The following is a 144,179-nucleotide window of genomic DNA, read 5'->3' on the forward strand; positions in this document are numbered from 1 at the left end:
GTGGCCCCTGAGGAAATCTCATTGCACTTGTTAGGTTTAAAATTTTCAAAGAAGCTTATTTAGCTTTAAGGTCATTTGTTTTAAAATGTCATGGCATCTTTTTTATTTTTTTGTAAAAAAAAAGAAGTATTTATTGCTTCTTTCTATTTGCTTGACGGCCCCTTAATGTGGACCCTGAGGAAATATCATTGTCCGTTTTAGTTATAACATTTTCAAAGTATCTTATTTATATATTTCAGCTTTTAGTTCATTTGTTTTAAAATGTCCTAGCATCTTTTTTTTTCTTCTTCTAAGGGTTTATTCTTCTTTGTGCTTGGCTAGACGGCCCCTTACAACAGTCGCACTATACTAATTTTCACTTTATAATCCGGCCTTCGAGACTATTTAATTAAATATAATTATCATCAGTTTTCACACACATCTGCATATATGGGTTTATAGTACGACTATGACTAAACCGTCAAAGACTAAATAATATTTATCAGTATAATAAAAATAATCTCGTAAAATATCATTAAATAAATCAACATATATGACACTGGAAGGAACTCACTTCAACTTTTGCTCCATCGATCGGCATAAATGATGTTTTCAAGGGCGTAGGAATTTTAAAACACAATGAGAAAACACATTGTAACTTTTAAACCTTTAGGACTTTTTTACAGCAAATATTATTCTTTCAAACAACATCTGTCAGAACTTAAGAGCCTTCTAACATTCTTAACCCCTGTGTTGTCTCAGGTTAAAGGTGACCCAAAGACCCTGAAACAAATGTGTTTGTGGTATCCCTTGTGTTTTCTCTGGGTCAAGGTGAACGACCTCCATCACTGCATATGTGATTTCTTTCACTTTAACCCAGAGACAAACACATTTGTTTTCAAGCTCTCGGGTCACCTTGACCCTGAGATAACAATGAGCCATTGTTGGTTACATAGACTTTTTCACTGATGTAATTGTTACTGTTTATATTGTCATTATATTTAATGTATGTCTTCAATGTAGATGTTGTTGGTTCAATTTGTGTGTGATTGTTGTGTCATGTTGATCTCAACGTTTTATGATGTTCCTTTTACTGTGGTTTGGCAAAAAACAAAGTACATTTCTGGACATGAAAATTAACATAGTTGTGCTTTGACTTTCTATTTTGATAATCAGTGTTACAATGAAAATAATAATTACTGCTGGCAATACACACATGATGTTAAAAAAAAAAAAAACTATCCTCGGCTGTCACAGAGACTTGGACATGTTGTTGACAATAACTTACTGGGAATAACATCACAGTGGAATTCAGTGCATTCCACTGACCAAATGGGGATTCACAAGACAATATGTTGATGACAACAACAAGAAAAAAAATAAACTTGTACTTGCTTTGATCCAAAACTAAACACCACCGCCATCAGAATGATGAAGACGAAGAAGAAGAAAGGTGTTTGTTGAGTGACATGAGGCCTTGTTTTCGGACCCTGGTCTGGAAAAGCGCTATATAAATAAATATTACTTACTTACTTACTTACAATGAAACTGTATTGACGCTATGCTGGTACAATCACTGTTGCTAAATACCGACACCTGCTGGATTACTGGCGTTATTGCAGGAAATGATTACAGGTCAAAAGATGAATACTTTAATTCAACATGTTTTCTTTATTTTCATGACTATTTCGATTGTATATTATGACTCAAAGCATCAAAACTATGAATGAACACATGTGGAATTATGTACTAAACACACACATTTCAAATGACTGAAATTGCCTCTAGTTGCTTTTTCTGATTTTATACAAATGTAAAAAAAAAACGTATAGATACAATTCAAATATAAATGAAAGTGTTTTTGTCGGCTTTTTCTCCACAGAGTTTGGAGTATTATTAAGACAACAAAATGATTCTTCTCTACCACACAAATAATAGTTTCTTTGGCTAGTTTCGTAACACAACAAATCTTTGAAATGGATCTGTTCAAGAATGGGATGATTTTATAACAGAGATTAAGGGATTGTTTTCCCTGTTCCTCTCAGTTTCTGCTTGACCTGTACATGTCAAGTGACAGAAAATTCAAATATCATACTCTACAGGTTAAAAAAACATCAAACTTTTACCCTTTTTTTCTGAGACTCCTGTGTTTGTCTCAAGGGTGTCTTGACCTTTAAAGCAAATATTTTATCGAATGTTGTTTTAATTGTTTATGTGCTTTGTGACCCTGGTCTAGAAAAGCACTCTACAAATATATCTGACTTACTTACTTACTTACTTTTGTAATTGTATCAAATATGTTTTGCATTTTTATTTAAAAAAATGTTTTTATTTCCTGCAATAATGTTAGTATCCCAGCAGGTGTCGGTATTTAGCAAGAGTATCAATAAGTGATCAGACGAACAACATAAACATTGATTGTTTAAATTTTGATTTTCACAAAATTTAAGAGTCAGACCAATGTTTAAATAAAAACATCAGGTCAATTTAGCGATTTAACTCTTACCGGATAAATCATTAGTAAGTGTTTTTAATCGCGTCTACCTCACTTTTGGGCACATGTGTCCTGGTTCTCAGACGACACTAGATGGCGCTCTCCGCTGTTTAATCAGCAACATCAACGTATAATAACCTAACGTTCCTTTTTAAACGGTGATGAGTGACCTATAACGATGGTTGGAGTAGATGAATTGAATTGGGATTTGATTCTTTATAGTTTTTTTCAATTTAAATATGTTAATATATATATATATTAAAAAACGAGGTTTAAACACGTCTACATCACTTTTGGGGGACATGCTTGTGAGACAATTTTAGAGTCAAATTGTTTTTATATCACAATAGATTGTTTGTCAGGCAGGTACTTAGAAAGCAGCTAAAAAAAATAAACTGAAAAAAAAGCATAAAAAGATTAACATTCCCTTAACAATTGTATCTAGATGTTTAAATGAATCTTAAATGACTGAATAGAATAAATGTCTCTACTGCTATGTTAAAGTTAATTTACTTAAAGATTATATTATATTAAAGATTATATTTCTATTCTATTCTATTTAGATTTTTTTTTTCATTTTATTATTTTATTTCTGGGTGTTTTATTTGTGGTATATTGCTCTTACTGTTGTTTAAACCGAATTTCCCCTCGTGGGTCAAATAAAGGATTTCTGATTCTGATTGTCACACGACCAGCAGTAGTGAGAAGCGATTATCAAGTACTTTTTCAATCCAGATGGGAACTGCAGAACACAACACGAAAAAAGATGACCCAACATCCTATTTAAATGATATAGTAAAATGTATTTAGTTTAATGATTTTTGACAGATTACATCTTTATTACTTTTTATTTAGAGGAGAATCAAATACTGCAGTAAGAGTCAGAATATTTATAAGCAAATGCATGTTTCAAAATGATTATACAATTCAAATTAAAAGCAATGATCCAATCAAGATCCTCTAGACTGAGGAGTGGAATACAAAATACAAAGTTAAAATACAAAGTTAAATAGTGAAAGAGGAAATCCTCAATAATCATCGTAGGGTTGTTGCACTATAGTAAAATCTAAAACTCAACACTGCCCCCCTGCGGCCTTAAACAAGAGAGAACGGTTTAATTGAGGCGAAGAACAATCCTTTCAGTCAGATAAGACAAACATTATTTTTAACTTCCTAGAATCCAACTTTTGAAAGTAGTGATCATCTTACACTACAGTGGTATGAAAAAGTTTGAGCACCCCTGTACATTTTCATGATTTTCCTTTATAAATCATTGGTTGTTTGGATAAAAAAAATCCAGTTAAAATAGATCTTATAGGAGACAAACACAGTGATATTTGAGAAGTGAAATAAAGTTTATATGATTTACAGAAAGTGTGCAAAAATTATTTAAACAAAATTAGGCATGTTGCATAAATTTAGGCATCACAAAAGAAAAACTCAATATTTTGTGCATCCTCCTTCTTCAGAAATAACAGCCTCTAAACGCTTACTATAGCTTCCAATTAGGGTCTGGATTCTGGTGGAAGGTATTTTGGACCATTCTTCTTTACAGATCCTCTCCAGTTCCGTCAGGTTTGATGGTTTCCGAGAATGGACCGCCCGCTTTAAATCACATGGTAAATTTTCGATAATATTTAGGTCTGGGGAGTGAGATTTTCAACGTAATACTTGTTCCTCACGCCTTAGTCGATTTTGAGCAGTGTTTAGGATCACTGTCTTGTTGAAAGATCCAGCCCTGGCGCAACTTCAACTTTGTTACTGATTCCTGGACATTGTTCTCCAGAAACTGCTGATATTGAGAGGAATCCATGCGCCCCTCAACTTTAACAAGATTCCCCGTCCCTGCACTGGCCCCACAGCCCCACAGCCCCACAGCATGATGGAACCACCACCAAATTTTACTGTAGGCAGCAAGTTCTTTTCTTGGAATGCTGTGTTCTTTTTCCGCCATGCATAACGCCCCTGGTTATACCCAAATAACTCTATTTTAGTTTCATCAGTCCACAGCACCTTATTCCAAAATGAAGCTGGCTTTTCCAAATGTGCTTTGGCATACCTCAAGCGACCCCGTTTGTGGTGTGTGCAGAGAAAAGGCTTTTTTCCGCATTAATCCTCCATAAAGCATCTCCTTGTGTAAAGTGCGCTGAATAGTTGAACGATGCACATTGACACCATCTGCAGCAAGTTGATGTTGCAGGTCTTTGGAGCTGGTCTGTGGGTTGACTGTGACTGTTCTCACCATCTTGTGCCTCTGTTTATCGGAAATTTTCCTTGGTCTGCCACTCCGGGCCTTAACTAGAACTGTGCCTGTGGTCTTCCATTTCCTCACAATGTTCCTCACAGTTGAAACTGAGAGCTTAAATCTCTGAGATAGCTTTCTATATCCGTTCCCTATACCATAATGTTGAACAATCATTGTTTTCAGGTGATTTGAGAGTTGTTTTGAGGCTCCCATGTTGCTATTCTTCAGAGAAGATGCAAAGAGGAGAAACACTTACAATCGCCCTCCTTAAATACCCTTTCTCTTGATTGAACTCACCTGTGTATGGAGGTCAAGGGTCACTGAGGTTACCAAACCAATTTTGAGTTCCAATAATTAGTGCTAAAGGTATTAAAATCAATAAGATATAAGGTTGCCTAAATTTATGCACATGCCTAATTGAGTTTAAATAATTCTTGCACACTTTCTGTAAATCATATAAACTTTATTTCACTTCTCAAATATTACTGTGTTTTTCTCCTATAAGATATATTTAACTGGATTTTTTTATCCAAACCAATGATTTATAAAGGAAAATCATGAAAATATACAGGGGTGTAAAACTTTGTCATACCACTGTAGTTAGTGTTAATCTGTCCTCATTAAGTTATTGCAGTTGCAGCAGAGAACCACATGATGATGAGAAAATGAAAACACCATTTACTTCCTGATAGATGCTGTGAAGCAGTTTAGGTTTGCAAGACATGAAGAAAAAACTAAACTGTATTTTAAGGGGACTTTGTTTGTGGCCCTGGTTAAATCTCTCCTAATGGACAGTGCAGGGTAATCCCCACAACTAGTGATGTGTTGATGAAGCTTCATGAAACAGTGTCATTATTTCCCGAGTCCACTAGATGTCACTCTTTGCTCTATAATCTATTACTTTGAAAAGTTATTCTATTGAAATCTCACATCATTTTTAAGATGAGGGCGCCCCCTACTGTCCTCTGACAAATATGACACTGTTTCATGAAGCTTCATCGACACATCACTACCCATAACTATAACCTATATTCCTCCCCACGGTTGACACTTAAGCCAAAAGTTAAATAAATGTACTGTCTATTTACTGTTTAAATAGACAATCTAATCAATGTTTGGCCTGTGACTTCAATCTCTATGATTGAGTTTGTCATTGTATCTGATGAATTTGCTGACATTCCTGTCCCCCAAGGACTTGGTGTCAAAAGTTGAAACCTGTCTTTTTAGTAGTTTGCTCAGATAACAGTAGATATAATATGTGTGATTTTAATGTCAAACATGTTTTCAGATGACACTAGATGGCGCTTTCTAATATTGTTAATCCTCAATCTATCAATACAACCTTACATTATTTTTAAACTGGGGCTAAACCTGTCATTTAATCAAATTTTATGTGGCACGCAGGATGGTTTCACTCAAAATCAAAGATGTTTCATGTTAATGTTGATACAGGGACCCATTAATATGAAAGTGTCTAATATAATACAATTGAAAACCTTTTCAAAATGTTACATTTAAAAAATGTAATTTTTGAATTTAAAAAAATGGTTACACCTATATTATAAAATAAGTATAGAGAATATTCTAAAGGTTGGCCCTTTCCAATTTTAGCACATAACTTATGTTATATTTAACTAACTACTCATTTGGGTCAATGAGAAAATATGTGACCTCATTATAAAAGAGCAACATAATTTTAAAAAAAGAAAAACAAGACTTGAAAATGTACTTTACATAAAAGGAAAAAAAAAACACTGACATTTAATTTGATCCATAGCTTTAGATAAACTTTAAATAGTAAGAAAGTAAGCTGTTTCTAAACCAGGGTCACAAAGCGCTTGAACAATCAAAACCAATACACATTTAAAAACAACTAAATGACCGACAATAACACATTTCATCGCTGAAGCTACTTTAAAGTTAATTTATTTAAAGATACTATTGTTGACCACTCCGATCCTTAAAACTCTTCACTGGCTTCCAGTTTCATTCAGGATCAACTTTAAAATTCTGGCTCTTACTTTCAGATCTATTCATGGTCAGGCTCCTCCTTACATCACTGATCTGATCCAGACTTACACCCCAGCTCGGGCTCTGAGGTCTGTGGATCAGAATCTACTTATGGTTCCACGCACACGGCTCAGGGCCAGAGGAGAGAAATCTTTTCAGGCTGTTGCTCCTAAGCTATGGAACGATCTTCCTCTGTGTTTGATGATCTACTGACTCCTTTAAGAAACATCTTAAGATGTTCTTATTTGTTCAGGCTTTTCCTTGATTTTCTGGAACTCCTGTGTTGTTCTCAGTTTTATCTTGATCTTTAAAGTATGTACTTTTTTGAGTATTGTTTTGATTGTTTAAGCGCTTTGTGACCCTGGTCTGGAAAAGCGCTATATAAATAAAAATTACTTACTTACTTACTTACTAAACTGAGTACTAAATACTCATTGGGGTCAATGAGAAAATATATGTGACCTCATTATAAAAGAGCAACACGACTTGAAAATGTACAAAAAAAGGGAAGAAAAAAACGTTCACATTTAATTTAATGTAGAGCTTTAAATAAACGTTAAATAGTAAGTAAGTAGTTCCTAGACCAGGGTCACAAAGCGCTTGAACAATCAAAACCAATACACAAAATAACTAAATGATTGACAACAACGCATTTCATCGCTGAAGCTACCTTAAAGTTAATTTATTTAAAGATACTATTGCTGACCACATAAGCGGTGGTGGTGAGAAGACATTAAATTGAGGTTAATCTAATAATATAATATAATAATTCCTCAGAAAATAACCAACTTTTATCTTTGAACGAACCATCTTTCCTAAAAATTCATTAACTTTTTGAGTTATACGTGTTAAAAAAAACCTTACTCAACAATCTGTTTCGGTTATCTTATACAGTATATCGTATCAAAACCAATACTCAAAAACAGGAAATAAACTTAAAGAAAAAAAAGTTCTTATACAATATGGGATATTTTTATTTGCTCATGTTAAACTTTCAACATGTGTTTTTGTTTATATATAACTACACTTAATACTCTATTAAATAATTGTGTTGTTTATCTACAAACACCTTCATACGTATACCTAATAACATTATCCTCAGAATTAGGAGTGCGGATCCTCATCCACGACAGTTATTAACGTCTTTACAGAGCATGTCATTTACCGACACCACGTGGATTTTTTTTTTTTTCAAACAGCCGCATGTTAGAGGAGGAGGACCCCTTGAGTTGCCCCACGTGTGGCCTGTTTCAAGTCATACTTGTTTCGTGTCTTGTTTTTAAAGCGTGACAACACAGGTCAAAAAATCCACGTATATTTAAGCAACTCCGTTGATTTATTGAACGATTTTTTTTTGGAGGGAAATAGATTAAAATGAATATTTTTTTTAATAGGGTAGGATCCGTGAAGGAGTCGAGCGCGGCCCCGCTGCGCCTCATCTCCGCTTGCGATTGGACGAACGCGGGTCATGTGGGAGGGGCGGCGTGCGCGCGCCTGCCTAAAGAGTAGCGAGCGCGTCTTGGTCGTCTGTCTTTCCTCTTCACTTCCCCACGCAGGCGGTTCGAACACGTGCATCCGCTGACGAGCTCCCATTTTTTCACAAGTTTTCTCCGATTTCTTTGTGTTCAACCTAAACACACAGCATCACCATGGTCAAGTTAGCGAAGGTAAGATTGTATTTTCCTATTTATATTTATTATTTATTTTTTTATACGCCATGTTTTTTTTTTTCTACGCATGCGGCCTTTCTGCTCAAGTTACTGCGTTTTTCAATGAAAACACGCTATTGTTTGTCACCATTCGACTAATTTGTGTTTAATGCATACAATTTTATAATAATAAACCCGTTTAAAGGGGGAATTGAAGTGTATTATTGAAAGAGAAAGTCGCGGTTGAATTTGTAATGCGCCGAGGATCAGCCATGTTTGTTCTTCTTCTCCTTGTGCGGGTTCTGGCCTACTGATGTTAAATCCCTTCACAAAATGGCATTCGTGCGCGTTCTCGCCTGCGTGCGCTCCGATGGTGGATATTTAAGAATTTAAAAAAAAAAGAAACTTCATGACTACACGTGTTTGAAACCCCCATAAAAATGGAATGTATATCCCACATGCGCAAACATTAGCGTTAGCATGCGCATGTTCGTGACGCTTCACATACGTCGGGTTATAACGTGAACCACGTTCTTCTAATCCAGCGACTAAACTACATGTTTACCTACCATGTGCTTAACACGTTTTATTTTAAATTGTAAATCCTGGTAGCATGAATGGAACGGATGCTAACCCCGTGTGTTCCACGTGGGGGCGACTCCGCCCCACGTGGACGGGGCCAAGTTAAAAAATGGCGGCGCATGGTTTTAAAACCAGGATGGTTGGGTTGAATTGAACCGGATCTGTGTTTTCTTTTGAACTTAAATTATTATTGACATGATCATTAACGGAACTGTCTTTGTCACACTTTGCAGGCAAATAATAAAGCAGCCACACAGAAGAAAAAGGCTCCCCCGCCCCCCAAAGATGTGGAGGAGTCCGAAGAAGAAGAGAGTGAGGAGGACGAAGAAGAGGTACATTATATATTCATTTATAAAAAATGAATTATTTTTGTTTTTCCTCTTTTTTTGTTGACATTCTGTTTGTTTATTCGCAGGTGCCCCCTCCCAAATCAGCAAAAAAGGCAACCCCGGCTAAACCTGCCGCAAAGAATGGCAAGAAAGCTGAAAGTGAAGAGGACGACGATGATGACGAAGACGACGATGATGGTAATTTTGATGTCTTTTAATGCTGCAAAATAAGTTTTGCAAGTTTACTTGTGGACACCCTCCATTTCTTGACTCACATGTGGTCGTTCAGTACTCATGTGAGTAATGTACGGAGGAATAACATCTGCAGTGCTATGTCTTCGGTGCTGGTACGTTTTGACGTCTGCCAGTTCTATCCTCAATCGCTGTTACAACTGATTACAACACATTTTTTTGTCCAGTGCATCGTTTCTTAATTATACTAATTTAGGTACATGTATATACTAAACTACCTTAATTTTTAAATGATTTACAATAAATAAGATGATTTTTGCAAACATCCTGTAACATCCAGTCAAAAGGGAATATTTTGTTAAACTGAAACAAGGGTTTAGTTTTTGCCTGATGCACATAGATGTGATTTACATGACTGAATATACTGTAACGCTATGTCTTGGTAAGAGGTCAGGTGGGTTGAACTTAATTATCCTGAGTTTAGTAAAAAGTGACTAGTTTGTCATCCTGATCATGTTATGGCAATCTTCATCCAAGTTACTTGGTAACTAAATTGGATGTCCATGATGTGAAGCAACTCAAACCTTTTCATTTAAAATGTTGTAGTAAATCGGACTCAATCGTAGCTTCCAAGTTAATTCTGCCGTGGAAAAAAAAGCTTAAAATAAACAAATGCACAATTTTTTTTATAGTTTTGTTGTTAATTTGAAGCAATATAATTAATGTCTCGTTGCTTTACACTATGATGCAAGTTTTTTTTTTTACTAATGGTTTCTAATTCTTGCAGAGGAGTCTGAAGAAGAGGCACCCCCTCCAAAAAAGACACCTGTGAAAGCAACACCCGCCAAAAAAACACCCAAAAAAGCTGCAAAGGCTGACGATGGTATGTCTTTTAATGCCACAAAATAAGATTCTCAAGTTTACTTGTGGGCACAACCCTCCATTTCTTGACTTGCATGTGGTCGTTCAGTACTCATGTGAGTAATGTACGGAGGAATAACATCTGCAGTGCTATGTCTTCGGTGCTGGTACGTTTTGATGTCTGCCAGTTCTATCCTCAATTGCTGTTACAAGTGACATTTTTTTGTCCAGTGCATCATTGCTTAATTGTACTAATATAGGTACATGTGTATATACTAATCTACCTTAATTTTAAAGATGAGGAAGAAGCCCCAACCCCAAAGAAGGCAGCCAAGTCCACACCCAAGCCTGCAGCAAAGAAAGTGGAATCTGAAGAGGAGGACGATGATGAGGAAGACGATGACGAAGATGATGATGGTACGACATTGTCGTTTCTTAATGATATACCTGGGTCAGGACACTTGCTCGGCCTGTTTGCCATTAAAAACCTCATATGGTTGGAGCCCCGTATGGCACAAGAAAACAACTTCTCTTTTTTTCTTCATGCAGTTGAGTGACGGATTAAAAAGAAAAATTGGTTAAAATAATTTTAATTGGCTTCCCTGCATGACATTTTCCACTAGACTTGGCAAAAGATAAAGAGCGAGTGCCCTGCAAGTCTGCATGATGAACAACAAGGGACTTAATACTGATGTGTGATGTCACCTTTTAAATATTCTGACGCTGTTCATATTGTTACCTGCCCTTTAGACTTAAGTGCACATGCTAATCATTTGTTTATGTTCAGAAGAGGAAATGGACACAGCTCCAGCTCCTGCCAAGGCCAAGAAGGCTGGCATGGTGAAAGCTAAGGAAGAGTCGGAGGAGGAGGATGATGATGACGAAGATGATGATGATGACGACGATGATGAGGAAGATGATGACGATGAATGTAAGGTTTTCCAAAATTACTTGTACCAGTCTCTTGGAGCATTTAAAGTGCTTTTCTAAAAGATGTCTTATCCATGTGTTGTAGTTAAACAATCCAAGATAACTTATTATAACTTAGCTATTTTTATGTAAACGCAGCAACACTTTACCTTAAAAACCTCCATTTCTTGACTCGCATGTGGTCGATCAGTACTCATGTGAGTAATGTGCGGAGGGAGAGAAGCTTCAGTGCTATGTCTTCGGTGCTGGTATGTTTGTCGTCTGCCAGTTCTATCCTCAATCGCTGTAACATTTGATTATATATACATTTAACTACTGTGCTTTTGTGTGAGGAAAAGGAGGATTATTGATCCATTTTGTTTGTCAACAGCACCCACTCCTGCAAAGAGGAAGGCAGAGAAGCAGAAGGACACACCGCCTTCCAAGAAGTCAAAGGGTGAATTTGGAGGTGGGTTTTGGTTGCAAGTCTTTGTTCTTTGATGCAGGTTAATGATGGTACAAAATTAAGGGATTTAATACTGATGTGTGATGTCACAACTTGTCTGAAACCTTTGAAAAAGGGATTGCCTAGACATAACATTGAGAAACTAGCTTCTGAAGTTGCTTTTTCCGTTTTCAGAGTATTGCTTGTTTGCCGGAAACCTCAACTTCAACAAGGACTTTGACGAACTCAAAGCCGGCATGAAGAATTTCTTCTCAAAGAACGAGCTGGAGGTCGCCGACATCAGACTGGGCGGATCCAAGTAAGAAGTCTTGCATTTGAACATTTGCGTGTAATTTAACAGTTCAATTGCTAATGTACAATCTTAATTTCCCCTATAGGCGTTTTGGTTACGTGGAGTTTTCCACTGAGGAGGAAATGCTGAAGGCAGTTGAGCTCAGTGGCAAGAAGATCCTTGGAATGGAAGTGAAGTTGGAGAGGGCCAAGAGCAAGGACAACACAGACACTGACAAGAAAGGTATGTTTTTGGTAAACCGTCGGTAATCCGAGACCTCCCTGCTAAACATTTTTAACATCTGTCACAGAGAGGGACGCAAGGACACTTTTTGTCAAGAACCTCCCCTTTTCTGTTACCGCCGAAGACCTGAAGGAGCTGTTTGAAAATGCCATTGATGTGCGTCTCCCACAAGGACAAAATGGATCCCGAGGGTACGCACTTTTACATTTTTGTCTCTTTTAAGGGGAAATTTTGATTTTGACGCTTTCATTCTTCATCAGAATTGCCTACATTGAGTTCAAAAGTGAGGCTGAAGCTGAGAAGATGATGGAGGAGGCACAGGGAACTGACGTACAGGGCAGGTGCATCATTGTGGACTACATTGGTGAAAAGAGCCAGAAGGCACAAAGGCCACAAGGAGGTAAATAAACTTTTTGTTTAAACGTTTGGTCAGTTATATCTTTTAAATCTAATGACATTTCACTTTTTCTCTTAGGAAATGCAAGTGCTGGAGCTCCAAGCAAAACATTGGTGGTGAATAATCTTTCTTTCACTGCAACGGAGGAAGGTCTTCAGGCTGCGTTTGAGAAGGCAGTCACTGTAAGGATTCCACAGAGAGAAGGCAGACCTAAAGGGTAAGTCTTTGTTTTTTGGAATCCTAGCATCTACCTTCTCATGAGCTCCTCAGTACTCGAGTGATTCTGTAAGAGTTTTCATGAGAAACAGAGTCATCCACTGCTTGTGGGTGTTCAAGTCTTCAGCACAACTGCTCGATTTTTATGACTCAAACCTTTTCTTCCCCCTCTTTCTGCAGTTTCGCATTTGTAGAATTTGAGAATCTAGAGGATGCCAAGGAAGCGATGGAAAACCTGCACAACACTGAAGTCGAGGGCCGGACTATCCGTCTCGAGTTCAGTACTGGCAGAGCAGATGCGGGCCGAGGTAACACAGGTGGGTTTGACTTTTGTTTAAAGACGCCTTGATCGTCATATTCTGTGACGATTCAAAGATGGTCAAGTCCTGATCCGGTCTTTCTCAGTACGTTTTAAACGTTGTTTGTGTCCTAAAACCCCTTATTTGTCTTCAGGTCCAACAAAGACTCTCTTCATCAAGGGTCTGTCAGAGGACACGACAGATCAGACTCTCAGGGAAACCTTTGACAGTGCGGTCGGAGCCAGGATCGTCATGGACAGAGACACCGGATCATCTAAAGGGTGAGTTTTGAGCCTTTATAGACGTTTCTGGCCCGCGTTCTTCTCGTGAACACTGGCCTGTCTCGGTGACAGTCGGTGGCTTCACATGAGAAGTAGAGCGACATCACAGTTAAACAGGCAGCTGACTGTGTGTGAGCTGCCCATGTCTGATGTGATACAAAGACACGTTTGTCTGCGTCGAGTTTCCACGTCTCTGCGCTGGATCGTGACGGTTGTTTTTCTCTCAGGTTCGGCTTTGTCGACTTTGACAACGAGGATGACTGCAAGGCCGCCAAGGAGGCCATGGAGAACGGAGAGATCGACGGCAACACGGTGACCCTCGACTATGCCAGGCCCAAGGGCGAAGGCGGTTTCGGAGGACGAGGCGGCGGACGTGGTGGCGGCCGCGGGTTCGGCGGAGGCTTCGGTGGCCGAGGAGGCGGCGGACGAGGTGGCGGCCGCGGATTCGGCGGAGGCTTCGGTGGCCGAGGAGGCGGCGGCAGAGGTAGAGGAGGACCTCGTGGAGGCGGCGGCCGAGGAGGTGGCTTCAGAGGTGAATGTAGTTTTGGTGTTGAAGAAAAGCTATGACTTCAATTAAAATTGACTAAATCATCTTTGTTGAAGGTGGACGAGGAGGCGGAGGTGGCGGTGGCTTCGGAGGCAAACCCCAGAACAAAAAGATCACGTTTGACTAAAAAATTGTTTTTTGTGTTCGTTTTTTTCCTTGAAAGGACTCTGGTTTCATCAATATTCAGAGCTTTTGGACATTCCAGAAAGCATTGTTGATGTATTTAACTGTTAAAGGGTATTTTAGCCCTTTATTAGACCCTAGAATCCTCCCTCACCTTTCTGTGCCAGACCGGGCACCCTTGACCTTTTCAGCTGATGTGCTATGTGAGTACCGAATGTCCCGAACGCAAGCCTCTTCAACCCTCCGTTAGCTTCCCCGCTTCTCTGAAGGAGTCAAATGGAATGGTCCGGCTAAACTTGTTTTCATTTACTTTTACCTTTTGTAAAAAAAATATACTTGTATCCATGTGTTTATTTTAATTTCATTTTTGACGTTTAGTTTAATTTAGGTGTCATGTTTTACTGTAAAGTGCAAACATTTTTTGATAAAAGTGTTCTCAACAAAAAGGAATGTTTGGATGACAAATTATTTGATTTGTCATGTTTGTACAGTGAACGGTCACTGAGTCGGATGGCAGACCTTATCTATGAAACATGTTTGTAGTGATTGATCAAAGTTGTTCTTAAAGTATGACTTTCACTCGGTTGAATAAACCATATAGGTGGTGATTTTTACACTTGTGCTTTGTTTTCTTTGCTATGTTATTGTTTTGAGTACATATCTCCACGGAAGTTCCTATTTTGTTAATGTGATAATTCATAGATGGCAGTCCAATGCCATGTTTAAATTCTATCCAATTCCAGATGTTTATCAACTGGAATAATCTTGGAATGCCTCAAACTGCCATCATTGGTTACTTATGATGCATTAACTTGTGTCAAAAGGAGCTAGTGTTACTTCAGTCTGAAGTAGAAAAGATTAAACATTAGGCACATTTGAAATTAACAGTAAAACTTGAATATACTAATGCATTTACTTAAACTTGTTGTCCTGGTTAAAGATTAAACGTGCAGTACACGTGGTCAACGATAAAGTATAACCAAAGCTATTTTACTTTTATTTTGTACTTCCCAGCCACCGTACTTGATCACAATACGTTAAAATGCTACTGTTAGCACTGTCGAGCTAACGTTCACGTTTTCCTCGAAGCGAACTTTCCAATAATGATTTGACAAACGGAAGAAAATGGGTAAATATTGTTGCTACGATTTGCTTTTATGTTAATGGGTTCGTTTGTGAGGGAAAATGTTTGAACATAAATCGGTATTTAATTTTTATTTAATCTCGCCACAAACCTTTGTCAGGTAAAATTCTAGTTTTAATTGTATATTTTTATAGAGGTTTACCTGTCGAAAGTTTTGGTCAAGATAAATAATTGTTTTACATTACACATAGCTCTGTATCTCGTATCCACTAGAGGGCGATGTTCGTTTAATACTTCAAGCCTTAGTTTGACGCTTAACGGAGACTGAAGAAGAAAATGAAACGTCTTTCATTTATAGTTGAGCTAACGTTCAACTATAAACATACAGATATAGTATATTGGAAAGCCGAAAATACCCACTATAAATACTCTCACTGCCACCTTACAATGTATAATTTTCTTTTAATTTCTTATAAGAATAATTTTCTTTCAACACAATACCATTTCTGTTGACACATCCATCTTGACTCTTGAACAATCATCAGACTTGAGACTGAAACTTGTTTTTATCAAACCTGGGCTCGGATATTGTATCGGCTTTATAAGAGAGAAGTTGTCCGTGTGTTCTATAAAACAGTCACAATGGATCTTTGTCAGATTGACGGTGTCCTATAGCGCATATGTGAGAGGAATGTTTGTCCTTCTATCGTCTCTGATTTCACCTGATAAAGATTCCGTTCATAAAACATTACACCTGTGAGTGTGAGTATTATCACACAGTATATCACTTTTGAATGTAGCCATGAACGCTCTTGTAGTATTGGTTGTTTCTTTAAATGTGTACTGCCAAAGTGTTGGTGGTGCAACTAACATTAGGAGTATATAGTAGTGATAGTAAGTATAAAATAATCAAAAATCGTATTTATTAAAGCGGTGAAAGTAATCTTGGTATTAAAGTAGTTGTAGTTTGAATTAGTTGTAGTAGTAGTTTGAAGTAGTTAAAATCAACAGCTAAATTATGGCATCAAGGATTTTTATCCTCATTCATTTTAATAAGCAGTGAAATAAGTACTATTTAAGCACCAATAGAATCATCAATAGACATAGTAGTAGTTGCAATAGTCATGGAGGACGTAGAAGTTATGGAAGTACCCATTATATTCAATGGTGGATGAAGTGGAAGCAGTAGTGTGAGATGCAAAAGTGGGAATAGCACTCAACTTGGTAGAACTGTATACAAATGTATATGTCAAAGTACAAATTGGAATCCTACTAGTACAGATTGGAATTCACAATACCATACTAGTACAGATTGGAATTCACCATACCGTGATAGTAAAGATTAGAATTCCCCATACCATACTAGTACAGATTGGAATTCACAATACCATGCTAGTACAGATTGGAATTCACCTTACCATGATAGTACGGATTGGAATTCACCATACCATACTGGTACAGATTGGAATTCACCATACCATGATAGTACAGATTGGAATTCACCATACCATACTGGTACGGATTGGAATTCACCTTACCATGATAGTACGGATTGGAATTCACCATACCATACTGGTACGGATTGGAATTCACCATACCATACTAATACAGATTGGAATTCGACTACTGAACTGGGATCTGAATATTGGAATTCCAATCTGTACTAGTAGGATTCCAGATTCTACTGGATTCTGATCTGTACTGTGACATATACAAAGTTGAGTAGTATGTTGGACATTATTTAAGTAGTGGTGGTTTTAGTATTTTTACTGGATGCACTAGTACTCATTACACTGATAGTACCATAAATAATAGGAGATAGGAAACTAGAAAACATAGTAATCTGCGGTAGATGCAGTACTTTTGCTAGTGGTCACAGTAGCTGTTATTACAATGTCCTGGCCACGTGATTTGCAAAGTATTTGGTAGAGCAGTATTCACTACTGTACGACCAGTAGTGGAAGTCATCTGTGTAGTAAAGACCCTTTGTCATGATAAAGTACCTTCTTATTTTGAAAGACCACTAGATGTCACTCTCTGCTCTACAATCTTTGGCTCTAGTCTACCAATTCAATGAACCCTGCCACTATTTTCTAACTCAAGAGTGCCATCTAGTGGTCTTTCAAAATGACTGTATCATGATACAGTAGTTACATGAGGCCTCATCAATCCATCACTTAGTAAAAGTAAAAGCAGGAAAAGTACTTCTTGTTATACTAGAGAGCTCTCTGAAGGTAGTCGTAGTAATAACGTAGTTTATGAGCTGTCACTGTTATATTGACAGTAACAGACAGTCCTCCTAGTAATAGTAATACTGGTGATCAGACCCACTGTAGTTTTATAAATGTCTTTAAAGTTTAATTTTTAGTAGTTTTAGAAGATTTAAATGGTATAGTTAAGAACTGATGTCGTAGCTTTAGAAGTATATGGAAAAGTATAATTTGTGAATATTGTATTGTGGGTATCTATGGGTAGAAGTAGTGTTCGTACTAGAATTACTATTAGCATCTGTTGAAGTTATTCTAGCAGTAAATAGTAATAGTGAGAACAACTTGGTACAATATAATACGTATAATAATATCGGTATTATCTAACATATAACGTTTATTTCAAGTATTTAGTGATGGTCTGATGAAGCTTCATGAAACAGTGTCATTATTTTCAGAGTCCACTAGATGGCGGTCTCTGCAATATTTTCCTTTGTTTTAATAAAACCTCATTTTTAAACTGATGGCGCCACCTACTGACCTCTGAACATGTCACTGTTTCATGAAGCTTCGTCACTACCAGTAACGTAAAATCAACACAAGGATTTCTTGTTTTGTTTAAGATACAATATAAAATAGATAGAAAGATAGAATCTATTGATTGAATTAAATAAACAATGTACAATAAATAAATAATTTAAAAATTGTTAATAGTTAAATTAAATAAAAATAAATCATTATTGAGAATTAAGCAATTAAATAACTGAAGAGAGCTGACATGTAGAAATAGTTATTGAAACAGGATGTACTGGTCCTTGATTATATATTTCACATTAGTGTGCGGTACTACTAGTAGTAAGTAAGTAAGTAAGTAATTTGTATATGGCGCTTTTCCAGACCAGGGTCACAAAGCGCTTAAACAATCAAAACAATACTCAATAAAATATATACTAGTAGTCGTAGTAGTAATTGGGAGACATATCTTGACAGAGGTGGATTTAGGGGTAGTATTCTGTTGTAGTTGTTACAGCAGAAGTGAATCTTGTAAAAGTAGAAGTACTTGTTCCCGTGGCAGAAGTATTACGTTGGGAAAAGTCAAGTGGGAGGTCAGCGTCGAGGAATGCTGTTGTTAATTTCAGTCGGCGCAGCAACATTCCCAGCTCCGGCGGGAACGATGATGGTGTTTCTGGAGCCTTTGAAAGAAAGTAGAGGGCGGCCGTGAAAAGTGGCTTCTACCTTCAGGACAAACTGTCGCCCGCTGACATCAAACGCTTCCTCCAATTAGGCACAACAAATATGCCGCGGCGTTTCTCGGCTCTGACTCCGAGGCGCATATCGGCACTGGAGCGGGAAAATGATCGTGCCCTTTGACCCCGGGCGAGAAATCTCCCCCACGACAGAGGGGGAAACTGGCAGCCGCTCGGGAAACTTCCTGAAAAAAGTGTCGTAAACAGGAATCATCCTGCGGGTTTGATGGTTTCGACTTGTAAGCAAGTTTGTCTTCAACATGAACTGACCTGAAATGATGTTTGAAATGATTTAAAAAAGATAAATAACAATTTATTTAATACAATTTTAGCTAAAACGGACATTTCCTTTTAATTAAAATAAAGTTATTGTATTCAAACAGTGATTTTAGTTTTTTTCCATCATACTGTTATGCGTTTTTTATATATATATATATTTATTTTCGTCCCTAAATATGTTTTTCTTAATCTACATGCGTGTTTACAGTTTTTATATATTACCTTTTACTTAAAATAAATTAAATAACTGAATATTAATATTAAATATATAATTATTCATCAGACATTAATATTATTTAATGGTAATACCTATTTTTTTGTGCAGGTTTTTTCTTAATTATATTGTTGGTCCCTGTGCTGTCTTGACCTTTTAAAGTTATAAAATTTGTGTGTTTTTAACCTTGTATTGTTTTGTTGTTTAAGCGCTTTGTGACCCTTTAGCAGTGATGTGTTGATGAAGCTTCATGAAACAGTATCATGTTGTTCAGAGGTCAGTTTAAAAATGATGTTTCATTAGAACACTTGTTCAAATCAAAGGAAAATGGAGCAGAGTCCGCCATCTAGTGGACTCTGAAAACAATGAAAGTTTCATGAAGCTTCATAAATCCATCACTACCCTTTACTTACTCTTATATAGCATTTACACGTAATTGTTACTTTGTTATTAAGTTTTATATCATATATTGTGAATATATTTTTTATTTTCAACCTGTGGTGGAATCTATAGAGAAGTTATTAAACGTTATAAATGTAAAAATACATGGATGGTTTGATGAAGCTTCATGAAACAGTGTCATTATTTTCAGAGTCCACTAGATGGCGTCTCTGCACTACTTTCCTTTATTTTAAACAACTGTTCTAATGAAACATCACATCATTTTTAAACTGATGGCGCCACCTGCTGACCTCTGAACAACATGACACAGTTTCACGAAGCTTCATCGACACATCACCATCAACCATCCAGGCTGTTTTGTCAACTTTATTGGATCCCCTTCCTGATTCTTTTCTCTCCGGATGAACACAAAGGAAGATAAGATTGTCGGTGTTGCGGCTTCTTCTTCTTGACAGCTGGGATTGTGTAGCGGTTGTGTGGGACAAAGATGCCGGTGGAAAGTGAGAAACCTCTTCAAGCTTTTTCTTCTGTGCTGGCAAGTGCATCTCGTATGAAACCTGATCGCCTCCGTTGTCTTGACTCCATTGTTCCGGACGAGGAACAACAGGTTGATTTTTCTTTTGTCGTCTTGATGCCTCCTTTGTTTTTGGGGCTCGGCTTTTACTAGCACCGTCTCACTTCTGTGTCCACCTTTTCTTGAGGAAGCGACATGAACAGAAATGTCATGTTCTGACGGACGCTTTATGTTCTGACGGACGCTTTATTCTCCTTTCGTGGCCCATACTTCACACGTTTTAAACTCATGGCCTCGGGGCCCAAATGCAGCCCTGCAAGCGGCCCATGAAGAGCTTAACATGGGTATGTTTTATTGAATTATATTTTAGAGTGTATCTATCCATTACATTTTTTCATCCATCCATCCATCCATCCATCCATCCATCCATCCATCCATCCATCCATCCATCCATCCATCCATCCATCCATCCATCCATCCATCCATCCATCCATCCATCCATCCATCCATCCATCCATCCATCCATCCATCCATCCATCCATCCATCCATCCATCCATCCAACCACCCATCTATCCATTACATTTTTTCATCCATCCATCCATCCATCCATCCATCCATCCATCCATCCATCCATCCATCCATCCATCCATCCATCCATCCATCCATCCATCCATCCATCCATCCATCCATCCATCCATCCATCCATCCATCCATCCATCCAACCACCCATCTATCCATTACATTTTTCATCCACTAATTCATCCATCCATCCATCTGTCCATCCATCCATCCAGCCATCCATCCATCCATATAACCTGAAATTGAAGAAAATACAATCATTTGACCCAAAAACAGTACTAGTACTAAGTCATTTACTGATACTTTTTGTAATGCATTTGTTTCAGATCCAGAGTACTTCAAGCATATTGTAATTACTTTAACACAAAAGTATCAACAATATATATTTTATGGTACTATTCGACATGTGAATACAGTACTTTAGGCTCATTAACACAATCTTTTGAATACATTTACTTGACCAGGGAAGGTCTCACAGGTGAGTTGTACGACTAATCTAGCAGTAAATCACATGAATATTAACTAACCCCTTATGGGACGTGTTATTTCCTAACTTGGTGGTGTCACCGATACTCACATGTCACCCTGGGACACTATTGTTGGCTGACCTCTTAGAGATTTTCACACTGATAACGTGGCCTCGCGCCGCAATCTAGGACACAATCTTCACAAACACGCAGCCAATTTATTTCCCGTCGTTTATTTACAAATACCACTCTATGTACATTTCTGTTCAGATATACAGCATATACATCACCTAATTACAACCCACACCTCGATAATCTCTGATCATGCTTTCGGATAATAAATAAAAACCTTCCTCTTCCTCCCCCGTGACTTTTTTTAAATAACCATTAATGACTCGTACCAGAAACTTTCTTTTTTCTATGCGTGTAAACGATCCGTCAGTTTCTTGTCAAGTATTTCAGCACATTCACATACAGAGTGGACCTTACGTGAACTTGACGGTTCACGGCGGAGCAGCAGTAGTACTGCGTCGTGTCAATCACAGATGGAGTGCAAGGATTTCTATGATATCAAAAAGTACTACCATGCTGGAAGAAATAGAAGAGAGAATAAATGAGGTAGTAAAAGAGAAGGAAAACTGGGACCTATGTGATGGTAACATTACTAGACTGTTACAGTAGCAGTACTACAGACCATGTGGTTGGTACAACTTATTACTTACTGCTCTTTCAAATTACTTCAACGGAAAAAAAAAACTAGAACAATCGTGGTTTCATGTACCACTCGTCAGTGTTTTCAATTCACATTCGTGGATCTTTTAAATGAGTTGTAGCAGGTCCAGGTGCGTACTACTGCACTTGAACCTCGGTGTCGCTCACCAGCGTGTGATGGTACGTCCACATGTACACAGGAACTCGTGAAAACTTGTTACGTATTGAGGTGGAAGCATTTCTTTATTTGCTTTAGAGAGATTTCTGGGCTTAAGTTTCTTGATTTTCCTAAATAATATGAAGTAATATTTGGTTTGTTTTCATAAAACATAGTTTTTTTTAATTCAATAAGCTCTTTAAATTGTAAACAACTTGTGTTTAAAGGGACAAAAACAATTGTAAATGTGAATAAAAGTCCTTCACTTTTTCGTCATTTTTGAAGATGTAGCTAGTTTACCCCTGATCCTCAAATACTACATGAAAATACCAGATGAAATAGTTGGAAAAAATGTATTTTCTAATTGAAATCATATTTTCGATGATACGCTTTGTGTTTAAAACAAGTGTTTTAAGTAGTGATTGTCCGATGAAGCTTCATGAAGTGTCATTATTTTCAGAGTCCACTATTTTCCTTCGTTTTGAACATCTAATGAAACATCACATAATTGTTAAACTGATGACGCCACCTAATGACCTCTAAACAACATGACACTGTTTCATGAAGCTTCATCAGCCCATCAGTAGTTTTAATTTGTTTATATAATGCTTGCTATTCAAAATGACTCAATCAAATGCGGCAAAGATCTCAAGCAGGCCAGTTCCAATCATTTTTAACTATTTATTTGCTGTTTTTATATTTATTAAAGGATGTATTTGAATGATATACTTGTTTGCCAATTTGGTAAAAGGAACAACGGTTTTAGGGGAAATTTGCATTGAATTAGAACACCTATTTCACCATAAAAATGAAAGTACTTGGAGGGATAAATGTCCTTGTTTGGTTCATATTTTGAATGGTCGGACAGGTTTTTATTCTAGTGATGGTCTGATAAGGCTTCATGAAGCAGTGTCATTATGTTCAGAGTCCACTAGATGGCGGTCTCTGTACTATTTTCCTTTGTTGTGAAAAACTGTTCTAATGAAACATCACTTTTAAACTGATGGCGCCACCTACTGACCTCTAAACAACATGGCACTGCTTCATGAAGTTTCATCAACACATCATTTATTTTTTCTAATATTATTTCTTTCTAAATAGCTTCTTTATAATTGTGAAAGTGGAAAAATTGCACCAGAAGTCAATCGCCCACCAACCATTTGAACCAGACAGCACGAGCGAAATGAGTCATACGTGTCTCTATTAATAACATCCCGACACGCCAAGATGAAAACGAGTCACCTGTTCCCGCGTACATGCGAACCTTGGATGTCTTCTGAGACCGATGAGGAACAAGAGTTAACACTGTATCCACTGACATGCTTTGAAAATTGTAAAAAAAAACAAAAAAAAAACAGGCTTACAAGACCGAACATGCAGGCGCTAGTTTGTCATGTTTTGGCACAGAAGACAGATTGTTCTCCAGTTGTCAGGCCTGCTATCAGCAAACAGACCAGCAGCTGGCTCCAGTTTTGACAAGCGACTTGACCAACGTTCTCCAAGGGGGTACTATGGAGTTGGAATTTTCCATGGTTTTACGCTGTGGAACGCCCGGCTTTGAGATTCAATCCATGAATGAAGCATCTGCATATTTACCTTCAGGGACTTGTCACGTGTAGTTAAAATCCGTACGGATTAATTGTTGTTTTTTTTGGTTTGAGTCCTCGAAATACAACTGGAAATATAGAAGACGTAGTGTTTTTGGGTTGTGTTTTTTGTCGATATGTCCTTCAAAATTCCAAATAAATACAACAATTTTATAATTTAAAGACTTGAGGAGCTTCCTCCAAAAATATTGCACCACTGCACAGACTCAGTAAATGCAAATACTGGCCTGATCCCTCTCTTCAGAAAGGAGAGTAAACAGGTTTTTTTTGTTGTTTTTTTGGTGTCTTTATCAAGTGTTCCTGTCGGAGCTATAGGATCTCAACCTTCTGCGAGCAGACCAGGTCGCTGTTGACTAGATTCCACATGCGCATGAGGTCCGGCGGGAGCAGTTTGTGCACGACGATCATGCTCTTGAAAAAACAGGGTTCTCGGTTGAGTCTGCTGGTTTTGTTCTTCACCAGGCCGAACGTCTTGAAGGCGTTGTGCTTCACGGGCTTCACCTCCAGCACCTCCAGACACATGCCCAGGAACACGTCGTCGATGGGGTACAGCTCCAGGGAGTCGGCCACGGCGTGGAGCCTCCTGGCCAGGCCGCCGTCCATCAGGAACCCGCCTCCGCCGGCGTACGGCGGGTAGTGAGTCTTGTTGTACATCGCCAGCGGGATGTAGTACTTGTTCTCCTTCTTGCGGATGGGCTTGGCCCTGAAGATCACGTCGCCGACGAACAGGTCGCTCCCCTGGTCGCCGTTCAGGTCCAGGTACTCGAAGAGGTTCTCCATGCTGACGAACACGTCGTCGTCCCCCTTGAAGACGTAGCGCACGTTGGGGCAGTACTGGTGGAACCACTTGAGGAAGTGGGTCTCCTTCAGGGTGAGGTTGAAGAAACTATCCAGGAAGTCCCACTGGAGGATGTCCCCGTATATGTAGTCCTCGAGCTCCACGAGTTTCTGGTGGTTGGCTCGCTCAAACTCGTTGGGGGGTTTGCCGAGGAGGAAGACGGTTTTGATCCTCCTCCCGTTCACCACCCGCTCCTTACCCCACGTCTTCCGGATGACGTCCCTGCGGTCGTGTTGGGTCGCCACAGATTTGATGACCATCAGCAGGTCAAGGTCACCCGAGCACTTCTCGCCGTGGTTGAGAATCATGGGGAAGTACCTGCAGTGTCGGTACAGCAGGAACTGCTTGAAGTGACTCTCCAGGCCCCGGAACCAGTCCTGACCGGAGAGGTTGAGGTTGGCGCTGCAGTTGGTGCCCGTGACGTCCCAGCTCCTCAGGGCGACGTCCTCGGAGACGCTCTGCTTGGCGGGAAGACGAGGCGGCGCGCCGTGCTTGCCCGCTTTCCAGAACCCCTTCCCGGTGGACTCCGGGCCGGACCCGCCTCCCTGGGAGACGTCCATGCGAGCGGATCTTTCCAACTCGAACGGAGGCTTGGTGTTGACGCTCCCTCGCTGGAGCACCGTCAGCGCCACCGCTGCCAGGAAGAACATGACACCCACCCTCTTGTACACCCTCCAGCGGTCTCTGTTGTTCATCCTGGAAGATAAAGGAAAGATTCACGTCCGAGGCTCTAGTGTCTTATTGTTTCCGCAGCACAGATACATGTGGGTTCAGACCCGGATTTATCTTTCATGTGTTCCTGCCACGGACTTCATTGAATCTAAGATTAAATCAACATTGGACACTTGGTAGGTCAGAATATTATCCAGCATTTATAATTATATATACATAAGTAATAATATATATATTGTATATATATATATATATATGTCTATATGTATGTATATGTATGTATATATATATATATATATATATATATATTTATATATATATATATATATATATATATACATACATACATATATATATATTATATATAAGTATATATATATATATATACATACATATAGACATGTTATCCATCATTTATAATTATATATACATAAGTAATAATATATATAGTGTATGTATATATATATATATATATATATATGTCTATATGTATGTATATGTATGTATATATATATATATATATATATATATATATATATATATATATACATACATACATATATATATATTATATATAAGTATATATATATATATACATACATATAGACATGTTATCCATCATTTATAATTATATATACATAAGTAATAATATATATATTATATATATATATATGTCTATATGTATGTATATGTATGTATATATATATATACATACATATATATATATATATATTATATATAAGTATATATATATATATATATATATATATATATATATATATATATATATATATATATACACATACTTATACATACATACATATTATTGGAAGCAGATGTGATTCTAGTGGATTGTTGGTGAATGATTTGGAAAAGGGTGGTGTTTTTATAAGCAGGTGTAAGACTTAATAAAAACTTAATAAAGCGATGATTCATCGAACAACCCTTTGCCCGGAGTTATTTTAGATCCTCTTAGATTTTTCTTTGTGCCAAGACTGAAGATCCTGATCTGTGAGTTTGTGTTTATGTTGTTTGTTATGTCAGTATCAGGCTGTATCTAAACTATAGAACCTTTGTAGTAAACATCCTGATGTATTTGTAATATTCATAATAAAAAATAATATATATATATATATATATAATATACTTATACATACATATATAAATATTATCAAGCATTTATAATTATATGTACATAAGTAATAATATATATGTTGTATGTATATATATACACATACTTATACATACATATATACATATTATCCAGAATTTATAATTATACATACATAAGTAATAATATATATATTGTATATATATATATGTCTATATGTATGTATATGTATGTATATATACTGTATATATATGTATATATACATATATATATATATATAAGTATATATATATATATATATATATATATACATATATATATATATATAAATATATATATATACATACATATAGACATATTATCAAGCATTTATAATTATATATACATAAGTAATAATATATATAGTGTATGTATATATAAATATACACATACTTATACATACATATATACATATTATTGGAAGCAGATGTGATTCTAGTGGATTGTTGGTGAATGATTTGGAAAAGGGTGGTGTTTTTATAAGCCATCATACATATATATATATATATATGTATGTGCGAAATTATAATTTTCTCAGATTTTACTACTTATAGGTATGTGTTTAAGTAAGAATTCCATATTTATTTTTTCATGTATTTGCAGAAAACTGACAAGATTTCTTTTTAAAACAAATATTGTCATTTAAACGGACAAATGGTCAAAATAACAAAAACATGACGTTTTTTTCAGACTTCAAATAATGCAACAACAGGATCTTAAAACACAATATTATAATTTTTTCACAAAGAATGTAGAAACATAACTTAATAATGAAGATCAAAATAAAGATGAACATTTTTTTAATGATATTCTGCTGGTAATTTAGAGGAAACCATCTTATTTAAGGTATCAAGTTAACCATGACTGTTCAAAACCACGCCACAGATCCATGGAATGCTCCTTGAAAAAGTGAAGCAAACTTGTCTCCTTCACAGTCTCACGTTTCCACCATGTCATGCCGGGGCTCGTCCTGCACCAGGAGACCCCCAGAGACACTCCCCTGTGGGCCCCTCACCTCCGGGCGCAAATCCTCATCATTCTCGCATATTTTTTTTTAATCAAATGTCTTAAACTTCTCAACCTGAATGAAAACTCGTCTTTAACACATACTTTCAACATTTTTGGCTGAAAATAAATTCAATATTTCGTTAAAACGTTACTTACATTTGTGTTGGAAAAGTTGCGTTTAAGGTCCGAGAGTTAAAAAAAAAACAAACTTTAAAGAATGTTTCAGGAAAAGTAAAAAAAAAAAAGGGTTATTCCCGACAGTGGAAAGGATGTGTGTGTGAGAGAGAGAATGCCGGAGGAAGCGTGTGTGTGTTTGTGAGTCCAGATCTCACATGCTCCGCTTTTTATCGACGCGCTCGCTGCGTAACAAGCCACATCCTTTTTACTCACCAGAGTGGTACGTGAACGCAACGCCATCTCAGCGAGGCTGTTTGACAGCGATTGGATGGACTGGGTTTTAAAAATGTCCAGGGCATATACAAACAATTAAATCTATAATTAAATCTATTTTAAATTGCTCCCAAAGGATTCACATGTTCAAAACTTGAGTAAAAAAAAAAGGTTATTTTATCAAAAAAAAAGACGATTATATAGTAGGACAAATGCGTGTTAAGGATAAGAAAAACGCCCAAAAATAAAATACAAATGGAAAAGAAAAATGTTAAGAGAACTTAAAAAGAGAACAAATAAAAGGAAATATGAAATGTTGAATTGCTAGGATCTGTTTTTCCTTAATCAACTATAGTATTACTTCAACTCTATAGTGTCTTAAGATAACTTTGTTATGATAAGACACTTTAAATAAAGTTGAATTGAATTGAATTGAATTGAAATGAATTGAATTGAATTGAATTGAATTGAATTGAATTTAATTTAATTTAATTTAATTTAATTTAATTTAATTTAATTTAAATAATGTAATATGTTCTATACTCAATGGGTGGAGTCCAAGGGAAAGGCCTAGAGCAGGGTTATATTTAACATATACTGTATATGATTATGGATGTTTTTAATTATTTTTACTATAGTACAATAATCACAATTAGGATTCTTTAATAACTACCAATGGGGCAAAAAGAAAAGACACACACATTGGAAAATTGTTATTGTATGAAATATATTAATATATATTTTAACGAGCAAAAAAATGGAAAGATCAATTAAGTACATTTAAATAATAAAATAATAATAATAATATCTGGGATGAGTGCGCTGCATCTTTGACTTTAAATAGCAAATAATCATTATTGTTGTTATTAATTACTTATTAAAAAAACAATATCCACAACTTTTCTGCTGTTACATTTGAGCCAACCAGGTAAAGTGAGATTCAGTTTTAATAACTTGAGTTGGCGCTGAAAACTTCTCCCTTGCTTTAATTTTAGGTTTCCAAACTTACTTTTGAACAAACTATTTGAATCAAACCAGAAAGTTTTGCTCCTTAAACTCCCTGACAAATGTGTGATCTCTCAATGAATGTGCTGCTGTTGTCGCTTCATTGTTGCAGTGCATTGTTGGTGAATGATTTGGAAAAGGGTGGTGTTTTTGAAATGATTCATCAAACAGCTCTTTGCACGCATCACTGAGTAATTTTTAGATCCTCATTTTTCTTTGTGCCAAGACTGAAGATCCTGATCTGTTAGTTTGTGTTTATGTGGTTTGTTATCTCAGTGTCAGGCTGTATCTAAGCTATATAACCTTTTGTAGTAACCATCCTGATGTATTTGTAGTATTCCTGTACGGATATTTCTGGTAAATCTTTGAGTTTTTCTTGGGTTGATAGAGGTCCTTCCCAGAATACATACGAATTCATCTCAAAAGTTTAAGGAGTTTGAGTATCTTTGGATAGTGATGTGTTGATGAAGCTTCTTGAAACAGTGTCAGGTTGTTTAGAGGTCAGTAGGGGGCGCCCTCAGTTTAAAAATGATGTGATGTTTCATTAGAAAAGTTGTTCAAAACAAAGGAAAATAGTGCAGAGACCGCCATCTAGTGGACTCTGAAAATAATGACACTGTTTCATGAAGCTTCATCAACACATCACTATCTTTGGATCTTGTTCACGAATGAAAAGATGAAGCTAGAGATCCGATGGTGCCGTGACTGTCACGGGGGGAACTGGAAACAAACTCAGACCAGCGAAACTAAAAAAAGAGAGACAACACGTACTATAACAAAAAACGCTGACAACGTCGGGAACAGTATCGGGATCTCAAAGTTCAAGTCTCGGGTGGCGATCGGAATGGAGCCAAACCTTGTCAGGAGATGCGATCCACTGGCGATCTCTTCCCGCTTCGGAACTTAAGAAGAGGGAGTAGACCACCACGAATCAAATTCAGCCGCGCACCTGACTCCTGCTGAAAGGTTACAAGAAGCAAAACGGGAAGTGATCTCAACAAAATAAAACACTGTACAGGATTCATGACAGTGTCTCCAGTAAGGGAAATAAGGTGAAGATAGAGCTGAGCCAAAAGCCCAAACTCTCCATGATTAACAATTAGATGAATACATTTTTACCCAACAGCACATGTTGGTGACCTACTGTATATAGAAGCCAGTGATTAAGATAAGATAAGGAACAGAGGTGATGTTTGCTAACTTAAAAAAAAGAAAATCAATGTGGATTTGTAACTCCCTGGTAAAGACACTTAGATACTGAAAGTGTTTTTTGTCATCGAGTTGAACTCCCCTAAGTACAGGCCATCAATAAAAAAACTGTTGAGTTTGGACTCTGCCATATTTTTCTGGATACCTCCTGAACATAGTGTCTTTAGAAGAAGTTTTGGAGGCTTATGAGGTCAGGGAAGTTATGGTTGTTCCAACGCTGACCTGAATCAAGATAAGTTTGAGACAATATTGGTAGATTCTCTCTTTTTACAAGATATTTAAAACTTACTTTGAACTGGGAAAAGTTGCGTGAAACGTCTTGCATGATCACCTAAAATTAACTTTAAAAAATGATGTCCTTGTTACCATAAAATGTTTTGTTTCAGAAGGTAATAAATATCATTTCATGACGCTTACCTGCAGGTACTTCACCAACAGGATGCAGAGGTACACGCCCTGACATACCTGGCATGGGGTAAGATTCACACCTCTACCAAGAACTTAATAAGGCTTGTTCTGATGAATTTTCCGACGTAAATCACCACTGATGCCAATTAACCTGTTTTACAACATAAATCTTCTTTCTTCTTTGATCTTCTTTCACACTGGGAAAATGCAACAACTTCAGTTCATTCTTCAAATCCAAGATAGAAATGATCCACAACCATCAGCAACCTCCTCCACTCACCCCCCCTCACTGACATCATCAACTCTTGCCACCTTAAGAAACCTGGTCTTGATCGTGAGGACCCCAACGATTTCAGACCTATCTCCAAACTCTTATTCATATCAAAACCAATGGAAAGACCTGCCACAAACCGACGCTCTACTTACCTCCCCTCCAGTCACCTCTATGGAACTCTCCAATCTGGTTTCTGGACCAACCACTTTCTGGCTCCCTCTCCATTCTTCTCCTTCTAGACCTCAGCGCTGCTTCGGACCACGTCAACCACATCAGCCGCCTGAAATCCATAGGCTTCTTTTACTTCGCCCCCTTGGTTCATGCCATATCTGTCTGAGAGATTCCATTATATAGCAATAAATGACCAAAAATCCTGCACCACCCCTGTCTCACACGGAGTCCCCCAAGGCTCAATGCTTGGCCCCATCCCCTAACATCCTCTACATGCTCTAATAATCCAAGGACTTCCCTTCCACTGCTATGCTGACGAAACCCAACTCTACATCACCACCAAAACCATCACCCCAGCCGTTCTCTCCACCCTCACCGCCATACAATCCTGGATGAACGAAGACTTTCTCAAACTAAACAGCAATAAAATGGAAATCATGATCTTTGTCCCAAAATCCATCTTCCTAGAACGTTTCTTTCTCCATTGATGTTCCCTCTGTCACTCCTTCGACCCCTTATCAGGAACCTCAGTATTCACATGGACCCTGCACTCTCCTGCAAGTCAGACATAAGCTACAACACCAAACCATCCTTCTTTCACCCTCTCGAACATAGCATTCATTTTCTGCCGCCTTCATCGCCAACAGACTCTACAATTGCAGTAGTGTCCTATATGGTCTCTCCTCCACTGCTCTTAGCAAATTGCAATACGTCCAAAACTCACTCACACATCCTCCACCGAACACATCATCCTCCATCCTGTAAAACAACGAATACACTTTGAGATCCTCCTTACCACCTGCAAAGTCCAAAGCAACCTTCCTACCGGACGGATCTCCTCCAACGTCCACCGAACACGCTCCCCTGAAGCCAACACCCTCAACTCCATCACCAGGACCTAATATCGCACCATAGGGAAGAGAGCTTTTCCGATCGTCGCCCCCCCAACCCTCTGCTACTCCATCCACCGGCCAAAACCCATCATTTTAATATCACCTACACCACCTGATGTGTGTTCTGTTTTGTGTTTCTTAGTAGCTCCTTCTTTATGTAGGTGATATTTTTTGCTTATGTAAAGTAAAACGATCAAAACACGTCCGTTCCGTCGCTCCAACACGACGTCACTTCCGTCCCGGGTCTTATACTTCGCTTCGTGGAGAAAGATGAACAATCCAGAGTGTGTAACGGGTCGTTTATTCGCCGCTTCAAGTCAAACAAAATACAAGCTTTCAATTACGGCCGACCGGACGCACTCAACAGGTCAATAGCCCCGGGAGAAAAGGCCCCGAGCCGTAGAAACATCGCTATATTTAAGGCAAATTTCCCGTCCGGGAGGTCGCCTCTTTCCGGCCAAATGGTCCTTTCAAGTTCCCTGTGTCCTGATCACCCGCACAGAGAACTTTCTAATTTGTTTTCTTGTAATTTAATCATTCAAATGTTCACGGGCGGGGCTTTTCTTCTCTCCCGTCTTTTAGTCCGTCTTTCCTGGCTGTGTCTTGCATCGTTCTTTGATCTACTATTTAAGGTGTGATTTGCAGATGAACAGATGTTTTATATTACCGGTGTCATGTCTCCAATTCTGATCCAAGCTTGCCTCGAACCAGTGTGAATCAGTCTGAGTGGAATGTTGAGTAATTTATACTTTATATTTTGATTATCTTTTAGCATTGATTAAAGTATAGCATATTCGTATAGTATATAATAATTTTAATCTAACAAAAGCGTCTTTGTGTAATTGCGCTATAGAAAACTAGACATCGGGAGAACGTAACATTGATCGATTAGAAGGAAACAACAGCCTCACATCCGTCTACTGAAGCCATTAAAGTCAAAGATAAGTTCAAGATGTGTTCAAGGAGGTTTGAGCGTCTCGCCGTGAGCGAACGTGGACGATCCATTGAATCGCCAGTAAACACCTGCCGGGGGCCTCGTTTGTATACGGACACGTGGGCCCTTGTTATTGACGAGCCGGTTTGATTTCATTGGAACTCTCGAGGTGTCTGGGAATTGAAAACAAAAACAAAAAAACGGCCGTGTTGATTGCACAGCTGCCGCCACCTCAACCGCACTTAACCCTCGCGCTGAGCCCGACTCGGCTTTTCCGCCTCTTTATGGTGCGGGGGGAAGAACAACAAGATGTCTTTCTCCGCTTCAAAACAGGAATTTTTTCAATGGGAACACAGCTGTGATGCAAAACACCCCCATCTCCCTTTTCTCTTCTCCCTCTCCATTTCCTGCGTCCAGCTCTTCATCCTTCTCTGGGCCATATGCATCCTGTTGCCTGTCGGCGTTGCTTTTTCCCGTTTAGACTTTGTTCCCTCTCTGCAAAATGGCTAATATAGACTCCCCGTTGTCCCTTGTCTATTAAACACTTCCTTGATATCATCACGGTCGAGCACGCCAACTTCTCTCCGACGTGCCGGCTCATTGGCCGGAGTGTGTGACTAAGAAACAATAATTCAACGTTGTTCTTCTTCGTCGAGCTTCAAGACAAGAAACTTATCAAACAAATACAAAAAAAAACGTTCACCACAATAAGTACAGTAGCTCGCCAAATGGTCAAATTTCTCATTTGAGTATAAACTTATGGTTATATAACTCAAGAGGGATTTCTAGATAAAGATACAATATTGAAGTACATCTGGGCTTCAACAGGCTCACCAGAATGTTAATAAACAACATGGCTGCCAAGGAGTAGTTACAAAAGTGTAACAAGACCAGAAGCCGAGACACCATCCTCAGTATATATATTTCTCAGTATGTATACATGTCTTCCTTCTAAATTCTAGCAGGGTTTAAATGACTAAAAATCAAGGTTTTTATGATGAAAACAAAGAATAGTCAATGAGCTGAGCAAAGATATCAGGAAATTCTTGTAAACTGAATTGTTTATTGGCTGAAAATTTGGGATTTGGGTTGTGTTTGAGCCCGATTCATTCTGTATTCTTTGAGTAGGGATGGGATAGAGATACTCTATACTAGTGATGGTCCAATGAAGCTTCGTGAAACAGTGTTTTTGTGTTCAGAGTCCACTGCACAATTTTTCTTTGTTTTGAACAACTGTTCTAATGAAACATCATTTTTAAACTGATGGCGCCACCTACTGACCTCTAAACAACATGACACTGTTTAATGAAGCTTCGTCAGTCCATCACTACCATTACAATGAAACCATTTCTCAGATAAACTGCTGTAACTAGACCAATAAGCAACATAGATTTCGTTGCCATCTTTTGAAGCCTTATTTATGGTATTGTCTAAAATCCAAAAATCCAAAATGGTATTTTTAAATCTAGTCATGACTTGCCTGGCAAAGCCCCTCATGCCCCTCAAACATTAAAATGTTTCAAGATGCAGTAAGTCCCTCATCATGACCATGTTTTCAACTTATTATTTTATAAAGTTTGTCTGAAATCTGGACGAACGAGAGGTTACGAGAGCGGAGTCCATTATGACGTTATAACTGCTTCACTCCTCCTCCAGCCAGCTTTAATCACACCCCGCTTTGTTTATACAACGAGTCCCTTGGAGGTGGAGACATCCAGGACTTATGACTTGCGGTGACAAACCTCGATACTTGACCACAGAATATGTTTAGAATGACATTTAGAAAACGAAGCCATTGATTTTCTTTTGCTAGGAAAGTTGATGTTGCTCTGACGATACTAGTTCTTCTCTCTGGTTGTTGACAGAATTCAAACATTAACTTTTTGGTCTTCAAGTCTCACTGAAACGAGCTTCAGACCTTAACAGTCGGGGAAGTGAATGACTTTACGGCTGCGTCGTTTCATCCATGTGTCAGTGAAACGTCTGCTCCAGTGACTTCCTCGAACAATGAGCCTGTAATGTCGTCCTTGTGTGAAGCTCTTTGGTCTTTATAAGGTGTTAAGACGAGTGTTTCTCGAGCCTCCAGCGATCCTGGATGAAAGATCAAGAAGTGTTGCATAACTAAAAAATCCAGTTTAGATTTAGAAGGAAGCGATTGCTAAATACCAAAAATACTTCAGTGTGTTGAGATCTCATTTTGTATCTTTTTTTCCACAACAGAGTATTCATTTTAATTTGTATTTATTCTTCACTTTATCTATAAAACAGGCAAGTGAGGCAGCAATGATCTTTTATTGGGCAGATTTTAGCTTCTCAGCCTGTAAAGATGCAACATTGGGACTTTATCTAAAACTAAAACTCAATTATTTTTTTACTAAAAGTACGTATAAATGTTTTTCTTATTACTTTAATCTCGTAATAAAGTTATTTTTATGTCTTTAATCTGCTGATAAAGTATTTTCCTACAACTTTAATCTGGTGATAAAGTTATATGTATGACTTTAATCTCAGTATAAAGTATTTCTCTACAACTTTAATCTCACATTTAAATTGTTCATATAACTTAAATCGACCATAGTATGTCAGGCTGAAGGACATCACGTCTGACACTGGTGTGCAGTACAGGAGCACCTCAGGGGACAGTACTGGCCCTTCTCCTCTTCACCATCTATACTTCAGACTTCTGCTACAACTGACGACACTGCCATTGTTGGATCCATCAGGGACAACAGCGAAGACGAGTATAGGAGTCTAATACGTGACAAAGACCAAGGAGCTGGTCTTGGACTTATAATAATCTCTATTTAGATAGCGCCTTTCTAGACCAGGGTCACAAAGCGCTTTGACAGCCATTCACACATACTGATGGGAGTAGGCACCACGTGGCGCCGAATCTGCCATCAGGAGCAATCAGGGTCTTGCTCAGGGACACAACTACACAAGCTTGTCTGGAGCTGGGATTGAACCTGCAAACTTTTGGACTGCAGGCAACCACTCTACCATCTGAGCTATGACACCTTCAGGACTTCAGGAGGTCCAGGACAAAGCCCAACCAAGTGTCCATCAGAGGTGACAAGGTGGAGATAGTTGATAACTATAAGTACCTCGGTGTGTGGCTGGACAGTAAACTGGACTGGTCCTGCAACACAGACCATGTATATAAGAAAGTTCAGAGTAGACTGTACTTTCTGAGGAGGCTTCAATCATTTAACATCTACAGGAAGATACTCTGCATGTTCTACCAGTCTGTAGTGGCCAGTGTTCTGTTCTATGCTGTGGTGTGTTGGGGTGGAAATGTGTCCAAGAGTGTTAACAGGTTGGACAGATTGATCAGAAAGGCTGGCTCTGTGGTTGAAGCTGGACTCACTGGTGACAGTTGCTGAGAGGAGATCATTGAACAAACTACTGTCCATCATGGATGATGACAGTCATCCTCTCAGCACTGTCATCAGTGAGCGGAGAAGCAGATGGAGCAAGAATGTTTCTCCCATGATGCAACATTAATAGACTCAGGGACTCATTCATTCCTCGGGCTATTAGATTGTACAATTCTGAGTTTGGGGGCAGGAGTGAAGTAAAAGTATCATGATGTTCTGTTCTATGTTAGTCTTTGTATCCTTTGTCTTTGTTATTTTTCTTTGATCTATGTTCTTTATCTTCAGACTTGTATCATCTTGTTCTTTCTCTTTATTTCTCTTTGTTCCTGTTCTTATTTTATTTATATTTTTATGAATAATTGCTGTATTTGCTGTGGATAATTGGAAAAAAACAATAAAGTTCTACCTTACCTAACCTAATAAAGTATTTTTTTACGACTTTAATCTTGCAAAAAAGTTTTTGGTACGATTTTAATCTCGTGATAAAGTATTTTCTGCTACTTTAATCCCAGAATAAAGTTTTTTCCTACGACTTTAATCTCACAATAAAGTTATTTGTATCATTTAAATCTTGTAATAAAGTATTTTTTTACGACTTTAATCTCGTGATGAAGTATTCTCCAATGACTTTAATCACGCAATAAAGTTTTTTGTACGATTTTAATCTCGTAATTAAGTATTTTCCTGAGACTTTAATCAGGTAATATAGCATTTTCCAATGAATTTAATCTCAGTATAAACCATTTCCCTATGATTTTAATCTCATTCTAAAGTTATTTGTATGACTTTAATCTCGTAATTAAGTTATTTGTACAACTTTAATCTTGCAATTAAGTATTTTCCTGCAACTTTAATCAGGTAATGAAGTATTTTCCTATGAATTTATTCTCACAATAATAAAATATTTGTATAACTTAAATCTCTTAATAAAGTATAAAGTACAAGTATAATAAGTATAATAAAATATTAGTATGTGTCGATGAAGCTTCATGAAGCAGTGTCATATTTTTCAGAGGACAGTAGGGGGCGCCCTCAGTTTAAAAATGATGTGAGGTTTCAATAGAATAGCTTTACAAAGCAATAGATTATAGAGCAAAGAGTGACATCTAGTGGACTCAGGAAATAATGACACTGTTTCATGAAGCTTCATCGACACATCACTAGTAAAAAGTGACCCTCGTTTATTAGTCCAGATGTTCTGAATTAGTTCAGGTGGTCGAGGATTGACGGAGTTTCTTGGAAAATACTCGGATGTATGCGATAATCCTGCGACACACCTGAGACGGCTCAGCTCGCCTTTGGTTTCACCGCCTCCCCTCAAGAATCCAGGTGAGGACACGAGCCTCCAAGAATCTCACCCTGAAAGAATTTATTGCTCAGGGAGAAGAGAGAAAGGAAAACCTGCCCGAGGGAATCTTCCTTCACCTTCTCTTCTTTTCTTCCCTTAAACCTTCTTTTCTTCTCAGCTGTCGACTCTGGATCTTCTCGTCTGACTGGAACAAAAGAGTTGTTGCTGTCACGAGTCCGTGGTTTGACTTGGGCAGAGAGAATAATAAAGAATGTTGCCCAACATGTAATTTAACTTCACGCCTAAATATTTCAATAACTTTGAATAATCGTTCGGCCTAAGTTGGCATGTACAGAAAAGCTTTTTATTTATTTTTAGTTTTTCTGTTGTACCTGATGACCTGTGTCACATGTGTGACATTGTCTTCACTACACAGTTGTATCAGGAAATAGTGTCTTCACTGCACAGATGTCATAATTGTTATAATGTATTCTCTAAATATAAACTGAATTAAACAAAAATAGATAGTGCAGGACTTTAGCGTCTTTGAAGAAGGAAGTAAAATATTAAATATTCTTATCTTCGGAGTTAATGTTTTTATTTTTTTGCTTTATTTATTAATTCCTATTTTTCGTTTTTGTGTATTTTGTCTTTGGACTACTAAGTTCTGTCATTGGTTAAACATATGTTACTAATTTGCTTTGTCTAAAACTAGTTAAGATATTTGAAATAGAATTAAAGTTTTTTTTTCCCACAAATTCCCTTGTTTTTCGCCGTAAATGTCACCATGTAACTTGTTTAATTCTCTCACATGGGTTTGTTTTATTCACCAGTTGTAAGTTTTTTGACGAACATAATATTTTCAATGTGTCATTTTTGCAGTTTTATCTAGAGACGCTATCGCTCACCTGTTTTTTCTTACTGTCCCTGAATGTCACAGTTGGATTTAGCAAACCCGATCTAGTGCTAACAATATTTTTGGTGTTGATTTTTATTATTCATAACTAGTCTCTAAATATAGACTTTTTGTTTTACATACGTTTCTTGTACGACTTTAATCTTGCGATAAAGCTTTTTGTACGACTTTAATCTAACGATAAAGTTTTTTGTACAACTTTAATCTTGCGATTAAGTTTTTTGTACGACTTGAATCTTGCAATAAAGTTTTTTGTACGACTTTAATCTTGTTATAACGTTTTTTGTACGACTTTAATCACACAATAAAGTTTCTTGTACGACTTTTATGTTGTAATAAAGTTTTTGTATGACTTTAATTTTGTAATTACGTTTTTTGTAAGACTTTTATCTCCTAATAAAGATTTCTGTACGACTTTAATCTTGTAATAAAGTTTTTGTACGACTTTAATCTCACAATTAAGTTTTTTGTACGACTTTAATCTTGTAATACATTTTTGTACGACTTTAATCTCACAATTACATTTTGTATGACTTTAATCTCGCAATAACATTTTGTACGATTTTAATCCCACAATTACATTGTTGTAGGACTTTAATCTCACAATTAAGTTTTTTGTATGACTTTAATATCGTAATAAAGTTTTTTTACTACTTTAATCTCGCAATTAAGTTTTTTGTACTACTTTAATCTTGCAATAAAGTTTTTATACGGCTTCAATCTTGTTATAAAGTTTTTTGTATGACTTTAATCTTGCAATTAAATTTTCTGTACGACTTTAATCTCGTAATAAAGTTTTGTACGACTTTAATCTCACAATTACATTTTTGTATGACTTTAATCTCACAATTATTTTTTGTACGACTTTAATCTCGTAATAAAGTTTTTGTACGACTTTAATCTCGCAATAAAGTTTTTGCACGGCTTTAATCTTGTAATAAAGTTTTTTGTATGACTTTAATCTTGCAATTAAGTTTTTTGTACGACTTTAATCTTGTAATTACATTTCTGTACGACTTTAATCTCGCAATAAATCTTTTTTTTAAGACTTTAATCTCGCATGTTTTTTTCGTAAGGGTTTTTCTTTTTAGGACTTTTGTTTTTCGCTTTTGGTGTGTGAGTATTTACTGCCCCTCAAAAATATCTAAACCATATTATATTTGGAGAAAAAAAGGATTTTATCTGAGATTTTAATTTTTTTTTTTAAAGTAAGTAAGTAAGTTATATTTATTTATATAGCGCTTTGTTGATAGACGGCCCCTAACAACATAAAATGTGGCCCCTGAGGATTTGTAATTATCTAATACTATGTTCAGATCATTGTTCTCTGTTTAAATACAAGTTAATATGAGTTTTCTAGCAGATTTCTTCTAAAGTAAGTCAATTATTTCGATAGACATCATCAACTGAAAAAGTCTGCAGGCCCTACAACAATTTACACCACATTTCCCTCCGCAAATGTCCCTCAAATCAAAATCAAATCAAATTGAAAAACTCCTAAACTTGATCCACTTTGATAAAACGCTCAGTGCGAGTCCACAGTCTCCACATAAGTCACGGTCTTGTTGCAGACAGAGAGGAAGCTCCTGCAGCCGATATTTCCCCGACAGTGATCCATCTTTATTTCCTCTTCCAAGAGCCCGACGCAGGAACATCTGTGTCGCCGGCTCCTGTGTGGACTCAGAGAAGACGCTGGCATTCATGCCAAAGGTTAGGCGCGTTTAGGAGAACATTCCTGGGCGTCTCAATAATGTTAAAGGTGACTGAGCAACGGTCTTTGTTTGATCTCGGTGCCTTTAAAAAACGACTAAACGTGGTGAGGAAGAAGGGAGTGTGGAGGAGGGTGTGGAGGGTGAGAGAGGTGTGGGGGGGCGAGGGGGGTGTAATCTCTCCACCACAGCACTGGTCGAGAGGAAGCAGGAGATTTGGATGAGAGGGACAGTTTGGTGATTCTTTGTTGGCGTCTCTTTATCGCGGCTGATAAACCAGTCGCCTGCGCCACTCTTGACCGAAGAGGTTTCAGCTTCAAAGTATTTTTAAGCGACGGATAAGGAGTTTTTCAGCAAGTACTGGTGGGTTCATGACACTGTTGTGTAGTAAAGACATGTTTCATGATACAGTGTCTTAACTACTCAGCTGTATCATGATACAGTGTCTTCGCTATACAGCTGTTTCATGATACGGTGTCTTCACTACAGAGCTGTATCATGATACATTGTCTTCAATGCACAGCTGTTTTATAATACAGTGTCTTTAATACACAGCTGTATCATGATACAGTGTCTTTACTACACAGCTGTATCAAGATACAGTGTCTTCAATGCACAGCTGTATCAAGACACAGTGTCTTCAATGCACAGCTGTATCATGATACAGTGTCTTCACTGCACAGCTGTTTTATGATACAGTGTCTTCACTACACAACTGTATGATGATACATTGTCTTCACTACACAGTTGTATCATGATACATTGTCTCCACTGCACAGCTGTTTTATAATACAGTGTCTTTAATACACAGCTGTATCATGATACAGTGTCTTTACTACACAGCTGTATCAAGATACAGTGTCTTTACTACACAGCTGTATCAAGATACAGTGTCTTCACTGCACAGCTGTATCATGATACAGTGTCTTCAATGCACAGCTGTTTTATGATACAGTGTCTTCACTACACAACTGTATGATGATACATTGTCTTCACTAGACAGCTGTATCATGATACATTGTCTCCACTGCACAGCTGTTTTATAATACAGTGTCTTTAATACACAGCTGTATCATGATACAGTGTCTTTACTACACAAATGTATCATGATACAGTGTCTTCATTGCACAGCTGTTTTATGATACAGTGTCTCCACTACACAACTGTATCATGATACATTGTCTTCACTGCAAAGCTGTTTTATAATACAGTGTCTTTAATACACAGCAGTATCATGATACAGTGTCTTTACTACACAGATGTTTCATGATACAGCGTATTCACTAAACAGCTGTTTCACGAGGCCTCATCAACCCATCACTACTCAAACCTCATTCTTTCGTTTTTTCTATCTATCAAGCATTCAACATTTTTTTGTTCAACCCTGGCAACGAGTTCTGAGTCGAACAAGTCAGCATCAGCATTTCTATCAAGTCCGTAATCCTCTCTGCTGCTATCAGACCATGATGTTTTGTTAGGAGGCAGCAGCTTCCCGTCTGTAGCCCTTACAGCTGGTCGGCAGCAGAGAGGCCGGAGCTCCGGGTCACTCAGACACCTGGTTCCAGTGCGTCAGTCTGGTCATGTGCAGCTGATTTCCTCACATTGTGATGCCGAGTATGACTCGTCATCCCCCGGCGGACCGAGTCAGAGCCTTTATCTGCCCGACACGATCTCAACGGTGGCTTTATTTTGGGGAAAATAACTCTTTTAATCTGCGAAAAACAGGAACTTTGAAGTGACCAGAGGGGAACTCTTGGTTGTCTAGTACAGCTTAGAAATCCTCATGTTTTTTCAGTGATTAATTTGTCAGTAAACTATTAAAAAAAACTATATTAGTAAGACTAACATGTATATAATTTAATCCCATCAGGAATACAAAGCGTCGGCTGTAGCAATGCATTGTGGGAACTGTAGTATGAGTGATGGCTTTTAAGAAACAATAGAAATAATCAGTTTCTTAATTCATTTAATTATGACACACTTTAAAAATATGAAATAAAATCAATATTTAAAATCATCACTTCAGATTTCACAGAAAGAAAAAACTAAAAATTCTTATTCGAGTGACTTTTATTTTAAGACAAGAAGTTACTTCAAAATACATTTCATACCAAACACTGGTCTATTTTATACAAATGTTTACACCTCAGATAATTCACGGCCTTCATTAAAAAACAGACAAATAAATAAATACAATTTAAATTAAGCGACAACATCAAAAATAATCCTATATTCCGCACGATCTTTGTAACAAGATGATAAATTTTACACGTTGAAGGCCATTTGAGGTGAGACGAAAACAGTCCGTCACAATTTACATCCGGGGCTTTTATTTTGAAGGGGAACCCTCGACATTCTTTCCCCCGAAACGCCACACACTTCCCATTGTGCAGCCGGGGCTTCTGGTTACACAGCGGATCGGCGGCTGCAGGATGTCGAACAAATTCAGGTGTTCCAACAATGACCTTGATGACAGAGCAGGGGGACTCGGGGCCAAACCAGGTCTTCGGGGGGGTCGGATGACCGTGGGCAGTGATAATTGTCTGACCTCGTCTCGCGTTACACTCGGAGCCGGACAAACATGCCGGGGTCACAATCCTGAGCATTGTTCCCGCCTCCCCCCCTCCTCCTGTTGCTCCACAATCTCCATCGTCCCCGACCCCGATGGAACCCTGCAGGGATGATGTTACAGGAGGAGGTCCAGGGGAGACGCAGAGGAGACGCTTCACCTCTTCTTGGACCCGCTGCCTGCAGGGGGAGGAGAGAGAGAGAAAAAAAGGTGGAACAACTTTTACTGATGGATGTGATGATGATGTTACATTTACTCTTTATATGGCCCTCGAATAATGACACCATCATGACGGGGCGATGGTGAGTATTTCAATCTGGAGATACGTATCACGATACAGAGTGCAACTATACCACATTGTAGAGATATATTGTATTTGTAGTACTGTCCGAGTACTTGACTCTTGACTGAAGTCCTAACTACCTTACTGAGAAAACCCCCCAAAAAACCCAAATGAAGTCCTAACATCAGCTTTAAAAGCTGCTGGAGTCGACTGTATCCTCTCGTCCTCAGCTTCATTGTTCCTTTAGCTGCATAGGATGTACTGACTGCTGCCATCTAGTGGACGTATTGCATCTGAATAAGGAACATACACTGTGAATATTTGCATGCTAAATGTAGATGTTTTTAATCTATATTGTGACGCGTGATAGTGAAACAAATGAGTTCACTAATAGGGAGTCAGATGGCGAGTGTTTATTGAGTTGAAAAATGAAAACAACACTAAGCAAAATGACTCATTTTCTACCGTAAAATTCACTCAAAACCATTTGTGGTATTGTCCGAGTACTTGACTCTCGACCCAAGTCCTAACAACTTTAGTTTAAAAAAAAACAAAAAAAACAAACAACAGTATCCTCTCGTCCTCAGCTTCATTGTTCCTTTGGCTGCATAGGATGTACTGAGTGCTGTCATCTAGTGGACGTATTGCATCTGAATAAGGAACAAACACTGAATATTTGCTCGTTGAATGAAGATTTTTAAATATATATTGTGATAGCGTGATAGTGAAACAATTGCACTGAGTTCACTGAGAGGGAGTCAGATGGCGAGTGTTTATTGAGTTGAAAAATGTAAAACAACACTCCAAAACTAGCCTTTTTACTAAGTAAAAATGACTCATTTTCTACAGTAAATTCACTCAAAACCATGCTTTGATTGTCAGTGAGCCAAAGTCCTACAACACCTGCTATATATAGTACTATATTGTGATACTGTAGGGAGAAGGTACAATTTGTAGTATTGTCCGATTACTTGACTCTCGACCAAAGTCGTAACTAGTTTCCTTTTTTTAAAAAAAACAAACAAACAAATGATGTCCAAACATCAGCTTTAAAAGCTGCTGGAGTCGACTGTATCCTCTTGTCCTCAGTTTTACTGTTCATTTAGCTGCATAGGACGTGATGACTGCTGCCATTTAGTGGTTTTATTCCACTACATAAAAGAAGAAATGCTGCCAATATTTGCTTTTAATTTGTAAATTAAACAACAACCTATTATTTCATTTTTTACACACTTTATAGAAATGTATAATAAAAATGAATTAGATTTGAAAGCCAAACAAAAATAATTATGGTTAGGTAAACAAATAGATAATCTATCAATACAGTATTGTGTAAAAAACATTGCGATACATCAGCGTATCGCTATGTTTATACTATAGATGTTTCGATGAAGCTTCATGAAACAGTGTCACATTTTTCAGAGGACAGTAGGGGGCGCCCTCAGCTTAAAAATGTTGTGAGGATTCAATAGAATAGCTTTTCAAAGCAATAGATTATAGAGCAAAGAGTGACATCTAGTGGACTCAGGAAACAATGACACCGTTTCATGAAGCTTCATCGACCCATCACTAGTCATTACAGCCCTGGTCATAATGTTTTGGCGTACTACCTCCAGGTTTTGTGCACTGACACAAGACAATGTATTTGATGAATGTGAGCAAACAAGTTGACACGCACGTAGGAAAGAATGTGTGACCTCATGGATACGTTGAGGATTTTCCCGTATTCTTCAGCTGTCAATCATCCTTGTTTGTCCCTGTATCCACAAACGTTCCGAGGAAAGGTTTCACCTCCGCTCTGATGTGCTTCTCAAACGCCACTTTGATTTCCACATTCCTTCTATTCCCGCCTCCCTTGAAAGCTTCTGTCATCAAGCGAAGTCATCCTTAAGTTCACCTCCTCGTGGCAGAAACTGCTCTCAGTATCTCGGTCGGAGGCGACTGCTGCCTCGTGCCCTGAAGCAAGGCTTTAACAAGACGCGACCGTTCGCTGTAACGAGACCTGACGAGTACAGTTTTCAACTGTAGCCATTAGCTCAACGTGAAGTACAAGGGGAAGTTGCGTTTTTTTTTTATGCAATTTCAAAAATTAAGTTGTTTTATTCAAATAGTTTAACGAGGTTGTATTTTTTGTTTGTTTTGTTTTACTTTTGTTTAACTTCCAAATTATTTTTATTCCAATAAATTTACGATTTCTTTAATCGTCTTATTATTGAGCTTTTTCTATTTCTATTTATTTATTTTTTCTATCTATATTTTTAAACGTGGTGTTTTTTTCTTTCGCATTTTTTTTTTTTTTTACATTTTACTGACTTTATTCTTTTAAATTATTTTAGCAAATGATTGTTATTTTTTGTATTATTTGACCGAAAAAATCTCTCTGCAAAATTTAATTTTTAATTTTCAAACTGATAAACAAACTTTTTTTTTTTTCCATTTTTAATAACTTGGATATTTTTCTCCCTGGTTTTCATTTTTTCCTACAATTTCAGATGCTTTTTGTTTTTACATCTTTATTCATTACGTTAATTTTTTCCAAATGTATTTTTCATATTTTTTACCATTTACAAAAAATAAAAAATACATATTTTTTAACAGGTTCAGATTTATTGCATTGCAATATTACTGGAAATTTGTTTTATATTAAATTCGTCTAATGTGGGGCTTTTTTCTCTCCGTATTTTAACATTTCAGGACAGTTTTTCATTTTGTCCGGGTCTGACCCATTGTTCCCCCCCTTCTGCAATCTAATCACTAACTGAAGCCACTTCCTCTTGGCTCGGCTCTGATCCAGTGGGTTCTGAACTCCAGCCAGACCAGACCAGAGCAACAGAAGAGGAAGTGACTCGTATCGTCCTCTAGATCTACAACGATCCTCGTGGTGAGGGCAGCAGGCGGATGAGCCCGAGGTCACGGCTTCTTAAATGCAATGAAGATGCTGGGAAACGATTTCTATCACACGGAGAGCAGCAGAGATTCACTTGAATCCTGCAGCGACTCCGGTGGAACATGGAGGATGCGAGTGACATCAGCGTCGCTCTGATGTCGTTCAGCTCCTATAAATACTGCTTAATCGGAGATAAGCCGCAGGAGGGAACAGTTTCTTGATGGAATCAAAGATCTGGATTTTTTCAAGACACGTGTTCAAGGAGAACCTTTAAAGTCTGTGCAGCGTCAATGGTTCGGTCAAATGTTGGATGGAGTCGATATCAAATCGAATTAAAAGACAATCTGAAGCCATTTTTGATACCAGACCAGGAACATTTTATTCCTGTATTTAACTGCTTATTCAATTGACTTTTCAACTGGTCTGTCCTGACAACATCTGAGCTAACAGACATCAATTTGCTTAAAAGCCTGAAGCTGCAGCACTGAGTTCACTGAGAGGGAGTAGGATGGGGGGTGTTTATTGTGTTAGAAAATGAGTCTGATAGTCATTTTTATTAAGTAGGAAAGCTAGTGTTGTTTTACATTTTTGACAGTGAAACAAGCTCAAAACCATGATTCGATTGTCTGTTAACAACGAGTCCTACAACACCTGCTATATATAGTAGCAATACTGTAGGAACAAGGGACAATTTGAAGTATTGTCCGAGTAGTTGACTCTTGAATGTAACTGCTTTTAGATAAAAAAAAAAAATTCAAACTATGTCCAAACATCAGCTTTAAAACCTGATGGAGTCGACTGTATCCTCTCGTCCTCAGAATCATTTTTCCTTTAGCTGCATAGGTTAGTGGTAGAGGTTTTATTCCAACACAAAAATGAAGAAATGCTGCCAATATATGCTTGAAAATTATAAATAAAAAAACTAAAAGTATTATTTAATTTTACACTTTATTGAAATAAAAACCATAAACAATTATAATGATAACAATGAAACGTGATTGAAATATTAATCATTCATTAAAAAAATGGATAAAGTCGATTCAGTACCGTGTAAGAAACAACACAATATACAAGTGTATCGATATAATCTAACACCCTGGTCGTAATGTTTCGGCTTACTACTTCTGGCCCGACTTTTGTGCACATCATACTGACACAAGACAATGTCTTCTGATGAATGTGACCTGCTAGCCAGCAAACATATATATGTATGTGAAATAGGTGATGAGGATGATGATGAAGAATAAGTACAGAAGAAGATAAAGAATAAGAAGATGAAGAGGAAGATGATGATAAAGAAGATTATAAAGAAAATGAAAAAGAAGTTAAAGAAGATAAAGAAGGAGATGAAGAAGAAGTAGAAGAAGATGAAGATAAAGAAGAAGATGAGGAAGAAGATGATTAGAAAGAGTTGAAAATATGAGGTAGAAGATGAGGGAGGAGATGAAGAAAAAGATTAAAAAAGAAGATAAATAAGCAGATGAAGAAGATCAAGAAGAAGATGAAAAAGATGAGGATGAAGAAGAAGATGAAGTAGAAGATTAAAAAAGAAGATCAATAAGAAGAAGATGAAGAAGAGGATGAAGAGGTAGAAGATGAAAAAGAAGACGATGAAGAAGAAGAACAGGATGAAGAAGAAGATGAAGAAGAAGAATAGGATTAAGAAGAAGATGAAGAAGAATATAAAGAGGAAGAAGAAAATGATGAAGAAGAAGATGAAGAAGAAGATGAAGAAGAAGATGAAGAAGGAGATAAAGAGGAAGAAGATGAAGACGACATCTACACCTACCTCCACTGAGCCTCCTGTCATCAGTGCCTGCAGACTCAGGTCGGCTGCTGAGCTGAGGCTCCGACTGAGAGAACTGAGGAGCCAGACGTCGACTCTGTCCACCGTTCTGTCCTGTGTCCGGAGTACGAGGAATCTTGGGTTTGCTGGTGAAGGCAGCGTCGAAGCTGTGAGGCAACCAGCAGAGAAGCAGAGTTATTATTGATATCGGATGAACCTTGAGACCATCTTAACATTATAATCCAAGTGGAATGCTAACATCATGAAATTTATTGCCGAACCATCTGACGTTAACCAGAAACTTGCTCTGTCTGCATCATAAAAACTAACAAAGACGATAAATGGTTCATCAGGTCACAGTTAAGATTAGCTTTCTTTTTTTTTTACATTTAGTTGACAAAATATTTCTTGATTTAAATATGAGGTCCTACAAGACATTGTGGAAAAATGACATGTTTTTAATGTTGCAGCCGTTTCGTTTTTGACTTTTTGAAAAAAAAACAAAAAACATTAAATTATTAATTATATTTTTAATTTATTAATATTTGGCTCTCTGTTTTTTTAAATGCATGAATAAATTCAGAGAAATGTTACCAAGCAAATAAAACTAAATGCATATTCATCAGAAATTCAGTGTAAGAATTCCTGATGCACAGAATGTATTGATATACATTTATTTTTTCCTTTTTTCAAAGATGTATGGTTTACACTAGTGACGTGTTGATGAAGCTTCATGAAACAGAGTCATTATTTCCACTAGACGTCACCTTTTGCTCTATAATCTATTGCTTTGAAAAGCTATTTTATTGAAACCTCACATCATTTTTAAGATGATGGCACCCCCTACTGTCCTCTGAAAAACATGACACTGTTTCATGAAGCTTCACTGTCCCATTACAAGTATACACTGAATATTTTTCAACATAACATTTCTTTGAATTCAAACGATGGAGAAAAGTGTTTGAAAATGTATGTTAATTGACTTTCATAGAAACTCCTCCTGGTTTAGATGCATAATACATGTTACGGGGTGCAGCTAGAACCCGTCAGTTGAAATTGTTGCCCACTTTAAACTACTTTTAAAATATATAATTAAAAAAATAAAAAGTCTATTATGCATGACTGGTTTGCTAAGGTAGATTTAAACACAACAATGTCATAGAATGATTTCTAAAGCATATTTGTGCTTCTTTAAAACGAAAAAACAATAAAATAAATCCTGGATATAAATGAATTTAACATAAATATTTACGGCAGGAATTGAAGATGACCAAAAATCCGCTGCTAAGACGTCGTATTTGCCTCAGAATTTATTTCAGCTCGTGTTAAACGAGTAAAATCCAATCACGATATATAGTCCGGGTGTTTAACATTCCAGGGGGATGTTTGGAGGGATAACCCGTGCAGTTTCCTGGGAGTTGTGACTCTCGCCGAGATCCAGGAATCAGGTTCCACTGGGATTTTCGGGAGCGGCCGAAGAATGAATCTCTTTGTGGCCGAAGTGCGTTTTTGAAACCGTGTCACATTCTCGCAGACCATCTCTCCGGTGCCCAGTAACAAGCTTGGCGTCAAAGACGCACTGACATGCATCTGTGTTCTGGGGAGTGTGTACGCCACTCGCTTGTTTTTTGTGCTTTTTTTAAATGTTAAAATCACCTGGCCGAGGTTCCGTTGTGCTGCAACTGGGACTTTCCTTTTCTGGCTCCGCTGTCGTAGGCACCGTCCAGCTCCGACTCCAGAGACAGTCGGCCACACTCCGAGTCTGGAACATGAGGACGGTTAAGATAAGAGCGTGACTCCCTCTGAACCCACTAGAACATGTGCTTCATTAATGAAGTTTGTTAAGTCCAGGTGGTTTTTACCGATGCTGTGACGCAGCGAGTCGGCCGTGCTGGGCCGGTTGCCGGACCGGGTCGGAGGTCGTGAGTTGCACCGAGACGGGGGCAGACTTCCTCCCTCCCTCTTCTTTTGGACCAGAGTATAGTCACTATACGAACACACACAGAGCCGGTAGAGTCGTTTCAAGGAATATCCTGGAAATACTTCAAAAGTATCGTGTTCAAAAATGATGCCTCAAGCTTAACACACTTCTCAGTGGATATTCTATATGTGTCGTAGATGTTTAAGTGGCTTCATTTATCTCTCATACATACGACAGTAATGCCTTGTTTATTAAAGATGTAATGATGTACATTGTTATTATTAACTGAATCAAAAAATGATTATTTTGGCTGTATAAGTTAATAAACTCAGATGGTATCAAATGTATGTTTTCCTAGAATGGTTTTTCAATTCACTGTGGAAGTGAAAGTCATGAAGCAGGTGAAGTTGATGTACAAAATACAGTTTTGAGTTTTACATCTCACGATAAAAACGATTTTAACATCGTAAATAGAAGATTAATTTAATGACTGCTGTTTAACTCCAGACATGGTTATGTGATGACGACAAAAATTCAACCAAACATTTGTGAAATTAAAATCATCATTTCTGAGTAAATGTATCAAGATGATTTAGACTTTTATTTTGAAACATGGACTCATTTTACCAGATAAAATCTCAACTAAAATAATTTTCTCCACCTTTCTCTGCCATATTATCCAATTTGAAACTTTTTTTATGCATCTTATTGATGTTTTTTCTTCCCCTTTTAATTGTATGTACGACGACCTTGAGTGTCTACAATGGTGTCTTCAAATAGAATGTATTATTATCAATTCCTTTTTATTTTATTGACTATTTTAATCCTGTATTTGATAAATCTAATCGTAACTTCAGTCACTGAAGCGGATGCGAAAGGACAATTTGATTAAAATCTATAAAGTTAGCAACATTTTTAATGTGAATAATTATTGTAATGTAAATCTATTCATGATAAGAGCTAACAGACTGAATTAAATGTTTACTTTACGGCGATCCAGACAGAAAACGCTGCTTAAGTTAATGTTCATGACACTAAATCTTCAAAGAAGAAGTTAATATTAAATAATACTTAAGTTTTATTATCGATTTCATTGTTCGCAATTTCATCAATAAATGTTCAAGTTGTTATCTTATTTTGCTAATAAAATCCTTCAAAAGATTCCTAGGTCCGGATGGTATTCATCAATCTCTCTTATTTATCTTAAATGTCTTTTATCTCTGAAATCTGGAAAATTCTAAACATTTTGTACTATTATAATAGGTAAATGCTTGGTGGTATCATTAAAAACAGTTCATATTGAGAGTTTAAAAAAGAAATAAAGACAAATCAATTCATTATTTTGTTCATCCTATTTTTTTAAAAGACCAATATCCTCATGTAACCTTTGACCCAAGACCGTCTCTCCGTCCTGCCGGTTAAAAACCGACTCTTGAGTGAGGATTATCTACAATAATACCTTGATTAGGTTTATTAAGTGTTTCCAATTTCCTCCTCGGTTTGACCCAGTAGCCTTTTCTTCCGTGGCTCTTAAGAACATCATTATTCTCCGGGTTGAAAGGATGAAACAAAAGAATGCAACATCATTGTCTCCGTGACCCATTTAGTCTCGCTTTGTTCTTTATCGTCGTGCCATCTTAGATTAGACAGAGAGACGTCCAGGTTTGAAGCACTTTTGTGTCTTTTGTGCCGCCGTAAAACGATCGCTCTTGAAAACGAGGCACCAGACATCGGCCAGTATCTAAATATAGTCGAGGGTTGAGTACGAGAGGATTATTTCCGTGTGTGTGTGTGTGTGTGTGTGTCCTCTAACGGCTGTGATTCCACCTTCACGCGCACATGTCATCCTTGTTTAATTCAAACTCAATCAGGCACAGGAAGGAGAACACAGTTGAATTAATGTGCTCGACTTTACACACTTTACAGCAGAGCATCTGCGTGTCAGTTTATTTCAAGAGAATCTGTCAAACCACACCAAATAGTAGGATAAAGTATTAGGTAGATTAAGAAACAAAGAAAGCATTTCTATATACTTCACAAAATGATGAGCCGTGTGTGTGTGTTTGTGTGTGTGTGTATACTTTAAATAAATATATATTATAATCTGTCTGTCAATGTCTATGTCATTCATATTTACATTTTATTTAAAGCCGTTTTAATGGAATCACAAAAGAATAACCAAGTGATGAAATACATTTTAGTATTTTTTTTATTTTTTAATATATATATATATATACAAGCGACCTTGAGTTTCTTGAAAGGTGCTTTGAAATCAAAGAAATCAAGCAATTATATATATAAAATAAACTAATGGAATCAATGCCAGAATATAAGTGGAAAAGGCGATATATATTTAAAAGAATATTTATAAATCAAATGCACGTGTATTTTATCAGGTTCTAATGCCAGACATTAATAATAGTTTATAATAATAATGAACAGTTAATATAGTAATAATATTAATTGAAATGTTTTATATAGTTAATGCATGTCATTAAAATCAATATCAAAATTAAATTAAAATATAAAAGAATATTAACATCACTTTTCTGGTTATTGCCAAATAGTTGATTTTTGTCACATAATAAAAAGTAACATTTTTCATGAAAATTATTTTTGTAAATAAAAAAAATCCTAGTTTGAAGATAAAAACCTTTAAATATGACCAAAATAAATGAATTAATATCCGGGCTCTGGCTTTAGTCGACTTATAAAAAGGCTGGTGTGTGTGTGTGTGTGTGTGTGTGTGTGTGTGTGTGTGTGTGTGTGTGGGTGTGTGTGTGTGTGCGTGTGTGTGTGTGTGTGCGTGTGTGTGTGTGTGTGTATACAACTCACAAGTCTATAGTGTTGCGATTAGAGCTTGGCGTGGCCGGCCGTTGTAAAGGTTCATCAACGCTTGCTTGAGGTTGAGGGCTGGGCTTCCTCTTCAAAGTCGACATGTTGGTCATGATCTATGAAAACACAACAACACAAAGACATGAGATAAGAGCAGGACAATTTTGAATTTGTTCATAAAGGTTTCTGGATTTGTGTCGCATAGGAATGATATTGGAATTATACAGAATTAATCTGAATTTAATCCTAGTTTAAATGGTTAAGTGGGAGGGAAAGAAAACAGTTTTTTCCAAACTCATATCACTTATTTATAGTTCAACTTATGTGTTGATCTAAGTGTGTTTTAAATAGATGTTGGACTCTATTGTATCATCAGTGTCTGTTTGTACAAAACTCTTTTTTCAATTAAATATTTACATTAGAAAATGATCTTAAGCCCCGCCCACTGAAAACACTGTTGTTCTTAGGGTTAAAATATTGTTTACCATAACCACAGCCACTCAGCTGGGATTGGTTAAACATCGAGGTTTGTCACCACACGTAATCATCCCGGAGGTCTCCACCTCCAAGGAACTTGTTGTATAAACAAAGCAGGGTGTGATTACAGCTGACTGGAGGAGGAGTGAAGCCATTATTATGTCATAATGGACACCACTCTCGTAACCTCTCGTTTGCCCAGATTTCAGACAAACTTTATAAAGTAATAAGTTGAAAACATGGTCATGATGAGAGACTTACACAAAACTACTCGTCCGTACAGTATTTGGATGTTTTTAAGCGTATTTTTGGACAAAGATGAAGACAACTGAGCTCCAGTTGCTACATTAAAATGAACAAACATTTAACGACCACTAACAGTTTAGCCACTGGTGCATTTACAAGCATTGCTAGAACTTACTCACTTTACATTATGATTTGACCTGATTTTATATGAGATTTTCAGTAAAAAAAAAATTATGTGTGACATGAGTGTGTGCGACACTTACTCCCAGATACTCCGTTGTGAGTAAACTCTCTCCAGAAAGTTCCCTCGGCTGTGGTTGTAGAACTTCCTCTTTATCAAGGTCTGTCTCCAGTAGATCTTCCTGTCAGAGACGTAACACATGACTGTCTGTCTCTTTGTTTTTCTGTCTAGTGAACTAAAATCTGGTTACGACAACATCATAACAACAAACCCCTTCCTGATAATAACTGTGAAGATTTATTTTGCTGACCCACTTTTTGCTCAATAACCTTCTTTTCTTTAGAATTCAACGTAAAGGGTGTAAAAACAAACCCTTTACATTCAATTCCCCCGACAGGTCAAGATAACATCTGTATTGGATGAGATCTGGTATCGTTTTTCCCCGACGTAACCGATTGTCTGAACCGTTTATGTGCCCGTCATGTTTAGCCGGAAAAAGTTTCAAAAGTCATACATCATTGTCCTCCTCTTCCTCTTCATCATCAGATTCAGGACCTTCTTCCTCGACTGGAAAACATAAAGGAAATGAAAATGAGCAAATTCATTTAAGGGTAAAAATAAATTCCCTCAGCAGGTGATGTACCAACCTGAGTTGAGCTGTCGAATGATTGTTTGAATTTGTCGGTGGTGATCTTCATTTTCTTCTTTGCTGTAGGAGCGTAGAATTTCTTCTACACTCTAGAAGACAAGGAGGATTATGGAGAGAGAAAAAGGATAAATTGTCAAGTTAAAATTAATATAACACTTTTTTTACACGCAGAACCCTACAACGTATACATTGTTGTGACTCACATATACATTTTTATTGTTTAATGATCTCTAGGAGGCGCTCTAGCAGGAAGAACGAGAGCGACAAAGTCAAGTGGAATAGATAAAGAGCAGAGGAAGATCCTGAACTAGAGGTGGCAGCAAAAAACGGGATGCCAACCACCATAAAACAAAAAGAAGAAAATGATAGTTTGTTTTGAAAAATTAACACATTCAGGATGGAGAACACACTGAGAAGTGCAACAATACTGCAATGAAAATGCTTTAAAGTAAGTTTAAAGACTTCCATCTATGGTTATATGTTGGAGAAGACAGCGTAAAGAACTGAAACTTTACAAAAAACTAAAAAGATTTTTGGAGGAAATAAAAGCGAATTGTGCAAACAACGATTTTTTATCTACCCGTATTACTGCTGTGTTACAAGCAATTTTCCGAACAATAATTTATTTAATTATTTTTTTAAATTCTATTTGCATTATTTTATCATGTCACAACATGGACAATTGTGGCCTTCATATGTATTAATAATAAAATAATAATTTCCTTTTAAATACAGTTACGTATATATAGTAACAATGACAGTAGTTCTTTAAATCCATCATAATGTACATATCGCTGAGATGATACACTCAAATAAAGCTTCATGCATTACAGTGACAATTTAAATGACATATGATAGATAACACGAGATAATATAGTTGATAGTATAAAAACAAGTTCCTTTATTAGCAGTAAACAAGTTCATTGCAGCCAAATGGAAACTCAATATATTTCAATATATATGTATCTTATTGAGATAATGCGATCGATGTCTCACCATTTCTTTGGCCTCTTGTCGCACTGAGGGAAGACACAGGATGCTGTACAGAGCTCCGTTCACATATGGTCGAACCTAAGATGGTCAGTGAAACAGACAAATGTTACCTTTTTTAATAGTACGAGTTGAGAAGAGATGAGAAGCATGACATATTTCCAACACTTTACTACAACCTAACATCATATTCATACAACCAACCCCTGCTATTAAAAAACTGCAGGTCAAGTAGCGATTTTAATTTTTCAGGTAAAAATGTTTTTGTTGTTGAAGTGAAAATGCTTGAAGTGTAAATCAATTAAAAACAAAAGCGTCCGAGTATCTACTTTTAATTTTGTCGTGAACATTGTGACATATGAGTGAAGGTTCACCTCGTGATACTCATGCTCCAGGAGGTTAGTCAGAACCTTCAGCACATGCTTGGCGTTGGTGGCACACTTCCTCTTCCCTGAAAAACACAACATGAGACAGAGACACTCATTGAAAAAAAAAAAAGAAGACGTTTTTGCAAATTTACTTTTTACTTCCTCTTACTACTCATTTGATTCAGGTTCCATAAAGACAGGTTGGGAGGGTGAGGGGGGCATTTTGATCAATTGATAATTCATACTGCTTTCCTTCACCATCAATTGAAATGGGATTATTATATTTTGTTCTAATACTAAATCGTACCATTTCAATTTGTATTATAGTTTTAGTTATTCTACTACTTTAGTCGTTTTTTAAATAACTTTGCATTTTTCTATACTTTTATAAATTATATAAAAAAATGTATCCTGCATTAATTAAATCCTGTTTTGGAACCATATTTTTTTTGCTTTCTAGCACATTCTTTGTGTTATAGCACATGATGCTGTTGTGTCCTAACCTATAAAGCCTTACATGGTCTCGCACCAACATACATTAAAGATTTAATCCAAACTTACCAACCCTCTAGGACCTTACGATCCTTAAACTCTGATCTATTAGTTATACCACAAATCTCTAAATGTAGATTTGGAGCCAGGGCCTTCAGTTTTCAAGCCCCTCTGCTGTGGAACCAACTACCGGCTTCAGTCCGGAGGGCAGACACCCTCTCCATGTTTAAAAACAATCTTAAAACCTTACTTTTCGATAAAGCCTATAACTAACTTATCTGTTTATCTTAGCTGCTATAGGCTGAGAATGCTGGAGGAGTTTTAGACACAGAGCTCTGTATATCCTTCTTTTCTGCATTACATTCATCACCTGTGCAGTTTAAACCCACACCTTTTTATTTCTCTCCCGGAGCCCCTCCACCTCCAGAGCTGCTGCTGATCCAGGATCTTCACCACGTCATCAGATCCCGAGTTCCCCCCCAGCACCTCCATGGACTCTCTTACACTCTCCTCTTTTTTTTCTCACTATAATTTCCCTCACTCCTCTCCTTATTCATCTGTCTACCCCCACATCCTTTCTCCCAGCCGGTCAAAGCGGCAGGCCGTCAACAATGAGTCTGGTTCCGCTCGAGGTTTCTGCCTTCTAAAAGGAAGTTTTTCCTCGCCATAGCTCACTGTACAGCTCACTGTACAGTGTTTCGCTTCTTGCTTTTTGTTGAATTGCTGGGATCTATTTTTCCTTAATCAACTATAGTCTTACTTCAACTGTATAGTGTCTTGAGGTAACTTTGTTATGATAAGACACTTTAAATAAAATTGAATTGAATTGAATTGTAGATTAAACTTAATAATTTCTTTGACTAGCCTTCTTTCAACTCTACCTGTGCTAACTATCGTCACCTTTAGTTCGCAGGCACAGGTTCATCAGCAGAGCTGCCGAGTACTCCAGGGTGCAGGCACCTAAATATTCAGAGTCCAGCAGCTCATCAACCAACCAGCTAATCAGATCTTCTGCGATCATCGCGGTCTGCTGGCTCCTCCTGACGAGACACGTGAACAACAACAACAACAACATCTTTTAAGTCTTCAATGGTTCGAGCGAACACATTTCCATTTCCTGACAACGTTTAATCACCTGAGGCTGAGTTTCTGCAGAGCCACCAGGACGTGTTCACGAGTCAGGGAGTCTCTATCCTCCTGCCTCAGGGTCTCCATCAACAGCTTCAGCAGAACGGGAATCCGAGAGAGGTAAACACGACCTGGACGGATCAAGACAATCATGATTAAGGAATTAAACTAAAAAAAACTGATCTGAGTAAATTATATTACAATCCTCATCAGGGGTTTCAACGACCCATTATTTTCCACCTTCTCCTATAGTAAGTAAGTAAGTAATTTTTATTTGTATAGCGCTTTTCCAGACCAGGGTCACAAAGCGCTTAAACAATCAAAACAATACTCAATAAATACTTTAAAGGTCAAGATAAAACTGATAACACAACAGGAGTTCCAGAAAATCAAAGAAAAGCCTGAACAAATAAAACCGTCTTAAGATGTTTCTTGATAATGTTCTTATAGAACCCATTACTGCATCTATGAACTTTATTTGCTTGTTTTATTGCACTTTTGTCTTCATCTACACTTTTAAAGACAGCGTTTTAACAAATAATATTCTTCACATTTAAAGTTCAACTGCATTGATTTAAGTGTGTCTTAAATAGACTGTATTTTAATCTCACCTTAATAAACCGGATTAAAACTGTTCATTCATCAGTTATATTTTGGTAAAAGCGATCACCAGAAAATGAAGATTCTGACACATTTCCCGGATTCTTTAACTTTAGATCTGTTCAGTGGAGGCAGTCAAATGTTGTATAATCGATATATAATTATAATGGTACATTAACCGTTCCTTTATTACACAATGTGCCATTAGCGTGGCCAGTGATCACCACACGATAAACGATTAATGCACTTTTGAATTTACCGTAAACGCAGCACTTACCCTCAGCCAGGGAAGCGAACGCATTGATCAGACGAGCCGTGTACTGTCGGACGATCTCGTTCTTTGACCTCAGCAAATGGAGAACCGTCACCTAAGGAGGCGAAAGTTGGGGAAAGTGAAGTTAACAGAGTTATTTGAGACACCTTGTTGGAATATCATAACATGTTTAACTAGAAAAACACTATTTATACGGACGTATCGACTTAATAGTCCTTCCTGAGAATTATTGAATTGCAATATTATGTGTCGATTCAATGAAGTGAAAATTTACTTGTGAAGTTTAATCATTTAAAAATGTCTCGTCCCTCTTTAGTCAACATACATTTTATTGCACAGTGTTTATTTAAAAGAAACAAACAGATTGTCAACACCACATTTCTTCTGTGTTGGGGTGGAGCCCTTGTGATCTCGTCAAGGTGTGGGAAACACATCCGTGGGAATATGTGTAAGATAAGGATGGCTATTTTGACAACAGCTGCTCCGTGCTACGGAAGAGGGTTTCTTCTTTTAAAAATGGAACACGATGAACTGTGATATAGGTTCACAGCACAAGACGAGGAACTCTGACACACTCATCAGGGAATCCGATTTCCCAGATGTCCAGAATATAAACTGGTTCCTCGAGATGAATTGTTGTCATAGACTGAAACATATTTTATTACTCTGTGGCACCAATGAGATTATTATATAACAAAAGAAAAACTACAAAGTCAAACATGAATATATAATCTTCTGAGGTTGTACCTGCGTGTTACTGTGTTGTTCCAGCAGGTCGTTGCTGATGTAGGCCTGGAGAATTGTGTCCCTCTGCTCACCAGGAAGTGACCGAGTCAGTCGCTTTTAATGAAATAATAAAAAAGACTGAGATTAGATATATTGAAATAGAAAGTTAACTGCACAACACACTTAATATGGCTACACAAACTCACAATAACGTCTTGAAAAAAATGTTTATTTAGCAGACAAAAACTCTATGGTATTAATTTATGGTATTTTCTGTCTTATTATGATTGATTGTCTAATATATCAATTAAAGTAGGTTTTTCTTAAATATGAACATCTAAGTACAAACCCAGCGTAGCGCCTGAAGCAGCATGGCTTGGAGTCGGTCTGAACCTTCAACCAGATCTTTTCTTAGCTTCTCGTAATCCAGTGAAGGCAGCATCGGTATATCTTTGGACCTTCTTAGAAGGAAATGAAAAACATTAAAAACATTAAAAACATGTTTAGGCTTCACAATATATCTCAAAGGGAAGTCAAATCTTACTGCGGTGCGATGGAGGCTCGGAGCATCGATGAGGCCTGTGGTGATGACAGACATTTATATAAATATATATATATATATCAATAGAACACTAACATTTGAGACGTTGTTGTTTTGTATTTCACGTGGAAATAAAATCTCCAGTGTCATGCTCCCACCTTCTGATTCTGGCCACATACACTGTGTTATCATTGCATGGCATGCATAATTAAAACAGCTCCATGCTGAACTATTTTGGTCCCAACCCACATGCAGTTGTTAATAAATAGGTGAAAGCGACAAAAAAAAAACATCTGTGTAACATTACATACACTAAACATTTAAATAAAATTCAATATAATGCAATTCCATTATATACAGAAAATAATAATTACTTTTTCATACTGTGATAGTCAGGTAATATTTGACTTATATAATCAAAACTAAATTATTCTTTCAATTTTCCTCATAAATACTGTGCTAAAAATAAAAAGTGATTCCGCTTGATTTCCTAGTGACATCGCAGTAATGCCCTTATTATAGTCAACCAACCGTGAACATTGTTCAAACAAGACATCGGTCTGGTGCGAGTGTTTATTTAATGGGTGCGAACAGTCACTGATGCTTTTAAGAAGACATCTGTTTGTCTAGTTCTTAAGTCACATTATGGATAATTACAACCAACTCTATCTATAAATACAGTACATTATAATACAAAAGTGAGACACAACACTTAAGAATACTGAGAGTTAAAGGTTTTTTTTGTCCTTATCTTAAAGTTTCATATTTCAAGTCTCTGCTTACACAAAGTGGAAGGTTTGACCTGAAACTCCCAACAATGGACGGTTTACATAATCGATACTTTACGCTCTCTTTACAACTTTTACGTGGATTCTGGTTCTAACACGTGAAGACCATATTATTCTCTTGGTGTTGTTGTTGTTGTTGTAGTTTATGCTAGATTTTCAAGATTTAATAAGTAGGTACATGCTGGCCAAATAGACAAAACTTTAATTTGACAACTGAACATCATGTATAGCACTTGAAAAATGAGAAAAAAGATCATTCACGAGTCAAAAACTCTTGCTTTTGTCAGAGATTAAAGTTTTCTTTTTAGCTTAATGCTGAATAACAAATGAGTAATTATGGACAGTTGTTGTCAGAAGTCTATAAAGAGGTGGAACTGAGTAGGTTTAATTATCAAAACTAAGAGCTGCTCATTCATTTCTTTTTACAACCATTTGCTTGCAATAGTTGTTTCTTTATTTCTAAATGAAATGAAGTCTTTGTATCACATAAACAATTTACGCTTTCATACCGTTTTTGAACGTTTCACAGAAAAAAAACCCGCCAATGACTAAATCTTTTCAACTTTCTGTACCATTGTACCAGTTGTGTGAGAACTTTTTGGGGCATTTTTCAATGTTGTTCTACAGTAATTGTTTGAATCCGATACCTTTGCCTACAGTGAAAGAAAAGGTGTTCTGGTGTGAAATAACAAAGGGTTATTTCCGTGAGAAGAGAAATAAAAGAGTTACGTAGAGAAATGACAAGGGTTACTCAGAGTTTATAAAGAGGTCAGATTTCAGATGAACTGACATACTCAGTAGGAAATGCATGAAACTAAAGGGATTATAATTTGAGAACAACGTACAATGGAGAAAAGAAAGGCGAGGCAGACTTGAGTGTGAAGTGAAGGGGAGAAGAGGCAAAGCAAGAAAGAGAGTTGGGGGGGGGGGTTAGAAAGTGTACAAGAAAGTGGAGATTTCAAACTTACATAGCCATCATCATAGGGACTCAAAGAGTAATATCCCTTTGGGGGACAAAAGCACACACACACAAAAAGGAATGAATAAAAAATTAAATAACAGAAAATATTATTCAATTAAAACAAGAAGAGAACAAGGGGAATTAGGAAATAGCAAGAGAACAGCAACACGATGGGAATAAAAGCAGCGTTTACTTGTTGATGAATTATCTTCACAGGTAAATAATTAGCAAGAAATCTAAACAGTTACTGATATTTCCTCATTTTGTTTAAAACAATACAGTTGTCGATGTTGGAGAGTGAATAGAACTTCATGATTCCACAGTATTGTTCGATTATATTTTATTTTGATCTGGATTGAAAGAATAAGGCATCAAATACTTGGATTTCACTTCTTTAAGGCTAATTATAACTAATTATTATTACAGTTTATTACACACTTTCCAAATAACATTATATATATATATATATTATGGATCATAAAATCAAAGACAATCCTTTAATACACTAATAATCATATATATCATATTTATTCTTCAACAATTCATTCTTAACCCATTATAAAACATAAAAAGATGTTTTTTGTAACAGGCCCACGGTCTACTCCTTCTGTGTCTGCAGGCTACCTAGTTGGTGACCCCTGATCTATATCGACATTTTGACATTTTCATATTCCTGTTGTATGGGTTAGACATGGAGGAAAAATGCGATAACAATGGCAGCGGCTTGGCTCACTGTGCCGGGTCTGGTGAAGTCAGTGCTCTGGACGACGCTCTGCCTCATTTGGTTGCTGACCAGGCGAACACACACACTCTGGACGTATTCAGAGGAGAACTGCAAAATATAATGTTTTTTTTTATTGATTGGGAAAAAGTAGATATGTTTGAATATATAAAATTCATATTTTGCAGAGTTTACACGATCACTAATGAACTCCTCATTATACGTGTGCATGTTCATTTCGCTTCACTCACCATCTTTCCGCTGACGGACGCCTCCAGCGAGTCGACCAGTTCAGCAGCGATGCCTATCAGGTTGTGATAATCGCCTTTAATCTTGTTGAACTTGCGGACGTAGCTCGCGAGGCGTTGGTCCGACTCAGCCAGCTGGAGTTGCATCTGCTGCATCATCTCTGAGTCAGAAAATCAAAGTTAAACACTTTCAAACGTAATGTTCAAGTTCAAGGTAACAATGTTAATTATGACCTTCCTTTGCAAAAGCAGGCAATTGTATTTAATTTAAGATGCACAGTACAAACAGTTTTCGGTTGCACTAGTCATCAATCGACTAGTACACATTTTATTACAGTGTGTATACTATGGTATAAAGTATTTATACGCATTGAAGAAAGTTAAGACAATTAATTATCCACATGATTAACTTGACTTAAGCTGAGAAAATGTTGACATTTTCAATAAATAATGAAGATAGAAAATCTAACTTTAAACACCAGAACCTGCTTTGGAACCAACAAATTGTATAATTTTCTGAATACAAATATAAATATATAATGTACAACCAACTAAATACTTTAATTTCAAAGATTCTAAACGTTAAAACGAGGTATTAAATATATTAACATAAAAAATTAAGGTTTTAAGTTTTTTCAGAAACATAGCCACAACTAAATATAATAGCGGAGAATCTAAAATATTTTTCTCGTCTTTCTGTCGATAAATATTCTCCATTTCCAAGAGAAAAATGAAATGAATGTCAGTTCTTATAAGTTAAAATAAAATGTACCTTTTGTGTTTCTGCCACCTTCTCTCTGCATGACATGTTAAGGAAAGCACAACAGGGTAGACAGTGATGAAACCAAATTCAAATATTGGCATAGATTATTCATCAGCAATGGTACCTAAAACAATGGATCCCTTCGTCATTTACAAAGATCATTGCAAACACAACATCCGACACATCCTGCTTGAAATGTAACCCACGTCAAAGTTGCTGTTTGGTTTAGATTTATTTTAAATCTATAGCCAGACTGCAATGGAGTACGACGAAATGGAAAGTTTGTTTTAAAGGGAGGCGTTGATTGAGGGAGAAGAAGTTTCCGAGGCCACGACTGGCCTTTCCCCTGCTTGAGTAACAGCGGAGGAACAGCTGGCTTACTCCAAAACCCCTGTTGGTTTAAGCCAATCAAACAGTTCACTAGAGGTAACGTCTCCTTGGGAGCTCAACATGGGAACAGATCTGGCTTGAATAAAGGGATCAACAAATAAAGTTAACGGGAAAAATTAGATTTTTGTGGATAATTTTTTAGTCACTCGGATACGTTGTTTTTATCACTAAGACAATGGAAGTTCTCTGCAAAAGTGTAATCAGTTACTATATATTCCTCTTTTGTCCCATCTCTACCATAAAGAGTTCCATGACTACATGTACAAATACTTTTACATACCAATTACAGTCAATATACACGCGTGTTTGATCGTGAAAGGATACATATAACTCCAGCAGCTTTGGAGTGCAGTATGGCTTCAGTGTTGCCATAAGGAACTGCTCAAGTCTGTCCTTCAACTTCGGTGCCCAGGACTCCTTCAGAAAGAAAAAGATGGAGATTATAAAATAAATAAATGTAAGGGAAATCTTGCAACATGTCAAATACCTGGAAGAGATGTTTGAAGGAAGGGTGGGCGCTGGGGTTGGGAACAAAAGGCAAAGCGTAGTAAGGCAAAAACTCAGTGGTCTGGCTCAGGGCGGCCCCCCTCGTCTCCAGGTACTTTTTGAAGTGTGAAATACGCTCCTCAAATTCAACCAAATCCTGCTGAGAGATTCAAAAATACACCCTTTTGAAATTGAACTTGTTGAAGAATCACATATTCATCTCATTGATATGTAAGAATGTATCCAGAGAAAACACTTGAAATAAACAATTCAATTAATAGGAAATTAAAAATAAATGGAAATAATTAAACAACGATTCAGTTCAAAAATGAATGTACGTGCTTATTGCAACTAGTGTGGTTAGAGGTCAACGACTGAACAGACAGATGTTAAGACTCAAGCGCCCCCTAGTGGATAATAAGACACGTGTCAATAATGTTATTCTGAATTTAGAGCTTCCTTTAAAAACAAATGTTACTACTTCAATGAGGTGGGGAAACACGTTTAAGTGATCATGTGTAGTTTAATAGGAACAGGGAAATATTACAATTTTTTAAAAGTAGAAGCACCAAGTTGTCTGTGAATGTTTACGTTAATACATATTGGCTTGTTGCTCTATCTCAGGATTTGATACATTTTTTTTCTTTTTTCCTTTTATAGTAAGGATTTTTTACATGGATGGAGTGAGAGGGTAATTCAATATATTTAAAAAACAAGCACTATTAAAGTCAGTTAGTGAAGCAGGAAAAATAAAGTAGAAATACAGGTATCGTTTAAAAATAAATAAATAAACTTACATGTCTACCTGGATGTCTTCTCAGAGGATAAAGGGTAAAATAGATGTTAAGGTAAAACTCAAGGCTTTGGGCCTCAGTGTCCGTGTGGTTCAGTTCAGATGGAATGTTTTCTGTCCAAATCTCAAAAAACACCTTTTGGTCTCCATCATCAAACGAGGAAATTAGATCTTTCTGTGGGAAAAGAAAAGTAGTTAGTTGATATATTTACCACAAGCATTGTTGTAGCTAAGAAAAGGGATCATGAAAAAATGAAATATATGAGGAACAAATCTTTAAAATACAACTAATGTGAAAACCTAACTTCCCTGACTCACTCTCATGTTTCAAATGTTGAAGTCTTCCTCTCAAAGATGCAGTAAGTCTCTCATCATGACCATGTTTTCAACTTATTATTTTATAAAGTTCTCCCCCGTCTGAAATCTGGGTGAACAGGAGGTTATGAGAGCGGAGTCCATTATGACGTAATAATGGCTTCACTCCTCCTCCAGCCAGCTGTAATCACGACTCGCTTTGTTTATACATAGAATCCCTTGAAGGGGGAGACATCTGGAATTGACACTGGGCAAGAGTTATGTGGATTTTCTAGATAGATAGATAGAACTTTATTGATCCCTCAAGAGGTCTCCTTCTGGAAATTGTTTTTCCAATTAGAATACAGCAATACAGACGATTATTCATAAAAAATAAAAAATAAGAACAAGTACAAAGAAAAAGAAAGAACAAGATGACATAATCTAAGTCTAAAGATAAAGTGAAGAACATAGATCAAAGATAAATAACAAAAACAAATGATACAAAGATTAACATAGAACAGAATTTCAAGATACTTTCACTCCACTCCTGCCCCCAAATTCAGAATTAAACAATCTAATAGCCCGAGGAATGAATGAGTCCCTGAGTCTATTAGTGTTGCATCATGGGAGGAGCATTCGTGCTGCATCTGCTTCTGTCTTCACCGATGACAGTGTTCAGAGGATGACTGTCATCATCCATGATGGACAGTAGTTTGTTCAGTGATCTCCTCTCAGCAACTGTCACCAGTTAGTCCAGCTTCAACCACAGAGCCAGCCTTTCCGATCAATCTGTCCAACCTGTTGACACTCCTCCTGGACACATTTCCACCCCAACACACCACAGCATAGAACAGAACACTGGCCACCACAGACTGGTAGAACATGCAGAGGAGCTTCTTGCAGATGTTAAATGATCGAAGCCTTCTAATGATAATATTTCAATTTAAAAATAGACACATACTGATGAGTACAATATAGGTCAAAGATTAATTTAAGACACAACACATCAGTTGCCCATTACTAATAATTGTGGAACAATTTACCAGAATAATTTGGGTCTTTGAGTCACGAAGATTGGATCCTTGAGGCTTCGAGACCAGCTTGCCTTTGCTCTTACACTCCCTTTCCAAGCTTTGAACAGTCTCCTCGAATTCTTCGAATTTCAGGTACTGCAAAATGGGCAGAAGACATTATTATAGTCAGCATGCTGATGGAGTGTGCTTAATAAATAATGTTTAAGATAAAACAAACGTTCTGAGAGTCAGTCAAATTAAACCAAGTACAGTATAAAACATAAATAATATCTATAAATGGTGCCTGTACCTCCTTTATCATCCCGAGAAGATTGGCTTCAGTTGCCAATATGTCCCCCATGTTGGTGTCCTCTTTGGAACTCATGTGAACATCCAGATGTTAACACAGATGTTATCATAGATGGACTTTCTTCAGGGTTTTCATGTTTTCAACGTAAATCCATTCTTGATGCTGCAAAAACAAATGCAAGCGCTAGTGCGTAGTAACACAATCGAAACACTACAAAAATAGTTTATATTCAAAACTACTTATTAAAGATCCATTTAACTGTTTTAATCATTGTCATATCTTCATGAAAATAACACTAAAGAATGGAATAGAGCTAGCATCAGTCAGCTAACATGCTATTCTGTTAGCCTAACATATGCGACAATACTAACCTTCGGATCAAGTTGATGTTGTTTTCCAATTTAAGTATTCGCTGTTTCAATAATAGATGATAAATGAAAACGATAATAAATCACTCGCCTGTCTTCATACGAGTCATTTAGCTTCAAGCTAGCAACCAAACAGACATGACGCTTTGGGACGCCTAGCAACCAAGCGTGAGCGTGAGCCGGAAATGGAAGCAGACGTCGCAAATACACAGAATGACGTTGATTGTTAAAATTGTAAAAGCGAACAACATTTATATTTTAGAATTATTAAATGATGCAAACAAACATATTTTAAGCAAAAATGTGTCCTTAATTTATATTTTTAAAATTTACTGAAATTAATTTCAAAAGTAAACCGGAAGTGCTTCAAGAGGTTGAGCACATTGTTCCACCGCGCGTCTCTGTTTCAGGTTGAAATCAATGAAGTTTCACAGAAACATCTCTAATATCACTCAGAAAGTACTGGAGTGATAGTGGAACATTTGTTGAAAGATCATTCCTTCAAACAGGATCACAACTCTGCGTTTAATTCGAGGTAAGTCCCGGGAAATGCATGCAAAAGAGCTAAAGCTAACGGCTAATGCGAGCCAGGATAACTTGACGTGCATTCAGTTGTTTATTTTACAATAAGTCGATTTCTATATATATAAAAAAGACTTATAAACCAGGCTTTAAAGAAGTTATTCTTTTGGTTGTCTGTGTTTTGTGTATTGTTATCTATTTTATATTGATTTACCATTTTAGGTATAAAGGATGTGTTCGATCTATTCTCTCATTGGTTGTAAAACTAGTGAAAGCCATAACATATATTACATCTTTATTATAGATATATTTTATCTTAATAAAGATTAATTTATAATTATAAAACTGGTGTCATAATAGATAGATATTGTAAATACGATTCTAGTGTTGAATATTAAGGAAGTTATGTATTATTAAATTTAAAATGCACTAATCTCTGGTCCTTTATAAAAGGGTTTAAATAGGTGTGACCTTTTTTCTAAATACGACTTTCAAAATGTCTTAACTTAATAATTAAGTTATAAAGCTAACTAAAACAAAGAATCAGAAGAAATACAACATTTCATTATGTAATTATGTTTTTATCATTTGAAATCCATTATTTAACGTTAAATTGTAATTTTCACATTTAAAATATGCATAGAATAAACATTTGTAGTCCAGATTGAACAAACACGCCACAAGTTGTTTATATGTACAGTAATAGAAACGGAAATCACTGTTATGTCTTCTTTGTAATTAATTAAATTCGTGAAATTAGCATTGGAAAATGTCAGTAAAGATGCCTGATGACTTGATCAGGCCAAAAAAAAACGACCTGCGACTCGAGCAATTAAAAATATATTTGCAGACTCACGGTTAAACCTAAAACGTTTATTACTATGGGGATTCCAGACAACACATTACTTGCCTTAGACGTTTTGTCAAGTGAAAACTTTGTTGTGCACATACTTGATCTATCAGAAATCTTGATAAACTAGAATATGTGTTCTACAACATCGGTATTGTGAACCCAATTGAGCGATCAAGCATGAAATGCACTGTTTGACCACTGCCGATATCCAGGAAGCGGCAAATGCACACTTGTGTACATATATTGCTGCAAGCCTTTTTATTTTACCATACATGTGCTTATCAACATTATCTGAGCAAATAAATGATCAGAGAATTGATGGTTAACGTGCAGCCAGATATATAAAATGTTCTCTATTTTACCTTGTCTTGAATTATATGATTTTTTGACGGTCAAACGGTAGTATAATAAAGTAGACTTGTTTTTCTATAATCGTAATTGATCCGTCTTCTGATCGATCGCTCCCTTCTTCTGCAGTAGACAATGGCTGGGATTCTGTTTGAGGATATCTTTGATGTGAAGGACATTGATCCAGATGGAAAGAAGTTTGACAGAGGTTTGTGACGTTTCCTTACAAATTCAATCACCTTTGACGCTGTCTTTTTGTACGAGTTGCTTGTATGAAATTGTATTTAACAGACTTGTAAAAAACGTTTATTTACATTTTGTTCCATAGTGTCTCGTCTACATTGTGAAAGTGAGTCTTTCAAGATGGATCTCATTCTGGATGTAAATATTCAAATATATCCTGTGGATTTAGGTAAGAAATTGGCTTCACATTTAACATTTTTCCTAAATTTTAAAATTGTTAATTTGTCATAATGATTAAAATATTAAGTAAAATAGTAAGGGATTGTACTTTAAAAATAAAAATAAAATTACTTTTCCGTCCTCTAAGTGTTTTGTGTCACTTTTATTCATTCTTAAATGACTATAAAGTTGCTTTTTCTAAGACTTTTTGCTGATTCATCTCACCAGGTGACAAGTTCAGACTGGTCATCGCCAGCACGTTATATGAAGATGGAACCCCAGATGACGGGGAGTACAATCCTCAGGATGACCGACCATCACGGTGCGTGTTTTTCTTTCCCAATACAGTCCAATGTGACTCGTACACTGTGTTTGAATAGTTTTGTTTACATCATTTGCAATCGTTTGTTGTATTTAGGTGATATTTTTAAGCATTTTCTCTGCTTCTTCAGGGCGGACCAGTTCGACTACGTGATGTATGGAAAGGTGTACAAGATTGATGGCGATGAAACATCAACAGAAGCAGCAACACGACTGTAAGTAAATAAAAAAGATGGGTTATTCTTACTAATAAACGTTCATGAGTTTTCAATTTTTCAATAAACGTTGGCTAATTTATCACAATTTTTTCAAATGTTGCATCTGATAAAATCTTCTATTGAGTTCATAAAACACTTAAATGGTTCACATGTGATTGTTGATTGATGTATCCTGAGCTTCTGTTACACCAGACCTACTCTTTAAAAAGCTACATTGAAACTTGATAGTATAATAACTCTATACCATCATCTTCTACAGATCGGCCTATGTGTCGTACGGCGGCCTCCTCATGAGACTGCAGGGAGACGCTAACAATCTACACGGCTTCGAGGTGGATGCCAGGGTTTACCTCCTCATGAAGAAACTGGCGTTCTAGAAACCTCAGCTCTCCTCACAGTCACAACCGCTGAACACAGTCATGTATTGAACAAGATTTTCAGGACTATTTTTTTAACGTTCAATCTCCCACATCTTTCCTTAAAGGAACTGGACTACAACTATGTGACGAAAATATTTCTTCTCTTCCATCTTCTAGCAAATTGTAAATAAATGTTTTATATACAAACTCCTTCTTAATGTTATAATGTCATAATTGTTTTTTTGATTTACACTCACCTCTAAAATGATTGTTAGAGTTGATATTACAGAGGGTGACATTGAGATTTCAGTGTGACTAACTGTTTTTGCCGCTACAGAGCGCCCCCTAGTGTATATTCATGGTTAAGGACTGCTCATCCTGGAGGGCTCAAAGTCTGACACTGGTCACTACAACTGTCTGTCTGTGATGAGCTCCAAATGTGCTGAATACAAAACAACAGTTGCCCAGTACAATGTCACCATTGAAGAAAAGACAGAAGAGACTCGACCTCAGCAATACGATTACTCTGTCCTGTCTCAGCAAATTGGGTCAGGGCTGGGGGTTTGTTCTTTCTGTGGACTTTTTATATGGAACTTATGCGAAAGGCAACATTGGCTTTGCATGCGAGATCAGACATAGAGCCAGTGTAAACCAGGATTCTCGCATGAGCAACAACCGCAACGAGCAAATAGATGCCGACCAAGAAGATGAAGATTACGAAGAAGATGAAGATTATGTTTCCACTCTAGTGTAAAGATCCTGCGCAGACATCAACCATACATTGTCAGTCAAAGGCACGGGTGAACCTGGTGGTGCGTGGGGTGACATTTTGATTATTAACCAGTATTCAGTGTTTTGGTTTATGTGGTGGAGCTTCGTTGAAGGTTGGTTGGTGCTTTAAATGGCGTCTTTTCTGGTGAGTAATTTAATGTAGCACCACTTGCCACCACTCAATGGGTCAATTAGGGTACTCAAATACTATTTTTTTGGGGAAAAAAACATGATTATGTCCACATGAAAAATCTATTGAAAGTGAGATTATTTTCTATTACTGTCTTTGTAGACATTTAAGTGACTAAGATTATGTTAATTAATTCCTTCAAGAACATCTTCAGACGTTTTTATTTGTGCAGGCTTTCCACTGACTTTCTGTTTGTCTTATGTATCTTGATTTTAAAGTATATATTTTAACTATATTGTTTTTGATTGTTATAGGGCAGGGGTAGGGAACCTGGTCCAGAAAGAGCCGCAGTGGGTGCAGGTTTTTGTTCCAACCGATCAAGCATATACAGTTTAACCAATGAGGTTTCAGCTGAACAAGCAACACCAGACTGACAATCAACTGATTACACTCCTAAGACACCTGATTGGTCAAAATGTGTCCAGTTGAATGGTTGGAACGAAAACCTGCACCCACTGCGGCTCTTTCTGGACCAGGTTCCCTACCCCTGTTATAGGGCTTTGAGATCCTGGTCTAGAAGGGGCTTTACAAATAACTATTACTTACTTACTAGCCTGCAAGACCTTATGAAGATACTTTTACATAATGGCTATCATCAACCATAAAAGCCATGTAGGATACGGGAACGTCCTTCTGACAAACATTAGAACCGACTACAAAATGCTTACTCGCATGAAACCAGTGGTTAAAGTCAGCATGTGCTTCCAATTGCAACTTCCGTGTTAGTTCCTTAAAGGTTCTCGGCACAAGGGTAAGGAGCAATCGCAGTCTCTGCAAAAATGTTTCCTAATCCAGATTATGGTAGTTTAACTATGTTCCAAACGTCATTGACCTGCAGACAACACAAGAATACCTCAAAGTACACATTTGTTTTCAGGCTCCCGGGTCACCTTGACCCTGATATAACACAAGGGTTAGATCAAGATATGTACAAATGTCGGAGAACAACGCCTGTCACTGCATAATTCGGATGCAATTTAGACACATGAAGGCATTCATTCTATTTTAGTTTTTTACCCTTTCTTTGAACATTTAACCATGAAATTGAGGCGTCAACCCCAGAGGAATCTCCACAGAAAACGCAGTCAAATCAAGTTGTTGAGTTTAATCAACATTTGATTATAGCAAAGATATATAATAAAGTAAAGACATATGTTAACTGTTGCAAGATCAGCTGTTGCTGCATTGCATTATGGGACTTGCTTGTTTGACATTTTTGAATATTCATGTCGACTCCCATTCCACCAACAATCATGACTTGATTAATAAGATTATTTTAATCAAGTCATGATTGTTATATATTTTCCATACAGAAAATCTTCGGCAAATGTGTTTTGCCTTTTTGAGGACATAGTTGATAAAGCCCTGTTGGCAGTAAAACAAATTGTTGACCATCAGGAGGGAAAATTAAATTAAGGGTTGGGCATAAAGAGTTCGCTGTCGTGAGGTATTTTCGCTCAGCATTGTTGGTGAATGTAAGTCACAGGATTAGGCGATAAACTTGTGACACACACACACCCCAAGTGACAAGTATATTTACAAAACACAGGGCCGGAAATGTTGATAATAATGTTTCGGACAAAATATAGAAATGCTAATTATATATATATATATATATATATATATATATATATATATATATATATAAGCCTATTTAAAATATATATAGAAATGAAAATCACAAGTTATTAATAAATGTTAGGCGCCAAAAAGGCTGCCTTGATGCTGGGTTATGGCTTTCTATCGCTTATATTGTGTTTTTTCTTATTTTCTTATTTTATTCTGTGCTGAGACCATACCAACACAACAACACTGGCAATAAAGGTTTCTGACTCTGATTTGAAACTTGATTTTTTATTTATTTATTTTCTATTTTATTACACTAATGGACTTGGTCTTTAATAGAGAGATACACTTTATTGATCCCTATTATGCACTTTAAATTGACCTTACTGTACTAAACTGAATCCGAAACCTTCATTGCCAGTGTTGTCAACACATTTTTTGTAAGTAAGTAAGTAAGTCATTTTTATTTGTATAGCGCAGACCAGGGTCACAAAGCGCTTAAACAATCAAAACAATATTCAATAAAGTATATATTTTAAAGATCAAGATAAAACTGATAACACAACAGGAGTTCCAGAAAATCAAGGAAAAGCCTGAACAAATAAAAACTGGCATTACAGTATAAACATAATGAAATAGTATTAATGTAATAGAAATAGATTAATAAAAATACAATAAAATAAAAGTTTAAAACAAGATACATTAACATAAAATGAAATATAATGAAAACAAAATAAAATAAAACTAAAACAAATAAAATAATATTCACTGGTTCAATTCTGCAAAAAGAGATCGCCGTATTCGCTGTTTTGTATTAATTGATAAAATATGTGAGGCAAATCATATGAGAAATAACCTGTTAAAAATCCCCCAAAAAATGAAGAACAACTTTTGCATTTTAACTTTAAATTATTGTTGACTTTAAAGAAAGGCATATCGCCAGAAGTGACGTAACAAACGTTGATCTGCGCATGCGTGCATCCAATGTCAACATGACTGAATGAGTCTTTACCTGTTCAGACGCTTCTGTTCCTCCTCCTGTTCCTCCTTTAAAACACCGACTTTATGCTCGATTTCACTCTAACAATACGGAATTGTGTTCGATTCCCAGGATCGTGATCGTTCCTCACATTCGGCTCTTAATTGGGAGCGTCGCGCTCCTGATTACGTCACCAGGAGAAGCTATGGACGAACATGTGAATGAAAAAGTATCTTTTAAACTATGATAAACGCCTTCAGCGCCAACAACCAGCGACAACATGGATTATCAACGTAAAAGGAAGTTGACTTTTTTCACCATTGGTCTCCTTTTCCTTCTGAGCGGCGTGGAATATGGTCAGTATTGTACATTTTAAAGGTTTTTTTTGGTCTTAACACAAAGCTAGTTCTTAATGCTAATATTGCATGCTACATGTTAGCATTCAAGTGTACCTATTTTGCTTTATTCAACTCTGTATATATATCGTATTTTCCATTTATTTATTTTATTAGTCTTTAAATATGACTCTAGGGCTTTTGTTCTCTGCGTTTTCATCTTTGTTATTATCAAAAATATTTAAGTAAATATAAAAAAAACATTTGGGAAAAAAGAGCTTCTATTTGAAATTCAAAAAATATATATTAATACAATAAAATCCAAATTTTATGACTTAATTTAGTTTTGCGTCATGGCCCCTCACTAAAGATTAAAAAAACAAACAAGTGGTTTCTTATTGAGTCTACTGACTCCTTTAAGAAATATCTTAACACGTTTCTGTTTGTTCAGGCTTTTCCTTGATTTTCTGGAACTCCTGTTGTGTTATCAGTTTTATCTTGACCTTTAAAATATATACTTTATTGAATATTGTTTTGATTGTTTAAGCGCTTTGTGACCCTGGTCTGGAAAAGCCCTCTATAAATAAAAATTACTTACTTACTTATTACTTTGTCAATAAGTTTCTTCAATCTTTCAAAATATGTCAACAGTGTCATTGTTATCAGTCAAGATATTTATCATGATTCAAATTCAACGAAGCCTATCAGCATCATGACATCTCAGGATGTCTGAACAAGTTATTCTAGCAAACCGGTGTGTGTTTCGCACAACATCAGATTAAATATGATGCAACATAAGTCCTTTTATAGTTTAGATGACCTTAAACACGGAGTGTAAAATACCTTCAATAGCTTCATAAGTCGAGTATAAAGGGTAATAGAATTGCAGCGTAAACATAATGTTAGCTGCATTTTAATGTTGATTATTAAACGGATTTACTTTATTAAAATACAAAATTGGATATCAAGTTAAACGAGCACATTTTGTTCATTCATCAGTGAACTTTCTCCGAGTAAAACAATGTTTTAAAATTGCAATGAACTTTACCATTGTGAAACAAACCTTCACTTCCCCTAATAGAGAGTTTTCAGATACTTGTGTACACATGTCAAGCTTCCCTCAACACTTTAACACAAAGTGTTTCAATGAAAATGTCACAATAAGAAATGTTAATTAAAGAAATGTTAACTTTTGGATTAAAGTGTTCTGTAAGTATGCGGGTATGATAATGAAGTGAATACGACAAAACTTGTAAATGGTTCTAATAAAACTGTACACTTCATGTTGCCTCATATTAACGGGTACTTTCTACATGAACTTGTGGCCGTTACTTTCCTCATTCCACAAGAAGTGACAAACGGCGTTCAAATGTTTAGTCACATTGTTACTTCACTTCCACGTGCACTAATGTCTTTGTCTGAGCGATGGAACCGCAAGTCAATTGACAACCGACGGGACATTTTTGCACCGTCAGCCTGGGGTGGATCGTGTTAGTCCTCATTTAATCGTCAGTGCAAACTTATTACTGAATCTCATTCTTTCAGCTCCTCCTTCTGTGCTCGTTGACATCGGACGACCTCAAGTATTTTCATGTGGATTTAAATCTCTATACAATAAAAGTTTAATTCACACCAAAGAGTAGCTAAACTACAAGGCATGTTTAAATCAAGTATACTTATACCACAACATTTAACAGGCTGTGTTTCAGATCGTTGATCAATTAATACAACCGGAAAATATGTGTTGGGAAATGTGAATTAGATAGATATAGATAAAACTTTATTTATCCCTCTGGAGGTTTTCTTCAGGAATTTGTTCTGCCAATTAGCACACGGCAACACAGACGATGGATTCGTAAAAATAAGAATAAGAACATTACGTTGATAATCCATGTTGTTGGAAGTTTCTGTAAAAAGAAAGTTCTAGGGAACTACGTCAATCAATTAACAACAATCCGTATGCATGTGGTACATTTCTATATCATTAAAAAAGTGGTTGTATTATTCGGTCACTTAAATCAGAGGAACCTACCAGTTCCACATCCTCAAAATAATGGAAAAATAAACAACCGATATTAGCATTTTCTAGATGGATGGATGGATGGACGAACTTTATTAAACCCTCTGTAGATCTTTGGTTTCCAGTACACGGCAGTCGATAGTTTCATAAAAACAAGAACAAAGTTCAAATAAAAAGAACGAAGTGCAAAGGATGACAAAGTGAAAATGTAAAGAACATTGAAAACAACGCAAAGAAAAGGATACAAAGGGCTTAGAACCAGATAGAAACCATGTATTTGTTTTGTTAAGATAACATACAGAAAACACTAGTGATAGGTTGATGAGGCCTGATGAGACGGATAGAGAAAAGGGTGTATCATGATACACTCAAAATGATACCATGCTTTATTGAATTATTAAGAAAATAAGTCAGTAAGTAATGGTTATTTCTAGAGCGCCTAGTAGATTAGAAAGCAGAGAGTGCCATCTAGTGGTCTTTCAAAATGAAGTCTCTGTATCATGATACAGTGTCTTTCCTTCACAGATGATTAACAAGGCTTCATTCACAATAATAAAAATAATATAATATTTTATGTCTTTTTCAGTACTTGAATGATGTTCAAACTAGTATTCAGTCAAAAGTAAAGTTGTTTTCTTCTTCTTTTTTTTCTGCAGCTGTGATTTTGCCCACAATATGGAAGTACCTGCAGACATTAGATGCACCTCCTTACTTCCTGGGTTTGGCCCTATCAGCTTTCAGCTTCAGCGGGCTCCTCACAGGACCACTTTTCGGACACTGGTCCGACAGAACACAGACCACCAAGAAGATCATCCTGTTTGCCAATGTGTTTGAAATCGTCGGTAAGTTTGCAGACCTTAACCTCTATTGCATTTTAATTTTCAGAATGACATTTTTGATATAAGTTATGCAAGGCTTTGTTATAAAAGTTCAAAGCTCAAGAGTTTAGAAACCAAGGGCCATTTTGTTTCATTACTACTATTATACTATTGTTGTTATAATTTATTGTGTTTTATGAATCTGAAAAACATTTTCATGTTCTCTCTGTCTCATCTGAAGGTAACTTCATGTACTTCATGGGCTTTTCCAAGTGGCTTCTACTGTCCAGTAGACTGGTGGCAGGTACGTGACTTTCATTCATTTACAATTTTATGTAGATTGATGTTAAAGTAGAACATTGCATCAAAATACATATCTTATAAAGTATATATTTCTTATATTTCTTCTAATGAAATTGAATTAGGAACCACCTTGATAAGATCAACAACTCAATTTTATTTTTTTTAAATCGTGTTCATTTACCATCATATCTCTGGTACTCAATATTTTCAAATGTATGATTATCTACATGCAACTTCCTTCCTTCCTGCCTTTTTTTTTTTTTTTTTAACATGTAAAATATTCTCAAAATTAAAGGTTTTAAAATGTTATTCTGTTTATACGTTTACTAATAAAATCCTAATACTAGGGTTGTGTATTGGCAAGAATCTGGAGACAAGATGCGGATCACGATACAAGGCAGCGATTTGATACTGTAGAAACAAGTATATATGTGTAGTATTATCGAGTACTTGACTCTGGTGTTGCAGAATTTACAGACCACATGACTCTTAAAGAAGTCGTAACTGCTTTCATTTGTTTTGAAACCAAAATATGTCCAAACATCAGCTTTAAGTTTAGTAGTTTTTAATGTCACACACAAATCAACAAATATTTGCCTCTTAATTGTAAATAACAAAAATCTATGGTTAAAAAATAAGATAACATCTGAAAGCTAAAGAAAGTAGTGATACAGTATCTTGGGAAAAGAATATATTGCAGCAAATTAATTTATTGTAACCATGATTGGCATCATGACGAATTCAATCGTGTATAATATAAACTCCAAAGCTTTTATACCTTTTAAATATGTCTAAACCAAGGAAACGGGGTCAATATTATCTCAACTTTTAATGAAAAGAAAATCAGACTCGTACACTCTTCCTTTATTTTCCTAAAAACCTTCATTTTTGGTTACACATTGAATTAAATGTCAGTTGTTTCAAAACGATCAATGTGCAAGTTTCAACATTGGAGTCTTGTAATTTCCTCTAAAACCAAGATCTTAACTGTCTCTTGCAGGTATCGGCACTGGAGCGGGTTCTTCCATTTTTGGCTTCCTGACCAGAAGCTCCGCCCCAGAGGATCGGGCCACCATATTCGCCGCTGCCATGGCGTGTCGACAAGCAGGACTCCTGATTGGTGCGCCGTCATTCATGCTCTTCTGTTCAAATACCTGGCAGACGTGTTTAACCTGTACTGTGATTTTGGACTTCAGGTCCAGCTTTCAACATCTTCCTGAGACTCTGTGACTTCCGATTGGGCCCGTTCGTGGTCAACAAATACACAGCGCCCGGGGTGAGTGACGCTTCATGAGGAGCAAAAATAAAGCATTGATGATCAAATACATTTAATGGCATAATAAGAACTGGTTGTATGAGAATGATACTAGATTCTTTAGGTCAAGGACCATTTTGAAAACATGTTTTAGTCAGTTTTCCACTTATCGACCAAACAATAAATCGTTTTTATTTTTAGTAAAAAGATGGATTGACTTTTTGAATCCCTCAAGAGATCTCTTTCGGTAAATTGGGTTTCCAGTTCGGTAAAGCAAGTTTCATAAAAACAAGACCAAGAACAGGGCGCAAACAAATTAACAAACGCAAGGGATGACAAAGTGCAAACATAAACTTTAAAGATCAAAGGAAATAACGCAAATTTTCTTTATATTATATACTGTGACTATCGTACGGGGCCATCAAACCAAAATAATGAAGGGACATCTAAAGATTTTTATTTCATGTGGAAACGACAATCTAGAATACATTTTATCATTTCATTTTCAAAATTCATTTTATTTAAAGATCTAATGAAAAAATTGCATATTTCATGTATTTTACAATAAAATACATAAAATGTATTACATTTTATTATACCATAAAATAAATTGTGTGATATTTAAAAAAAACCTCATACAAAATCACTAGAAAAATGCAAAAAAAACCCCAACAACTACAATATCCATAAAAACAAAAAATAAAAGGAAGAAAAAAGTCTTTAAACAAAGATCTTTAACAAGTAATATGTAGAGTTGAACACGTAATAAAACTGTTGGATTAACCATTGGACACATAAATGGTTAGTTTAGTAGAATTGTTTTGACCTCACCTTTGCCGCATAGATTAAGTCACGGGTCCCCTTATGGCCCCGGATCGCATGAACAAAAAGTGAATGAGAATATAAATATTTAATAAAAAAAAGAAAATTCGAAGGAAAATCATTTTTTATGAGATTGAAGTTGTACATAAATAACCAGATTAAAGCCGTATTAAAATGGAGCACCTCTGTCAAAATGAGCAACGTTGATCATCTTGTAAAATATTCTTAACCAGATTTAAATATAAGGAAATAAAGTAGTTGTAAAATATATTTTATTATATCATTCGAAAAAGTTTTTTCCTAAGACTTTTATCTCGTAATAATATACATATACATATATTTCTTTTTCTTTATTTCATAAAGAATTTTGTACAACTTTAATCTTTTAATAAAATGATTTTATACAACTTTAATCTCAAAGTAAAAATGTGGCCCTAATACTGCGTTGTAGCAAATCAATAATTCACCAACACAATATTTTTTCCACAAAACATTTTACCGCCACCTTGTGGTGATAAATGTGTATTTTAATGTTAAGGTATAAGGTTTTCCTAATAGAGGTTTCTCTTCTTCTTTTCCCTCCAGTTGTTCATGTGTTTCTGCTGGATCCTGCTCCAGCTGGCTGTGCTCTTCATGTACTGGGACCTCCCAGCTATCGAGAAAAAGAAGGAGAGAACGACGACCGACAGCACGGTCGCCGATAACGAGGAGGTCCTCGCGGACGACGAGGAAGAGGACGAGGAGGAGGAGGACGACGAGGGAAAGCCTCTGATGAAGTCCCGGGAGCTGCTGGGCTCCTACGGCTCGGTGGTGTCCAACAACCTCCAGCAGAACCACGCCGAAGCATCTTCTAAAGAGGAAGCGAGTCAAATTCAATCAGAAAATACTTCAAACCCCTTTAAGAATTTCAGTTTATCTCGAGGTAGGTGGTTCTAAAGTAACGCCTCCATTACTCTTGCATGAAGTTTTCCTTTTATCACCGAATATCCTTTTGTGTCGTAGAGTATCTCCGCGAGGAAGTGGTCGTGCTTCTGGCCGCTCAGTTCATCACGCTCTTCAATCAAACCGCCCTTGAGGTGAAACCTAAACGCGTCATCAAACTATAGATGACTTGTATTCATCGTGCGCTCGTTGTTCACAGACGATGGTGACCCCGATGACCCAGAAGTACTTTGGCTACGGCGAGCTGGAGAACAGCGTGATGTACTGCCTGTGCGGAGTCGAGGTGATCGCTGGCTTCCTGTTTGTGCGATGGCTCAGCCTGCGCATTGCCGAGCGATCCATCCTGGCCATCGGCCTGGCCATCTGCAACATTTCTGGTGTTTGGTGCATCATCTTCCTGGCGAAACCCGTTGGTAAGTTTGCTTTTAGTTCAGAAGTTGTCAAAAACTATACATTCATCTTAAATTAACCTCTCTTTTGTTTAATTAAACGGCTATTAACTCTCTTAATCTTCTCTTCCCTCTAGGTGGCTTTGAATGGCAGCTCTCGGAGTTCATCATTGGGGTGTTCCTGCAGGTTTTGGGGTTGCCTTTCGTGGCCGTTGCCCAGGTTTCGCTCTTCTCTAAAGTCACCGCTGAGAAAACACAAGGTGAGAAACGGCACCATCGTGTGGTCAGAACCCGAAATTACAACCCGCTCTTTAAACGAAGCGTATATCTTGTTTTCGTTTTTCAGGTTTTAGTCAGGGCGTGCGTCGCTCAGTCGCAGGTCTTGCAACAATTTTGGGTCCTCTGTGGGCTGGCGGGTTGACTGAGAACTTGTACATCATGATGGGCGTAATGATGGGGCTTCTAGCCTTGCTGACGGTGAGTAATGAATGTAAAAATAAAATAAATATCAAATAAATCTTCTAATAATTCAAAATGCAATGTAGTAAATTCCTTGTAAAACAGGGGCGTTTGGAATTAAAGATCCTCTGGGGCCACATTATATACTATGACTTGTCAGGGACTGTCAAGCCAACACAGAAAAAGGCAAAATCTGATGGAAACACAAAACAAAAAATGGAAAAAAGCTTGAAGAGAAACTATGGCATCAAAATATTCATGAACCTTTTATAAAACTAATAATTAAAAATAACTTAACTTCTAATGTCAATATTCACTAAATAAGGTAGAGAAAAATGTAAAAAAATATTGAAAAACAAAATAAAAGTGTTAGCTGTCACTATGATGAGGGTCACTAATGTAATCAACTAATTTCATTTTTTGTTGTGTTGATTTTATGTTGCAACCCTTGATTCTGTGGTTTATTGTATGTTTGATCTTTTTTATTATTTGATTTTATTGTTTTCTTTGGTGTCTGTAAACCTTAGGGATGTCCAAGCTTTTTCGAAAGTGGGCCATAATTGAAGCGTGAAAACAAATGAGGGCTAAATGTAAAAAAAAAAAAGAAAAGTTGTCCATATCTTCAATCAGTTAAAAAGATGTATTTGTAAATTAAAAAAGTATGCCTTTTATATTTTCTGGTTAAATTTATAGTGTATAATTGGATTTTAGACATGCCTGCCTTTGGGGCTTTAAGAAATCAAGTCTATTATTATTATTATAAATATAGTCAAAGGGCCACTTGTGGGCCCCGGGCCTTTAAATGTATCTTAAATTTGTCATCAATATACCAACACAAATTATTTTCATGAAGAAACCAGATTAATTCAAATTTTCTGACTAAAAAAAAACAAAAAAACTTTCATTCTTGTTTAGATCCTAGTTTTACAGACGTTCAGGTTTTACAGAACAAACATTCTGCCTTTTTTCCGATCGAGGACATTACTGATTAAATGTGTTGCAGAAACCAAATACGCAACAGAGGTCTGAGTTCTGTCGGCTCTGATTCCACCGCAGCTCGTATTCTTGCCGTCAGTCGTAATCAAATCTGTACAAACAAGAATGATGCAACATGATTTTGGGATTAGAAACCGGACTCTGGGATCAGTAGCCAGAGGCTGCTCGTGCAAAATGATCCTGATAAAGAATTAAGAAACATCAGCTTGAGGTTTTTCTACATTTTCGATACTTGATGATGATGTTCAAGCAGGAGACGATATAGATATCAATTTATTTATTTGTTTCTTACCCGTGTGTCTGCGCTGTCACCTCTTAAACATTTTGTTGTAAAAATCTTTTTTACACGGTGCAGTTTCCCTGCTTAAAAAAATGCTGTTTCAGGAGACTCTGTTTACAATAAAAATTAAAAATATCACTAAAAATGATGTAGTTCACATGCCAGGCCTGTGCGTGGCGCTATAATGCAAACAAACTGAGTTGAGAAAACGGATGATAAGGTTGAGCCATTTTTTTCAAGACAAATATCATTTTTTATATTGACAAATATATGACAGAGAGGATATAATGTGGTCGTTTTCAAAAAAAAGTATTTTGGTTGTAGAATCTGAATCTAATCCACTCTTTGATCTCATTTCAAAATGTTGTCGTTATAGTGAATGAAAACAGTTTCATGTGTAATTGTATTTAGTTTTATTTATTATTATTCATACTCGGCTCTAAATATGACAAAATATTTTTCCCGAGTTGCCAAAAATATTGAAGTCAATATAAAAATAATATGCCTTTGATCAGATTAAAACATATTTATAAAACGCAAAAAAATAAAATTAAACAATTTTAGCATATTTAGCTTTATTTTATGACTTGATTGTATATATTTGGCAGCTTTATTTTTGATTGACGGCCCCTCACTACTTCCTTTTCATAAAATGTGGGCCCAAGAAAAATTGAATTGAACAACGCTGAGGTAAACTGTAATGGATTTATTTATTTAGACACACAGGGATAAACTGAGCAATTTTCCCTTTATGACTCTTCTTTGTATATTTGTCTATATTATCTCACTAGTATATATTTAAAGTTGTAAACTTATTCAAATTTATGTTGTGTTCCTTGACTGTCTGCCATCTTCAGTGAGGTCAACATGAAAATAGAAAGCGTCTCCGTGGATAATCAAAAGTCTAATAAGCTTTCTTAATACAACAATATGTATGGATCTAAACTAGTAATTTATTTGACATGTTTTTTTGAATCACTTTTCTTTTTCTGCATCTGAATGTGTGAATCACGATAGGATTCATGTTCTTGTTTTGTTCCTTTGTCAGCTGTACTATTGTTGCTATTTTTGCTGAGCTATTTGTTATCAAAATAAGGGCACTTAGAAATGTTACTACAAATTAATATATATATATATATATATATATATATATATATATTTGCAACACTGAATATCCCTATTTTGTACTATTTCAATGTATTAATAAACCCTTTAGTACAAGATATTATATACATTGAAACAAAAACTACTTTGGTTTAGTTCAGGTGGGTTTAATTTTTGTGCAAATAATGAATTTAATAATAATAATATTATATTTCATAATGTATGGTTAAGTGTAGTAAAATGGATTAAGATAAAATTTAAATGATTATTTTTACACTTGACTAACCTGATACAAATATTTGCAAAAACATACCATAATACATTTTATTCAACCAGATTTGTTTTTCAAAGTAGATGTGATTCAATTTCAATACTCAATCTTCATTTTTAAGACTTTTAAAACACTTATTTTTATTGGTTTGCTTTATTTGTTTTACAATAATAATAATTTAATAATATAATAACATAAATATAATTTTATTTATATAGCACTTTTTTTTAACAGTGGTTACAAAGTGCTTCAGATAAAAGCAAACGACTTCAGTTAAAAATGACACAATACCATTAAAACACTGTAGTAAAACAATATAAAAACAACACGCTTTCCATTCAAGGAAAATATGTTTAAAAAAAAGAAGATAAAAACACTGAAAATGAAGGATAGTAAAAGCCCATTGATGAGATGAATCCAGTTAAGGGTGAAAAAACAGTTTGTTTAAGTGTGTTTTTAAATGCGGTTGTGCAGTTTTATATAATGACAGAAGTAATAACAATAACTTTTGTTTAAAGTTCATCACTGTAAAATCAAATCAAATTGCATTCAGATGGTTCAATAATCTAGAATAATTGTTCGAAATGCAAATCAAAATCCACTTTTTTATCTTTTTAAAATGATGTACATTTATTTATTTACCTTTTTATTATTTCCTACTGTGATGATAACGACAACAAAAAGGCATCAGTGATTGTGTAGACTTATCTAGAATACCTTGAGTAACTGTTTTGTCCACCACAGGTGATGCTCGCTGTCTCGTACAAAAGGCTGGTTGAACCGACAAAGGTGGAGCGAGAAGAAAACACAACGGACGACTGTGCCTGAACAATACTTCAATGCGGAGGTAAATACTTCATAACGACAAATCAAAAAACTGGTGAAAAGATTCTGCTGTTAGTGTTGTGATGAAAATGAACATTTTGGAAACATGTTACATTTTTAGTATTAGAGCATATTTTCGGTAGTGATGTGTTGAAGCTTCATGAAGCAGTGTCATATTTTTCATAGGACAGTAGGGGGCGCCCTCATCTTAAAAATGATGTGAGGTTTCAATAGAATAACTTTTCAAATCAATAGATTATAGAGGAAAGAGCGACATCTAGTGGACTCAGGAACTAATGACAGTGTTTCATGAAGCTTCATCGACACATCAATAATTTTCAGACAATACTTTCCATCTATTAAAAGCGTATTTGAATCACCATAAATAATTATTTTGACATTTTATATCTTGAACACAAACTCGATCAATAACCCCTAATTATTATTATTATAAATATTTATAAATAATCATTCTATTAGTGTATCTTTTACTATCATTTCCTTTTTTTTTTTTAGACATACCAAAGAAGACGAAGACTGTGGATCATTCCTACTTCCTGACATGTGACACACAACACAACACTGTCGACAACCTTTATAGTTGCACTTAAAAGGACTTTTTTTTTATTTCAACGATAAGCAAGAGCTTATTTATATTTCCTATGGAAATATAAGCCTATCACGTGTCATCTGTCCAGTTGTTGGATGAAAAATAATGACTTTTTCAATCTGAACAAAATACTAAAAAGAGCATGTGCCACATTAAGCTTAAGACCGAGACTTGATTAAGTTGAATAATGTTTTTGTAAAAATGCATCTTAAAATACTTTAACACTGTCTGGTACATTTGAGATATATTTTGAATTTTTAGAGTTATTCTATTCTAAATATATCCTCAGAATTATGGCATTTAAATTATTTTATATTGTTATTGATTTATTATTATCGACATTATTTAATCTTTTTATTGTGCTTTGTTGTTGCACTCAAACGAGCCGTTACGTACAGAAATCAGGGCGAACACTATTATGGGATTTAGTCAATATTTAGAAACTTCTAGTCGTTCTACTAAATATCCTGAGTATAAAGATAATTGTAGGTGATAACCTTTTCTAAATAAATGGACTAACAACGGGAGCTACTGACAAGTTGACATGTGGGTACAGTACTGCTATCCTCCTGTAGTGGGCAGTCTTGTCCTTCAAATCGAACAAGTCTTTATGGAATGTTTCGTGTTTGTTCTACAAATGATTCAGTTTACATAAAAATAACATGTTTTTTTTTAAATATTTAATATGTAAATGGTTGTTACTCCGTGTCATTCATGATTGATGCTTTTTAGATTCATGTCAGTTTTCTGCACCAAACATATGAAATCGTTTTATCTTCCCGAGTTATTTATTCATAAATATATTTATGAAGATATGTTTGATGTGTGATTCTCTTTTTTTTGCTTTATTTGAAAATGTATTAACGGTTCATCATATTTATATTTGAGCATTAACAAATGGTAATTGATAACAAATGTTTTCTTGATTTAATTAAAAAAAGTAACTAAACCTAAACCTTTTATATTCATTATTTTCTTTATTTTATATCGATTCTTTTTTTTTAATTCAATATATATATATATTATTTTTAGAATGTTTAATTTGTCTATTGGTGTTATGAACATATTTTTAATATCCAGTATTAATAATTACATTTATTAGATATTATTATTTTAATTGAATATTTTGTTTTATTTTTAAAATAATTGTAAGTGGACAAACGCATGATTTAAAAGTAATTTATATGTATTGTATTTTACTTTTTTCACCTACCGTTTGTAACAAGGAAAGTTATCTATTAAAATGTGTGTTCAATCAATATTAAATGTTCTCATATGAACAATCAAATATTGAAATAATAATATTTAATTCATTTTAATGATTTAACCATTTAGTATTACAGTTATTAAAGCATATAAAAGCAATGATTAGTATTTATTAAAAATGTAAACAAATTGATACGAAATTAATAGATTAAAGATAATGATGATATTAATAAAGCAGAATTACACATTTTGATATTAGAATAAATATTTATTTGAATGTAGGAAAATATATGAGAAATAAAAATAAAAAAGGAACATGAAATAATCTGATAAATGTTGTAACTATGCAAATAAATCAACAGCTATAAAATTATTCATACATATATTCCAGTACGTCCTTTTAAAATAATAATAATTAAAAATAATATTCAACTTGCTCGCCATGAAACAAACGTTTATTTGAATAAAAAAATCAAAAGAAAACTTCGGGGCGAGAATATCGGGCGAGAACTAAAATGGCGACCGTTCTTCGTGGCCCGCCCGGTGGGGGTCACTGTGATCCAGCCGGCTGATCCAGAAAGAGATGAGACGCTTGTGACGACATGTTGTCTGGTGGGTGACACGGTGGCGAGGGGGCGGGGCCTCGTCTGTGAACTTCGGGTGAACCCGTGGTGATGATCAGTGGAGTGGGCTTAAAATGTTACGCCACCGAGGCCAGTAACTGAGATATTTTGGGTTTGTGTTGCTTTTTTTTTTTTTTTAAACTCCCCTGATCTGACACATACACACACACATGCACGAGCGCACACACACACACACTCACCCTGAAGCTGCAGTCTGACCAAGCATCAATATCCAAATTCAGGGTCACAAGTGTAACAACACATCGGGCGCGATACCAACATTAGTTGTTGTGTGTTCCGTAATCTCTTCGCCTTTCGCTTTCCACCAATGAAAGACAGCGGCTGTACAACACGATCACGGTTGATAAAGGACATGAACTTCTGATGAACTTCCGTGGACTTGAGGGGGCAACGAGGGCATGTGGAGTTCAGTAGGACTCCAGCGTTTGGGTTTCTGTCTTCAATCTCGATCCTCGGGCCTGATGTCCGACTGACCTTTCTCTAACCGCCCTGGAAAGTGTAGTGAAGCATTTGCATGATGTTGGCAACACTGACAGTTAGACTTGTCAGTTTCTATCTATACTCTTTGTGTACATCGGTTTAAAAAAAATGACCAAGATATATTTGAGTAAGTTTTAAACATTTTGATTCTTTTAAAAACACGTTTTCTGTTGCACTATATAAATATAAAATGACGCTAATGGTAATGTATGTTATGCTATTAAAGCCTGTAGTGAAAAAATGTATCAACAGAGCAGTCGATAAATAAAGAAACAGAGCAATCGATCAATAACTAAACGGAGAAATCAAGTAATAAATAAATAAACAGAGCAATCGATCAATAACTAAAGAGGGAAATCAATTAATAAATAAACAAACGGAGCAATCGATCAATAACTAAACAGATAAATCAATTAATAAATAAACAAACAGAGCAATCGATCAATAACTAAACAGAGAAATCAATTAATAAATAAACAAACGGAGCACTAGATCAATAACTAAAAAGAAAAATCAATTAATAAATAAACAAACGGAGCAATCGATCAATAACTAAAGAGTGAAATCAATTAATAAATAAAACGGAGAAATCGATAAACAAACGGAAAAAAATCAATAAATAAACAAAGAGCAATTGATAAATAGATGAACTGAAGGATAAATAAATAAACGAACATAATAAAAAAATAAACAAACAGAAATCCATCAATAAATAAACGGAGCAATTGATAAATAAATAAACAGAGAAATCAACAAACAGGGTAATCAATAAATGAATAAACAAACATAATAAATAATTAACAAACAGAAAATCAATAAACAAACCGAAATCAATCAATAAACCAACAAAGAACTCAATATATAAATAAACAGAGCAATTATAAAAATATTGTCTGCTATATGAATGAATTTGTTTCTCAATTTTGTCTTCCTAAGTTTTTTTTTTAGTTTTAATTTGAATTTTAATGAGTTAATTTAACTTAATATATTTTTCTTTTCAGTTGCGGCTCTTTATTAGTGATGGAAACATCAGGAAATACTACTTTGAATACTTGAAAACGTACTTTTTTCAAACACATCTAGAAACAACTTTTGGAATATTGGACAAAAAATTGCTTTTATATTATTATAACCAGGAAAAAAAGATTTTTTTTTCGTTTGTTTTTATTAGTTTAATGTACATTTTTTCCAAATATTTTATTTTATTGTATTTTTTTTCGTCTGTTTTTTAACGGTTTAACTCGAGCCATATATACATATATATATACTTGATTAATTGTTGACAAACGCAGCCCTTTATTAGTGTATTCTTTAATTGATAAATAGAAAAAAAGTTTAAAAAAATTCCATTAACTCAGGCTAGTAAAGGAAATCAATTAAGTACATATTTTGTGTGTATTGAGTCACATAAATAATAATAATATCCAGTTATACTTGTATTATTCCAGCCATAAAAAGGCCCTTTTTAACCCATGTTTGAACAGGTGTGTAGCTCTTGTTTTTTTCACTGTTAAAATACTACATTTTGTGATAAATTCCTGCTTCTGTCCTGAGATGTTTCTGATCTACTGGAACATCTGGTCACTTGAGTCTCCTGAAGACGACACACTCTTTCCAAGTTTCCCCCCCTAAAGAGTCCCTGGACTGGACACAAGTGACGGTTCTGAAAAGAGACTCGACCGAGAACCTGCCGGTGGTTCTGGCGTGGCTCCAGTCGGGTTGGAAACTCGACTGCGGCGCCGCTCGTTATTACGTGCTTTAATGGCCCGGCGGTCCGGTGGGAGTCACCCCTCGGTGAACAACACATGGGGAGTCGGGTCGGAGTACACAACGAGTCCCCGGAATGACTTTCAGACGGAGAGATTTTAAAAGAGTTCTGACCGGACCATTAATTGGGCCGTTTGGCCTCAAATCGGAGCATCAGGTCTGACAGGAAGCAGCTTATTAGTCGCTAAATAGCTCTTGGAGCGACGGCGGCATCTTGGTGCTGAAGAAAGAGAGACTGCAGCGCTGAGACAAACGCAGACGGTGTAACCTGCCTCCACTTTCTAGTTTTCTCTCCGTCACAATATTGTGTCTAGTTATCGTGACCGTGAAGTTACAAAACCTTTTGGTTTTTATGTTCTCTGTAGTGTGAATAAGATGATTCGTTTCAGAATAAGTGATATAATCCTGATTTTTCTCCAGAATAGGGATCGTAAAAGTACTTTATTTCCACAGAAGAGCTTCGGTAAGAAAGTAAATCTTTTGCTATAGAGAGAAATTATGTTGTTTTTCGTAAAAGATGAAGAAGAAGACGAGACAAAATGACCGTACAAAGAGGCTGATGAAGCTTCATGAAACAGTGTCATGTTGTTTAGGGGTCAGTAGGTGGCGCCATCAGTTTAAAAATGATGTGATGTTTCATTAGAACAGTCGTACAAAATAAAGGAAAATAGTGCAGAGACCGCCATCTAGTGGACTCTGAACTTAATGACACTGTTTCATGAAGCTTCACTAGTGCTGAGTACCCAGCGTTGCACATATAAGGATGTCAACTGAACACTTGTGTATATATGGGTGACGGTTAGACTGTGGAAGATGTATATACATTTGAAAATACAAAGGAAACAAATACATTTGTACTTAAAAATTGTATTGTAACTCCTAATATATAAAAAATTAAATGTTAAATTTCGCAAATTTACATCACAAGTGAGAAAACAGACACTCTGAGTGATCTGTTTCGAAACATGTTTTTTTTTTAAATTACTTTTATTTACTTATTTATTTATTTATACTTAAAGTATGTCACAATAAATATAATGTCACCAAACGTACCTGTAGATTGCACCTTATTACTATTAATGGACTGATGAAGCTTCATGAAACAGTGTCATGTTGTTTAGGGGTCAGTAGGTGGCGCCATCAGTTTAAAAATGATGTTTCATTAGAACAGTTGTTCAAAACAAAGTAAAATATTGCAGAGACCGCCATCTAGTGGACTCAGAAAATTATGACACTGCTTCATGAAGCTTCATCAGACCATCACTACTTATTACAGGTAATAATCATGATTTTCACTCGCAAATATAATGTCCTTTTTTTCCGTGTTATATTGACATACTTTTTAGGACTATTACATGTTTAACGTTATTATTCAAATGGATTTGTCGTCAGATGTAAAAGAAAAATTTTGCATTATTTCACATTTCCTATTGATGTGTCGATGAAGCTTCATAAAACAGTGTTATATTGTTTAGAGGTCAGTAGGTGGCGCCAGTTTAAAAAAGATGTGATGTTTCATTAGAATTTATTTTCAAATCACTAGATAATAGAGCAAAGAGTGACATCTAGTAGACTCAGGCGATAATGACACTGTTTCATGAAGCTTCACCGACACATCATTAGTAATAATTAATAATCTAATAATATTTTTTATTATATAAATATATATAACTTCAATCTTAATTAAATATTTAAATAAATATTTTTAAATTATATGAAGTTATAATACATTTTCTAAGCAATAGATTATAGAGCAAAGAGTGACATCTAGTGGACTCAGGAAATAATGACACTTTTTCATGAAGCTTGAAATTTTGGATGAACTATTACTTAGAGAATTAGGACTAAATTGTACTGAAAAACAAAGAAATACTCGAGTATTTGATTCCAACTTCAACAAAAATCATCTGCAGAAACTGGCGATAAATCCCAGAAGTCTCAAAAATCCATATCAGATTCCAATAAATAACCACAAAACCGGGGGTCAACGACGCTCCTGGAATTACGGCGATCTGACATTTTGAAGACGAGCAGCAGACGCTGATTAGAGCGAGGATGACTGAAGCGTGACCCAATTTTTTTTTACCAGCGCAGAAAACTCGGCGGAGCAGCAGCTGCCACATACGTCGACGGCGAGCGCTTCCGGCCTACGAGCCACAACACGATGATTCACTCGGGCAGAAAAGAACTTACAGAGGAAGAAGATCCTCAGCAGTGGCAGATATAGTTCTTTTTTTTTTTATTTCCAAACAAACTTGGCACTCCAGATAACCTTCCAAGCAAAAAAAAAACCCATTTTCGCCGTCGGATATTAAGTATCGTCTTATTTATTATGGAGGAGCTTTTTGTCGCCGCGCATCCTTTATCCCGCCTAATACCACAAGTCTATATTTAATCTTCAAGTGTTTTTTTTTTTTAAAGACGCCTCACCTCGCCGTGTGACGCATTTATTATTCACACGAGTGCACGCACACTTTCACAGGATCCCGGGCGCCGCCACCATTTTGATTACGGTGTGGCTCTGTGACACGGGTTCAAAGGTGAATATTTCATGCGGCCCCTGGTTCACAGGTTCAGGCTTAAGAGCGTCCTCATGAAAGTGTAATCCCCCCCCCCATCACACCCCTCGACTGTCATGTTGTCGTGTGGAAAGAGTCGTGTAAAGTGCATGTGTCGGAGCGACGTTTTTTTTTTCTTCTTTTTTTTCCCGTGCTTTCACGTGTTTCAGGGATAAATGAAATGTTTCTCACGTGCACTAACACTCGACTCCGCCGGTTTAGAAGTGCTTTCACAAAAGGATCATCGACGGAAAATACATCTTTTTTTTTTTGGTGAGGGATTATTCTGGAAGCGCTTTAGTTTTAGAGATTGTTGTTGTTGTTCTTTTCTAAAATGTTCATCCTAGCTATCTTTTAGCTCGACACACCTTTGTGGAGGTTTGTCCAGTTCCCCTTGACATACGAAAACAAACAATCATACAAACGTATCAACATTTGTTTTCACTTTTTTATTTTCAAATGTTTGCTTCAATCCAAGAGGGACGTTACAGACGAGCAGTATGGAGGTATTTAGATGTTTTTAAGTGTCTTTTTGGATGAAGACGAAGACAACTGAGCTCCAGTCGCTACATTAAAATGAACAAACATTTGTGTCTATAACTCAAAAAATAATGAACAGATTACTCTGAAAATAATCCCAACCTTTAGTCGACATGAGGGTGAGTAGAAAATTAGGGAATTTTGGTTGAACTATCACTTTAAGTTAAGGTACAAATCAAGAATCCTAAATAAACCTTTAAAGGCCTGAGATTCTTCACAAGAAAATGAATCAGGAAAAACTTGAGAAAAACTCAATATATCGAACACTTTTAAAGAAAAATGTTTTATATTCTTCATCCATGTCTGACCTTTTCACTGTTAAACTTCCTTTGAAAAATGACATAAAAATATACACCACTCGGTATCCACCTGCATGTGAAAGTGTCTTATGTACGCGACATGTCAAGTGTCTGGGCTGTCAGACACTTCCTGTGTCATGATGTCACATCCTGCAGTAGCAACCGGATTTTCAAAAGCTTTTTTTTTATAGTTGTAGAAAACTTCCAATTTTATATTAAGACAATCTTTCCCAACCTTCTGTCCATTCTGTCACTTCCTGGTCTGACCATGCTTGATGATTGACATGTATGGGTTACTGCTTTTTTTTTCATCGCACATATATACAATACACTGTACAGTGTCTGTATCATGATACAGTGTCTTGCCACTAGATGTCACTCTATGACTTTAATCTACTAATTCAATAAAATCTGGCATCATTTTAAAACTTGATTAGATGTTTTATGAATACAAACTTGCTACTGATGTGTTGACGAGGCCTCATGAAACTGCATCGTAGTGAAGACACTGTATCATGATACAGTGTCTACATTTTGAAAGGCCACTAGATGGCACTGTACGTTTGGAAATGATGCTAGTTTATATTGAAATAGTAGATTATAAACAAAGATTATAAAGCAGAGAGCGCCATCTAGTGGCCTCTTAAAATGAAGACAATGTATCATGATACAGTGTCTTTACTACACAGATGTTTCATGAGGCCTCGTCAACACATCTAGTTTTTTTTACGCACCACAGATTTGACTCAAAGGAGAAATATTGACATGATTTGCTTGACATTTCGTCGAACTTCATACTTCAGTCAGTTTCAATCCGACCACATTAGTGATTTAAGAAGTACATTTTCTTTTGCGTTTCTTTGAAGTCATCGATGGCGTTCGAGAAATGTTCAGGTTAAGAATGAAACGAGTATTTTCCAGGAGGTCATGCATCTGCTAGAGACCTGGAGCGGAGCAATAGTAAGTTTTCCCCTCTTAAACATTTCAAAAGTCGTGTCCAGCTTCAAATACGTCTCGCTTTCATCCCTAAAATCAAGCGAGGAAAAGGAAAGTTTAGCAATCCCCTCTTGAACTGTTAACCTCTCGACCTCGCCACGGAAAGGTTCTTAAAAAATACATGAGCGAGTATTACTCTCTCGCAATATCACGGATGTTTTACCGAGAGCTTTTGAGGCCGAGTCGACGAGGGCAGAAGCTCAGGGAGCCTGAATATTGATGTTTCTGCCAGTTTGTCGACTCTTTTCCAATTGTTTAAAGCGTCGAACGCAACCTGTATTATTGCCTCTGGTGACCAGTGAGAACAACTTCTGTCGTTAAATCCTGATTTTAGACGTTAATAAAGCATTAAAATATTAGTTGCTGCAGGTTCTTAGGAATGTAATTTATATACTAGACAAGATGATTTTTTTGTTCCTAAGTTTAATAATCATATATTAAGTAAGTAAGTAAAGCACCTTTCTAGACCAGGGTCACAAAGTGCTTTTACAATCAAAAACAACATATATTTTTTATTATTATTTAATTTATTTGTGTAGAAATATAGATGTTATCATGACAATTGTGTATTATTTGTAATTCATTATTAAAACTGTAATAATTAAATACAAATAATACACAATTGTCATGATCTAATCTAAGTCTAATCCATTTTTTTTTTAAAATCTTTAGATGCTTATTTCATTATTTAATCCTTCATAAATGTTTATCTCAATAAATCACCTCATAAACTTTGAGTTTACTTAATGTAAGTAATACATTTTTTACAAACAATATTATTTTTCTTTTAATTGCATCATTTATTTTGGTTGTTTCATTTAATTCAAGTTAATATTTTCATCTATTTGTTTCCTATTATTTTGGTGTAAATACTGTATTTATTTGTATATGATGACTAGGTTATTGTTTTTATTTCCAAATATATATATATGATAATATTATTTATATTTGATATAATCATTATCTGATAAATACCTTTTCAATCGCAAAAAGGAATCCGGGTTTGATAGTTAAAAATATATATTTATTGCGTTTATTTAATAAGTGGAATCCATTCTACATGAAATTGAATGATTTCACTTAATAATAGTTGACTCTATTTGTTATTTAACTAATTTTCACAGACTAGATTATTTTGTTTGAGTGTATCATTTATTTTAAGATCTTACTTGGATCTGTTTTATGAAAGCACTTTTGTAAATACGGTTTAAAAAGTGCTATATAAATACAATTATTATTATTATTATTATTATATTCTATCTAATATATTTATCTATGCTTGTCCTTTTTCATTTTGCCATTCATGTCCCTCTATATTTTAGTTTGTATATTTATTTTTAATACGATGAGCAGATTATTCTTTTTTATTTCTTAATATATTAATATTATTTATATTTAAAGTAAAGGAATTTGCGTTTGTTAATTAAAAATATATGTGTTTATTAACCCATTCTTCATGAAATTGTAGGGATTAAACTGCTCCTAAATTTCCTTTTTCATTGTTATTCATGTCCTCTTTATTTATCTATTTATTTTGGTGTATATATATATATATATACATATAATATGATGAGCAGGTTATTGTTCTTATTTCCAATTAAACAAGATTTAGTTTTTTGTTGACGGTAATTATGATTGAAAGTATTGCAAATATATATATAAAAAAACATTGGGATCATTCAATAATTTCAATTGAAAAAGGTTTGCATGTTAATTAAAAAAAAATGTTTTATTACATTTTTATTTATTAAGCAGATTGTAATTCATTCTAAATATAATTTTCATCTAAATGTTTCCATATTTTTTTTGCTGAAAAACACAATAAACCACCTGAAAATTAAAATACAAATCCATGATTGTTTCATCCCAGGAAGCGTATTTTTCTTATTTGGGAGTCGGTTTATTTATTAATTGCGGGTCAGTCCGTCCACCCTGGCAGGTCCAGTGGACGCCCACCTCCACCCTCATCTGCCCCCTCACCACCACCTCCACCACCACCACAGATTAGAAGCCCATCTGTATGAGCAGAGCGCGGCCTGGATAAGCCGATGGGAGCCGAGCTCAGCAAGGCACCGCCGCTGTTGTTAACCCTGATTAACTTGACGTGGCGTTCAGTAGTGGGAACAGTGTGAAGATCAAGCCTGCGCGCTGACCTAGTGCCCTGCCGCTGAACCCTGGCACAATTGGGCAAACTTGGGGAGGGATGATGGGAACAGAAGCTGGTGTGTCTAAAAAAAAAAAAATATCAGAGGAGGAAAATAAAGGGATTAAACCGCTCGGGGGATGTAAATATCCTTCTGAGATGAGGTGAAACTACGGCGTCGTTTGGAAACGTAGATTAGACGAGCACAAGCATAAATCGTTCTGACTTCCAGGGGCTCCATCACGGGCCGCTGCCGAGCCGCTGGGTCCAACAGAAGCCATTAAAGATTCAGTTCCGACTATTGCAGGGAGGTTATCAGGGCTCGCGGAAGACAATGCGGCTCTGCATGAAGTGAACTGGAGCGTAGTTTCTTTTAATTTGACGAGCACTTCTGTCTCTGGTCGTGCGCTTTAATAATGGACGTCCTTGTCAGAAAACATTTATTTAAAAAAAAGAACTTTATGTGAATTTTTTTCTCTTTGTTTCTTATTTAATTTCATGATTACAATCGTTATAATTTTCTTATTATGTATTTTATTTATTGGGTTTAAGATTTTGAATAAGTTGACTAGCATTAAATAAACTTTTTTTATGTACTTACATTGAGTTTTTATAAATCAATGCAATAATCCTGCAATAAATCATCTTTTTCATTAATATATAATGGTGAAGAAAAATGACATTGAACTCAAAACAAATATAATATATAAACAACATTTATTTATTAATATATAACCAACAATAACAACATAAAGCAGTATCATTGACCGTCTGATACTAACAATACAATACTAACTTTTTTATGCACTTACATTGAGTTTTTATCCAAATATTAACACATATCCAACTATATATATCCAAACATTTATTGTAATATAAACTACTTTTTTTTTTATTCATCAAGCCTTCAGACTAGAACTAGTTCCCGAATACTTTTCTGCTTCCTTTTTTCTTAAGGTTTTTCTCACTGTTGATTTTCTCATGAATTGTCATTTCTCAGTTCCTTTTAATGTAACTGTTTTAAATGACTCAAAAAAAGGAGGAACACATTTATTTCTATAGTTCAAGTTCTACATGCGAGATCTGCAATGACTTTTTGAGTTTTCTCATGCTAAAAAAACATCAATATATATGCGTAAAGATAAATATAGATCAATAATATTGTCTAAAAACAGTACAGAAGTCAGAAGTAAATGAGCATCTCAGTGCTTTTTTCTAAATTGATTTCTTTAAATTAATCTATATTTGGTTTAAAATAGAACGGATAGTAAATATATTTTCTTTTACGATAATATAGACAAATGACAAAAAATGACATAAGAATGATAAGTACTTACATTTTAAATATTGATTAAAAAACAAATGCAACACGGCTCCAACCGTTATCATTATCCGGGGAAATGTTTGCGTCTCAATTTCAAGGATGTCAAACTCAATTAGACGGGCGGCCATGTTTGTAAACAAAGGGCCAAGCTGAAAATAAATATTACATTTATTCAGAATAGTATTTTCCTCTTCTTTTTCTTCTTCAAATATATATTTATTTAATGTATATACAGTATATTGTATTATATAATGTATTTTGCTATAGCTAGTTTGAGGCCACGTTTAATTCCTTGGCTTGTTGAAGTTTTTTATTGAGATTTATTTATTTATTTTAATAATCCTTTTGTTATTTTACCTTCAGTATATGTCGACTTCAAATACACGCATGACTCGGCAAAAACTACATACAACTGTGAATTAAAAACGACCAAAATCACTGTGTTAGAATAAAAAAACATGTTCGAAATTTAATCTTTATTTATACATTGACTAAAACTATACATTGAAATCAATGCAAAAATCCAGCAATAAATCGTTTTTGTTGTTGTTTATTGAAATAGCATCGTGAACACAAGCGGTTAAAATTATTTAAAATAAGTCACAACAAATATATAATATACAAACCACTTATATTTATTCAGGTATATTTATGCATTTTATCCAAACAAAAACATTTAAATCAATGCAATAATCCAACAATACATTTTCGTTTTTATTGATATACCATGGTGAACACAAGTCACTTAACTTTTATAAAATAACTCACAACAAATATATAATATAAATATATAAGCAAATGTATTTATTTGTGTATATTTATGTATTTTATGTAAAACAATACATTGAAATCAATGCAATAATATAGCAATGAATCAATTTTTTGTTGTTTATTGAAATGGCATGATGAACACAAAATGGCTAAAATTAAATATATAAATATAAAAACCCTCAACATCTATATAATGTATACACCACATGTATTTATTTATGTATATTTATGCATTTGCTCAAACAAATACATTGAAATTAATAGAATCCAGTAATTAATTAATGTATAGTTGTTTATTGAAATAGCTTGGTAAACTAAACGGCTAAAATTATATATAAAAAACCCCCACAACACAGACACACACACACACACACATATATATATATATATATATATATATATATATACACAAAACATGTGTATTTATTCTTTTATATATATTCATTTGTTCAATTAATAAATGTTCATTTGTGTCAAAAAAAATACATTGTAATAAATGGAATAATCCTGCATTAAATCAATAGTTCATTGATTAACAGTACCATGATAAACCTAGAAAGTTATATAAAAAACCCTCAACATATATATATAATGTATAAACGACAAGCATTTACTCGTGTACATTTGTGTATTCTATCTAAACCAATACATAGAAATAAATGCAATAATCTTGCATTAAATAAATTGTTCATTGATTAACAGGTTGGTAAACTAGAAAGTTATATAAAATAAACCCAACATATATATATATATATATATATATATATATATATATATATAAAATGTATAAACCACAGGCATTTACTCATGTTCATTTGTGTATTTAATCTAAATATATACATTGAAATCAATGCAATAATCCTGCAATAAATAATATTTTTCATTAATATAATGGTGAACAAAAATGACATTGAACTCAAAACAAATATAATATATAAACAACCTTTATTTATTAATATATAACCAACAATAACAACATAAAGCAGTATCATTGACCGTCTAATACTAACGATACAATTGAAACGCAACAAAGTGAATATGAAAGGTAATATTTGAGTAAAACTATCAAGTTTGCACAGTAGATGTGTGAGGGAAGTATTCATAATGTTTTGTTACAGTCTGCTGGAGGAGATGTTGTTGTGGATTAGGACGCTTTAGCGCGATAATACCTTGTAATGACACCTCAAAAACAAATGGATGAGTGACACATTGAACCCTGGAACGACCCCTGCAGACCCTTTGTACCGGCGCCCCTTTCTCCTCTGACCCAATAATAAAGCCTCTGTTCGCTTTAAGCCACAAATCTCCGACCAACTGCCTCGTCCTCGACCGAAACACATTTATTGTCTCCTGCCAACCTGGAGCTTCGAAACACCTTCGAGATCCGTCCTGTGCTCCAGGCTCGGCTGGATCTGGTGAATCAATTTAAATGTATTAAGATCTGAGTTAAAGCAGAAAGTATCTGGAGATATTATTAACATGCTAATGAACTTGTTCGGGATCAGAGGTTCGAGCTGGAAGCGTTGTAAGGTCTGCGCGTTTAATTATTTATATGGCAGGAGCTGAATGTTAATTATGAGAATTATTTTTTTTTTCTATTGAGTTAGAAGACATGTGAACTAAAGCTTTAAAACTATTTTCCCTCGTCGATACATTGCTATAGAAGTGGATTCATTATCCATCTATAACTTTGATTTTAGTGTGATCCTTATATTAGTGATGTGTCGATGAAGCTTCATGAAACAGTGTCATGTTGTTTAGATGTCAGTAGGTGGCGCCATCAGTTTAAAAATGAGGCCAGGTTTTATTAAATGAGTAGATTTGAGCCAAAGATTAGAAATCAGAGAGTGCCATCTAGTGGCCTTTCAAAATAAAAACACAGTATCATGATACAGTGTCTTCAGTAGTGATGGTCTGATGAAGCTTCATGAAGCAGTGTCATTATTTTCAGAGCCCACTAGATGGCGGTCTCTGCAATATTTTCCCTTGCTTTAAATAAATATAATCATAATTGTAATTATATATGACTGTTATCTCGAAATATAGTATTTTATACAACTGTGATCTCATAATAAAGTATTTTTCTATTACTTTAATATGGTAATAAAGTATTTTGTACAACTAATCTCATAATATAGTTTTTTATACAACTTAAATCTGGTAATAAAGTATTTTATACGACTGTTATCTCATAATAAAGTATTTTATACAACTGTGATCTCGTAATAAAGTATTTTTCTATTAATTTAATATGGTAATAAAGTATTTTGTACGATTAATCTCGTAATATAGTTTTTTATACGACTTAAATCTGGTAATAAAGTATTTTATACGACTGTGATCTCATAATAAAGTATTTTCCTATGAATTTAATCTGCTAATGAAGTATTTTATATGAATGTAACCACGTTATATAGTATTTTCCTATGACTTTAACCTCGTAATGAAGTATTTAACACAACTGTGATCTCATAATAAAGTATTTTCCTACAACTTTAATCTGGTAATAAAGTATTTTATACTACTGTTATCTTGTAATAAAGTATTTTCCTATGACTTTAATCTCATAATCAAGTATTTAATCCAACTTTGATCCCGTAGTAAAGTACTTTTCTCCGACTTTAAACTGGTAATAAGGTATTTAATGTTCTGATGAAGCTTCATGAAACGGTGTCATTATTTTCAGAGTCCACTAGATGGCGGTCTCTGCACTATTTTCCTTTGTTCTGAACAACTGTTCTAACGAAACATCGCATAACTTTTAAACTGACGGCGCCACCTACTGACCTCTAAACAACACGACACTGTTTCATGAAGCCTCACTAACCCACCACTACTAAATCAATAAAAAGCTACTTCACGATGTTTCCAAACACATTTCTTTTCGGACTCTCTTGTGAGAACTCTCTCTGGGGCCCGGAGACGGTGAGAGAAGCCGACAGGGGCCGTCTGGGACCGAAAGAATGTGCGAGGGGCCGCGGAGGAGCCTCGCCGCGAGGAGGGTCCTGCGACACGACCGGCTTTTCTTAAGCGGTGACCCAAGATTAAACGCTGTGAATAGCCGCAGTTTGATTTGATCGGGCAGTGCTGTTTTGTTAAATCACTCATTAAATCCAATTAGCGAGCGGGAAAATGAAGGGCCCGCCGAGGGTCGCCCCCCCCACCGGGGGCCTGTTTGCCCATTGAACAGGTGACGAAACTCACCCCCTTTTCTTTCCTCACCTGTGACCTCTCCTCGCCCAGGAGTCTCCGTCGAAAACCCACCCGCACGAGCCGATACCGCTTCCGGCCAATTAGCATCCGATCGAATTAGGGCGCGACGTGGGTGAGTGTCGCCCGTCGACACGTCCAGGCCGTGCCAAGACAAATATTTGTAATTGGACGAGAGATGCCACCCTGCTGTGGCCCCGCCGTGACCCCTGCTCCGGGCAGAACATGGCTGCCGGATCCATCCTCGATCATTTCTAATCCGATGCTCTCCGGCTTTTTTTTTTTCCACCAGTTTCTAATATTTGAGCGTGAGTTATAGAACGTCGCTGTGGTTCGAGGCGCAAACAAACAAGAATGGATGGAGTTTGTCTTTTGGTGAAATCACATTTTGTGTTATTAAAGTGAGAATATATCCGTAGAAAGTTTTACTTTTAAGCTGTTTATGTTTTATTTCGATTATATAAACATGTTAATGCAGTTTTTAAATGGGGGGGGGAGGAGGGCTGGGGATGTCAAGAGAGGTCAGAGTTCGACATGTCGGCCCCCGGGGACCTCCTGAAGAACGATGATGTCATGTTCGACAAATGAACTGAAGGATGATGAGTCAACATAAGGATAAAAGACAGGAAAGAAAAGCACGAGACAAAAATCACATTTATATTTTTATTATATATCATATGTGGCCACGTTAATTCAACGACAAAAAAATAAATGAAGGGACACAAATAAAGAAGAAAATAGTTAAAATATCTTAAGATACTTTCATACAAATCATTAAAAAAGTACGTATATAGTTACATTTTGTTGGATTTAAATAATTGAAAAATCACAATATTATTAAAATAAATTAATAATGCGAAAAAGTAAAACTAAAATGATCAATCTATAAAATATGGATTTAATTTAAATATATATATTTAAAATATAATCAGACCCACTTCCTTTAAATTAACTCTTTAAAATAACTAATGGACTGAGTTGGATTTATATATATTTTTTAAATAACAAAATTATTTTAAAAATGTTATTCAATATTTTAAAAATCGACCTGTGAAAATCCTTAAAAAAAAAAGAAAAGGAATTGATAAAAATAGAATACTGCGAAAAAGTTAAACTAAAATTAAAAAATCCATAAAATATGGATTTAATTAAAATACAATAATGTATGTGTATGTATAATCACGATATAAAAAGTTACTAAATTATTAAATTATAGTTAGAATTATAATTAAAAAAAATAAACAACATCATACGGAATTTAAGAATTAAAATTAAACATTTAATAAAAATAACTTTGTTTTCCCATATATCTACAATTGGACTCAATAATATAATAATAATAATAATAATAATATATAATAATATTATTTTGCCTAAAAAACCTATCAAAAATAAAATATAATTAGCCTTATGGGATGCAATATCAATCCTTTTACATCTCTTTAAAAATATATATATTAGTGAATTCATCGTTTCATTTTTTTTTTTTACTTATTGTTGTAGCTTCTTTTCTCACTTTAAAATATTATGTGACGATACATTAAATATTTAATTATCCCAATAAATGGAATATTTTTCACATATATTTGCTCTTATTTTCAAGTGAAAAAGAAAAGTGTTAAATAACCTGCGGTGTTAAAATAAAGTCAGGATCATCATTCGAAAATTTAAAATATATGTTACGTAAATGACTGACAGGACTGTTTAATTTTAATCAAACAAACTTCAAACTGTTGGAATGTCACAATGTCTTCATGAAGTAAATGAAAAAGGCCTGTATTTAGCCAAATACTAAATACCGGCCTCAATAAAAAGTGTTGCTCTTGCTCTAGTTTTCTCTTTTATAAAAAAGGAACAATGGGCCAAGACTACAACCTTGAGGAACACCTGAGCCTCTCTTGATTACAATCCTGGTCAAAGTAGTTGATTATTTTTCTCTTTTTTTTAAAACTTTTTCACACTTTCAACTAGCCTTCTTATTGATATAATATATAAAAGTACATTTTTCTGTAAACCTCTGATGACCTGATGTACTTGCAATGCAATGAGAGATTCTGTGTATTTTAAGGACACCGCATGAACTTATTTTTCTCGCAGATTATTACTAAAAACTTCAGCGTCGTAACTCGTCGTAGTTCTTTGCTTGTCTTCTGGGTAATGTGTCCCGAGTGTGCGACTGAAATATTCCTTCACCGCAATCTTTCGAACTCCCTTTAATGCTCACGCAGGAGCCACAAATATCATTTAAAAAAATGTAATTCTCACTCTTTTCCTTTAATTTAAATGGCGGCGCGGAATCCAAATGACACTTTTTATAGTTTTCCACTCACGGTGGTCGTAAAGATTCTCGCGTGGAGACGTAAGAGATGGAAAATAAAACGTGGATTAGTTACTGAATCTTAAACATTTCGTCTTATTTACACTATGCCAGGGATTGAGCTCATCGTCTCGGACTTCAAGTTTTTACTCCTGTGGTCTTTTCAGACTTTGGTCTTTTAGAGCTCCGGAACCGCTCCATCGGTCCGACTCAAACCTTGACCCGGTGTCACAGAGACGATGGCGCCGGCACCAAGAAAGCAACAAGTTAAAACGATTTGTTCAATATCGTAAAAGATTAAATTTTATTAGATGAAATAATAACACCAGAATTAGATATAGGAATAACATATACTGTATAATAATAATTGATTTTATATCAGTTTAAAAAATTGTGTTTTTCTGTGATTTTTTGGAAAAGTCAGTGCGTCAAATATAAGAATAACTTAAATTTGATGGTTTAGTGTTGAGTTTGTACGATTATTTTAATTTTTTTGAAAAACGAATTAAACTTAGTAGTTTGCATTGATAGAATAAATAGATAGAATAGGATTTTTAGCCACAACCTAAACTACAGAGCAAATTAAAGCGACACATTTATTCCCAAACAAGTCAATGGAAGCGAGTTTGTTTGTTTACAGGATCCTCGATAAACCAATCAGTGGTTGATTCCTGGATTTACCTGATAGTTTAATGCGGATGAAACCATTACCAGCTAATCAGCAGTAGATCGTCGTCTCGTTTCCACTAATAATCTCTCAATTCTAATTTCCTAATTAGTCCGATCTTGATCGCAGGATTATCGCTATAGTCACACAGTTATCTTGGTTTTAGTTGGACCTGATAGTTTGTCAACCGAGTCCACTTTGACTTGTTTTGGAATTCAATTTATTTTCCTTTTTTTTTTAAACTTAAACATTTTTTGGCTTTATATTTCAGTTTAGTTTTTTTGTTTCCTCAATATATATATTTTTTCAACTGCATATTTTTAGTTTTATCTTATTGTAACTAAGTTTATTATTATTACTATTATTTATGATATGTTTTTCCCTTTTAAAAAACAAAACAACTTATTTATCTAATTTGTTTTTATTTTTTTACTTTCATTTCTATATATTTTTAATATATATTTAGCATAGCTTCAAGTATAAGATTTGAGTGCATCACCTCTAAAAGGTAAAAATAATATTAATCTAAATTACAATCAAGAGAAAACGAAACTATGCAGTATATGACGTCATATAAAAATATATTTCTAACTCTACGATAATAAAAAAAAAGGCATGAGATTTCATCGCTATGTATTTTTAGACTTTTTTGAGCTGGAGAAATAGATGTACAACAAAGATGACATGTTTAATCCCAAAGTAGGACATTATTGGATATTTTTTACAGTTAAGTATTTATATCTACAATTAGAATTTTAAATAATATTTTGTCTTGAAAACCTGTTAGAAATCATTAGAAATCACAATATTTATATTTAAAAATGCACACTATATATACATTTGTTTTATTCAATATTATAAAACTAGGCCTTTGAAAATAAGAAAAAAAACCTAGATATTTTTTGTCGTCATTGATAAAAATATTTGAAAATGTTATCTTGCAAAAAAGTCAAACTAAAATGTATTTCTATGAACTACTTATGCATTTCATTAAAATATAACCATGTAAAATGTATCATCACGACATAAGAAATAACTTTATATGTTAAATTATAGAACTAATCATCATTAGAAAAGAGAGCGTAAATGCGTAAATTAAGAATTACAATTATGTCAGTTTTTTTAGTTTTAGTTATTTTTTTCCCCATATATCTACAATCTGTCAAAAATCATTAAAATAAAGAATAAATTAGCCCCATGGGATGTAATATCTTTCCTTATACATCTCTTTTAAAATATTATATATATATATATATATTTATTAAATGTATCGGTCATTTTTTCCCTATTTCTGTTATCTTCTTTATTGATGTTACATTAAATCTTTATTTATCCCAATAAATGGAATATTTTTCACATATATTTTCTCTTATTTTCAAGCGAAGAAAAGTGTTAAATAACCAGCATCACCTTCGAGGGAAATAAAAGCAATAAAAAACTGTTTTTCTTTGACGATTATTGCCGCCAATGTTTCCATGATCTCAGCGAGAAGGACCTCAAGGGCCACCCGGTGAACTTTTAGCCTGGGTTTTCGCCTGCAGCTATTAAAAGAGGCTTTTTACACGGAGGCGGCATCATTTTTGTTGTATAGGCTGAGACAAAAGGCGGGGCGGGAAAGGTCTGGGATCCACGGATCAAGGTGGAAGTGGTCTCTGGCTAAACTGCACTTCCTCTGGCTCCTAATGGATGACTTGGTGCCCTAGTTCCGTGGAGATCGGGCGAGTCTGCGTGGCCCTGAGGAACTCCTCCGGGCGACACTGTTGAGAAAAAAACCCCCTCAAAGCTTGTGTAAACTCTCGCTAACCTTTGCCATTTCAACTCTGTTTACCGCAGATCGTCGTGTGCAATAACCGGCTCTGAATATGTGAACCCCGGTGGCTGAGGGGGACGGTCGTGTAATAACGCGTCAAATCTCTTCCTGGATTTTTTCCACGAGAGAAGAGGACAGATCGTCCCTAACAGGCTCTCGGGAAAGACGACGAGTTTGACACTGATGCAGGGTGTCTGCGTTGTTCAGACGACAAGCAGGAGAGCAACACGGAGCGAGACCTATTTCACAACAATCCGATCTAAAGGAGCCATTGTGGGCTAAACAAAGGCTCGGGCCTCATTAAAACAAGAGTCAGAGCGAGAGCAGTTATGAGAACGAAAGCTGCCGGGAGGACGACCAGAGCCCGTGGCCCCATTTTTTTTTCCTCCTTCTTCGTCTTGGTTTCTCTCTAAATAGCTTCTCGTCGGTTGAACATGATGTCTCGGCTCCATCTGAGCATGCTCAGTGGCGTCGACGCTTCATCACGTCCGCATCGCTGCTGGTCATGCGTATGTGTGTCAGGAGTGATGAAAACAACGTGACAGGCAACAACAAGGCCACGAAAACAACATACATTTAGAAGATTTACTGGAAGAAAACATACATTTTTTGGGCAAGAAAATGGATTTTGACACTGTTTGCTTATGGTTTTCAACATAAAATTGAATTACAGTTTAAATAAAAAGTCATTATTTGATAAGATGAGATAAAATACTACATTTACAAAACAATTATTGACCATAAAATCACATTATATTAAAACAAACATGGCACATTAAAAATAACAACAAAAAGAGAATTATTTAAAAGAAATAACACACTATAACTACAATAAAACAATAATAGTCATAATACAAAAAACAGGATTAAAAGAACAAACAAAACAGGAATAAAATATTGTATAAATATATAAATAACTAAAAAGATTTGTACAGAAGGGAGTTAAAGACACTAATATAAAGATGATTTTGTTTTCATTATTATTATATGAAAAACAACAACATCAATTTAGAAGATTTACTGGAAGAAAACATACATTTTTTTGGCAAGAAAATGGATTTTGATACTGTTTTCTTATGGTTTTCAACATAAAATTGAATTACAGTTTAAATAAAAAGTCATTATTTGATAAGATAAGATAAAATACTACATTCATAAAACAATAATAGAGCATACAAATCACATTATATTAAAACAAACATGGCACATTAAAAATAACAACAAAAAGAAAATTATTTAAAAGAAATAACACTATAACTACAATAAAACAATAATAGTCATAATACAAAAAACAGGATTAAAAGAACAAACAAAACAGGAATAAAATATTGTATAAATATATAAATAACTAAAAAGATTTGTACAGAAGGGAGTTAAAGACACTAATATAAAGATGATTTTGTTTTCATTATTATTATATGAAAAACAACAACATCAATTTAGAAGATTTACTGGAAGAAAACATACATTTTTTGGGCAAGAAAATGGATTTTGATACTGTTTGCTTATGGTTTTCAACATAAAATAGAATTACAGTTTAAATAAAAATTCATTATTTGATAAGGTAAGATAAAATACTACATTCATAAAACAATGATTGAGCATAAAAATCACATTATATTAAAACAAACATGTCACATTAAAAATAACAACAAAAAGAGAATTATTTAAAAGAAATAACACACTATAACTACAATAAAACAATAATAGTCATAATACAAATAACAGGATTAAAAGAACAAACATAACAGGAATAAAATATTGTATAAATATATAAATAACTAAAAACATTTGTACAGAAGGGAGTTAAAGACACTAATATAAAGATGATTTTGTTTTCATTATTATTATATGAAAAACAACAACATCAATTTAGAAGATTTACTGGAAGAAAACATACATTTTTTGGGCAAGAAAATGGATTTTGATACTGTTTGCTTATGGTTTTCAACATAAAATTGAATTACAGTTTAAATAAAAAGTCATTATTTGATAAGATGAGATAAAATACTACATTCATAAAACAATGATAGAGCATAAAAATCACATTATATTAAAACAAACATGTCACATTAAAAATAACAACAAAAAGAGAATTATTTAAAAAAAAATAACACACTATAACTACAATAAAACAATAATAGTCATAATACAAAAAACAGGATTAAAAGAACAAACATAACAGGAATAAAATATTGTATAAATATATAAATAACAAAAAACATTTGTACAGAAGGGAGTTAAAGACACTAATATAAAGATGATTTTGTTTTCATTATTATTATATGAAAAACAACAACATCAATTTAGAAGATTTACTGGAAGAAAACATACATTTTTTTGGCAAGAAAATGGATTTTGATACTGTTTGCTTATGGTTTTCAACATAAAATAGAATTACAGTTTAAATAAAAAGTCATTATTTGATAAGATAAGATAAAATACTACATTCATAAAACAATAATAGAGCATACAAATCACATTATATTAAAACAAACATGGCACATTAAAAATAACAACAAAAAGAAAATTATTTAAAAGAAATAACACACTATAACTACAATAAAACAATAATAGTCATAATACAAAAAACAGGATTAAAAGAACAAACAAAACAGGAATAAAATATTGTATAAATATATAAATAACTAAAAAGATTTGTACAGAAGGGAGTTAAAGACACTAATATAAAGATGATTTTGTTTTCATTATTATTATATGAAAAACAACAACATCAATTTAGAAGATTTACTGGAAGAAAACATACATTCTTTGGGCAAGAAAATGGATTTTGATACTGTTTGCTTATGGTTTTCAACATAAAATAGAATTACAGTTTAAATAAAAATTCATTATTTGATAAGATAAGATAAAATACTACATTCATAAAACAATGATTGAGCATAAAAATCACATTATATTAAAACAAACATGTCACATTAAAAATAACAACAAAAAGAGAATTATTTAAAAGAAATAACACACTATAACTACAATAAAACAATAATAGTCATAATACAAATAACAGGATTAAAAGAACAAACATAACAGGAATAAAATATTGTATAAATATATAAATAACTAAAAACATTTGTACAGAAGGGAGTTAAAGACACTAATATAAAGATGATTTTGTTTTCATTATTATTATATGAAAAACAACAACATCAATTTAGAAGATTTACTGGAAGAAAACATACATTTTTTGGGCAAGAAAATGGATTTTGATACTGTTTGCTTATGGTTTTCAACATAAAATTGAATTACAGTTTAAATAAAAAGTCATTATTTGATAAGATGAGATAAAATACTACATTTACAAAACAATTATTGACCATAAAATCACATTATATTAAAACAAACATGTCACATTAAAAATAACAACAAAAAGAGAATTATTTAAAAAAAATTAACACACTATAACTACAATAAAACAATAATAGTCATAATACAAAAAACAGGATTAAAAGAACAAACAAAACAGGAATAAAATATTGTATAAATATATAAATAACAAAAAACATTTGTACAGAAGGGAGTTAAAGACACTAATATAAAGATGATTTTGTTTTCATTATTATTATATGAAAAACAACAACATCAATTTAGAAGATTTACTGGAAGAAAACATACATTTTTTTGGCAAGAAAATGGATTTTGATACTGTTTTCTTATGGTTTAAAACATAAAATTGAATTACAGTTTAAATGAAAAGTCATTATTTGATAAGATAAGATAAAATACTACATTTACAAAACAATTATTGACCATAAAATTACATTATATTAAAACAAACATGGCACATTAAAAATAACAACAAATAGATAATTATTTAAAAAAAACAAATTAACACAATATAACTACAATAAAACAATAATAGTCATAATAAAAAACAGGATTAAAAAAAAAACAAAACAGGAATAAAATAGTGAATAAAGTATTGATAAAATATATAAATAACAAAAAATATTCGTACAGAAAGGGAGTTAAAAACACTAATGAAAAGATGATTTTGTTTTTATTAATATTATATGAAAAACAACAACATAAATTTAGCAGACTTACTGAAAGAAAACATTAAAATCAATTTGATAATGTTCGCTGATGGTTATCGACATAAAACATAATTTAAGTTAAAATAAAAAGTAATTATTTGATCAGATAAGATAAAATTACATTCACAAAACAATTAAATCACATTATGATAAAACAAACATGACACCTATTGAAAATAACAACAAAAAGAGAATCCATTTATAAATAATGAACACATTACAACTTTTAATAAAAGAAATATAACATAAAAATTAGAGTCAGATAATCGTTAATCGTCAGTCATGTAAGAACAAACAAAACAGGAATAAAATAGTGAATAAAGTATTGATAAAATATACAAACACCAATAAACATTTGTACAAAAGGGAGTAAAAAACACTAATGAAAAGATGATTTTGTTTTCATTATTATTATTATACCAAAACAACAACATAAATGTAGCGGATTTACTGAAATAAAACATATATTTTTGGCATTAAAATCGATTTGATAATGTTCGCTGATGATTATCGACATAAAATATAATTGTAGTTTAAATAAAAAGTTATTATTTGATAAGATAAGATAAAATTTCTACATTCACAAAACAATTAAATCACATTATGATAAAACAAACTGTTCACATATTGAAAATAACAACAAAAAGAGAATATATTTATAAATAATGAACACATTACAACTATAATCAAAGAAATATAAAATAATAATGAGAGTCGGATAATCATTTATTCTCAGTCATGTAAGAACAAACAAAACAGTCATTAAATGATCAATAAAGTATTGATAAAATATACAAACAACAATAAACATTTGTGCAGAAGTTAAAGGGAGTTAAAAACACTAATGAAAGGATCATTTAGTTTTTATTATTATCCTGACAGCAGCAGTCGACCGGCGGAATCTCTCCTCCAAATATTACCATAAAATAAATCTTTTATATTTTGATTTAATTTCTCTTAAACACTGGGAGGAAACCAGAGTTCCCAGAAGAAACCCCCACAGGCATTGTTGAGCGTTCTGTTTCATCCCGAGGGTAGAACATGATATTGTGATTAATTATTAATATCGTTTTTATATCAGATATAAAATGTAAAAAAATAAAAAGAAACAACTAAATTTAATTGTTATGTTTGTATCTAACAGCCTCTGGAAACGATGGTGCGACAATAAAATAAATATATTTTAGGATCATATTTAAACTGCGATGAAGAGTTTAAATCTTCTCAACGGCTCTTTCAATGGAATTCGGAAAAGTTGTACGAGTGACACGACTCAACAAATAGTAAGTAAGTAGTAGTTATTTGTAAAGTGTCTTTCTAGATCAGGGTCGCAGGTGCTTTAACAATAAAATGAAAAATATACAAATAGAAAAATATTTTGCAACAACTCACTAAAGAAGTCAATAAAAGTCGCCTCTCAATCCCATATAATAATTTATTATTGTGTTTAAAAACCTTTAAAACAATTAAAATGTTGGTTTGTTGCATTAGACAAAGTTCATTAATATATTCTTAGACTCTATGTTAGTCTTATATTTACTTTTGTGTTTTTGCTCATATTTCTGATCAATTTCAGACAGTTTTTTTAATCAAAATTTCTATTTATCCTTGTTTTTTAAAGCAGATTTAATTTCGTTTTTATAATATCAAAATATTGAGGTAACCAAAAAATAAATAAAGTTACATTAGAAGACAAAAACAAAGATAAACAATCAGGTTTAATGGAGCCATATTGAAAAAAAACAAACAGAAAAAAGGGAATATAATCTTTAAAATTACATTACATTATACCATGAAATGGTTTATAGTTAAATGAACATTGTGTGGATAGAATTAGGCTAAAACACTGCAGGACCTGGTTAATTGTGACGATATATATATATATTTTAACAAATAAAGCTAGTAAATAACGATTATTTAATGTATAATATTGAACGCAGAGTAAATAATATAAGTAAGTAAAAAAAACAAAAATACAGCTGTGTGTAAATATTAGGCTATTTAGAAAATATATTTATTCTATATAACAGTGTAATAAGATGACGGCACTAGTGTTAACAATACATCAGCCGCGGTCGACTCATAAAAGTTAGTTTAGTTTAGTTTAGTTTAAGTTTATTTATTTGTAAACACAAAAATCCAATATATTGATGGTACAAAAGGAAAGTGAATATGTTGTTTTGACTCATCGGTATAATATAGAATGTCTACACACTTCAGTACCTACTACCGGCCTAATACACAACATTGTGTGTCGAACATGAAGGTTGGATGGAGTTTTATCAGCAACACAAGCGAGGCTCGAGTGAAGCAACAACAGGTCAGAAGTACAAGAGGACGATTACGAAGGTGACGGAAGTTAAAAAGACAACAAAATAACAATCATCGAGCGAACGCATCTGGACATTTATGGATCCTCCAACCATCCTGAATAAGCGAAGCCATTCCAAACACGTGTTTTTGTTGTGCGTTTGTTCCTGGAGCTGCAGCTGCAGCATCAGAAGGACGACTAGTGGGCGATTAAAAGACAGATATGAGACACGTGTCTAAGCTTTATTAGCGGAGAATAAAAAAGAAGCTTAAGACACTAACTCAGACGACATGAACTCCCGGTGACACCCGGGTTCAAACCCAGGTTACTAGTTTTTGTGTTAGCTAAAAAAAAAAAGACTTGAAGTTATTGCACCGGGGCGCAGCTAGGGGGCAGTGTAGGCCCTCAGTTTGGGTTGAATTGTGAGCTGTTTCAGGGCAGAGATCTAGTGGAACAGCACCGGGCGAGAGGGAGAGATGACCCTCTGGTGAACTGTAAATCTGTGGGCAGCTCAGCGGGGCGTCGCTGACTGGGTAAATGCCAACCATCCACCTGCGAGGGACAATGACGCATCTGTGTGCCAGCGCCTCTTTATCCCCGTGTTTATATTTGCCCTCCATCTTTTAGCAGCTGCTTGATTATTCCAGGGGTTTTCTGAGTTCACCCGGGTTCCGTGGGAGCCCCGGCGGGCCCGGCCGCATCCCAGAAAGACGGGGTACGATGGTACGACACCATCGCTATGCGGCGTCGAACAAGATAAAGAAGCACTTTTACGATGAAGATTAAGGGGAGTCAGGTTTCTTGAGGCAGATTTTGAAGGGATTAGAACCAAGACTGTCGACAACAAGCAGAAGAAGTGCAGATGTTTGGACTTGATAAAAGTTGGAGATCCAGGCGTCTTATCAAGACCAACCATCTCAAAGATACTGTAACTCAACCTGATTAGGTAAACATGAGTCATTTACAGTGTGTCTTTCAAAATTCTTCACTAGTTTTTACAGGTTTATATTTCGAGTAAACTTATTTTGAGTTATTTACAAGATGGTTTTTCAAAGAAAATGCCATTTTAGGGAAAAAAACCTTTTGGACGCTAATAATTAGTGATGGTAATCTGATGTAATCTCGCAATAAAGTATCTCGTAATAAAGTATTTTCCTACGACTTCCATGAAGTATTGTATACAACTGTGATCTCGTGATAAAGTATTTTCTTACAACTTTAATCTGGTAATAAAGTATTTTATACGACTTTTATCTCGAAATATAGTATTTTACACAACTTTAATCTGGTAATAAAGTATTTTATACGACTGTTATCTCGTATTATAGTATTTTATATGACTTTAATCTCGTAATAAAGTATTTTATATGATTTAAATCTCTTAATAAAGTATTTTATATGACTATAATCTCGAAATATAGTATTTTATACGATTTAAATCTCATAATTATGTATTTTATATGACTTTAATTTCGCAATAAAGTATTTGATATGACTGTAATCTTGTAATATAGTATTTTATATGACTTTAATCTCGTAATTTAGTGTTTTCCTACGACTTTAATCTCGTAATTTAGTATATTATATGACTTTAATCTTGTCATCTAGTATTTTATACGACTTCAATCTCGTAATTAGGTATTTTATATGACTTTAATCTCGCAATAACGTATTTGATACGACTGTAATCTTGTAATATAGTATATTATATGACTTTAATCTCGTATTAAAGCATTTTATACGACTGTAATCTCGTAATAAAGTATTTTCTTACTACTTTAATCGTGTAATAAAGTATTTTACATGAATGTTATCTAGTAATAAAGTATTTTCCTATGACTTTCATCTCGTAATGAAGTATTTTATACAACTGTAATCTCGTAATGAAGTATTTTCCTACAACTTTAATCTTGTGATAAAGTATTTTATGGTCTGATGGCTTCAGTAAGCAGTGTCATGTTGTTTAGATGTCAGTAGGTGGCGCCATCAGTTTAAAAATGAGGCCAGGTTTTATTAAATTAGTAGATTCGAGCCAAAGATTAGAAATCAGAGAGTGCCATCTAGTGGCCTTTCAAAATAAAAACACAGTATCATGATACAGTGTCTTCAGTTGTGATGGTCTGATGAAGCTTCATGAAACAGTGTCATTATTTTCACTGTTCTTATCACTAGATGGCGAAAACCCACATCATTGTTAAACTGATGGCGCCACCTACTGACCTCTAAACAACATGACACTGTTTCATGAAGCTTCATCAGACCATCACTAACATGTAGCACATATAAAATACCATTCACAGTCATGATTCAGGACGGAGGGAAAGACACAAAGATGTTTGAGGATATAAAACGTGCAATACTTTTGCGCTCGCACGGATCAGAAAGTATCTGTTCTTCGGTCTCGTGAAGTAAAACTGATTAAAACAGACCAGGACTGTCACAAAGTGGACTTGATGCAGACCTCAACATCAACATGTTGAAAGAACAGAAATATTTTCCCTCCACATTTTTCCACTTTTTTCCCTCGTAGATGAATCGCAGCGAACCTTTTTTTTTTTTTTCCTCTCAAATTTAATCGAGACAATTTAGGCCAGATCGCTTCTTTAAACAATCCCCAGGCCACGCTCCGCTCTCTGGACACTCATTTCTCTTGGCTCCGCTTTTTGTTTTCCTCTTTATTTCATTGCCCGGGCAGCGCCGGAGTCGGCGCTGATCAACGCCGCCTTTAATTGGTATCAGATTCACAGGTTTACGGAACCGGGGTGCGGCTGCCAAAGAGGGTTCTTGAAAATCTGCGTCGAAAGAAAGTTTTAAGAGCATCCAAGTGTGTCGAGCTACTTGGCGAGCGATCGCTCTCCTCGCACGGAAGTGTTGGTTTCGGACTCGCACATGTACCAGAGATTCCGACGCCAGAGACTCTGATCTGAGGGCTGTGGGAGCGACGGCCATTCATGGTTTGTTATCACCTCGACAGTGAAGAAGAAGAGGGACAGCTGAGGCGTCTGCTGTCTGCGTTAAAGGAAGCGGCCGAGGCGTCCGCAGAAGATAAGAGAGGACGGCCGTCATGGGATAAAGGAGCAGCGCTGCTGCTACATTTGAAGTTTCTCTGCTTGCCAGACTCGCGCATTCCTTGTTCTGATGTATTAGCTCGACTCGAACATGAGGTGGAAGATGTTCAGAGGAAGGAAAAAGACACAATTCATAAAAATATTCAACCAAAATTATGCGAGGAATAGTCCAAGGGAGTATTAGGGCCACTCAAATTTATTATTTTTATTTTACTACGAAATTTAAGTCGTAGGAAAATACTTTATTACGAGATTACAGTCATACTAAATAGTTTATGAAAATAACTATTTTTATTTTTATTTTACCAAGATATTAAAAGTTGTAGAAAAAAAACTTTTTACAAGATAAGAGGTATATAAAATACTTTATCAAAAGATTTAAGTCATAGGAAAATATTTTATTACGATATTAAAGTGGTATAAAATACATTTATTGTGAGGTCAAAGTCATACAAAATACATAATACATTTATTTATTTATTATTATTATACATTCGTAAAAAATACTTAATAAAAATGATAATTATTTATACTTTTTATTTTACTAAGAGATTACATTCTTAGGAAACAACTTTATTACAAGATTACAGTCGAGTAAAATACATTATTTACGTGATTAAAGTCATACAAAATAGTTTATAAAATAATTCTTTTTATTTTAGTACGAGTTTAAAGTTGTAGAAAATATACTTTATTAAGAGATAAGAGGTATATAAAATACTGTATCACAAGATTTAAGTCGTAGGAAAATACTTTATTACGATATTAACGTCATGTAAAATACATTTATTGTGAGGTCAAAGTCATGCACAATACATTTTTACATAAAGCACTTATTTATTATTATTATACAGTCGCAAAAAATACTTAATTAAAATTATAATTATTTATACTTTTTATTTTACTAAGAGATTGAATTCGTAGGAAACAACTTTATTGCGAGATTAAAGTCCTACAAAATACTTTATTACCAGATTAAAGTTGTAGGAAAATGATTTACTACAAGATTAAAGTCACAGGAAATACTTTATTATGAGATTACAGTCGTATAACAAACTTTATTACGAGATTGCAGTTGTATAACACTTTATAATGAGATTAAAGTAATATAAAATACATTTATTACGCGATTAAAGTCGTATAAAATACTTTATTAATTATTATTATTATTTTTTATTTATTTTACTATGAGATTTAAGTCTTGGGAAAAGACTTTATTACAAGATTAAAGTCGAAGGAAAATACATTTATTATGAGATTTAAGTCGTATAAAGTACATTTCTTACAAGATTAAAGCCGTGTAGAGTACTTTATAAAATTGTTGTTACTATTATTTTTTTCATTTTGACTACGAGATTAAAGTCTTGGAAAAATACTTTCTTATGAGACTAAAGTTGTAGGAAAATACTTTATTGTGAGATTAAAGTAGAAGGAAAATACTTTATTACGAGATTAAATTTGTAGGAAAATACTTTATTACAAAATTAAAATCAAAGAAAAAAACTTTATTACGAGATTAAACTCTTAGGAAAATACTTTATTACGAGATAAAAGTCATGGGAAATTCCTAAATAACGAGATTACTGTCGAAGAAAAATACTCTATTACGAGATTCTTCTTCTAGGAAATAAAATTCTCTGTAGTAAGAATATTTTACATTTGAATTTATTCCAATTATTTATCTTATTTATTTTGAATGCTTTAGTCTCAAGATTGACATGACATTTTTCTATTTTGAATTGATTTTAATTTTGTTTGATTTTATACATAAATAAAAAAGAAGAAAATTACAATTCAGACCAATTTAACAATAAACCATGATTCAAAACAGACCGAAAACACCACATCAATTACATAGAATTCGCTTTGTTCATACAACGAGTCCCTTGGAGGTGGAGACTTACAGGATTGATGACGCGTGGTGACAAACACTGATGCTTGACCAGCAGAGTGGGTGTGGTTATGGGAAACAAGATTTAATCTCCAGAAAAAAAAAGTGTTTTCAGTGGGCTTTTATGTTTCAAATTCAATTTTTCATGACAACGTGGCCTCATAACATGACAAATACGAAAATTCAACAAGTCATGAAAAGTTCCATCGCTACTGCAACCCATCACTGTTTAAGAGTCATGAATAAGCGAGAGCGGAGGCCATCACTTATTCATCTGACAGATCCTGCTGAAGTTGGTTGAATGACTAGAAGTGACAACCTCCGATGCAAAATCGTCCTCGTCATTCATTGCCACCCCCCCCCCCAAAAGGTGAAGACCTCTCACTGTGTCTTTGTGTTTCCCAACAAGCTCCACAGAAGTTCAGCTCCTGCTGCTTCTCCGACGACATTCTTCGCTCCCCCGTTGCTCCGTTGCCAAATACCCGAGGGATAGTGAGGTTGATAGCTCGAGGTGAAGCGACTTTCAGGTGACATGGAAAGTAGGAATCTTTTCATTTTAAGCCAGAGAGCTGAATCAAATGTTTGACATTGACTCGGTCTTTTAGATAACTTTCTTGGGTTATTGTTTTCTGTATAGAAATGATTAATACTCTCAGGTAGTGTATTGAGTGGCCGACGAAGCTTCATGAAACAGTGTCATGTTGTTAAGAGGTCAGTAGGTGGCGCCATCAGTTTAAAAATGATGTGATGTTTCATTAGAACAGTTGTTCAAAACAAAGGAAAATAGTGCAGCCATCTAGTGGACTCTGAATGTAATGACACTGTTTCATGAAGCTCCTCGAGATCATCGTTAGATAGTAAAAGTTCCACCGAAAACTTATCAGAAGTAAAAAGCAAGACAGTATTTTTTTCGTGTTTTGTAAAGATGTGTTGATGAAACTTCATGAAGCAGTGTTATTATTTTCAGAGTCCACTAGATGGCGGTCTCTGCATTATTTTCCTTTTTGAACAGCTTTTCTAATGAAGCATCACATCATTTTCTAAACTGATGGCGCCACCTACTGACCTCTAAACAACATTACACTGTTTCATGAAGCTTCAACATTAGTAAAAATCATTATAAACAAGATTACACAATATTACAGACACAACATTACAATAATTGGTCAAAGGAAAATGTTTAGTACTGCAATGCATGCTGGGAAGCTCAGTTTTAAAATACCTCATGTTAGAAATATTAGGCGTTGCAGTTTTGCTCATTTTATTCATTAAAGAATAATAATTTAAAAACCTAAACGTTGATTTTATTTATATTTATCATGTATAACTTGAAATTATATCAGAGGAAGAAAAATGTATTTACAAAAAAATAAATAAATACAACTTTATGTTTTAGCGACAATATTATAGGAATATTTTTAATCAGTTTTTGTATAGATGCTTTTTTTATTGTTCATAAACTATAAAACTACATACATTATATACTTTATACTTTCCACTCAATATGTTTTGTGTACATTTACATTTTTTAATTGTAACACTTTGACCTATATTAGGCACAAATACATTTCCAATATAAAAAAAATACACAATAAAGTCAAAAAGAAAACTTTAATTAAAAGCCAAACCAAACTAAGACATTCATGCCTCTGGAGTCTTCTACACGAACCGAACCCTGCTTTTATCAAACTAAGTGCCTCCATCTGGCCGCAGTCTTGTTATAACAACTACACAAAAAGCATAATAAAATTCATGACAACATGAAAGTGAAGGCGATCGCGAGGAATGTAAACAGTTTTAAGAGATCCCAGCATTCCCACCAAAGAGCATCTTTGCATCACTGTAAACCGTCGCAGATGTCATTTGGGAGGCAGAGAGATCTTTATGGTGTGTTGTGGTCCAACAACTGGAGCAACATCTGCGCCTTAATAAGACGCTGATGTCGGTTAATGGAGGGAAAGTTATGAGAAAATACTTCGGAGACGTCGGACTGAGCTTCGACTGTGGTCTGACCAGTGCTGCTCGGAGAGAAGAACAGCTGATCTGGGATCCAACAGAGCAGGAGAGAGCGAGGGTTCCGACATGTTAGAGTCGCTGTTGAGATCCTGTGTTTCTCTTTATGTCTTATTATTATTTTACTTCTTACGAACAAAACTGTGTCAGCATCTCATCCTACAAATCTTAACCGATTTCTACAAATAAATCATTGATCAATTCAGCTCATTCAAGACATTTACTTCTACTTCTACTACACCTATTTATAATACTTATTCTAATTCTAGTACTAATACTACTTCTACTTCAACTTCTACTACATCTAATTATAATTCTTATTCTACTTCTAGTAGTAATAATACTTCTATTTCAACTTCTACGACCTCTACTTGTAATATTTCTTCTATTTCTAGTACTAATAGTACTTCTACTTCAACTTCTTTTACTACTACTTCTACAACGATTACTGCTACTGCTACTTCTACTACATCTACTTCTAAAACTACAACTACAACTACAACTACAACTACAACTACAACTACAACTACAACTACAACTACAACTACAACTACTACTACTAGTACTACACCTTCTTCTACTTCTACTTCCACTACACCTACTTCTACTTCTACTTCTACTTATTCTACTGCTACTACTGCTTCTACTCCTTCTACGTCTACTACATCTACTTCTACCACTGCTACTACTTCAGCCATTACAACTTATAATTCTTTTACTTCTACTTCCACAACTATTACTACTAATACTTCTACCTCTGATTCTACTTCTTCCACTTTTACTACTGATTCTACTACGACTTTCACAACTTTTTCAAGTAGTATTACTACTTCTACTACTAATAATTCTACTACTGCTACTACTTCTATGTTTACTGCTACTTCTACTACTACTATATTTCTACTTCTACTGCTTATTCCAATTCCATTACTACTTATTCTACTACTACGTCTACCTCTGGTAATACTACTACTTCTACTGCTACTTCTAGTACTTCTACTACTTCTATAACTACTACTTCTACTTCCACTACACCTACTTCAACTACTACTTCATCTGCTTCTACTGCTGCTACTTCTACTTCTACTGCTACTACTTCTAATTATTCTACTTATACATCCACCAATTCTTCTGCTACTTATACATATACTTCTACTTCTACTACTTTCAAGTTTACTAATACTTCTACTACTACTTCTAGTGCTATTACTACTTATACTACTAATACTTTTACTACTGCTACTACTTCTACTTTTACTGCTACTTCTACTAACAATTTATTTATATTTCTACTACGTCTTCCACTTCTTCTACTACTACGTCTACCTCTAGTAACACTACAACTTCTACTTCTACATCTAGTCAAGTATTTCAATAATACATCTACTACTACTTTTACTTCTACTACTACTTCTATTTCTACTTGTATTACTACTACAACTACTACTACTACTACTACTACTACTACTACTACTTATCTTCTCTCTTCATTTTCTCTCTACTTCTTTTTCTTGTTCTTCTTCTACTCTCAACTTTTTTCAGTTTATTTCAATTTTTTTCACATCTGTCTTCATCCTTTATGGCATCATTTCAACATTTCGACTCATTTTTTCTTTGAATACTAAGAAATACTTCCAAGCGTTTCAGTTTAAAGATACAGCATCAGGATTCACAGAGAATCTTCTTCTGAAAATGGGATTCTTCTAGTTCATAATTCTGATGAACATGAAGAGTCTCTAGTTTACTGGACCGTCCCACTGACGTTGAACTGTCCCGAGAGAAACGCTCATAATCATCCCGTCTTCTCTCCTAATCCCTCTCTTTCTATTGTCTCTTCATCTTTTTCCCTTTTTTTTTTTAGAAGCGAGGAATACGAGCAGGGTTCCGGCGTCCCCGAGACCCCGTGGTAGACACAGGACTTCACCTCGTCTTTTCCCCTTTAATCCCAATAAGAAACCCAAGAGAAGAAGAAAGGCCGGCATCTGCCGCTCAAAGTCGCTACAATAACAGCAGGAAAACCCAAGTACCCTGAAACATTAAAACCTCCAATAATCTGCAGGCTTTGAAACAAGTGACAAGAGCGGTGTGTGTGTCTAGCTGTGGACCAGCACCGGTCCCCGCTCATGGGTAACAGATGGTGTCTTATCATTGGCCAGGATCGGCCCGAGCGGCGCACATTCCTAGACATGCCGGTAATGCCTTTTGTGATGTTCACTTAATGCTAACTTCACGTGGAATTACACAGCGAATTACCGTCGGAGCGCGATCGCCCGCTCCATTCATTACGGCTGATGAAGTTGTCAGAAAGTGCTCGCCGGGGGGCGTTTGTCGGAGCAATCGTTGTCTAATTACTGAACAAGCTATTGAATCTTACTGACTGCACACATGCCACGTCCCCCGCGCTTGTTATTGGCATCATTAAAAAAAAAACAACCAAAACAAAAACTTTCCTTTTTTTTAATGGTTGCTCTGGTGGTTGGCTTTCAATGGCATTCATTGTGTAACGGTTCTGAAAGATATTTTAACACAAAAATGAAAAAAATAAATATATAAATATATGTACTGTATAAATATTTACATAATATGATGCATATGCAGCATTTCACACTATATATATATATATATATATACTGTATATACATATATGTATAATAATAATAATATATAATATAATATATATAATATAATATATATAATATAACATATATAAATATATATAAATATATATATATATATATATATATATATATATATTACAAAAAAACAACACCAACATCTATGTAAAGAATTATATAGCAACCTGTAGCTTATCATCCAGTTATACAAATATTAAATTGTTTATTTAAACCAAAGTCTATTTCATTATTTTGGTTAAAGGTCAAGTTATGTCAATAAAATCAATTAAATGAAAAGTACTATGACATAAATATCATCATGAATTCTAGTGATTTCGTTATTTTTCTATTAAAAAAAATCTTTGTAAATGTTTTATTTTCTGTAACCTGACTTTGTTGGTTTCATTTTAATGGGAAATGGACGCATTTAAAATCTGTTATATATATACATTTTATTCCATTTAAAAAAACATTTGTAATGTTAAGCAGACCATGAATCTTTTTCGCTAATATTTTAATATACACACATATATATATATATATATATATATATATATATATATATATATATATATATATATATAATCTAAATATATTAAAGAACAGCTGAAAAACATTGTCATGATCTCCTCCATTTAAAACGTTTAGGATAAAAACCTTATCTAATCAAAAAAGACATGCGTACAGATAATAGGTTTTGCCGTTTAAAAAGACTAATCTTTATATATATATTTGGACTATTGTTATTATTATTATCTTGTGTTTTAAAACGAATCATAATAATATTAATTATAAGTGAAGTTAAAATAATTACATGTAAAATATTAAATGAAAATGACCAAATTATACTTAATTTAATCAACAAATTGTAAAAGTAGATTTTAAGACATGTTATTTTCCCAGTAGTGTATATGTATTTATTCTCGTTTTCCTCAGGTGGTAAAAGACTTTTTAAAATGTTATACATATATTTTTCCATCTAAAAAAAAACTTTTAAATGTTAAGCATTCCATGAATTCACAATATACATTTTATATTATTGTAGTTTAATATACATAAACGTAATGTAAACCTATTAAAATACAGCTACATTCATTGTCCGCTTAACATTTAGGATTAAAACAGCATTTAAAATAACATATGAATAGGTTATACCTTTTAAAAAGTCATTTTCTAATGTATATAGTTTTATGATTATTTTTTAATATTTACTATTATCATTATTATTATTGTTATCATGTATTATTAATGAATATAATCATTCTTATATTATTAATAACAATTATAGAAGTAGAAATAATGATCAGATGACGAAAATATTAACTAATAATAACCAAAATAATAACGACAAAAAATAAATATCAAAATCAAATAAATTAATAAAAAATATATATACTGTATATATATATCGTATATCAGTGTGTGTGTGTGTGTGTGTGTGTGTGTGTCCAGATACTTGTGTGTGTGTCACGTGTAACATCTTCCCCGGACTCGACCGGAGCATGAAACTTTCCCGACTTACAAAAGTCTCCGGTTCTGCGAGTCATTCAACCGAAGCCTCGCCCGGCGTGGAAATCGGAGTTCCGTGACCTATTTAGAGGCGTCTTAGAAAATGCCCGTCAAGAAAAAAACAAAAAAAAAACATGCCTTGGTCGCTTGGTTGCCCTAAAACCTGGCCTTTTAACAAGCGCCCTCCTGCTACACCCTTTTAATAATAGCCTTTTATTCCCGAACACGTTATTAAACACTGTCACTCAGGCTAAATACCGGGAATAGTTGGATAAAAGCCCAAACAAGGACAAGGCGAAGGGGGGGGACGAAGGGGGGGTGTTGTGAGTGATGGATCAGCTCGGGTCTATAAATGCTGGTGTTGTGAGCGGGGTAGAGAAAAGGTAAAAGCTGGGAGGCTGAAAGAAACCTGGAGTTCAGCCAAATGCATTACGGTGGAGGTGAGGAGTTCATCCCGAGAGAGGGGGGGGGGGTGTTCTGTCCGTCACGTCAAGAGAGCCGGTCAGTGATTGACACATGCCGGGTCTGACCCGGGGGGGGGGGCGATGATGGACAAATGTTTAAACGTAGCTGTCGTGAGGGTCAGCTTCACGATATATATGTACAAACAATATTTAACGCGTGGAGTTTTTTTGGGGTCTGGAGCCAATCACAGCTAATATAAGAGGAACTCAGGTTCACACTATGGCGTCCACAGCTGCAGGAGGGTCAGGGGCTCGGATCGGATTCAAAGGTAGTCGACTGTAGAAATGTGCTTGTTTTTACGGCGTGTACTGCTGGAGTATTTTCAAATACCTGACCGGGCACATGACGAGGAAGCCGAAAGAACACCGGTTGAAATAGGGAGGTGATCTCGCAATGCATTGTGGGTCGCTCTCGTCAAGCTAGATCTGGAATAGTTTGTTTACGTCCCAGAAATATTTGATGCTGAAAGAAATAGAAAAGACATGGATCCCTATCCATCTTTAAATACGAACGTATGACGTTACGAAGGGAAAACCTTTGACACTTTAGAGCAATTAATAATACACAGTTTTCTGTACACGCGGCATAAACAACCACCGTAAACATGATGTAATTTCTGCGTTAAAACTTGGTGTGAAATAAGTGTAAGCGCGGCATGAATGCAAACATAAATAAAGCTTAAATACGGTGTAAATAGGGTGAAAGTACGGTGTAAATATTTCGTAATTATGCTGTAAATACGGCGTGAATACAACGTATTATGGCCCAAGTACGACGCAATACGGCATAATATGTCGTAAGTCAAACGTAAATCCATCTTAATTACGCAATAAATATGGCGTAAATACGGCGCAAATACCTACAGCATGATAAGTCATAAATACAATGTAAATCCATCTTAAATACGGAGTTAATATGCCATAAATATTCCGTAAATACAGCGTAAATGCGATGTACTACAGCATCATAAGTCGTAAGTACAATGTAAGTAAGTAAGTAAGTAAGTAATATTTATTTATATAAATGTAAATCCATCTTATATACGGAGTAAATATGGGGTAAATATGGTGTAAATTCGACATACTACGGTGTAATACGTCGTAAATACAATCTAAATCCATTTTAAAGACGGAGTAAATATGCTGTAAATACGACAGTTACAGTGTAAATGCAAATATGCTACAAAACTACATTTAAAACGACTTATAGCGTCATTCAAGTAAACTGATTCGGTTTTTGGTGCGATTTAAATACAGTCAATTGTGTCATAAAACATGTTTAATGGCCTTTTTTAAGATGCTAAATTCAAGATGGTAAAATAATAAACAAGGAAAGTAAAAATCGTGAAGGAAGTGTCGATATACAACTCCTTCTTAATCACTTATGAAATATATGTCGTACATGTGACACAATCCGCTCCATGTTCTGTCCAATTTTTTTAAAATGTACATTATTATTTTGGCTCAAAACACAATTTCATTAGCATTAGCATGAGCGTTAGCATGAGCGTTAGCAGCGAGCTAACGTCATGTGGAGAGTAGCTCAACATGAAGGAACTTCTCACACTTTAAATAAACATGGTTTGAAGGTTCTTCGGTAGTTATTAAAAACATCTAAAAATGTATCCAACATGTGACGCCATATATGGCAGTGTTCGTGTGTGTGTTCCCTGACACAAGTTGTCAATCACTTTCCAGGTGATCGGGTTTGGCATCGGCCACGATACACAATAATCAGCGAACATATATAAACACGCACGAGCGCGGCTTCGCTCGACTTGTTGTTTTACTTTCTGGTTTCCATTTAAGGCATTAGCCTCCCTTTATTGGCACGCCATCGTTCTCCATAATAAATAGCAGATTTCTCTTATTCCTCAGATTTATTTCTTATGTTTACTTCGTTTCAGCTCCGTAAAAATACGAAAAGTGTGTTTTTTTTCTAACGCGTACTTCCATGTGTTGGAGGTGCTCGGCCACATCTGGAGTAGTTTTACCAGGAGAGCGAGCGCTCAGGTAATGTAACACATCCTCCGGCCGCGGTACCTGGATCTGCTTCTCCTGTGGCTGGTGTTGAGAGTCGAGATGATGAGTCGAGCAGATGGTGTCGGCTTCACTGGACTGTTGGATTCTCTTTTGAATCTGTATTTTGTGTTTATTTTGGTGAAATCACGCTTTTCCTTGTTTATCCTTGAATAGCGAATCAGCACTTGTTTGTTCTGTATTTTTATCCCTTGTGTTATCTCAAGGTGACCCGAAGGCCGAAAACAAATGTGTTTGTGGTATCACTTGTATTGTCTCTGGGTCAGGGCCCAGAAAAAAATGTGTTTGTGGTATCCCTTGTGTTATCTCTGGGTCAAGGTGACCCGAAGGCCCGAAAACAAAATGTGTTTGTGGTATCCCTTGTGTTGTCTGTGGGTCAAGGTGACCCAAAGGCCTGAAAACAGAAGTGTTTGTGGTATCCCTTGTGTTATCTCTGGGTCAAGGTGACCCAAAGGCCCAAAAACAAATGTGTTTATGGTATCACTTATGTTGTCTGTGGGTCAAGGTGACCCAAAGGCCTGAAAACAGAAGTGTTTGTGGTATCCCTTGTATTGTCTCTGGGTCAGGGCCCGGAAAAAAATGTGTTTGTGGTATCCCTTGTGTTATCTCTGGGTCAAGGTGACCGGAAGGCCCAAAAACAAACGTGTTTATGGTATCCCTTATGTTGTCTGTGGGTCAAGGTGACACAAAGGCCTGAAAACAGAAGTGTTTGTGGTATCCCTTGTGTTATCTCTGGGTCAAGGTGACCCGAAGGCCCGAAAACAAATGTGTTTGTGGTATCACTTGTATTGTCTCTGGGTCAGGGCCCGGAAAAAAATGTGTTTGTGGTATCCCTTGTGTTATCTCTGGGTCAAGGTGACCCGAAGGCCCGAAAACAAACGTGTTTGTGGTATCCCTTGTGTTGTCTGTGGGTCAAGGTGACCCAAAGGCCTGAAAACAGAAGTGTTTGTGGTATCCCTTGTGTTATCTCTGGGTCAAGGTGACCCGAAGGCCGAAAACAAATGTGTTTGTGGTATCCCTTGTATTGTCTCTGGGTCAGGGCCCGGAAAACAATGTGTTTGTGGTATCCCTTGTGTTATCTCTGGGTCAAGGTGACCGGAAGGCCCAAAAACAAATGTGTTTATGGTATCCCTTATGTTGTCTGTGGGTCAAGGTGACCCAAAGGCCTGAAAACAGAAGTGTTTGTGGTATCCCTTGTGTTATCTCTGGGTCAAGGTGACCCGAAGGCCTGAAAACAGAAGTGTTTGTGGTATCACTTGTATTGTCTCTGGGTCAGGGCCCGGAAAACAATGTGTTTGTGGTATCCCTTGTGTTATCTCTGGGTCAAGGTGACCGGAAGGCCCAAAAACAAACGTGTTTATGGTATCCCTTGTGTTGTCTGTGGGTCAAGGTGACCCAAAGGCCTGAAAACAGAAGTGTTTGTGGTATCCCTTGTGTTATCTCAGGGTCAAGGTGACCCGAAGGACGAAAACAAATGTGTTTGTGGTATCCCTTGTGTTATCTCTGGGTCAAGGTGACCCGAAGGCCCGAAAACAAATGTGTTTGTGGTATCCCTTGTGTTGTCTGTGGGTCAAGGTGACCCAAAGGCCTGAAAACAGAAGTGTTTGTGGTATCCCTTGTGTTATCTCTGGGTCAAGGTGACCCGAAGGCCGAAAACAAATGTGTTTGTGGTATCACGTGTATTGTCTCTGGGTCAGGGCCCGGAAAACAATGTGTTTGTGGTATCCCTTGTGTTATCTCTGGGTCAAGGTGACCGGAAGGCCCAAAAACAAATGTGTTTATGGTATCCCTTGTGTTGTCTGTGGGTCAAGGTGACCCAAAGGCCTGAAAACAGAAGTGTTTGTGGTATCCCTTGTGTTATCTCTGGGTCAAGGTGACCCGAAGGCCGAAAACGAATGTGTTCGTGGTATTCATGTGGTTGTCTCTGGGTCAGGGCTCGGCAACAAATGTGTTCTGTTCAAATGTCAAATGTCTTTTGTTATCTGTGGGTCAAAGGTCAAGGGTAACGTTTTATTTTTAAATATATTTCTTTATTTTTATTTTTTTTTGTGAGAGAAAAAATCACTTAATTTACTTTCTATTTAAACTTTTGATTTAGTCCATATATGTTTTGTGTCCGCTGACTATGGCCACTTTTTTTTTTAAACTTTATTATTGTTCATAATATATATAATTATACATATAATATAATTATATTTAAATACATATATACATTTAACATTTATTTTTATTTCTAAAATATTATAAACACAAAGTATAATTCAAATACCTGAAAATAAAATAATATAACATGTAAATAAAATACAACTTTATCTCAGTTTCATAATATCCTTTTATATATATATATATATATATATATATATATATATATATATATATATATATATATATTTATGACGTTGTCATCGCATTAAGTCTCTTCTTCTTCTTCCTCTTTTATTTTCTATATAAATGACGCTGTTGATTTACACCAGAAAGCGAAAAAAAAACTGAAAACATCAATAATATATTTCAATATAAAACTATGAATATTACAAGAAAAAAAAAGATTAATGACAATTATAAACATAATTTTGTAGTAGAATTTTAAAGTTTTTAGACACTTTTAATTTGAGTTTCCATTTAAACATTAATCCAACAGGTTGACTTACAACATTTTAAACTCCATTAAGATGAATTTTCCAGATCATACACTTTAATTCCAACAGCAGTTTGTCGAACAGCAGATAAAAGTCCAAATAAAACTCTTGCTACACGTTTACAAACGTATTCATCGCGTCTTAAACCCTTGTTTGTTTCATCGTTGATTTACATCGGCTGGACAAGACTCGTCGCGTGTAAAAAACACTCAACAGTGCAGTTTATGAAGAAGTTTACAAGAGTGTGAAGTCGTAACGGCGACGCCTGATTTATCTTTTGTCATTTATGGCGGTGACGTCGACAGGCTCGCTGTAAGGGATCGGAAGCATCGATCACGCCGCAATTATTTGACGTGCCAAAATATTGGATTGCTAAGTTGACACTGCATGTGTTGATAAAGACCGAGCTGACCCGGGTCAAGCTTTTTCATAATCGTTCTTTTTTCCTCCTGACAGGCCCCCTGCTGTGCTGAGGCGGCCACTAATTAAAGGGAGTGGGGGGGTGTTGTTCAGCCATTGTCAGCCTGCCAGCTCTTGTTTTCTTATTAGCGATGAAAATGTGCTTTGTTGGAAACTTTCCTGGAAGCCAAACAAGACTGAACTTCACCTGAACCTCGGAGACGTGGCTTTGCCGAGGACAGGTTTGGTGATTTGGTGTTTTTTTTCAAAATAAAAGAGCAACAATATTAAACTTAATGTTCCTTATAATGAACGTAACTATTGCTTTTCCTAGTTGGAATTTTAAACGTTTAAACTTTGTATTTTAATTTTTTTTTTTTTAAATATAATATACATATATATATAATAAACATGTTTTGTGTTCTCATTTATTTTGAAAAAAATACATATATAGATTCATATTTTTAAATTGCAATTATATTTAAAAAAATTACATCACCAAAAATAAAATATATTACGTTATTTAGATACTACAATAATTAGAAAAAAGCTATTTTAAGGTTATTTTAAGAATCATTAATAATGTTGTGTTTGTGAAACTGTTTTGTTGTAAGAATTATAAACCAAAAAAATGTTTTCCAAATGTTTTGTTTTTTATTTAATCTTCTTAATAAAGTTATTAATGCTGTAAAAATACAGTGTATAAAGTTCATATTGAATTCTTAGAATTATCAATTTGTCAAACTGTATTAGTTCAAATAAAAGTATAACTGTAATAATAATAATATATCATAGTATTGCAGATTTGTAAAGTTTCTTATTTTTCCATTTAAGCTTTTTATGTAGATTATAGCACTCATAGGGATATATGTTATAAAATAACATTCTTTGGTTTAAAAACATATCATAATGCATGAATTAATTAATCAAAAGTTACATTTAAAATGTAATTCAATTTCAATGTCACATGTTTTCTTGAATAAAGTTCACTAATTATTTTTAATAAATAAATAAAACTGTGTTTGTGGACAAGGGTGAATTCTTAGTTAACATTTTAGTGACAAATCAAATGATGATGATGAAGATAATAGGTACAATTACCATTCAAACCTGAATTTAATATGTCAATTTTCAGCATTTTAACATTATTACAATTAGCAATTTAATGTCAGAAAAAAATGTGTATGATGATGTTAATGTTCTGAAAACCTTTTTGTGGCAGATTTGTAAAGTCAAAATTAACATAGAAGCTAAATTAAATATGGAGAAAAAAACAATAAAAAAGTCATGTTCTTCTTTGTTTTAGTTCTAGATGTATTTAAATGGAAAACATACAATCCACTGAATATTCATGTCCACATTCAAGTGCATTCCAAGTAAGTCAATTTACTGTTACCCATTCATTCATTCATTCGTCATACATATATACCCAAGTTATATTTTTGATTTAATTCAATTTTAACCTAATATTTCTTCTCTAAAAACAGTTGAGTAATGATGTAACTATGTTTTCCCTACTCTATCTCTATCCTTATAGTCATGAAAATAAATGTTTATAGCTTATTTAATTAATTTTTTGTCATTTTCACGCACCGTACGTTTTATAAATTTCACACAAGGAGCATTAACCATTTTTATTCATACATTATTGTTCAAGAACCGACTTTTTTTTGACGATTTAAATCCTTTGAGGGTTTCGGGGAAAAAAAACACTGATGTCACATGAGTTCCTTCCAAGGTAACGCTAGACCAGTACTGTCGGAGTGGCTGCCACATTGACTGATGGTAGAACCAAAGTGGCCTTGTTTTGATATTTAATATCCCCAGTACCCCCCAGTGTGAGACGGAGCACATGATAAGGCTTAACCGCGGCTATGACAGGCTTAGTCTACTGGTTACTGTGAGGAGTGACAGGCTGATGGGAAAATTAGTTTCTCAAGCATTGTGAGGGGTCGCCACGTACGGCTGGTATCGCTGGAGCCCTTGGGTTCGGCACAAAGACACCCACTCAAGGATCACCTGCCTGGAGACAGGCCAGATTAGAGGGAATTAGGGGGCACTGTGTGCCTTGGCTCCGGGGAGAAAAAAAAAAAAAGCCGGGGTCTCTCTGGTGCTGGCGTAAAATCTGACCTTCTGCCAAAACACCATCGAAAAAAACAAACCCTGGGACGAGTGAGGGCGCCGGGATTTGGGACGGAACGGAAAAGTCCACAAACACCTCATTACGGGAAGGCTGACATCACACGAGGGCCGTGAGCGAGCGCCTCCGTTCGGACGGTAGCAACTGTAACAATGACGAGGCTTAAGCGCCGCAACAGGAGCCCTCCCGACGATTGACATGCGAGCGCCGCAAACGGCCAAGAGGCTCGCCTCGAGGCACGGTTGTTTTTTAAGCCAACGTCGGTCGGCAGCTGCGCTCGCTGGTAATTAACGCTGAACCGAGGCCAACAACAAATGTCACTTTTAATTCAGGCTTGTGGAAACAAACTAAGCAGAAAAAGATGTGTGTCGGAGGCGCCGGCGTGGAGAGCGTTACGCACCTCGTGGAGGACTGATCCAAACGCAACGGTTAATACTTTTGACGTTTCCTAATACGTCCGCCACGTCTTTGGGTCGTACACGCTTCCACAGAAGGTTGGGTTTTGAGCCAGTGAGTTGGATATTTTAGAGGCTCAACAGGTGGAGAAAATCAAGAAAGCTGACTTAACTTGGTTATGATTAATGGTGAAGCTTCATGAAGTAAGTAAGTAAGTAAGTAATTTTTATTTATATAGCGCTTTTCCAGACCAGGGTCACAAAGCGCTTAAACAATCAAAACTATATTCAATAAAGTATATAATTTAAAGGTCAAGATAAAACTGATAACACAACAGTAGTTCTAGAAAATGAAAGAAAGCCTGAACAAATAAAAACGTCTTAAGATGTTTCTTGAAGGAGTCAGTAGATCATCAAACACAGAGATGGTTCCAAAGCTTAGGAGCAACAGTCTGGTAGGATTTCTCTCCTCTGGTCCGGAAGCGTGTTCAGGAACCATCAGTAGATTCTGATCCACAGACCTCAGAGCCCGAGCTGGGGTGTAAGGCTGGATCAGATCACTGATGTAAAGTGTCATGTTGTTTAGAGGTCAGTAGGTGGCGCCACCAGTTTAAAAAAGATGTGAGGTTTCATTAGAACTGTTCAAAACAAAGGGAAATAGTGCAGAGACCGCCATCTAGTGGACTCGGAAAATAATGACACTGTTTCATGAAGCCTCACCAAACCGTCAATAGTTATTATGCATAATGTTTGGCCATTTGTCATTTTGGCCATTTGGCGAAACACAACTTAACATCTGCAATTCATCCATTATTTTATTTATTTATAAGGTGTTTGATAAATTTATGTATTGATAAATGTATTGTAGTTAAAGTTGTCGAAAGAATTGGCACAAGTTGGAACGGCTACATTGAGGAAGTAAAAGACACATTTTTAGCTTTTATTTTCATTTTCCTAGAGATGGAATTCCTTTCAAGAAACTGAATACAGATCAAAATTCTTTTTAAAATTATAGTTTTTATATTTGTATTTTCTTCTCACCCCTGATTAAGGATTGGGATTATTTTCAGAGTAATCTCTCTGAGTTATAGGCAAAAATGTATGTATTAGAGCTTTCAGTCTATTGACTAAAGTGGGAGCTCTTACAAGAAAACCTTAAAATATACAGATTTATATTTACAATTCCTTATGTCAAGGCTTCAATACAAGATGGACGTTAAAGATGAGCAGTATGGAGGTATTTGGATGTTTTTAAGTGTCTTTTTGGACGAAGATGAAGAAAAAGACAACTGTGCTGCAGTCAATACATTTAAATGAATAATCCCAAACATTTAGTCGGCACTAGGGTGAGTAGAAAATGAGTGAAATATCACTTTAATTACATTTTTTTTCCGAGAATTTCTTCTAGAATGGATGATAACGGTGGATTATTTTCCCCTGAATTTTGGCAAAATAAAGATTAAAATTGCCGTCTGTCTAAATTCTCCCCCCTTGGTTTGTCATTTATTCCCACTGGATTATCTAAATCAGGATCAAGGAATTAGGGGGACACCCTGAATATGATGGGACCTCTCTTGGTAGTAAGTGGTAGGGTAAGTGGATGGTCTGATGAAGCTTCATGAAACAGTGTCATTATTTTCAGTCCACTAGATGGCGGTCTCTGCACTATTTTCCTTTGTTTTGAACAACTGTTCTAATGAAACATAATTTTTAAACCGATGGCGCCACCTACTGACCTCTAAACAACATGAGATGTTTCATGAAGCTTCATCAACCCATCACTAGTAGGTGGTTCACCAGAATGACTTGTGCACCAAGACGGAAATGACGATGTACAAATGCAAGTATTTTCTTTGTTATTAGAGATGTAAAAATAACAAAATATAATGTCATTTTATAGATAACACCTCTTTGTAGTGATGTGTTGATGAAACTTCATGAAACAGTGTCATTATTTCCTGAGTCCACTAGATGTCATACTTTGCTCTATAATCTATTGATTTCAAGTTATTTTATTGAAACTTCACATCTTTTTTAAGGTGATGGCGCCCCCTACTGTTCTCTGAAAAATATGACACTGTTTCATGAAGCTTCATCGACACATCACTACTACTCTGTATCTTCATTTTTTATTTAATTTTATGATCTTGAGCTGGTGCTGAAGATCCATCCCAGCTTCAAATTAGTCTGATTTATTTCTTCTACCAGACACTGTGATAGTGGATTAAAAAAAAGGCTCCTCAATGTCAACTATCAAACCAGAACTTTGTATCCACACAATAATAATAAGAAGGCGAGATACACAGTCCGATAAAAAAGCACACTCACACATTGATACAACAATGCGTGTCTCTCACTCCCCTGCCAGTTGTCAGTCACTGCCTTTGAGCACGAGGCCTCTGGGACTGGATTAAATCCTGGTGGAGACAGGATGACGGCTGGAGAGGCCTGCGCTGAACTCCGTGAATGATGGTATGTCCCATCCTGACGGCGTCTACATAATGAAACCTCTTTGATGAGATCTTTTGACAAATTTACAAGCTTTTTTTTTTTCCAGGCGAAAGAAAATACCTGTCATTCTCGCATCCTAAATATAAAACACTGTGACAAGAAGTATTAAGGTCAGCGGCAGATTATTCTTTCAATAGTTGGGAAAAAAACAACTTATGGTTGTAATGAGTCGCCCGGAAATATTGATTGTCTTGTCAACCAGTACAGATAGATGGATATTTATTTATCTCCGTAGAGATATTCACAATTTAAGCAGCACCGGTTACAAATAAACACGTCTAAAAAAAATTAAATGCAAGATTACAAAGATATGCAAACTTTTCGGAACATACAGAAAAATTAAATATAAATAAATACAATCAAGAAACATCTTAAGACATTTTTATTTGTGCTTTTTCTTGATTTTCTGGAACTCCTGTGTTTTATAGTATTATCTTGACCTTAAAAGTATATATTTTATTGAGTATTGTTTTGATTGTTTAAGCGCTTTGTGACCCTGGTCTGGAAAAACGCTACATAAATTCAAATTACTTACTAACAATAAAATATAACAATAAACAGGCAGGATAAACACTGAAAAAATAAATAAATAGAATACCAATAATAAGATATGTAACATAAACTATTTAAAAAATATATAAATGACAGAAGGCAAAAATAAAATAAAATCTGATGTATAACAAGATAAGAAAGATAAGCTTTGAACACAATATAATAAGTACAGAAGGCTTAAAAAAAACCCCAAAAACTACGATAAACATAAAGATAAGATTAGTCGATTACCTGTTTAATCCGTGAAAGAACTATGATTGATTAGTTAATGACGTAATTACGCTACTTAAGAGTTTCTATATATTTTCACATGTCAGGAGTTTCACTCCGACGGCTGATAATGAGAAGGTTTTGGAATGTTTTGGGACGGTGAGGCGGACATTCCGCCAGGTCGTTCTTCTAAAAAATCACTCCGTTTTCCTCTCCGCAAATGTTGATGGCAGCTGCTGAAGACTCTAATTTAACTCAACAACGGGGAGAGTAAAGTGCAAAACTATCACAGATGGTGATTTGATTTATTTTATCAGGGGTGGCTCGGCCATCTTAGATGCGTTCTCGCGCCCTTCCTTAAACATGGACTTCAACCTTCTCTCCCGGTTGGGCTGCCAGCGGCCGGAGCAGCTGTGATAATAGTGAAATGACAGGATCGTGATGGGTTTATGACCTAGTTCCTGCAGTGATTTGGACCAAGTTACACTCCTCCTTCCAAGTCAAACTTCACTCTATGATTGCAAACTGTACCATCTGTGTCTATAAATTAACTGCACGTTCATTTCACAGCCAGCCTTGGCTGCAACTGTAGTGACATTAAAGTGTGTCGCTCGCTCACCTGGACTCTTTATGACCGACTTATCCGTTGCTTTGGTCACATCGGTATTAAAACTCCAGCTCTCTTATTGAATCTCAAAATATACAAATTCATATTCATGACCAATAATGACCACGCAATTTTTTTTAAAGTGATATTTCAATTTCATTCAATTTCTACTCACCTTCAGTTTGATTATGACTATTTTCAGACTTATCTGTTCCTTTTTAGAGTTATAGACAAAAATGTTTGTTCATTTTAATGTAGCGACTGGAGCTCAGTTGTCTTCATTTATGTCCAAAAAGACACTTAAAAACATCCAAATACCTCCATACTGTTCGTCTGTAACATACATCTTGGATTGAAGCCTCGACATGAGGAATTGTTTGGAGGACACTTATATAGGTCAGTATATTTATATTTTACAGTATATATACTGTATTTATGTTACAGACAATCAGCAATGGAGGTACTGTATTTGGATGTTTTTAAGTGTCTTTTTGGTCGAAGACGAAGACAACTTAGCTCCAGTTGCTACATTAAAATGAAAAAACTCAAAAAAGGGAACAGATTACTCTGAAAATAATCCCAACCCTTAGTTAACATGAGGGTGAGTAGAAAATGAGGGAAGTCAGAATTTGAATTACCACCTTAATGACACTCTTTATTTAGTCAAAAAAACCTGGACATTACACCCTCAAATCAGCTACTTTTGGATAGATTGATGGATAGATGGATGGATGGATGGATACACTTTATTTATCCCTAATAAGTAATAATAATAATAATAATAAGTTATTAAAAAAAATAATTAAATCAGTCGACAACCAATGTTGCATCTCTCCCTTAAATGTTGATCTGAATCAATATTTACAAGCGGATTACGAAACGATTTACTCGAGATACATTTCTATGCATTTTATTTGATGTAAATCAAATCGATTTTATGGAGTTTAGAGGAGTAATTTTTTTTGGAAAAAAAAAGAAAAATACATCCTTTTAGGGATGCAGAGACAGGTCAAACGATGCATATACAGTTTATTTTAAAAATTTGATTTGATTTTTGATATGTACTGGTCAATCTTTAAACCCCTTATAGTACTAGTTTCACTTTTTTTGTTTCTAAAGTTGATAAATTGGATGGAATCTCACAATTCTGAAAAGAGGAATAACATCTGAAAAACAACCAATTTAAACAAGTTGAACTAGGAGTCAAGTTTTTAATAGTGCAAGACAACATTGTTTGCTAGGATTTGGAGACACTGAGGGGCTGCGAAAATACAGTCAAATGAACGCATGTGGCCCCGGGGTCCGTTCCAAGGGGAACCTTGAGTTTAATTTAAAGAGATTCTTGTTTGCATCACTGCAGCCTGGCTTGATTGACTGAGAGTTGCCAGTTCAACTCCTGCCTTTTCCTAAGTCATATTTCTCACGACTGCTTGTTCTTCTTTGTACAATGAGCAACATTTTTAAAGGGAATCTTGAATATAATTGAGTTTGTCCAAGAAACATTAGCCACTTCCACACTGTAGCAACTATTTTAGTCCCTAAGATCTTTTTCCAAAATTAAATTGTTGCATTTATTAATGTGAAAAGTGAAAACGGAGTTAAAAACCCTGAGAGGAAACTTTTCTTAGAACATTCTTAATGTAGATGCAAACAGTTTTTAATTGTTCGATGGTTTAAGTAAGAATGAATCAATGCATCAATGAAGAAAGAACTTTTTTTAGACAATTAAAAACTAGTATTTTTGTCCAAAATCTAAATCTAAAACCCATATCAACAACACAAAATTTGGGGGCTACAGCTAGCATTAGCACATGGAGCCCATTCTGTTAGCAGAATTAAGGATTTTAACTGTCTCAGTGTTGGTTTATGTTCGTAGCATTGACTTGTCAGTGACGTTTACTTTCTTTTCTAATGAAATACAAAATGGAATTTTATCAAATCTATCCCATTGTTTGAGGTCCTGACCCGACTCCACCGAAAGGACACCTTGTTGGCCCCTCGATTCTGTGCCATCATTGACAGTAAATATAAATGTTAAAAAAGTAAAGAAAAACAGCACCAGGAACTACAATAAAACACACTAAGAGACACACACAGAGATAGAAATCAACTGGTGATTCCACCGCAAACAGCCAGGAGAACTCATGTTGTCATGATGGTTACGATGCAAACATTTTCTCTGGGAATGTTGCAAGGACGCAGCGGAAGCGTTTTATTGACAGATGGTAAAAGAAAACTGATGCCCCATCTCTTCTCTCCGAGGATGACTATCCTTGCAGATTGACGAGAGCAACATCTGACAAATTCCTTTTTTTCTCACCCAACAAACATTAGCAGAACTGCTCCCCGAAGAGGAACTCGCTGTCAAAGATACTTACGTTCCCGATATATTTATAGCCCTTATGGCGATGCATTTTTCTAAGTTTGAAGCGTAAGTGCTGACGATGTGATGATAATCCAGGTTTTTTACAGACCTCCAGCACTCCGGTGTCCTTGGGTTTAAAGCCTGTACGTCTAACTCTGCACCCATCCACTTACAGCGTTATTAGGCTTCTGATGAACGGGCCATGTGGGTGCAGTCCTTTTTCAAGGGCACAGCCTATCTATCTGCCATCTGTCAGCAACTTGTCATATGGCTTTAGTAATTAGACAAGCATAAATATGGCCCGGCAGACAGTGGTTTGATGGCTGACCGAGATCTATGCGGTGTGTATAGTCCAGGGATCCCGGGGCAGTATTTCAAGTCAATGCCGTCCTCAGGGGAAGTTAGCACAACTTTTATCATCTAACTTGGAAGTGGTTTCGGACCCCTGACCCTTGATCCCATTCTCGTAGCTTGTTGATTAGGTTCCGTCCTTCACTGTAGACCAGGATTTAAGACTTTGAACCCCCAAGTCTCGCTGTGATGGACTGTTTATATGTCGTGTGTGAGGGCGGAAGGATGGATTGTGTCCAGTAAATCAAAAATAAATATTTTTTAATCCATATTCTTTGACCTCGCTTGGTGAGAAAACAACTTAGCTTACTTCCTGCCAAATAAAAGAGAACAACAAATTACATTTTTATTTATATAGAATGGATATTTCTGCATATCCTGTAACGAAATAACACTCCTTTGGCTTTATTCATTACCTACTTTCTTGACTTCCGGGATTGATAACGTGCGGTGACAAACCTTGATGTTTGACCAATCACAGTAGAGTGGGTGTGGTTATGGTAAACAAGATTTAATCTCCAGAAAAACAAAGTGTTTTCAGTGGGCGGGGCTTATGATCATTTTCTAATGTCAATATTTCAATGAAAAGAGAGTTTTGTACAAACAGACACTGATGATACAATAGAGTCCAGCATCTATTTAAAACACACTTAAATCAAAATATTAGGTGAACTTTTTGGTTTAGGCTTCTGATAATCTAACCCCGGTTCAATAGAAGCAGACTGGTATCGAGGGATGTAGACCAGGAAGGTTCATAGCAGTTTGTTTAACCAGTTCAGATGTTATTTTATGGACCAGTTGGTGACATTCCATGTGTCAGAAGCCAGTCTAGAAATTGGGGGACTGGACTGCCACGGCCTCTTTATTCACTGATAAGGTGAGGAGCCCTCAGAGGGCCAGTTAAAGTTAGCTCAAACTCCCTTTAAGGATGGTCACCACCCGCGGACTTCCAACTGAGAAGAGACCTGGAGGCAGACCGAGGACATGTTGGAGAGACTCTGTCTTTTCTATATTCTCTCAGAGCAGCATGAAGAGATTTTGAATGGACCTCTGGACAAGAGTAGAAGATGAATGAGTGGATAGGTTTGGAGGAGGTTTAACCCGGAGTATTTGGTACCAAAACCCATAAATACACAATATTCCAATACCAAAAGTATTTCTAAATCCCTAGATGAACTCTGTCTCTGGCTTTTCCTATTCTAATGGTCAGGAGGGTTAAAAAGCTACGAGCAGCAGGCCTTGAGGCTTGTTGGGGTTCATAAAATAAAAACAGATCCCGTAAATAAATGAGGGCCACTTAGAGCTTTGAAAAAAACAAAAAAAAAACAGTAAAAGGGTCTTAAAATCAATTTTTAAGGAGACAGGAAGCCAGTGCAGAGACTTTTTAATCTGTTTAACATGTTTTCTGGTCTTTGTCAAGCAGCAGATTTGAGAAAAGAACTGTAGGTAAGATACAGTTCTTTTAAATACGTCCAATACAGTTGGTTCCTTGTGCGATGGATTTCCGTGTGGACTTTTGTCAGTATAATGAATAAAACGTAATATACTTTGCAGTGATTCGTTTGTGATTCAGTCTTTTATTTTATTAATTATCACACATAGTGGATCCTAATCTGAACAAAGAGTTTCTCAAACTGGATTCAAACCTGTGATCTATTTTGCTGCGATGTTTCAGGTACTATCCAGTACTTCATGGATCATCTTTCGAGCGCCTCAAGATAAGCTTGTGTCAACTTTTTTAACGTGAAACAAATAAGCTAAATGCTAAGCTAATTATAAAGCATTGAAAAGATAAGGTAAGGTAGAACTTTATTGATCCCTCAGGAAATTGTTTTTTTCCAATTAGCCACAGCAAATACAGCAATTTTGAAAATAAAAGATAAAAAATAAATCAAAATAAAATAAGAACAAAAACAAAGAGAAAGAACAAGATGATACAATCTAAGTCTAAAGATAAAGATAAAAACCATAGATCAAATAAAAATAACAAAGACAAAGGATACACAGATTAACATAGAACAGAACATCAAGATACTTTTACTCCACTCCTGCCCCCGAACTCAGAATTGTACAATTTAATTGTCCTAGGAATGAATGAGTCCTTGAGTCTATTTGTTTTGCACTCAAGATGATTACTAAGATTATTATTAAGACGATTTCTGCAATTGTATTTAATAATAATGTTATTTCTAATGGTCACCTGTAAATCACAAGTAATAATAATAAGTTTGAATATCCATTTTGTTAAAATCATGTTAAGAATGCTATCCATGCTAAGTTAGCTTCAACTTTCTGTCTGTAATGTGCAGCGGCCATTTTGTTTAACAATAATAATGGATGCTGCTTTCAAGAATTTTTTTAAAGATAACGTTTCCAATATTAATTTACGCCTGTGACGCACATGCTTTCAAAACGTTACCGACTTTGATATCAGGAATATTTTAAAGGGAGGAAACGTCGTTTTGCTCCCTCGAAGCAACAAAACAATGAAAAGAGTCTGTGAATAAAATGACGAGACTCGGGTTTATTACAGAAGCGTCTTTGATCTACGAGAAACAATTCATGGAAGCAATAAAAAGAGGCTTTTAAAACGGGTTGAAGGGGATCAAGGAAACAGACATTTGACTGGAGCGCGGCAGGGAGGTAAAACACCTTTAAATCTTCCATCTCAGGCGCTCCGTTTCTCAGCTGCGGAAAGATCCTTTATCTTTATGTGTCGGTAGTAATAAAAGATTAAAGTTGTCTGTGTGCAGCGCCGGTCGACTCTAGGTGGTCCGACTTCACAGACCCCACAGACATTCAATCCACCTCTGAGTGGAGGGAATAAGCTCGACCGCTGGATCCTAGTCGGAGATCATTGATTTCAGCCGCTCTCGTCTGGGTCTTCCACGGGAACCGTATAAACTGTCGGTGTCAATAAAGATTTGTCTTTGAGATTCACCGCAGAATGCGTTCAATCAAAGTTTTCCAAAGTCGTCTTCGCTTGTTATCGCTCTTGCTCTTACCTGCCATGATGGATTCTGTCACTTCGATGATGGACGCGCGTCACACGCTCAAGGTCGGAGAAGCTTGTACGCGAAAGAAAATGATAAAGTGGTTTCAGTGTCGTCATAAAATCACATATTAATTCAATTAACACATTGTTAACTCACAGGTGACACTGTATGTGCTATAGAAATAATAGTTTTAAATAAAAAATAGGATAACTAATGATGTTATAATAAGGGAAATAAAATAACTTTTTTAGTCTGTGTCAAGAGGGCAATACACAACAATGATTCATAACAAATACATCAATGAAAAAAAAATACACACTATAACCGACCTTTGTAGAGAAAGAGAAAAAAATGTAAAAATAATCTAAGAACAAAAAATGTAATTTAAGATGGATTATAACCAGGCACTCGAACTTTCATTAGAATACATATTTTTTTTAAATCATTTTTAATTACAAGTTCATAAAATGTGAAAAAAGAGAAGATAGAGTCGATACTTTTTCTGTGAATGATTTTAATCAAAAGTTGGACATTTTTACAAAACAGAAGGAAAAAAAGTTATATATAAACCAATCAAATTACATGATTTTGACATAATATATAAATATATATTTTTAGGAGTTGACAAAATAGTTAACATAGATTAAATAAACCTACAACCCAAATATGACCAGCGCTCTTTAATGTAAATTTAATAAGACAAAATATATATATAATGTATTTCTTTTTTTTTCTAATGAAAAATTGCTGTATTTTCTGTGGTTATTGGAAAAAAACAATTTCCCAAAGAAGACCTCCTGAGGGATCAATAAAGTTTTACCTTTACCTTATAAGAAATACATATATATTGTTTTTCCAAATGACTTCCACATTAAAGATCATTAATTATTTCTAATAAATATATTTACTCACATGTTTTCCTCTTTCTAGCCAAAGTAAATTGTCAAATTAGTTATTATCATTATGTTTATCATTTATGTTACACACATACATAATCTTAAGGACACCATGTTAAATAACGACTGAGATTCGGGTTCAAAACGTGTCCTTCAAACATCCAGCTGAATGAACTTTAGAATGATCTTTATTTAATAACGTAAAATAATTCAGTTAAAGTTGTAAACTTTCTTTACGGTACAATGGCTTTAAAAAAAAAACCCGGCAGCCGTCAAGTGAGGTCATGAACAAACTATTTAAAGTGTAGATGTTCTGATACCGTAGGGGTCTGGTTTTTATTAAACAAAAACCCCTCTTTTTTGAAGCGCTTTCACTTCTTTCTTGACCTTTTCCTTTCGTCCTCTGCATTCACTCCGGGACTCTGTGAATGCAGCTCTTCTCACCTCTCGCTCTATCAACCCTCCATGTTTATGTGCCTGCATGTTTTGATCGCTGACTCAGCTGCCCTGCTGTCTGCACCACCTGGGTTTGAGTAGCAAGAGGCCAAGGATGGATGGTCGAGACAAACCCTGAAGTTTCTAAACCGTAATCTGAAGGTTCTTTCCTTTCAAAGACTCTGGGGGTCACTTTGTAAGGTTGTGTATTTGCAGTAAATCGTTTTTAAAAGTGTTCATAAACGGCAAAAATGAAACTGAATTGAAGAAACATTCACATCTAAAAATGTCTGGTCTGAATCAATTAAGATTATGATAAAAATAGTGATACTAATAAAGTTTGAAGGTTTTTACGTGGTCATTTCTGGATTAAATGAGTTAAAATGATCAAAAACATTGGTTCAATAATATGTCACTGCAGTGTTTGTGATGATTTATTAAATTAAATGTTGGTTTCTTTAAAAAAAAGTTAAGTCATAAAGAACCTCAGGGAAGATCTTAATATTGTGTTTGGAAACAGAAAAAGCATTAATGACTGTTGTGACTCCACAAACCCACATATGCCCACACACATGCACACACACACACGCACACACACAACATTCACACTTGTAACAAGCTTAGAGTGGATTTCTCCAAACAAAACAATTGTGGCAAGAAATAGAGTTTTAGCTTGAGGCTGGGAAAGTGCCATAGCAGCGAGATGAAGTTAAACAATAACAACAACTGTATCCTCGAGAGCTTCCTCCTCTTATTGATAAATTATTCATGAAGACAATAGAAAATAAATTAATAAATAAAAGTATCACAACTCATACAGACTTTAGAAAATGAGAAACACACAAGATCACTTATTTTTTGGAACATTATTTATTTGGTTAGAAAAATGTATACATTGAAGATACCAGCACCATCTCATTGACTTCCACAGTAAATATAAGTAAAAATACAAAGAATAAGTCAGAATCTGAGCGATGTTTTACTTTTTAAGTTATGATGAAACCAAACGTGATAATGATCGGAGAGATTTTCAGTACTGAAAATTCACTTTTAATAAATGAGACTCTTGATAAGTGATTGACTTTAAAGTGTAAATGTCCGACAGAGTCTTGAAAACTTGTTTGATAATTTTTTATAAATGATTATAATGAAATAGTTACAACAAAATCATGATGTGATGGCACGTTTTGATATGTTTTAATACAACAAGTGTAGTTTTCTAAGTGCTACAAGATTTTAATTTGCCCTTATTAATTGTATACTCCATTTATACGATTTTCATGTTGAACATTACTTTATAAAATTATGCTGATAACTAATGCTTGGTATTTTAAGTGGAAAAAAAGGTTTATTCAATTGAAAAGAAGCGGTACTTGAAGCCTTCCCAAAATCATCCGTTATGTTTTAGACATTCAACTAAATAAATATGAAATGAATTAAATATGAAGAACCCAGAGTCAGATAATCGTCTCATTAGAGATATTTAGCATAGAGAAGTCATTTCTTCTTAAGTCATACAGAAAATAACCGCAAATAAACAGTCATTAATTCAGGTTGAGTAAAGAATCTTCAATTACAATAAAAAACATCTAGATACTGTGTACAGAAGCTTAATGAAACTTGAACGGTAAGGTTTCCACTCAACTTCAGGGTGATTATCAAAGCGGAGATTATAGCGGAAATGACAGCCCGTCCCGCAACCGTCAACGTAAACGACAATATAATTAAACAGCTGATGAGATATGAAGTATATGAGATAGAAGAAAACATTGGACTTACATAGTCTCTGACTTCTAATTCCATGAAAGTTCATGTCAACTTTAAACATACCTGAATACCTCTCATGTGTACATGTTTCATTAAAATATCTGTTGGAGATTGAGTCCCTAAACATTTATGATTGATGATGTATGATCTGTACAAGCCTCGTCCTGCTGCTCTTTTGATGGTTTGAATTAACATTATTCATGGTTAAAAACAAATCACTCATTCCATTTAAATAATTTGTATGAGTAAATATTTCATGAATTTGATTAAATAGGTGTCACAGTGTGAAGTCATTAAAAGTCCACAGAAAACCAGCGTGTAGTCTTCATTTTAGGGTCAATCTAACGGTGCTGTTTCTGGTCTGTTAGTGTTATGATGGGTTGATGAAGCTTCATGAAACAGTGTCATGTTGTTTAGAGGTCAGTAGGTGGCGCCATCAGTTTAAAAAGGATGTTTCATTAGAACAGTTGTTCAAAACAAAGGAATATAGTGCAGACACCGCCATCTGAAAATGATGACACTGTTTCATGAAGCTTCATCAACACTAGTTGTAATGGTCCAGAGCCACACACCTACAAGTCAAAATGTTTTCTCAAGAATAATACACAGAACAAAACAAACTCAACAGCTATGTTTGAATTAATCTCCACCCGTTCTCCACATCATTTCCGGTATCTTCCAACTTTTCCATGAGAGCCAGAAACATGGCTTTGAACGAACAAAAAGTCAACGTTTGAGGGGATTACAATTAAAACATCCTGCATAAACCAGCTAGGTGGTATACGTACAAATTGTGAATTAAAAATTATTATCAGTTCAGTTCATTTACTTTACTGTAACATGTAGAATTCAGTCATCATTTTGACATGAAATTATTAAACATTGGAAAAGGTAAGTATCCATTGTATTTAGTCAACACTTTATAATATCGATCTTGTTTTAGATTAGATTAGATAGACTTTATTAGTCCCTCTGGAGATCTCCTTCAGGAAATCAGATTTCCAGTTCACAGCAGACCATAGTTTCATAAAAACGAGAACGAGAACAAATGCAAATAAAAGAACAAAGTGCAAGGGATGACATGGCACAAGTATAAAGAACATAGATCAAAGGAAATAACACAAAGAAAATGGATACAAAATGAATTATACAATCTAATAACACGTGTTTTAAGTTGCCATAAATAATGATAAAGCCTTATAATTGCATGATAAAGTGTTTTGCAGTGTGTCTTTATTGTTTTGTCTGTTTATAAAACATTTAATTTAATGCAAACTTAAGATGGCATCATTTTTTTGCCATTATGACATCAACTTTTAACACCGCTGATCGCCATTTTACACTGAAATTATTACCTGCTAACTT

At 35.2% G+C, this 144,179-nt stretch overlaps 5 protein-coding genes and 4 non-coding genes across 17 annotated transcripts; 7 read left to right on the top strand and 2 right to left on the bottom strand.

The window, feature by feature from the left end:
• Window positions 1-8,246: 8,246 nt before the first annotated feature.
• nucleolin (nucleolin multifunctional protein) lies at window positions 8,247-14,707 on the top strand. The gene is made up of 16 exons (XM_087783514.1): window positions 8,247-8,395; window positions 9,193-9,291; window positions 9,375-9,486; window positions 10,268-10,363; window positions 10,639-10,758; window positions 11,129-11,272; window positions 11,642-11,719; window positions 11,891-12,014; window positions 12,094-12,230; window positions 12,298-12,421; window positions 12,491-12,630; window positions 12,706-12,844; window positions 13,024-13,160; window positions 13,297-13,423; window positions 13,651-13,955; window positions 14,027-14,707. Exons 1-16 carry the CDS (start codon window positions 8,378-8,380, stop codon window positions 14,095-14,097), a joined length of 1,971 nt encoding a protein of 656 aa, XP_087639640.1. The 5' UTR covers window positions 8,247-8,377; the 3' UTR covers window positions 14,098-14,707.
• On the top strand, window positions 9,545-9,682 carry LOC148085334 (small nucleolar RNA SNORA57). The gene has a single exon (XR_015710625.1). It is a non-coding gene; the product is annotated as a small nucleolar RNA SNORA57 (small nucleolar RNA).
• LOC148085335 (small nucleolar RNA SNORA57) lies at window positions 10,418-10,555 on the top strand. Its single transcript, XR_015710626.1, has one exon. It is a non-coding gene; the product is annotated as a small nucleolar RNA SNORA57 (small nucleolar RNA).
• On the top strand, window positions 11,002-11,065 carry LOC148085336 (small nucleolar RNA SNORD82). Its single transcript, XR_015710622.1, has one exon. It is a non-coding gene; the product is annotated as a small nucleolar RNA SNORD82 (small nucleolar RNA).
• On the top strand, window positions 11,429-11,565 carry LOC148085337 (small nucleolar RNA SNORA57). The gene has a single exon (XR_015710624.1). It is a non-coding gene; the product is annotated as a small nucleolar RNA SNORA57 (small nucleolar RNA).
• A 6,618-nt stretch (window positions 14,708-21,325) lies between the features above and the next one.
• b3gnt7 (UDP-GlcNAc:betaGal beta-1,3-N-acetylglucosaminyltransferase 7) lies at window positions 21,326-25,095 on the bottom strand. The gene has a single exon (XM_087783517.1). The coding sequence runs from the start codon at window positions 25,093-25,095 to the stop codon at window positions 23,872-23,874; it is 1,224 nt and encodes a 407-aa protein (XP_087639643.1). The 3' UTR covers window positions 21,326-23,871.
• A 16,761-nt stretch (window positions 25,096-41,856) lies between these two features.
• On the bottom strand, window positions 41,857-66,058 carry armc9 (armadillo repeat containing 9). Of its 9 annotated transcripts, none has more exons than XM_087783526.1 (26): window positions 65,899-66,057; window positions 65,528-65,689; window positions 65,248-65,373; window positions 63,912-64,082; window positions 63,116-63,274; window positions 62,953-63,045; window positions 62,248-62,272; window positions 61,479-61,636; window positions 61,240-61,338; window positions 60,514-60,549; window positions 58,761-58,795; window positions 58,566-58,677; window positions 58,238-58,330; window positions 57,494-57,584; window positions 56,624-56,747; window positions 56,389-56,528; window positions 55,003-55,079; window positions 54,635-54,709; window positions 53,637-53,727; window positions 53,504-53,556; window positions 53,072-53,170; window positions 52,086-52,201; window positions 49,192-49,316; window positions 48,986-49,091; window positions 47,333-47,496; window positions 41,857-42,552 (listed from the first exon to the last, which is right to left on the bottom strand). In XM_087783526.1, exons 2-26 carry the CDS (start codon window positions 65,600-65,602, stop codon window positions 42,530-42,532), a joined length of 2,466 nt encoding a protein of 821 aa, XP_087639652.1. In that variant the 5' UTR covers window positions 65,603-65,689; window positions 65,899-66,057; the 3' UTR covers window positions 41,857-42,529. The 9 variants fall into 9 exon arrangements, with proteins under 9 accessions (XP_087639652.1, XP_087639647.1, XP_087639648.1 ...); XM_087783521.1 differs by lacking the exon at window positions 41,857-42,552 and adding an exon at window positions 44,121-44,658 and having other exon boundaries at window positions 58,566-58,674; window positions 65,899-66,058; XM_087783522.1 differs by lacking the exon at window positions 41,857-42,552 and adding an exon at window positions 44,121-44,658 and having other exon boundaries at window positions 58,566-58,674; window positions 63,116-63,271.
• A 234-nt stretch (window positions 66,059-66,292) lies between these two features.
• On the top strand, window positions 66,293-69,083 carry polr2h (RNA polymerase II, I and III subunit H). Its single transcript, XM_087782521.1, has 6 exons — window positions 66,293-66,430; window positions 67,748-67,826; window positions 67,947-68,030; window positions 68,249-68,342; window positions 68,473-68,556; window positions 68,819-69,083. The coding sequence occupies exons 2-6, from the start codon at window positions 67,754-67,756 to the stop codon at window positions 68,934-68,936; spliced, it is 453 nt and encodes a 150-aa protein (XP_087638647.1). The 5' UTR covers window positions 66,293-66,430; window positions 67,748-67,753; the 3' UTR covers window positions 68,937-69,083.
• A 3,020-nt stretch (window positions 69,084-72,103) lies between these two features.
• On the top strand, window positions 72,104-84,668 carry mfsd8l1 (major facilitator superfamily domain containing 8-like 1). Its single transcript, XM_087783528.1, has 12 exons — window positions 72,104-72,780; window positions 75,436-75,621; window positions 75,839-75,901; window positions 76,901-77,020; window positions 77,097-77,176; window positions 78,563-78,899; window positions 78,980-79,053; window positions 79,119-79,332; window positions 79,446-79,568; window positions 79,655-79,785; window positions 83,163-83,265; window positions 83,760-84,668. Exons 1-11 carry the CDS (start codon window positions 72,705-72,707, stop codon window positions 83,244-83,246), a joined length of 1,488 nt encoding a protein of 495 aa, XP_087639654.1. The 5' UTR covers window positions 72,104-72,704; the 3' UTR covers window positions 83,247-83,265; window positions 83,760-84,668.
• The last annotated feature ends 59,511 nt before the right edge of the window (window positions 84,669-144,179 follow it).

This window comes from Callionymus lyra, chromosome 2 (genome assembly GCF_982586985.1).
Source record: "Callionymus lyra chromosome 2, fCalLyr1.hap1.1, whole genome shotgun sequence".
Lineage (NCBI taxonomy): Eukaryota > Metazoa > Chordata > Actinopteri > Syngnathiformes > Callionymidae > Callionymus > Callionymus lyra.

Excerpts from the sequence above, each read along its gene's own strand:
- armc9 (XM_087783519.1), bottom strand. The coding sequence starts at position 65,602 with ATGAGTTCCAAAGAGGACACCAACATGGGGGACATATTGGCAACTGAA. Across the intron at positions 62,273-62,952 it reads CAAAGCTGCTGGAGTTATAT|AGAGAAGGTGGCAGAAACAC; the intron begins GTATCCTTTCAC and ends CATGTCATGCAG. Across the intron at positions 44,659-47,332 it reads TGACAGGAGGCTCAGTGGAG|GTCTCGTTACAGCGAACGGT; the intron begins GTAGGTGTAGAT and ends TGTACTCGTCAG.
- polr2h (XM_087782521.1), top strand. The coding sequence starts at position 67,754 with ATGGCTGGGATTCTGTTTGAGGATATCTTTGATGTGAAGGACATTGAT. Across the intron at positions 67,827-67,946 it reads TGGAAAGAAGTTTGACAGAG|TGTCTCGTCTACATTGTGAA; the intron begins GTTTGTGACGTT and ends TTTGTTCCATAG. Across the intron at positions 68,343-68,472 it reads CAGGATGACCGACCATCACG|GGCGGACCAGTTCGACTACG; the intron begins GTGCGTGTTTTT and ends CTGCTTCTTCAG.
- nucleolin (XM_087783514.1), top strand. Across the intron at positions 11,273-11,641 it reads GGAAGATGATGACGATGAAT|CACCCACTCCTGCAAAGAGG; the intron begins GTAAGGTTTTCC and ends GTTTGTCAACAG. Across the intron at positions 12,422-12,490 it reads GGACAAAATGGATCCCGAGG|AATTGCCTACATTGAGTTCA; the intron begins GTACGCACTTTT and ends ATTCTTCATCAG.
- b3gnt7 (XM_087783517.1), bottom strand. The coding sequence starts at position 25,095 with ATGAACAACAGAGACCGCTGGAGGGTGTACAAGAGGGTGGGTGTCATG.
- mfsd8l1 (XM_087783528.1), top strand. The coding sequence starts at position 72,705 with ATGGATTATCAACGTAAAAGGAAGTTGACTTTTTTCACCATTGGTCTC. Across the intron at positions 72,781-75,435 it reads TCTGAGCGGCGTGGAATATG|CTGTGATTTTGCCCACAATA; the intron begins GTCAGTATTGTA and ends TTTTTTCTGCAG. Across the intron at positions 78,900-78,979 it reads GAATTTCAGTTTATCTCGAG|AGTATCTCCGCGAGGAAGTG; the intron begins GTAGGTGGTTCT and ends TTTGTGTCGTAG.